The 144,179-nt window shown below is 48.2% G+C and overlaps 1 protein-coding gene across 4 annotated transcripts; it reads right to left on the reverse strand.

Annotated features, from left to right (window-relative positions):
• Positions 1 to 31,850: 31,850 nt before the first annotated feature.
• Positions 31,851 to 105,026, reverse strand: LOC149324962 (uncharacterized). 4 transcript variants are annotated; one of them, XM_089563606.1, is made up of 16 exons: positions 104,826 to 105,024; positions 102,018 to 102,103; positions 99,996 to 100,344; positions 99,847 to 99,914; positions 99,711 to 99,791; positions 83,160 to 83,265; positions 59,977 to 60,041; positions 59,559 to 59,658; positions 56,473 to 56,558; positions 55,791 to 55,880; positions 55,693 to 55,726; positions 55,574 to 55,632; positions 48,835 to 48,879; positions 48,256 to 48,405; positions 43,759 to 43,800; positions 31,851 to 32,696 (listed from the first exon to the last, which is right to left on the reverse strand). In XM_089563606.1, exons 1-16 carry the CDS (start codon positions 104,857 to 104,859, stop codon positions 31,899 to 31,901), a joined length of 2,193 nt encoding a protein of 730 aa, XP_089419732.1. In that variant the 5' UTR covers positions 104,860 to 105,024; the 3' UTR covers positions 31,851 to 31,898. The 4 variants fall into 4 exon arrangements, with proteins under 4 accessions (XP_089419732.1, XP_089419731.1, XP_089419734.1 ...); XM_089563605.1 differs by having other exon boundaries at positions 55,693 to 55,729; XM_089563608.1 differs by lacking the exon at positions 48,835 to 48,879 and having other exon boundaries at positions 104,826 to 105,026.
• Positions 105,027 to 144,179: the final 39,153 nt, after the last annotated feature.

The raw sequence follows: 144,179 nt of genomic DNA on the forward strand, positions 1-144,179 counted from the left end.
ATGAAAAGGCATCTTGATACTGTTCTGCTCCTGTTGCGCACAATCTGCTGCCATGACCATTATCAAGACTGACAACTGCCAAACAGTTTTCTAGTTCGTCGTGAACAGCCTCTGCTGTTCTTCGGCGTCGTTGCCGAAAGGACACTTCGCTTAGCGAACACTTCATTCTCTTCATGATACAACGAATGTAGCACTTTATCAAACTATCACGAAGGGCGTGGGTAACATTTATACACTACTGGCTTTGTGCCAACCAACACAAGTCACAGCACAGCAATGGTAGTCCAGAAATCACTCACCATTGAGGTCATCCTCTGGGCAAGCCTTTGTTGTTTCAGCTGAATTCCAGTGAAACCACAACGAAACACAGCAGCGCGGGCACGGCGACAGCAAAAAAACTGTACTAGAAGAACAAAAAACGTGAAGACCTTGCCACGACTGCTGCTGACACGCGGGTTCTCGGATGAGCGCGCGCGTCGCAGGATTGGCTTTCGGCGCGGCTGCGAGTAGCCGCGGTTTGGATAATTTGGATGGATGGATGGATGGATGGATGGATGGATGATAATGGCTTTACCCTTTGTACCGGGCGGTAGCTTTCGCCACCTAGCCTATACTTCTCCCATTGTTGATTTATTTTTCCTTTCCCTTTCTTTCCCTTTCGCTCTTACAATGCCTAATCTGTCTAACCTTTCCCCCTCGAAATTCACCCCTCCCTTGATTTCCGCCACCAATCCTCCAACCTCCCCTTCGTCAATGTCACGCTTTTCCCATCCACTCGCCCGTCCTCCCCAGTAAATCCCAGCGCTATCTCTATGGCCGTTGCTGCCCCCTCTGGGAGGGCTGGGCGGAGTTCTGCGCACCTCAGAACCAAGTGCTCTATGGTCTCCGTTTCCGTTTTACAAGCAGAGCACAAAATATCCACTTCTTCAAATTTGGACCTATACGTTTTTGTTCTCAGAGTCCCTGTCCTAGCCTCAAAAAGCAGTGAACTGCCCCGCGAATTATCGAATAATCGCTCTTTTTTGATGTCCTGTTTTCGTGTCTTATATATGCCTAGCGCCGATTTTTCCTGCATTCTTTCTTTCCACATCCTTCTTTCCGTCTCCTTTACCTCCGCTTTCACGTTAGTCTTTTGTTGCGTCCCATATCCCTCACCCGTAAATACTTCATTCTTAGCTTTCGGGTTCTATTAGTCCATTTTGTGTTAATACTTTTCATGTACAGATACTTGTACACCTTTTTTGCCCACCTTGTTTCCTCCATTTGAGTTAGTCTCTGATCATATTTCAGTTTGCTGATGGCCTCCCGAACCTCGAACGACGCCCAACCCATATCTCCCTGGACTCCCTCATTCAGAGTGTTCCCATGGGCTCCCAAGGCTAGCCTTCCCACACTTCTTTGTCTGACCTCTAGCCCTGACTGTACTTCTGATTTCATGCACAGGACTGCATTTCCAAATGTGAGGCCCGGTACCATGATTCCCTTCCATACTCCTCTAACCACCTCATACCTATTATAGTTCCATAGTGCTCTATGCTTCATAATGTCTGAATTCCTTTTTCCTTTATTCTTCAGAATCCTCTCATGCTCTTCCAGATATTTTTTCCCTTCACTTAGCCATACACCTAGATACTTATAAGTTCTCACATGGTCTATCATAGTGTCTTGTATTTCTAGTGGGTCTCCCTTCTCATCATTATAGACCATTATCCCTGACTTCTCTCTACTGAACTGGAGTCCTAGCTTGTTGCCCTCCTCACCACAGATTTTAGCTAGTTCCTGCAGCCTATCTCGCTTGTCTGCTAGTAGAACAATATCATCCGCATACATTAGTCCAGCCAGCACTTGGTTTACCTTCTGACCATCCTGCATATAACTCACGTCTACTCCTACCCCACTCTCTTCCAACCTCTTTTCCATTTGGCTCACATATACCATGAAAAGTAGAGGTGATAGTGGGCAGCCCTGCCTTAGCCCTCTCTTAATTTTTGCTGGTTTTGTAGTTTCTCCCTCCCAGGTTACTACGACCTCATTGTCTGAATATACACGTTGTAGATATTCAACCAGATTTCTATCAGCGCCATATCCCTTCAATTGGTCCCAAAGTTTTTCCTGGTTCACATTGTCATATGCCCCCTTAATGTCTAAAAATGCCATCCATAGAGGCCTCTGACTTGCCTCAGCTAGCTCTATACACTGCGTTATGACAAATAGATTGTCCTCCAACCGTCTGTCCTTTCGGAAACCGTTCTGCAACTCTCCCAAGATCTCCTCACGCTCTGCCCATTCTTCCATTCTCATTTTCACCATCTGCATTGCTAGCCTGTAAATAACTGATGTGACCGTAATTGGTCGGTAGGATTTAATGTTGTCCCTGCTTCCCTTGCCTTTGTATATTAGTCTCATCCTGCTCACTTTCCAGTCTTTTGGAACGTCTCTTCCCTCTACTACTTTTTCAATGATCTGTCGTAATTTCAGTTTGCTTTTTTTGCCTAGTATGGTAATTAATCTCATAGGTATGCCATCTGGTCCTGTCGCTGTTCCGATGGGAACCTTGCCTTCTATTCTGTCCCAGTCCCCTGCTGTTCTCTCCCTAGGCTCTTCCTCCCCTACCCCATTGCTGTCCCTGCTCTCCCCTAGACCATCCGCCACAGGCTCTTCAAATGCTGCTTCAATTGTTTGTCTGATAAATTCTTGTGCTTCCTCTCCCTCTACCCTTTTTCCATCCTGTGTGGTCAGAGTGTGTTGGATGCCCTCTGTTCTCTTCCCCTGTAGCCTTATGTGCTCCCAAAACCTCTTTGCAGCATTCCTATCTTTCTTATTTACCTCCATCATCCACTGGACTCCTCCTGCCTTTCCTATTTTGGATTTGTGATAGTGATCTCCATGTCCATTAGACTGCGGTGCGTCAGTGAAACCAGAACTAAATTTCTTCGCCAGTTTTAATTTTGTCTGCGTGTTTTATTGAAAAATAAAGTAATTCCAGCTGTTTAAAAATATTTTAGATAGAAATATATCTTTCTACCTTAGTGTCACAGAGTGCAAGTACACTTGCACTGCTCACCATTACACACCACATGCAGACTTGCACTCGAAGTAAAAATTAATAAGTAAATAAATTAATACTGTCATGGTGAGGAGAAGTGATCTGGTACCGGCTTTTCTATTTGGGCTTCAGAAATAGCCCGAGAGGGCAGACAATTATGAATGTTATAGCAATGCCATCGTATGTGGTTCAATTTTTATCCATCATTTGACAATATTGCTGCAATGTGAAAAGACCACTTTAGAGCAACGTTATCAGCATGTTGCTCGGTAACATTGCAGCAACATTATCTAATGTTTAAGAATGTTAGCGCAACATAGTACAACATTGGCAATGTTGTTGCAACGTTGCAGTAACATACTGTGCTAATCGCCATGCGTAGTTTGCGCTATTATTGATAAAATACGATATGAACTACAACGCGATGGCGGCGTAGACAATTCACCGCACTTTCCCCGCCGCCGCCTGTCCGCGGCATAGAACAGGCATATGGGCAGCGCATGTTGCATGAAGGCAAGATAACCAATTATCGTTAGGGTAACGGGCTGGATTCAGAGAGAATGCAAGCACAGCAGAGAGGATCAGGGCAGGTGGGCAGATGAGGTTCTGAAGTTTGCTGGGATAAGGGTCCATAATAAGGGGGCCGCCGCTGGCACAGGGTTAACTGGAGAAATTTTTGGCCTGCACTGGACATGATTACAGTGTTGACATGATGATAAAAAGCGGGACTCAAGAAGTTTATTCTCAAGAAATATGAGGTCTCACATTCAGCTACACAAATGCCTAAGCTTTCCTCAGTTCAACATTCCAATAGTTATCATTGCTAGCGCGATTAGCAGATTTAAGACATTTTTGAAAAAAAAGTAACTCCCAAAAATTGAACTGAACCAATTCTTGTACTTTAAATAGTTGGATAAGTTGAATAAAACATGCCTAATCAGAAAAAATGGTTATTATATAGTCCTGGCTGCTAAATAACAAAAAAGTTTTTTAGTGCGTCCTCACTTTTCAGTGTGATTGAGATAGCTTGCAGACTGTAGCACAAGGTATAAATTGAATGTAAGAATAGTAATGAAATAACAATGCGAATCCTGACCAAAGTGACTGGCATTTCAAACCAACTGCGTATAGTTGAGTCAGAAACCTGATGCGTGTGCATTCAGATTTGTCTTTACTACTTCCCGTATTTTTCTTCTTTCTAGGTAGGATAATGTTGCCGTGAAGCTAGCACGAAAAAACACAAAAACACAGGCAGCGCTGGTCATGCCTCCAATTTGTAGTCAACAGCGATTTCCAACTTTAAATGCAGTAAGGCAACACGAAATATCGAATGATTGAAAAATATAGAATTCTTAAATTATATATCTCGCTTACATACCCAGGACGTGACAAGTAATATCTATGAGGAGTCTAGGTTAAGGAGATATAATGTCGTGGGTACGTCTCCAGCTTTTCCACGAAAAAAGGTTGGTAGATAAGACATCTGAGAGATTTTTCTTTGGTACATAGACGTTCAGACTTAATCTGGACATCTATGGGAGGTTTGTGGTTTGCTGGGTGGATGCCTGAGCATCTTTTGCACGGCGCGCTATATTCCCTGAATAAATGTTATCTTCCAAGACGCGTTGCTGGACTAGCAAGCATTATTTTCGACTGATAACATGAGCATCGATAAGATGTCATTGCGACCCCCAATTCCTGTTCGTCGTGCATTATTCCTGAAACCAGAATTGAGGTTGGTGTTTGTAGTGCAACGATGGTGCCTCGTGTTCCGGAGGATGAAAGACGATACATCGCACGCCTCTTCGTGGAAGGTGTGCCCCAGAAAGAAATATGTCGCCTGACAGGAAGGTCTAAATCGGCAGTAACACGAGTGGTGAAAGCATTCCGAGACGATCAAGGACGAATTGCTGACGCCCACCGCAGTGGACGACCGAGGGTCACTGAGGAAGAAGACGACGGACTGATTATTGCCGCTGCTGTGGTTGATCCCTTCTTGAGCGCCAAAGAAATCAAGAAAGAGCTCGGCATTCATGTGTCATGCGACACAATTAGAAGGCGCCTCAAAGAAGCGGGATTAAAAAATTGTGCCGCAGCACAAAAGCCCTATTTGACAGAGAACCAACGCCGGCAGCGGCTGGAATTTGCTAAGGCGTACGAGCACTGGGGTGTTGAAGACTGGGGCCAAGTCATCTTTACTGATGAATCCACGTTCTGCACCAGGTGGGACCAACAGCAGCGTGTTTGGCGGCCTCTCAACTGCAGGTATGACTGAGGTTCATGTTTTTAACATAAAGTATTTAAATCTTAGATACAAATCCGTACTTTAAAATGAAGAGGAATCCGCATTTTATCTTTGGCGAGCAGCTTACTGTCCAATGAAGTGTTCAGAATATACCAGCCGGATCTGTTCACCAGCCATCCTAGAGCAACTCATATAGCAGCATTCTCGTCACGTGAGCTTTCTTTTTTTAACTCTGACATTTTTTCTCAAAAGCCCTATTTCTTAAGAAGGCAAACAAACATAACAGTTTACAATATTTTAAGTTTCCTTTTCGTGCGCCGATTCGGTTTTCGGCAACTTATTCTCAGTGATGACAGCGGTTGTACTTGCCGCAGGTATGGCGTAGCTCATAATGATAGTTCTTTTTCTCGTTTGTTTTAGATACCGACCGGAGTACACGCAGTGCGTGCTATCGAGTGGCCGCTGCAGCGTTGCCGTCTGGGGAGCCATCAGCAAAGATGGACTCGGCCCTTTGGTCCGCATCGATGGAACTTTTAATGCTCCATCATACTGCGACATCATTAAGAAGACACTGGTGCCGTATGCCCTGGACGGCCCGTTTCCTGACGGCTTTTACTGGCTGCAGCACGACCGCAGTCCAGTACATACTGCGCGCCTTACGGAAGCTACACTCAAGGGCGTCCGCAGAATTTTTTGCAGGGGGGGGGCTCCATTGGTTCTTGGCGCCAGAGGGGGGGGGGGTATGTTCGTAGCAAAAAGGCACTATTTGCGGAGTAAATTCATATATTTATATACAAATAAAAAAGAAGGGAAATACGCACATGAAAGAAAAATTACAAACAGCAAATTAAAGCGTGGCTAGGAGAGATATATTGGAGTTTATCAACGAAGAAACAATTAAAATTACTAAAAAATGCAAAAAGATACTGTCACTTCGTGGAGAAGAGTGCTCAGTCTTGCTGCATACGGGTTCTCGACTCACCCGGATTGATGACCAGCACACAGCACAATATGTTCACAAACACGTCAAACTACAGTCACTCGTCAGTCTTCCTTGAACAGCAACTGTAGGCGCCTCGGATTTTTCTGGGCGAATTGCGTAATTACACGGGTGATAAATTCATTTCCGTGCTTCATTACACGCTCTCGGTGCACACTCATCATACACATTCATCACTCATCATACCGCTCGTCCTGTCCTCTTCTCGATCTTCAGTCCTGTCAAGTTTGCAGTTATTCCTCCTCCCCAACATGTCTGACCAACTGGCCCAAAGCTTCCCCTTGTTGAATCATACACATTGATTGGAAAAACGGTTGAACTCGTACGTTGAAAACAAAAGACGACTATATATACAACGGAAACTTTACAAGATAAATGCACGCTCGCCGCTTCATACACCTCGCTCCATCTTGCTCGCGCATCCGCGCAGTCGAGCAACCGCACACACACTGCTCGCCGCTCGTCGTTTTCTCGTCCGCTGTTGTGGTTGTTCTCACCTTCGTTGACAACCGGCCACTAAAGACACCGAAGCACAAACACAGAGGCGCGCACACGTGCAAGGTAATATCCCCGAATGCGCACTTTGGGGGTGAAAGGAACGCTGCGCGACTTCCGAGGGGAAGGGACACTCGCCACTCCGGTCGGAAATTTTTTTTCTGTGTTTTTACGGGGTTCAGAGCCCCAAAACGACTCAGGCTATGAGGGGCGGAGTAGTACAGAGTTCCGGATAATGTCGACCACCTGGATCTCTTTACCACCCAAGCAACCACAGATATCCGTCGGACGTACGAGCTAGATCCGAACGTCCTTTGCCGAGATCGGACGTCCATCGGACGTACGAACGCAATCCGATTTCGGATATCCGTATTCGTACATCAGCCGGACGTGCGGACAGTGTCCACTTTTGTATATCCGCATGAGAGACGAGGTGTACGTCCGAAGGATGTAAGGCTGAGTATTTTCCCAGGCCATGAGTATGGACGTTTTTTATTTCACAGAAAATTCGCGTCTTTCGTGTATGTATACTGTTTTATTTACATCAGTTGGAGGGTTTGACGCGAAGATGTTTGTAAATTGGTGCGATTCCACTCCTACCTGCAGTGCAAGAGCCGCCAACGAGCTAAATTTATCTAAGAGGAGAAGCAGGTGCTACAGAATTTTGCAAGAACTAATGACTAGTTTTATATTTATAAAACTTCTGCAAATTAGTGGAGTTGTGCGACATGTCCACCGTTTTGCTAACTAAACTTGCCAATGAAACCATTCGTAAGTATCAAAACTCCCGTGCATTCTGCTATCACCATCATCATATATTCTTGATGGAACAGCGCAAAACATCGGGACAAGAGACAAGCGCTGACTTACAACTTGTAAGTCAGCGCTTGTCTCTTGTCCCGATGTTTTGCGCTGTTCCATCAAGAATGAATAACCAACATGCCCAAGCTGCTGTCCTGGCTGATCATCATATATGTCAGTTCGCGGTCAGTCCAATCCATCAGTACGGTTCCGTAGCGCTGCGCTGTTGTTGATTTGCTGCGTAGTGCTGTCGCGCAGAGCTTTATAGCTCTGTTATTATAATGTGTGGCTTTGTTCGGTCTGTAGACGAAAGTAGCATGTAACTTAAGCAATTCGAAAGATACGGGAAGCGCCTGAAGCTCTTGTGGAACACCGGAATCCCGTACTGCGTCGACCTTGGTTTAAAGAAGGCTTAGTGCACATGGGATTGCCTACGAAGGTATGTATCCAGTACACTTCTTGGAACTTGCTTCTAGGACAATGCATGCTCATATAACATTCGTTCACAGGACAGTGGGAGCAGTAAGCGCGAGGAGATGGCTTCCACAAGTGTGTGCTGTTCTCGCACTTTCGGGAGCCTACATCACACAGCTGCGGGAGCCCTCAACTCGCGCGGCTAATTCCCACTCTTCTTCTAAGTTGCGGGACGGAGTATTTTAGCATCTTGTTAATTTTTAAGGCATCGCTAGGTTCACTGTGCCTATATAGAGTGACAACGCGCGAAAGGCAGACCATAGGAAGCACGTGTAGTTCGCAGTGGCTCGTAACGGAAGCTTTGCGGCTTTCTGTGCACAGTCGCGTACAGTGCTGCGCAGGTTAGTGCCTTAAAGGGGCACCGCGATGATTTCCTCGGTACCAGTTAATATCATTAAATAGATTCATCATGCTTTCCAGAGACCAGAGCAAAAAGAATTATTGAAATCGGAGCATGCAAACGAAAGTTATTCCACTCTGAAAATTCGAAATGAAAAGCTCAGACGAAAACGCACTTCACTCGCCCATTTCACTCACCCAGTACCGAGATTGGGCGCTACCAATCAGAACCGCGCCTGGCGCACACGCAGCGGAAGCGTGCATGCAGTTGTTGCTTTGTCGGGGCTGTAGACATCTGCTCATTTTGACGGCGTCTTCCCCCGTGTACGCGACGCCGTACTCAGGGCAGGGGTGACTAACAACAAAGGAAGCTCCCCGAAGTTTCTTTTTTAGTCGGACTGGAAGGCGGTGGGCAGTAGCCGTCCTCCCCCCCCCCCCCCAAACTCGACTCCGCTCTCCTGTCCGGCCTTTCTTGTCGATTGGCTTTTTTTTTCGCTGCCGTCTTGGTATGGTCACGGCCGATCTCGACGAGCGCGCTTTCTGGTTTGAGCCAAGGTTTTTTGAACAGCGCTGGCTGCCACGAAGGTTTGAAGCGGAATGGAAAGTGTCGCCCCTAGCTGTATTCTTGTTAGTTTTCATTCGCTTTCCCTGCTTCTTTCCAGTTTTTGTGGCATGCGAAAAGCTTTCAGTACTCAGAGACATAATATTTTGGATTCATTTCGCAAGTATAAAGGAACAATATGCAAACTGGACGCCCAACCAATGAGAAAGGCAGCGCCCTATCTGGATGCCGCTTCATTTCCGCTGCCGCAAATGGCCGCCGCGTTGCGACACCATCGGCTCGAAACAAGCATTTATAGCGAAGATTAAAATATCAAATATTATGATTTCGGTGATCTCATTGCGCGTTCGGGACTCACAATGTCCCTTACTCTGCATACAAAGAATAAAGACCCCATGCTTTATCTACGTCGCAGGGCACCTTTAAGGCCCATGAGAATAAATAAAGAACAGATACATTGTCAAATATGGTGTGGAAAAGTGAGAGCTGTTATTGCCTTATACTTATAGAGGTGTTTGTTAAAGTGCATTGTCTTTTATACTTGCAGCATTAAACACTTCTATTAATTGATTCCAATATGTTTTTACTTGGGCTGCTGCATTGTGCCATTTATTTCACATGACTGATGTTTGCCGCGTTCTTTTTATTTCAGAAATCCTGTGAGTGGGAAGATTACGGATGTGTGTCCCAAGCTTGCCACATTTGAAGAGTCACATTTAAGAAATTTTCCGAATATAACCCATTGCTCTGCTGATGTATCATCAACCACAATAAAGTATGCGTGCTATGCATCAAATTGTTTTTGGTTTTATTGCATCGCGCGGAGTGAAAAAAGCACGCATGCACCATATATGCGAATATTCGAGGAAGATCCGTCAATGGATGTACTCAACTGGACGTCCGTCGGCGGGCGAACCGTATACCTTTGGCCACCTTTCGGACGGCCGACGGACGTCTACCGGCTGTTTGCGGATATTCAGCGGACGTACAGAACATCCGAAACAGACCTCTGTAGGCCGTCCGAAGGATATCGGTGGTTGCTTGGGCATGCACTGACATCGCACATGGGCGCTGTTGGGATTTGAGGCCCAGCCAGTGGTGACAGGCGAGCCAGGCAGGCGCCATCGGGCTGCGTTCACCAAAGGCGCTGGTTTTTGGAGAAGACGCAAGGAACGCTGGTGTGGGGGCGCCTCCGGAGACTGCGTCGCCGTGAACAAAAGCAGCTAATCCCCTTTGCCGAAGATTCTGAAAGCGGCGCTTCTACCGAACTGCGCTCTCCCGTGTACCGGAGGAGACAGTGAGCGGCGGCGGCGCCAACTCATCGCCCGCTTGCCCCTGAGCAGCCCGACAAAGCGGGGGTGGACACGGCTGATTTGTCCTTCCCTCCTAAAGAATTCATCGGTGGCCGGCGTACGAACGTATCCGAAGGCGAAAACAACATGCCCTGTGCACTGTTTGCCTCCGTGTCGCTATCTCTCTAGAGATCAAAGAAACAGACCCCCATCTCAAGACGGTGCCGCTGCATGTCTGCAACAGGTCGCCCTTTTGTAGAACTAATGATGGCGTGGTTTGACAACGGCGGGACGGCGCGCGCCCGGACGCGGCATTTCGCAGATGTGCCCCAAAGCGTGGAAGCGGGGCTGATTTTACCCTTTTGGCTGAGCTCACCACCACCCCTGGCGTGCGGCCATCACTCACGGTTCGAGTGAGTGATTTTCCAGGGGGGTGCAGCCGCCCCCCCATGCCCCCCCCCTCCGGACGCCCATGGCTACACTTGAATCTTGTGGTGTGCTGCGACTGCCGTGGCCTCCGAGCGGCGCGGACCTGAATCCTATCGAGAATTTGTGGGGACTAATGAAAAGGCGCCTCGCTGCCCAAAGGCGCCACATCCCCAACGCCGATGCTCTTTGGAGAGCAATTGAAGAGGGCTGGAGCGCACTGAGCACAGAAACTGAAACTGTGAGGGCTCTGTACGCGTCCATGCCGCGGAGAATCGCTGAAGTGATAGCGTCAGAAGGCCACTATACCGGCCACTAAATGGTACCTGCCCTAAAGCTCTCTTTATGATCTTTTGTTCGTTTTTGTTTTTCAGGAAAGCACCTCAATTTAAATATATCTCTTTTTCACCACCATCGATTGCGTGCTTCTTTTTCATATTTTCATAACCCTTGGTGTAGCCTCTTGTTCGAAATCAAGCCTGGACACGTAATTTATACCATTTCTCATCGAACGCCACCATGTAGGTTTGGAGGAGTATACATTCTACAGTTAAGCATGGTGACATGATAAATTACAGTGGCAGTATTCTTTTTGCGGGAGCGGAGGCGAGAACCCATGGGCCATGCGATGACATGAAACGACTGTAAATAAAAGATATGACTCAGAAAACTGCAGACTACCTCCACGTTCATGCTCATAATTGAAGCAAAACTCGGAAATGTCACGCCAGGCAAGCAGCCAGCAATTGTTTTTCGGGAAGGAATCGGGGTGATTTTTTGGGTCAAGGAAGTTAGGTGGTACCATTGTGTGGCACGTGTCCATGAACAACACTGGCAAGCGAGCGGGAGGTAGAAGCTCGATTTCGGTGGTTATTTGGGGCCGAGGGGGGGGGGGGGGGACGACACGCCTCTCGTATATGTTCGTAGGAAATAACATCTCAATTCGTGTTAGGTTTTTCCTGTGTTAACGGAAAGGTGTACTCGTTGTAAATGGCTGAACACACATCTTAACTGAGTCGAAAGGACTCGAATTACATTTAACGCTCAAGTCATTTATTCAGAGAATATAGCGCGCCGTGCAAAAGATGCTCAGGCGCTCCGTCCACCATCGCAGCAGGCGAAGCAGACGCGCGGCGGCGGTTCCACAACGCTCCAGCGGCTGTGACGAGCGTCAAAAGCGCACCCCGGGGGAAGCCAGCGATGAGACATGCCTGATAGCAAAGATAGGACAGGCATGCGCAAAGAATGACTGGCGCGGAAGTGCCGCGAGCCTCGTCATCAGGCGCGGTTGCGGCAGATGGCGCAGCAATGCAGTTTTGCGTCGCTCCGCCACGCGCTGGAGATCCCGCAAACTTTTGCTGCTGACAGTATGTATCCAGTACACTTCTTGGAACTTGCTTCTAGGACAATGCAGCATGCTCATATAACATTCGTTCACAGGACATTGGGAGCAGTAAGGGCGAGGAGATGGCTTCCACAAGTGTGTGCTGTTCTCACACTTTCGGGAGCCTACATCACACAGCTGCGGGAGCCCTCAACTCGCGCGGCTAAATCCCACTCCTCTTCAAAGTTGCGGGACGAGTATTTTCGCATCTTGTTAATTTTTAAGGCATCGCTAGGTTCACTGTGCCTATATAGTGACAATGCGCGAAAGGCAGACCATAGGAAGCACGTGTAGTTCGCAACGGAAGCTTTGCGGCTTTCTGTGCACAGTTGCGTACAGTGCTGCGCAGGTTAGTGCCCTAAGGCCCATGAGAATAAATAAAGAACAGATACATTGTCAAATATGGTGTGGAAAAGTGAGAGCTGTTATTGCCGTATTCTTATTGAGGTGTTTGTTAAAGTGCATTATCTGTTATACTTGCAGCATTAAACACTTCTATTAATTGATTCCAATGTTTTTACTTGGGCTGCTGCATTGTGCCATTTGTTTCACGTGATTTGTTTGCCGCGTTCTTTTTATTTCAGAAATCCTGTGGGTGGGAAGATTACGGATGTGTGTCCCAAGCTTGCCACATTTTAAGAGTCACATTTAAGAAATTTTTTCGAATATAACCCATTGCTCTGCTGATGTATCACCAACCACAATAAAATATGCGTGCTATGCATCAAATTGTTTTTGGCTTTATTGCATCGCGCGGAGTGCAAAAAGCACGCATGCACCATATATGCGAATATTCGAGAAAGAACCGCCAATGGACGTCCGTCGACGGGCGAACCGTATACCTTTGGCCACCGTTCGGACGGCCGACGGACGTCTACCGGCTGTTTGCGGATGTACAGAACATCCCAAACAGACCTCTGTCGGCCGTCCGAAGGATATCGGTGGTTGCTTGGGGTGCTACCAGCAGTGGGCTTTGTGCAGCCAAGGTTGCTCTTCCTGAGCAACCAATCATTAACTGCCACCTGCCATGATGGGCAGGTTGTGACCTGCCTCCTATGTTGCTCTCTGGGCACAACCAGTCACTGTCATGTTCAAGACTTCTCGCTCACAATGCCGATAAGATTTTCTACACAACGGGGCCTTTAGCGCTACCGCATTAATATCCCAGACAACACCAAACGTCCTGAGGACGCCCTCAAATGGTCATAACGTCCTCATCCCGAAGAGGACATTCTGAGTTCTTTTTGAGTGCATCAAGGCGAAATGTTCTCATGAGGATGTCCTCAGTTTGTACTTTGCGGAACGACTCAAGGGCGAAAATTTTTCAAATGTCCTACAAACGTCCTATCTCAGGACAATATTGTGGCATTGAACTGAGATGAAACCAGCTTTATCTCTCGCACTCGGCTTTCATTTTGTAAAAACTCCAGGTTTATTAAAAGATACTTGTGTACAACAGAGATGTAATGTAGGAAACCATTCCAACTGAAAATATTGTGTGCCTTCAGGAGATGTCTTAAGTTATTTTGGTTTGCAAACCTGGTCACATGTACTGCATGCTTCTGATGGCGTTAGAGTGTGCAAATTTTTGGGCAATTTATTGGATTGGCTATTCCACTGAGGCGACAGAGTTCAACTCCTGTGAGAGTTATATAGTCATTGCTGTAGGAAAATATTGCATGTAGAATAACCTCTAACTGCCTACAAATATGGTAAACGAACCAGTTGTTGAGTATGCAAAACTTGCAAAATTTGTTTGCTAAAATACAAGACGAAAGAAGCACGAAGAAAGCACTTTCACAACCCCTGTGCACACTGCCTACAATAATTAAGAAAACAGTGACCCACATTCCCTGGGCTACATCATCGTCTGATGTCCTGAAAACAGACTGAGAAAGTCCTCCAGAGGAAATCTGAGGATGTCCTGAGGACATACTGAGGCCGGACAACAGGACTAAATGAGGACCTTTTGAGGATTAGAAGAGGACGTCGTCAGGACAACACAATGTTCTCAAAAATTAATCCTCAGGACGTCCCGAGGATGTACTTGTGTTGTCTGGGATGCGAAGATTTCAAGACATCACACTGACACCCACAATGACACGATGAGGTCGCAACCTCCTCGATGATGTCCGCACCGCCAGTCTCGTCATCCTGAACGATGGCAGATCAACCAACGTCAATCCCTGCTGTCCACCCTCGGCCATCAACCTTACCTTGGTATCGCCGCGCTTTTCATGCAGGTGGCAAACCAGGGCCGACACACAAGGCTCTGACCACCTCCCTGAGGTCACCCCCACCACCGATTCCCCCTCCGGAGAGGAAGGTGCATGCACTGGTTAGGCGGCATTGTTTCTGAGAATTATGCATAGGATAGGAAAAAATGTCCAACAGAGGGCTTGAGTAAAACACGTTTTTGGGCAAGTTGGTAACATTCTTGATTCATATTGCAGCGAAGAAGCACGAACACAAGTAGAAGGAACACGCAAAAAACACGGACGAACGCTGCACTCACAACTGGTTTACTGCGAAAAGATTTCGAGCTTAAAATGGCTCACGCATCTGCGCACTACAGAAAGAAAACCATAACAAACACGTGCCAAGAAATAACATCTTATCATAATGCCGCAAAAAGGTTGTATTCCGAAGCGTACAAAAACAGAGGGCTACCCGCCTAGACGATGGCCGAAAAGTCTTGGCTCTCGGTGGCGGCTTCAGCCAGTCGGACGAGTCTCCGGGTCAGAGCTCAGTAGCAAGACCTCCCATTGGTTTTTAGACTGAGTCATCCCTCCCGGCAGGCATGAGGACACTCCCAAAGTATGTGGTCCAAGGTGGCCCTAAGTTCAGTTTGTGCATCTTTCTGAAAACTGCCCTGGGTACATAATTATGACTCCAGAGAGCTGGGTTTGGAAATGTGCAAGTTTGTAACCGGCGCGAGCCGGTTAATGATAACGCCGAGTAATTTATCTGTATCCCACCATGTGATCCCTGTCTGTGAAGACCACCTCGCTCGGTTTCGCCCAGAAGGAAAAGCCTCAGGTGAACTCGTGGGCCATCTCATTACTAGGCCAAGATGCATGTACTGGTGTCCCGACTAGCGTAATTTTTTGGTCTTTTAAATGACAGCTCAGAATTGTATTCGTCAGGGACATGGTGTAAGAATTTAGGTGCTGACACTGACCACCCGCCGCAGCAAAGAGCACGCACAGATTGTTTGCCCTCTAGCACATGCATTCTAGCCCATGCAGAATTGTATTCATCAGGGGCATGGTGTAAGAATATTTTAGGTGCCGACACTGACTGCCCACCACGGCAGAGAGCGCGCACAGATTATGTTCGCCCTCTAGCACGTGCCAACCGCAGCGGTGTTGTGGAGTGGAAGATGCGGCTGGGGGGTTTGCATGGCTTTTGGTGTCATTTTAGGCTGTTTGTCGATGTTATGCACTGCCAGAGTGCATCACAAGATGCAGACGTTAAGTCCTCGGCTTCCATGTTGTGGTAGGCACCATGCATGAACAAAGCGGTAGAACAAGCGTTTTTGCCGCGGTTTGGGTCCAGCTGCAATGATCGTTGTGCAAACGCACGTGGTGGTGCGGGCAGATGCAATGGACGGTCGTCTCGGCCTATGTGCATAGTGGCTGTGGCACACCCGAGGTGTCTAGCCGAGTCCAGAAGCTGACTAGACGCGATTATGCTTCGTACCCAACTGCTGATCGGGCTACTAGTTTTTTCCGGACCAAGTGTCACTTTTTAAAGCTGCGTCAGAGTCTGCTCGCCTATAGCTTTGGAGCTAGGCAATCCCCACAGCAGATATAATGAAGTGACGTCTGTGCGAAGCACTTATCCGAGCATGCGATATAAAATCGTACTAAGCCAAGTTCAATTACAAGGCACTTTTAAATGCACCCAAGAAACTGGCGCTGTGGGCGAATGCTCTGCCGAGTATTTTTCGCTGATGTCCTAAATATCTGACAAACCAGGCAAGTTCAAGAAAGCCTCCAACAAAACGAGTCTGCAGCCTGAGTTCTATTCCTAGCTGCGGAGGCAGTATTTCTGATGCAGGCAAAAAGTGGAAACGCCTTTGAAATTTCTCTGCACATTAAAGAACCCCAGTTAGCCGAAGTTAACTATGTTCTCTACACGGCGGGCGTCATCTACGTCGGCACATTACACTGCTCAAGCAATAACTGAATGTCGTACATAAGCTCTTAGGTCCAAATGTGGGAGCATGCGCGTGGCGGCCGACCTTTTATATTCATGAGTCGGTATGTTTAACTATGCTCTCAGCATTCGGGTGGATGAATAAAAAAATTTTGCAGTGAACGCATTTGAATAACGAGCTCAGAAGGATCGCAGGGCAGTGTCTCCGCTTGCTGTTCCACCCATCTATGTAGTCACAGCAAGTAAAACACGAAGGCGCCAAAAATTATTTGGTGTTGACAGCAGTTTTAATCAGTCATAATTGAACTGTGCGAATACAGGACAAGAAGAGGCATATGAACAGGAACACACAAAGCGCAGAACCAACTAGCCGAACTTTATGCCTTGTAGCAGTTTCTATCCTTCTGTGCCTGCCGCAGCAGTCGAATTTCGATGGAGGTAAAATTCTAGAGGCCCGTGTACTGTGCAATGCCAGTGCAAGTTAAGGAAACCTAGGTGGTTGAAATTTCCGAGCCCTTCACTATGGCCTCCCTCATAGCCTATGTCGTTTTGGGACCTTAAACTGACTAAGCAAACAAAATTGGAGCACATTCATGCCACGGCTGCGGCACCGAACAATCGCACACCTGAATTATGGTCACCGCAGCTCGGTGACTAGACAAGCACCCATTGTGTGGCACCAACTGTCTGCGTTCGAGAGAAGTGCATGGAGCAGTGAAAAAAATCTGGCCATGCTGCCGGGCGCAGTGCCAATACCTAAATATATTTTTACATCGTGGTCAGAGGGGAGACCCGGCCCCTGCTGAAATTTAGTATGGCAACATTGGAGTTTAGAAAGCGTATTGGCAGGCTAGTTGGTTCTTTTGCATGGTTAGGGAACAGCAGAGGGACGACACACAAGGAACATTTAAAGAACGCAGTGCCCATGTGCGTCTGAATGTTTCTGTCACTGATGGTATTCACTTTTGTGCCTACACAAGCCAGTGCTATGGCAGCTTCCTCTGCAGTCTCTGGGTTACTCGACAGTATACAGGCACTTACTTTTAGGAGTTTATTATTGACGACCATGAGAGCCATCGTGTTCCTATCAAACTTAGCGGCATCCAAGTAGACCACATCCTCGTCTTTGTTGGAGCGGAAGCACTCAAGCGCTTCTGCCATTTGGCCCGGCGCACGAAGTGATGAACAGGATGCATATTCCTGCACGGTGGTGGATGCATATTCCTGCACGGTGGTGGTACAATTATACTATTCTGAACTTCTTCGAGCATGTCGACTTTGGTGGTTGTCCTGTTGTCTATAGATGGAGTTTGTCTAGATGGCCCTGCCGGCTAAGCGCTCGATTTGGGACATTCTTACTGCTCCCGTAATTCCTTCCAGGGTAATGTGCATGTCTAGTTTTGGGAGGCGGTGAGCGGATGTACGCATGGGCAACCCTAGAGCTTGCTTCGTGCACCACCTAATTCCATTTTCTTTTCTGCCACTTTAAGATCGAGGAAGGGGGCAGCATATGAGATGGCCAACTGCGAAGGCCTGTACAAGCCACAGGAGGTTATGCTCTTTCGTGCAGCGTCTCCTGTTGGCAATACACCGTATGACGTGCATTGTTGTGCGCACTTCTGTCTTAGTTATTGCACCATCATTATATCCACTGGTCTGTAAAATCATGCCTAGGATTCTGATTTTTTCAACCTGAGTGATCTCCGCCCTTTGCACTTGTAATTTGATGTTAGGGATGATTCTAGTTTGCCTGGTTCAGCAGTCGATAAAAAAAAGTTTGGACCTCTGCGGCGAGCCCTGCAAGCCCCTGTTGACATAGTTTTCGACGTCATTTATGGCCCTCTGTAAAGCACTTCCTATGTGCGTTGCTTCCACAGGTCATCCACATGGTGATGTCGTCCGTATACATGCAGAAGTTCAAGCCATCTATCCCCTCCAGCCTCGCAGGTAGCCGTACCATGACCATATTGAAGGCGGCGAAGTACCGAACCCTACAGGGTGCCTATGCTGCCCAAGTGTATATCATGAGACCAACTTTACCAAACTGGATGCGCGTCTGAAAGGAAATTTGCAATGTAGTTGTATGTGCGTTCCCAGACGTTTTAAGAGAGCCAGGTTTTCTAGTATCGCCTCTTGTTTTACATTATCAAAAGCTTTGGTGAGGTCAAGCCCCACTGGTACTTTCGCATCGATCAACTTAGTGTCTAATGTCATGCTTGAGTTGTATCATGACATCTTGCACAGACAAATGCGATCTAAAACCTAACATCAAATGAGGGTATAAGTCGTCTTCCATGAAATTATTTAAAATCGCATTTGTGCAGCAGTGGCGACGGCTGCTGTTTTGACCACATCCCTGAGTGCGTGCAGGCCGCCACAACAGTGTTCAGTGTACTGGGATTCAAGGACAGTGCAGGAAAAATATATTTTTCTGAACAGGCAGAAATTTCCACTGGGGGAAATAAAGTTACTATAAATACAACAAAGCAAAGTTTATCTGATTGGTGGCTAAAATGAAGGCAAGCTTATGCGTCCTGGCTCCATCCATCCGCCCACTTACCCATCCATCCATCCGTGTGGTGCAAACGCGATTTGCTGCTGTTAAGGCTGTTGTAGGACAGCTTTTTTGGCATTCCACAAGGCATGCGAGCAACGGTCCGCACAGGCCAGACAATGGGCGTGGCCGGTCCGGCAAAAGTTGGTTTAACTTCAACTTCTGTGCGGATGTGTTGATTTAGACAACCAGATTGCAGCTATTGGCTGCTTTTTACGAGACGTCTAGGCCCCTCCTCCTCACTTTTGCCACTGCAAAGATGGCTATCTGCGGATCAAACGAGGGAGAAAGGCCTAGATGGTAATGGCTATGCTGCAAAACATATTTATCAGTCTCATGTTACTATTACGAATGTCCAAAGTGACTGTGAACTCAGCTGCGTGCAGCAGCAGCAAGCAAGTTTCCTCCAGGCTGATTTCTGTAAACATCTACGCTGGGTTCACAGAGTGGTCTTCAAACAGTCACAAGACCTACATGGCGAAGGCGTTGTGAAGTGTTCGGAAGCGTTCCCAATTCCTGAGGATCATCATGGACAGTGGCGAACAACTGCTCACAGAGAATCTCCTCTGCGAGCGTAAGCTGTACAGCACAGTGTGTGTCTGCATAGTGAAAGTGATTGCAATCAGAGTGAGCGCGTCAACGCAAAGTCCGCGAAATATCAAGCTGTATTTATAATAGGCCCGAAAAGCTCACTACGCATGCAGTGTTTTCTGAATGAAGAAATGAACTTGGGTCATGTGACCTTGTGATGTCATCTCAACTAGCCCACCAGGTTGTGAGCAACCTAGTCCTTAGCCAGAAATCTAGATAACTGGAACTGAAAATAAAAAAATCAGAAGGCACTTTGGCTCTCTAAAGTGCTGCAACGCAAACGCCTTTCCTGGCCCACTGTTTGGCACTGACTGCAAGACTGTGCTGTACTAGTGGTTTATTTGACTACACTATTGCAACTACACTTCGACTGCTTCTTTAGCACGACTCTCTCTGCTTCGATGAGTTTGGTTGTATCCATGGCTCTGATCTCAGTAACGAGGTATGCAATGTGGTCTCCCACGGACGCCTTACGTCCCCTGCTGGAGCAGACGACAACTATTTTATTAGTTGTGTGCTCCAAAAGTGATCCGAGAGCAACCTCATTACTTTGCACTCTGACGTCATAACCATTTCGACCAACCGAAAAGCGTGACACCTCTGCTGACAACCTTCTGCTGACAATGATGAGGCATTGAAGGCTTTCACATGAAAATGCTGACAGCCACAGCATAAGGGATACCTGCTAAAGCAGCTAGTAGTCCGAATATGGTGGTTGACGGACTGAAAATTGCAACGAAACTGACTCACACACACACACAGAAGTTGCAACAGTAACTGACAAACATGAACTGTAATGCTCTCACATTACAGGTGGCTTAAGTGACCCCACTGTTTTGTTACACCCGTTGTCAGATGTGCTGACCCCACTGTTTTGTTACACCCGTTGTCAGATGTGCTTACGGGGAGTGTACTGTCATGGCCGCTTGATGCAAAGCGAGGTGCGGCCCTCCATGTCGCACAGAAGTGGCGTTTTGGGCCTAGTTCTCCGTGCACCCGCCGCGGCGCCACTGCTCAAAGGGAAGCGCCGCGACAGCTCGTCAGTACGCCCGGTGCAGACTGAGGGCGTAAACAGTGCACTTTTTAGTTCCACATTGAAGACTGCATTTTTAAGTCCTCATCGAAAGCGCCGACTATGTCACACTCACTGCTGCAGCTGGGAATCTCCCTTCTAGTGTATGCCTGAACGCTGTCCGTAATGGTTCCATATATGATGCACGACCGGGCGAGCTGCTCTACCTCAGGATGTTGCATCAATGCACCTGAAGCTTTCAATCTGCTTTTATGATAAAAGCCTTTTATGACTCATGACTCGTCAGCGTGTCCATTTGTCCGTGCATCCACGGCACCTGTCAATCACCAGTATGATAGTAAGAATGGTTAATGTATCGAAGTAAGACATGATGTTGGGCTAGTCGGTTCATGGTTAGAGCGAAACAAAACTGCGCGAAGAAGACGGGACAAAAGAAAGGCACGAATACACACACACGAAGTGCGCTTTGTGTGTGTGTATTCGTGCCTTTCTTTTGTCCCGTCTTCTTCGCGCAGTTTTCTTTCGCTCTAACAATGGTTAATGGTTACTTGAAAAGTCAGTAATGATAGTTGATGGTGTAGTAGTAGATGTACGAACAGTAATGATAATTAATGATCCCCAGTAAACACGTACATTGAGCACGTGCAATGTCCCCATGCGCAAGCCTCAGGTGGTATAACGGCACATGCACAATGACATCACAAGATTGCACAATGCTCGTATCAGCCAGAGCTCCCTCAGTTGCCCTCTAAATGTTGGTCAAGGAAGGATGCTGGCCGCGCGCTTCAATATTGCCGCTATGAAATGCACTCGCGATGCTGAACTGAAGCGTTCAGGAGTCACCAAAAGATCTTCAACAGTTGCCAAGCAGAGGGCAGCGATAGAAGCGGTTAAAGGCTTTCGCCTCTTCGCACTTTAGATCGTTAAACTGCTCCCGATTTTTATTCACTTTTTGCGACCCCATGTAGACAGCGAATGAGAAGGACACACACAGCTGGTCACACAAAGTAAATGTCTGCTTTGTGTCACGTCGAATATTGGCTCTTTATATACATATATATATATAAGTTATTGCAATTTATAAAAAAAACAATCAATATAGCTGAAGTCGTGGAACTTTATAAGCGCAACTGCAGCCGAGAAAACCAGAAAGTACTTCAACAAGCAGCTTAATACTTTTATTGCACGGTCATACAAAAAAAAAGGAAGGAACCATTCAGACGGAGAACCTCCCTTAACCTTCCTTTTTGTAGTCATTCTTTGTAAAATGCAAGGAACATACCAGAGACCTGTCACTTGGCATCCACTTGCTTCCTTTCCCTGACACTCCTTGGCAAGCGATATTTTCAGCCACACTTCTCGATGCTGTAGTTCGGAGGGAAACTCGTGATATCTCTCAGTTGGGTGCTTTCTGGAGTTTGTGACGCACAGTGGCACAAAGCAAATGTGCGGCATTTTGCCCCATACACGTCACTGACCTCCATACACAAGTGCACAAAAAGCCCAAAGCGTGCACGGCAGACAAGAGGCAAACACTCATTCACATGCATACAAAAAGCCCAATTCCAGAACTGCAGACAAGAGGCAAACATGCTCACTCACGCGCACACCAGAAAATCCAAAGAAAGCATTGCAGACACGAGGAACGACGAACGCAAATGCGGTTTTACACGAGGCAAACGCGCTCAGACACGACGAAGCAAAGAGCGCTTCAGGAGTCCACTCCTGGGAAACCAGGAGACTTGTCCCCGAACAGTGGCACCCTCACCGAAAACAGTGGTTGCGACTGTAAACTCCAGGACGCGCTTGCCCATCGTCAGCGTCACGACGTGGCTGACCACACCTCGCTTTGCATCAAGCAGCCATGGTACTGCGTCACTCGAAGCACAGTGCACTCAATGAACACTCCCCGCTGGCCTTGCCAACAGAGACTGAATATGAAACTACTCACAAGTTCATCTTACTTGCTAGAACGCTGTTTGAAAAAAAAATTTCTTCGCTTAATAGCAACACTCGAACCAATGCAACTAATGTAAGTACAGTGGGCACCACCATCTTGTTTGTAGTCAGGATTGTGGATACGCAGAAGCTCATCTTGGCTTTTCTACTCATACTGTTGAGAACTATTAGAGCTTGTTTTATTTGTTACCACATCAAACAATCAATTTTTAAGAGCCCTTTTCTGTTAATCTTTTTAAAGCACGACTTTTGTGACCTCATTTTCTACTATCAGTGCACTGTGCTTTCCCATCTAGCATTGCGAAGCCTATTGTGTTACTAGAATACATTTGGTGGACGTGCTGGGTGACAGCCCTGGAACTCCGCAGCCATACTCTCTGAACTCCTGCGATGCCCGAGGACGTTCAAGCCGTGCAAATCGGCCTCGCTGTTATGTTTCGGCTCCCATCGATGAGCCTGATGTGGAAGATTGGCTCACATCATGCGAACGTGCAAGCATCTACAACAAATGAGATGATGAAACAAAACACTTTTTTATTTCATGGTACGACTAACCAGTGGTATCGGAACCACAAGGTGTACGTCCAAACTTGGCCTGCCTTCCAGACGATCTTCTCAGAAGTGTTTGGTTGTTCAGCTGTCGGGAAACTGCGCACTGAAGAATGCTTGCGCAAACAGTCGGAGTCTGCGAAAGCGCTACAAGCTGCATCAGATATCCTCAACTTGTGCAAATCTGTGAACCTCCACATGCTGGAAGCTGACAAGATCAAACACACCTTGACAGGTATCGATGGCTTTCAGATACTGTTAGCATGCGACTTGTACACTGGGGCTTAAGTCATCACCGCCAGTAACGAGTTTCTACGAGCTGTGCAAGCACAGGATCCTGACACATCAGCCCCCCAGACAGGTTGAAGAATATATTACCAGCCAAAGACGTGCACACAAGAGAACCACACAGGACAAGGGCTGGACTAACAACTGAAAATTTTATTGAAAACAGGCCACTCAGTAATATATCTATGCATGTGCCAAGCCACGACCGGTAACTAGACAACATCATTAAAAAACAAATTTCTCAGACGCGATAGCAAGAGATGGGGAACTGATACACGCATTCTCATGTTTCCCTATCTGGAAGGCCTCAAAAATTTCATGTGCCTTATGTGTTTCTCCATGTCCAAGGACAGAAACTTCTGAAAATCGTGGGGAACATTTCATGGGACATTTGCTACAATGCCATGCAAAATTACCATCCTCCCTGGTGCCATCCCTAGTTCGGTGCTTGCACAGCCGCACATCAGAATTTACCGCACATCAGTGGAATCTTACAGGTAGCAGCCGTTTCACATTTTACAAGAATATTTTTCACTGCATTTACTTGCACAATGACCGCACCCACGTAACGACAGCACCCCTGAATTTTGTTGGCAAAATTCAATTTTTTTTATTCCCCGCGTAATGATCGCACCCCGAACTTGCCGCTGCAATTTGTTGACAGTGTCTAGTATAGCGAACGATGACCATACTTGCCATCTGACAGATGGCACATGCAGAACACCATCTTGCTCTGTCAGCATTACAGTGGCAGCCACTTGTTGGTTGACCTGTGGCCACACGGGTAGTCTAAATGCGGTTATGCTTAATTGCGGATACCAAATTTAACTACGGTTATCTCAAATCATGGTTCGCCGTTGTCGCAAGGCTCGCCACCACTCTGGATTGCGGTGCAATAAACGAAGTGACGCAGTGATCCAACTAAACTCTCTTGCTCTCATAAATAACAAGCCCTGGGATACGGGAACGTCAAAAATGAATCCTCCTCGAGGATCGCTGGCCTGTACCGGGTTGCTGGTAGGAGTAATAACTGCGATACAAGCTAGTTTTACGTTCGCAGCCGCATAGCAGCTGCCACCATTGCAGCGCGAGTGACCCGATCTGCTTGCACGCCAGTTCCGCTGCCAAGGCGTCGCTGAAATCGATTGTATATATTTCTTTTAGTATGAAACAATGAGGTTGTCAGTAAGGCAGCACCACAAGTAGAACATTGTTGGTCAATTCAAAAGCGCCTTCCACTGTGGCTTCGATACGAAACAAGTTAGGCCGAGCGACAACTAGGGAGTACAGAGCGTTGCCGTCCGCCGCGCCCACGGGCAGCACCATTGTGGTAAGTGCGCAGAATCCGGTGCTTTCGAGCGTTGTGAACGTGTCACTTAAGTACATCAATGATGCGGCAGGGACCGGACATTTTTCAGCATAACAGCGGTAAAATGCATAGCTTGAGCGCTGTGGGACGTTGCTGTTGTACGCTGTCGCTGCGCCACCGGACGAGATCAAAGGCTGCATAAAAGCGCCATCGCGCAGCACTATACACACTGCCTATTTTGATGCGTTGCTCATGGAATGTGATTTAGTGCGAAGAAAGTGCATTCTTGAAGCAGGCCAGCTCGAGCGCTTTTCGCACTCTACCTTCTCGGTTAATGACGTAAACCTAGATCGCATTTAGTGGCGTAACCGCGGGTAGCACGCCCATGTGACATATGTTGTCTGCCTGCAAATTGTTCGTGTTTTCGGCGGTAAAAAATTTTTTCGTAAAAAATTTACCCCCATAATGATCGCACTTCTAAATTTGTCAATTTTATGAAAAAAAAAAAGTGTGATCATTATGCGAGTAAATACAGTAGTTTAGTAGCGCAGCGTTCCCTGGTGCAGTCCTAGCGCACAGACTAGAGAAGTTTAGCTGGAGCCGAAAAAACCCCATTAGCAGCTTGGCGCTTGGTAACTTTTTTATGCTGTGCGCCACTTTGCGCAAATAGGGCACAACTTGGATTCTCTTCCTGTAGTCATCAGGATCTTCCGTTTTCCTTCTTGGCACTGTCATTCATCTCCTTTAATAATGCTTCCGCTATCGCTCGTCATTCCTAACGAAAAGCCCACATTCTTCAGCATGCCATACCAACAGGCCCATCATTCAGCCTTGCCCCAGACAGGCTGAGTCGCTTGCTGGGCTTACGCCCGCAGCTGACACGTCCTTGCTACATGTCTTCTTGACTGATGTTGCAAAAGCCCTGCTCACCAAGTGCAACATAATTCATCGAACTACGTCTACATATTATCCGCAGACCAACAGCCTCACTAAGCACTTTAGGTGCACCCTCAGGGACATCTTCTAACTACTTGAACTGGGATCTCGTACTTCCATACGAGACTTACGCTTACAGTACTGCTACACAATCCACTAGTGGCTTCTTTTCCGGCCGTCAGCCACACTGCACTGCACTTATCTTCTGGCTCTGGATCCCGTCAAGTACTCTTGGTCTGCCCTTGGAATTTCTTGCCAAGTATCACGGCCCCTACTACCGTATCCTGGAGAGCACACCTAAGGTTGCCGACCCCCTCGCACCTTGGACGTGAGACTGTCCATGTCCTGCGCCTCAAGCCGTACTACGACCCTGCCATATTGCCATTGATGTAAGTCATCAAGATGGCTCCTCTTCTCCCCGGAAGCGATTGTAAAGACGAAGATGAACATGCACTTCACCGACGTTGCTATTGCCACAGGTGTTCGTGCTCGACCTGGCTTACGTAGGAACTTTATTCGCCGCTGCTCCCCAAATCCAGGTTACTTTCTATAAACCCCCATCTTACAGTTTATACATAGAGGGCATGAGGGTGCTGACCCATTGGCTCTAACTGACTGTCGGGGCCCTGGGGCTAATCTTAAGTGCCTAGTTTTTTTTTTAATGCAGGAATGCATTTAACGGCTACATCTGCACCTCTCTTTGTCCGCAAATTCTGTCCGTCCGGTTTCTGTCAGTACACATAATGACTGTAGGCACCTGATGCTCGCTTATTCGCTTATATGACATTGGGATCATGTGCCTGCCTGATTCGAACAGAATTAGAAATCCGCATTGTCTGCAACATCGGCAGCCAAGAACAAGTAGCTCTCACAGAGGTAGCAACAATGGCACCATCTGGTGCCTATCCAAAGAATGATTCAGAATCGTCTTTTCTTGGGCTAGTTGGTTTTTCATGCTGTAGGTGTTTGCAGCGCACACGAAACACGGACGGACAGAAAAGGGAACTGTAGGCAACTGACAGCGCTGTGTTTCGTTCCCTTTTCTGTCCGTCTGTGTTTCGTGTGCGCTGCAAACACCTACAACAAAGAATGATTGTTTTACTATTGAAGCTGCTATGCTAAGGGAGGTGGGGAGGAATGAGTGGCTAATTTGAAAATGCTTTTGCTCAGTATTGTTAAAGCAGAAACATGGACTGACTCGCCTCCGAGCATTTTGCTATGACCTGACACATCTGTGGTGTCACAGGTGTGTGACACACCTGTCAACATCTGTGGATCCTTCCACAAGTGCCTCTGGAAACAACTGGCGAGAGCTTTAGCCATGGGAGGTGACCAACAGCGCAATCGCCTACGGAAGTGCCAGGCAAAATTTTGACAACATAAAACCAGCATGAATTAAGTGTTGTGCCTTTACTCGCCATCCTGGACACTAGCACAAAACAGCATGGATATAAGTACATTTTCTCAAAAACCGTTTTCTTTATGGCTACAAAATATAGTTCAGCACGCATGCATTCCTGCACTGGGGTAGTCTAGGCGTAGCATGGATTACATTGCTACTCAGTTCGCCGGTCTTTACATATCGCAAACATGGTACTCTAAGTAGAAATTGAACCTGTGACCCCATTTTGAAAGTTGGAATGCATTTACTGAGATGCCGTGGCACCTAGTGCCTGGACAAGAGAAAAATGCGCGCAAGAAATTAAGCAGTCATAGCAGCAACCCTTGTATTTCTCTTAACGAGCTGCAGTTGACCAGGAATGGCTGCAAAAACCTATTCATTCTTTGGAACCCTTTCAACTGCATCCTATGTTACGGCAGACAAACAATTTGCTCACCACTCAGCATAGCACCGACTGGCACAATTCCGGAGGGAAGGTTGCTGTGAGACTATTTGGTTTCCTTCAGTGTTCGTGAGACCTGCTGGCCAACTGTGACGGTGATGCAAAATATGCTGACGCACTCAGTGTGACACCGATAATGAAGCAAGGGTGGAACTGCCATAGCGAAACTGTGCCAAATGGCAAACTCTGCTACGCGCTGCCAGAAATAAGTTTTGTTTTCACCAAAAGGTCATTGAAAAAGTTGACGAGAAACCGAAACTGAATGTTGCTGCGCTCCAATGCGATCTGCCGCCAGGCTGCTTCATACCTGTTGATACGACTTTCAGTGCACTCCCACTGGAGACGGACACATCACAGCCGCCACCGAAACTAGGCATGTGCAAATATTCGGTAATTTCAAATATTCGATAGTATACCAAAGTATCTGATTCGATCCGAATGTAAGGTACTTGGAATTGCGAAGTATTTGTCTAGAGTGAATAATGTTTCTAGAACTCTTGCTGTGTGTGGCCTCGGTTCAGCATACCTCGTCTGAGATGGCACCGTGGCGCGTACGCAACCAAAGCTCCGACTTGGGAGCCAAAGCCAGTCTTTGCGGCAACAGGCAGAAGTGCATGCGGCCTTGCTCCACAGAGCCCAATCCGCTTCCACGTGCCGATTGGTCCTGAAGGGACTGATGCACCAACAGCTCGCCAGTGCTCAGGGCAACCTGCACGTGCACAGTGGCTCCCCACGGCAGCAGATGCCGTGCAATGCTAAACCTCTCCAACCGCAAAATGCGTGGCTCCACTGACTTTTGTGGAACAATTATGAGCTGACTGCCACAGCTGCTCTTCTCCGCGTGAAATCTGCTACACAAAGGCGATGATGCGAGCACCAAGGGGAGCCAGGTGGCACAGGGTGCGCAGTGCATATGCCTAGTTGGAGTCACCGCATGAAAGCAACCGCTGCGCAACATTGCAACCGCAATAAACAGCACCAGTTGGAGGCCCCACACAGAGGTCCACCAATTTCCGATGGCCATTTTTGCAGACACAGATTCAATGAGTGTGACAAAGTTTCAATCCATTCTTTTCGTTTCATGTCATGACCTTGTGTGTACTAAAAATACAAGATTTTTTAAAATGCCTGTTGTGCTATTCATCTCTTTTGTGTGCCACAAGTATTCGAAATGTGCTTCGCAATTATTCAAAAGAAAACTACTACTCGCTTGGAACCAAAAGACCACCCTTGGCACATGCCTAGTCACAACTGAAGATCTCGCGTCTGGAAACCGCTGTGGAAGTCATTAGCTTTGGCTTGTGCACTCGCGAGAACCCGGCACTTTCAACAGCTGGCTGTGTGCACATTCCTAGAAAGTAGATGGCATGTGAAATATTTGCAGGTATGCAGGAAAAGCATGCCCATGGTACTCTTAGGGCAAAAGAAATGCGTCGACAGCCACTTTGAGCTGCTGCAGAGCACTCCATGATGCCACGATGCAGTTGACTGGCCGTGAACGTGGGGGCTATCCTTTTGGATTACTGTGATAACAGATGTGGCACACAGAGAAGCTGTGGTCCGCTTTCATTCCATACAATTTTTGCCCACATCAGAAGCTGCCTCTTTTCAGCAATGCTGCCAACAAAAAAAAGAAACTGAGTGTTTTAAAAATACTAAATGCTGTCTTGTGGCATAATTTCAATTTAGCACCCTCATATCTGCGAGCTTGCCTTGCAGTGGTAATGAAACTGCCCCAATGGAAGCTCGCTGGCACTCTTCAGGAAGTGTGCCACTGTGAACCCTATAAAGCAGCCAAGCATGAGGAATTATTAAAAAAGAACTGGTTTCAGCTATTCATCACTCATAAGATGTTGGCAGCACACCAAGACACTGAGCGCCCGTAACTGCACCGTGTGTTTGTTTTGACGGGAGCGCCAGCGGTTCATCCGGCGAAATTGGCCAAGCTGTGCCAGTGCATGCACATTTAGAATGCCAGCAAGGTGGTGTGGAAGGGTGGCACACAAGGCGATGCGTGTAGTGCATGGCAACTGAAAGTGTGGGCCGCACTGCCCAGTCAAGACAAATAAGCAAGCCTGCGCGTCTCACCGGGTGTTTTTCCGGGCAATTCGACAGTATCAGCGTCCCAGGGGCAGAGTTCTGCCGCCCATGAGCCAATTTCTGCTGCAAGAGCGAAATTGGGGAAGGGGAGGGGGGACACTAGCTGATGCTGTTGCGGTGAGCAGCAGATAGCCAACAAAAGCCGAACAAGGAGTCGCGTGATTCTGTGCACAGCCCAGCCAGACGAAGTGCGCGAATGTGGCTGTTTTTACCTTCTTGAATAAACAGCACAAACGAAGACGAGCACAAAAGACAAGAAAACGGATGACACAGCGCTGACTAACAACTCAGGGTTTATTGCTGATCACACAAGTATAAATACATAGATGTCGGCTTCATACTTGTGTGATCAGCAATAAACCCTCAGTTGTTAGTCAGTGCTGTGTCGTCCGCTTTCTTGTCTTTTGTGCTCGTCTTTGTTCGCGCTGTTTATTCAAGATGCTTAACCAACTAGCCCGCCAAAACGTGTTTTTACCTGCGTTTTTTGTCTTGAGGTTGAATTGGGTCTGAGCATGAGCGAGAGAAAAACACTGAACAAAGGTGTTTCCTGAAAGCTTAAAAAGAACAAAATAAATACTTCATTTACTCGCATAAATCATGCACCCCCAACTTCTTAACCGGAATTTTGCAGAAAAAATTTTTACATGCATATTTTGCAGTCTCTGCTGTGCCAGCCCACCAGCATGTACACGGGTGCATGCAAGGCAGGCTTGGGAAGAACGGCGCGGCCGCATCACCGCATGCGGTTGCAAAAGGTGCGAGTGGCACGGGCACGAATAGTGCGCCATTTACCCTGGCTCACGCTTGCACGGCAGTTGCTTTCCCGGATGAGTCCGAAAGGATCCAAGTGTCAGTTTTCCACTTATCAGCCACACGCTTTATCGCCTCTTATCTCCCACTACGGGCTTCAACGAGACTGTATCATTGCTCGCTTATTGCGTTGAGCTGCGCAGGCGCCACATCATCTACGAAACACAGGGCAGGGCGGGAAGCGGTAGTATACTCGAGTCAACTTTCTTGTTGCCCAGCAGCTGGGAGGTCTACATATATAGGCAGCAATACGGTATAAACACGTGTACGGGCCACACTCGTGTATGGGCTGCACCCCGTTTTCCCAAAGAATATGTTTAAAAAAAAAACAAATCAGTGTAAAGGCACCACCCGAATTTTCCCAGGCGGTTATTCCCAGGCGGGAATAACATGGCACATGCCATGGCCTTGATCATGGAGGCCATGCACGCGCACAGGAGCTTCCAAGTGCCATCCATGGATGGCACCCGAGGTCGCAGTCACCATCATCATCAACTTTTTTCTCGGCCGTGATCTCCCGCTATCCACATCGGCATCAATATAGCCAGCTCCAGCCATTTATTGCTTTTGTGGCTTGTTAGCGTGTGCACTGTAGTTGCCGCAGTTGTGGTGGTAGTGGCTTTAGCGTGCTGCTGCCGAGCGTTGCAGTTTTAGCCCGATGGGCAAGCACCTTAATAGCCACATGGCTCTCGAACACGGCAAGCGTGCGGCGGGCAGGAAATTCAACATGGCCGAGGAGTGTGTCCGATGATGGTGCAACCAGAAGGGTGCACTGAGAAACACAAGCTGCAAAAAGCCCGCTTTCCGAGGGGAGTTTCCCTAACTGGAAGAAGAGCTGCTCTGCTATGTGATGGAAGTGCAGAGCAACGCGTTGACAGCGGACGTGCTGTGCAGCTTTTTGTGGGATGAGCATGTGCCAGTGCACAGCATCAGCTCAGAGTCGAAGTACTCCGCAAGTGACAAGAATGAATGCCGCTCATTCCCTGATTGGTGTGGTTTTACTAAAAAAATAAATTTTTTTCGCACATTGCATGTATGGGCCGCACCCCGAAATTTGGCCCTCAAATCTGGAAAAAAAAGTGCGGTCCTTACACGCGTTTATACGGTATATATTGCACGTTATGACCATTGTAGAGCTTTTTAAGATATGTTCAGAAAATTTCCGTTATTTGTGCGCTCCCTTTTTGGAAGCCCGAATTTAAAGAAAAAAGTGCAAAATTACGAGAGTAAACAAAATCGAATGAAACAGCAAGAAAAAAGCACATACAGCCCATCCACAACCAACATCGACCAAGAGCGACGCTTGTGACGTCCAAGGGGAGGCTTCCTAGGCACATGCTGAAGGCTGTTGAGGATTCCTGGGGCAAAAAGTCCCCTGCTCAACAGAATGGTTCACAAATTGAACATGGCTGCAGGGCAGACACAGAGGAAAATGAGAGGGATTTCTGATTCTAGTGTCATTTTCCAGCATACATTACGTAACTTCTTAGTTTTATCACTCAAGCGCGCTCTGTGTATTGTGACCGTAACTGCACATGTGAAGGTCCATGCAGTATTGGGCATGCTTGATGCACTGAGCATGAAGGTAGTTTTCCTGGAACTGAAAAAATGGCGGGCAATACCAGGGAACAAACTGTCCATAAATGGCAGACTCAGTGGAGTACGACCTTTTATCTCACTAATATGGCACTCACAAAAGACTAAACAAAATCAAGACCTGGTATGCGTGTTGTCGAACTGCCCCACGTGGCGGTGATTGGGGCCGAGTGGCCCCACAGGTGTTGTTGTGGCTGTTCTTCTGGCCTGTCTCCCAAGAGGCCCACCCTCGTCGGTGGTGTGCACAGCACCGGACGCTGCCAGCCTGGCTCCTGGGAGGACCCGCCTGGCAGCAGCAGACCACCAGCCTGCCATCCATTGGTGCTGGGCTGCTGCTCCAGGTGGCTGAAAGCAGTGCTTGTTTCGGCCGCACAGGCAAATGGCTCCTGGGAGACACTCCTGTCACCCTCCCAAAATGACCCTGCTGAGGGCATGCCTTCCGATTCCACAGGCATGCCCAGGAGGGGAATCTCCTCATTCCGGTGCGTGGAGAATGAGCTGTACTCGTGGCGGCCACCCTGATAAGGATCAGGCTCCAGGCTTGGGTGCCACCGGACAGACTTGCGCACCCTCTCCTGTTCCTCCTCGGCGGCAGCACGCCGCTTGCGCCTTTCCCTCTCCTCGATCAGCTGGCGGCACTCATCGATCATGCGCCGCAGAGCAGCCTTCTCTTGCTCGAGGTGCTGCTCCTCGCGCAGCTCATCAATGAGCCGCCGCTGTTCGTCGATTTCACGCCGGCGCTTGGCCAGCTCCACCTGAAGGGCCTGCCGCTCCAGCGCCACAGCTGCCAGCTCGGGCATCACGTCCTCGCGTGGTGCTGTGCGGTCCTTGTCGTCATGCAGCCTCGGACGCTTCCACTTGGGCGCTGCGTCCGACGGCTGCCGGACAGCTTCTGGTTCCGGCTGCAAGCCACACACCATGCTCAGACACACTTTAGCTTGCCGCACAGCTCATTACACCTTCTCAGCAATGTGTGGTCAAACCTGGCAATCTCCGTTCAGCTTACACCATCAGCCAGACCACGTCCACTGCAGGGCAAAGGCCTCTCCCATGCCTCCCCAAGTAACCCTGTCCTTTGCCAGCCACGGCCACCGCATTCCTGAAAACTGCTTAATCTTATCCGCCCACCCAACTTTCTGCCACCCCCTGCTACGCTTGCCTTCTCTTGGAATCCACTCCGTTACCCTTAAGGACCACCGGTTATCTTGCCTTCGCATTACATGCCCTGCCCAAGCCCACTTCTTCCTCTTGATTTCTACCAGGATGTCATTAACCCGCGTTTGTTCCAGACCCACTCTGCCCTCTCCCTTACCTTAACATTAAGTCAATCATTTTCCTCTCCATAGCTCGCTATGTCGTCCTTAAGGTGGGCACATGAAATTACGAAGTTTCCAGGGATACAGTGGCCGCAGCTGGCGAAGGACAGGGTTAATGGGAGAGGCACGGGAGAGGCCTCTGCCCTGCAGTGGGCATAGTCAGGCTGATGATGATGATGATTAAAAAAGTAACTCAAGTTAAATAAGATAGCCGGCAGGAACGGAAGCTTCTCAGAGCCAGGTTGACATGCCATCGTTTGGCTGTCACATAGTGTCATATAGTTGTCATGCTTCATTGAGAGCAAGGGCGGAATATCCCGTGGTAGTAAGGTGGAAAGTTGGGCGAGTTGAATCTTATTCATGATGAAGTTTAGCGCCAAAAACGAGGACAAAGAAGGAGTGAAGACACAACACGAGCGCTCGTGTCGTGTCTTCACTCCTTCTTTGTCCTCGTTTTTGGCGCTAAACTTCATCATGAATCCCGTGGTGTGCGTGTTGATGCAACTGCTGCTCAACTGTCGCTGTAGCCAAAACATACTTTTTGAGATGCCCCTTCAGAGTTCCGTGTCCATGTCCCACATGCATATGATTAACCTAATTACACACCTTACTGATCTAAGCAAGTGAAGAAACAGTGCTGAGATAAAAGATGGCGAGTAGATGATGATTCCCAGTCTGCAGAGGAGCGTACGCTAGCGGGGCAGCAGCTCAAATTGCACAACTGCGCTGCTTATCCTGCAATGCCATTGTTGCATCATGCCCCTGGCTTCCCTACTTGGTTAATTTTTATCTTCAAGTGAGTGTAACTCGCATTCAGCTGCCAGCTAGTTATGCCTTGCACACCAAAAATACTGACCTTTTATGGTTTTTGGAAAAAAAATTCGGTTCACTTTTATCGGTTTAAACCGAAATGTCCAACCCCTAGTTATAATGCAAATTGTAACCCAGTGGCTGCTATGGTAACCGAGGTAGTTACGTAATGGAATAAAATAGTAACAGTGTGATGCCCAAGCACCACAACGGGATACATATCCCTGTCTTGCAGGCCTCAAAGTCGGGCCACTTAGTCCCCACAGTCGTGTAAAATTTGTGGGCCAACCATTGGCCGCAGAATGTTCCGAATGGTGTCATACGATCAGAGCTTAGAGGAATTCAAACCGGCAACCTATGTTAGGTGAGATAACGCTCGAAGCAAGGAAGCACATGCCATCAGTCACTGCTGCAGTACTGGCCCTCAAAAGCGCTGGTGTTCGGACAAGGAGGGTGGTTTTGCGGTCGTGGCCAACAACGTCTACAAGGAGAAGGCTCCAGCTGCAATCCAAGCCAATCTCGGGGAGATGAAATACATGAGACCATCGAAAGTGCAGGAGCAAGCAGTCCAGCTTTGTGAATGCGCTGGCCTTTCAAGTCTTCTAGCTTCTTCAGTCAAGGCTGCCAGGGCATCTAGTTTAACTACCTTCTTCAGCGCCAAGACACACAAAGAAAGCTGCCCTTCCGGTGTCATCGTGTCTGTGAACGAGGCAGTACGTGGCAGAGTGAGGAAGCGGTGTTCCTGCAGAAGTACCTCTTGTGCCCAGAAGTTCAGGACCCTTTTCTCATCAGAAAGCCCGAGACAGTGTCAGAGTTTCTTAAACATGAGTGTCCAGCCCATGTAAGCGCGTTTTCGGTAATGTTAAAGGTGCACTAAAGACGAATCTGAGCTCGTCTTTTCACCGTGGGAACTCGATCTACACCTTCCGAGCATTCTTAGAAACATCGAATTATCGTCCTGTGCGGCCGATTTCCATAATTTAAATCGGATTAAACGTCCCAGCTCCCGCCTTTTTTTGAACTCACTGCAGATGGCAGGAGGAGTCGGCCAATCTTTCAGCCAGTCCCATGGCAGCTTGCTGCTCTGCCATCGGCGGAGTGATACGATCGGCGAAAGCAAAGAGTCCACGCGTATTTTTATCTCCGTGGGCCTAATTTGCAGCCATGTAGTCTCAGACAGGTTTATTCACGGAAACCTAAAGAACAAAATAAAAGCGAGAGCAAAGCTGCCACGCGTCTGCCTGAAAGGCACTGCACGCATTGGTTGACTCCTCCTACCTTCAGCGGCGAGCTCAACAAAAGGCGGGAGCCGAGACTTTTAATCCGATTTAAATGAGGGAAATCGGCTGCACAGGAAGATAATTGGAAGTTTATCTAAGAATGCTTGGAATGTGTACATTGAATTCCTGCGGTAAAAAGACGAGTTCAGATTCCTCTGTAGTGCACTTTTAAGGACTTGTATTATTGTGGAAATAACAAACATACACGCGCCAACAAATTCTTCAAAAGGAAACGACGTTTCGGGGCCTGTACAGGTCCCCTTGATCACATAGAGCACTCCGTGGAACGACAGTGGCTTATATACGGTTGAAATTTCCTACTGAGCGATTGTAGATTTCTGGCAGATCGCCACGTGTTCTGTTAAGAGCATGCTTTGTGCTATGTATATGGAATGATTCCAAAATGATTCCTTTCCTGAGACGTCTAAACTCATCCCAAACTCAATCCATGTCCTTGTCCAGAGGAACATCGCCAGGCTTGAAACCTCGGTGTATCGGAAACCGACACACACTGGAAAGTACCTCAACTTTGAATCAACGCAGCCTATTGGACACAAGCGTTCAGTCGCCAAATTACTCTTTAACTCTTTCCTGTCCGCGCCTATTCCCATCGATAGCCCGCTATCGATGGTTTCAAGATCGTATTTTTCCGCTTTTTGAAGCGTTCCTGGACAACTATCGCCATCCAGTGTGAAATAAAGGAACTCTTCTTTCAGTTTCGCTTTTGGTTTGTTTTTTTCCGCCAAGCGGTGATTTTTGAAGCCCCTCCGGAGTCAGCTGACCGGCGCTCCTTGTTTCCACCATGGCGTCGACGTCGCGCGCTGCTGCTGCGCCGAAACCGCGCGTTTCCACAGAAATTGATGCTCCTGAGAGTTCGTTTTTGGACGCGAACAGCAGCAGTGAGGATTCAGAAGACGACTTCGGCTCTTCAGACTTCAGCACCGACAGCGAAACTGCGTCAGACCAACCCGGAACGTCAACAGCCATGCCTCGGTAAGTTTCGCTTTCTCCTCCGAAATGTTCCGCTTTTGCTGCGCGCTTATCGGAAAAGATCAGAGTGTTCTGAAGGTCATAACTCTTATCTGCAGGGTGTCAACGTCTTTCGGGCGGGATTACTTGCCGCCGGCAGCGCAGAGGGTCGTGTTTTCGGCTCGAAGACAGCCAGGGGTCGACCTCCGCGTTGCGCGCCGGAGTGTCGCACGGTGCTCGGCGGCGCGGTCGTCAACAGCTTCATACTTTTTTACGCGCATCGCCAGGAGCATCCCGAAGCGCCAGAATTGTCGAGGACATGAAGATTTGATCAGTTCGCGGTCAGACTTGAAATGATCGAGCAACTCCTCGGATTTGATGAGCCACATCCTGAGGACCCCAATGTTCGCCCTCTGTTTCCGCCTCGTGATTCATCTCAGGGGCTGCAGCACAAGCCGCAGAAAATGCAAAGTACCGGAACTGCAAATTGTGCTACGAAGAAAAAAAGGTGGAACAAAAAACAAATGTTTTCTGTGAGACATGTGCGGAAAAATTCTGCTTCACGGCAACAAGGAACTGTTTCGCGCCGTGGCACGATAGTCACTAGGACTACTCTTTCCTTTCCTAGCCCAGCTAATACTGTTCGCAGCAAACTAAATTTTGCTGCAATGTTGCATCGATCACTGTTGTAAAAAATGTATATTTCGAAATATTTGTATGTTTTATTTTTGTGACGAAACTTTGATGTTTTTGTGTGTTTTTTCTTTGTAACTACAATTTTCTTTCTGATAATTTTTTTTTTCATCTCTTACTCAATAAACATGTTGACTGTGACTAATAACAATGTGAAGAGAATTTCCTCCTCTACAATTCGGTACCATACACTCCTGTACCAAGCAAGTTTTGTTAAAGAAAAAAAAATATTAATGATATGACCTGAAAACCACCATTTTCCCCGCGGACAGGAAAGAGTTAATCGCGCGCTCACCCTATGCTCGAAAAGCGCAGCTGGGAAATCGCCAAAGTGAAAACAGATCTCGAACACAGCAGCCACTGAAAAGCATCCGGACTTGGCCAAAAAGAGAAAAACGCAGAAACCAAGTATTCCGTACGCTGCGGGGGCGAGCGAGGCACGCATTTCCAGAGGCTATGATGTGCACATTGCTCATCAGCCTACCAGCAAGTTGAAACAGCAGCTGTTCCAAGTTAAAGACCGCCTGGATCGCTACCCTGGTGAGGTGCACAAGATACCATGGAGTGGACTGTTTAAAAAGGTGCGCAAAACATCCCACATCCTGTAAGACTGGTTTTCTTGATGTCATTTCTGTTGTAAAATGTTTCAAGGACCATGGTTTGAGCTTACTGCAGCCTGACAAAGAAGGAATGTTGGTTGTCATGCCCAATGACCTTTTTAATGAAAAAAACTCTCCGAGCGGATCAGAAAAATTACGTGCCCATTAAAAGAAGCCAAGCCAGGGTGAAAACAAAATTCACTGCACTGCTCGTTGTAGGAGCCTACAGTTGTCATCTCTGGCATCTGCAATCAATTCCAGCTCAAAGAATTCTTTGCAGGTTTTCTTCTCGGCTAAGACGCACAAACCGGATATGCCTTTCAGGACTACTGTTAGCGAGAAGGGCTCTTGGCAACACATCGTTAGCCGTTTCTTGCTCAGCAGGCTAAGGCACATTCCTGTTGATGACCCCTTTTTGGCGAAGAACTCACAAGAAGTTGCCAATTTTGTGCAGGCTAACAATCGCTTGGATTTTGCTTTTTCCACTGACATCCAAGATTTGTTTTATTCTATTCCACATGCTACGGTCAGAGAACGTATTGAAGGCTCGGAGGCTGTGGCCTTCCAGAACTCAGCTGATATCTCGGTAGACAATTTTTTAAAGCTACTAGGATACTACTTGCAGGTCACTTTCATCTCTCATGATAACCAGTTTTTTCTGCAGCGTAAAGGCAAGCTCCCATTTTATGTAACTTATTTTTATCTTCAATTCACCGCCTACTTACTTTTCAAGGGGGGCCAGTTTTTAAAGTTTTTAGGTATGTTGATGACTTTTTAATTCTTTTAAGTACAGGGAATGCTACATCCCTTGACCATATTGTTTCACTGGTTTTAGTTTACCGTATTTTCCGGTGTACAAGACGCACCCTTGTATAAGACGCACCCGCCATATATGCAGGCTGTCATTGAAAAAATTGGTATATAAGACGCATCCGTGTATAAGACGCACCCCAATTTACCCAGTTAGGCTAGTGAGGATTAGTTAAACATGCTTATGCGACCATCGCAAAATGCACCGTACGTGTGAGAAGTTCTTAAGCAACGCTAAGTGATCGAAAAAGGCAACACTCACGCCATACCCGCCCACGTTATAGCACAAAAGAAAAAAAAAGCGAAAGAGCTCTCTTTATGTCCATAACAATTTATTTTTAAATAAAACCTTCAAAGCCTTCATCTTCGGATGCGCTATCGAAAAGGCAACGCGGCTGAAGCATTCTCTTCGCACTACGTACTTGCAAAGGGTGACTAAAAAAAAAAAATATATCGGCTTCTCTTGGCTTGTCTTGACAATGGTGAGAAGTGCGACTGCCGCCATCTTTTGGCATTTCACATTACCTTTGCTTGGGGCCTCCGAAACGGCCGCGTGTTTAAGATCCCGGAAGCGGTCAACCCCGCCGTTTCATGATAAATTTCACCTAAAAAAGTTGCGCACGGCGGTCCCCATATTGAGGTATTAACCATATTACAACCACATTATTAGTAGTAATATTTTTTCAATGAAAAAAGCTTGAACATGAACCTGAGTAATTTCTGAACTTGCAAAAAAAACTGGAAAATTCGCATATAAGACGCACCCTTGTATAGGACGCACCAGCAAGATTTTTGAAAAAAACTCGCGTCTTATACACCGGAAAATACGGTAGTTTTTACCCATGAACTTCCGCACAATCAGGTGCTATGTTTTTTAGACCTATGTTCTGCCGGGACCATCTTTGCTGGATGTACTTCCCCACCAGAGCTGAGCTATGACTCGGCACATTCCAAGGTGGTAAAAAGAGCTACTGCCTCGCTTTGCTTGGATGCTGCTCTTCAAAAATGTTGCCCTCATAAAATTCGAGTGTAAATGATCAGGTCTCTCGACTCTTAACAGCAGGCTTCCCTAGACCGGTCATTTCAGCTGTCGCTGAAACACTCATGCAGAAGCAAAATGCGTCTGGAACCCCCTTCCTCAAAGCTGGTGGTGGTCCCTAATGTCCACCAACTCTCTCTCCCACAACCTGAAAAAAGTGGCTGGCAGGCACCCCTTCTCCGCACCCAACAAGCTGCCAAAAGCTTTGCCCCCGCATCACTGGTTGTGCCGGGGGGGGGGACTCTCATGTTAAATGTGCCACAGGTGTGGTTTACCGCATCCCCCTCTCCTGTGGGGCTTCATACGTTGGCCAAACTGGCCACTGCATTAAGGACCGGCTACGCGAGCATGCCAACACCGCAGAAAATGAGGACACAAATGCAAACCTTGTGCGGCACCTTGCTTCGTGTGACAGCAGGGCAAGATTTGAGGGGACCACGATTCTTGGCAAGAGCAGGAATGCCAAGGCTAGGCTCCTTGTAGGGGCTTATTACATCAAAACGTTGCCCAAGCATCGTGTGAGTGACACATCTGTTGACATGTATTCCGCTGAATGTGCTTTTTTAGGCTCGTTTTTTTAGTAACTTGTTGCTAGACTGCTGTGCCTTTCCTGCCCTCTCTATGCTCACCATTTTTTCCTTTTTATATGCCTTGTAGTATGCATGAATAAACAGTTGGTATTAGTGCTCGTGAATGTCTCATGTGTCCTTTATATATGTCCCTTGTCCATTTTTTCCGCTAACTTCTTCAGAAAATATCAGAAGCTTTTCACATATATGAATTAGGTGACACATCCACACAGCCAACCGTTGGTGGCTCTATTCCCACAGGAGTTTGCCTTTATTAATCAGTGGAAATCAAGAGGAAGAAGTGGGCTTGGGCAGGGCATGTAATGCGAAGGCAAGATAACCGCTGGTCCTTAAGGGTAACGGAGTGGATTCCAAGAGAAAGCAAACGTAGCAGGGGACGGCAGAAAGTTAGGTGGGCGGATGAGATTAAGAAGTTCACGGGGATACAGTGGCCGCAACTGACAAAGGACAGGGTTAATGGGAGAGACATGGGAGAGGCCTTTAGCCCTGCAGTGGGTGTAGTCAGGCTGATGATAATGACGATGATGATTAATCAGTGGCGGTTTTGACAGCTCCCAGATGCATGTCAAGATCTTGATTAAGCCATACAGTAAAACCCCGTTAATTCGACCTTGTTAATTCAGAAAATCGGAAAATTCGGCAACCCATCTGGTCCCGTTAACCACATATGCTATTCTATAGCGTAAAAATCCCGTTAATTTGGACATATTTGGCCGCCCTTCGGTTAATTCGGACAGGTGGCGAAGCCTGCATGTGTACAGGAGGCCATGAGCGCAGCAGAGGTGAGATGAAGATGAAAGCGGGAGCAGCGCTGATATTACGCCAAAATGTAAAGGCGCCATCTGCATCGCTCTGAACATTTTTTTGTTTTTCCCAGCCACACCGCTGCGTCTCAACATTTTCTTTCCTTTGTGTATGTGCCTTGGAGTGAGGTGTGCGCATGCTGGGGTGGTGTGCGGACAGCATTCTTCTCCACTACAATGCCGACAACACTGCGTTTTTCGGCTCCTGCGATGGCTACCGAGGCCCCAGCGAAGCGGCCTTAGTATGTGGCGAAGGACTTGGCAGAGAAAGTCGAAATACTGAAGGCTGTCAAGGAAGGAATTCTGCGATCAAGCCATCATGGCATGATTTAACACGAAGAGGAGCACGCTGATCTTGTACGTCAAGAATGAAGCTCAAATTCTGCAAGCTTACAATGGCCAACAGTTCTCAGACAAGCGGAAGAGACTCCGAACAGCAGCATACCCAAAAGTGGAAGAGGCACTGCTTCGATGAATTGCGGACGCACGAAACTCGCAGCTGCCCTTTTGAGCGGGCCCCTCATCTGTGCACAAGAGACACTAAGTACGCCCCAATGATGGCCACTAATGGAGGTGCATCAGAAGGGTGCTTCAAGAAGAGGCATAATTTGGTCTTCCACAGTGTCTGCGGCGAGAAAGGTGCTGTGGATGCAAGAGTGGAGAACGATTGGAGGAGTGAGCTTAGGAGGTGCCTCGCTGCTCATGAGCCCTGCGTCACTTTTCTACAAGGCCCTGTCAGATAAGACTTTTAAAGGAGACCCTTGCGTCGGCAGCAAGCGAAGTAAGGACAGGGCGACAGTTTTGCTTGCTGCAAATATGCCCGGAACGGAGCGGCTGCCACAGCTGGTTATTGGAAAATTGCAGAAACCGCGGTGCTTCAAGAATACAAAACGCTACCCATGGACTACCGGTCCAACAAAAGGGCTTGGATGAATATGTCAGGACTGGAGAATATCAAGCTGCTCTTTCTTCCTCTTAACACCACAGCTTCCCTACAACCCTTGGATCAGGGAATAATTCGGTACGTAGAGAAAAACCCGATACCGCAAGCAGGTGCCTGAACGCATGTTATGTTATGTTTGGAAGCAGAGTATGACATCACTCTTCTTAGTGCAATGCACGAATTAGTGCACGCGTGGCGCAACACACCACCTGCAGTAATTGAAAACTGCTTCAACCACAGTGGTTTCACTCGGAGCATTGGCACCATCGGTGTGGATGAACCGGACGCCAACCGCGAGGAAGAGAGAGACCACAAAAGCCACCGAATGTTCAGCTGTGCGATTATGTCGCAATCGACGTTGCCAGCCATCCCACCGACAGTGAAATCGTGCAAGAAGCTTTAGGGAGTGAACAGCCGAGTTCCGAAGATGTCGACGACGCATATGATGAACTGCCGCGTCACACTGCGACTGAGGCTGTTGAGGCCCTGAGTGTTCAGGAAGACAAATGTGCAGGTTCTGCAGACAGCGTGCGCGCACTGCATCATTTGGCAAAAGTCAGCAAAGTAGCAGCAGCGATGCAAGTTTCCCACACAAGGCAGTCAACAATAAGATTTTTTTCAAAAAATAAAGGTATGTTGATGTGGGGCACTTTGTAGTGTTTTTTTTTTTCTGGTCCTCTCAATAATTCGACATTTGGTTAATTCGGACATTTCTTACGGTCTCGCGAAATCTGACTAACTGTATTTGTTCCCCTCTGTTGCTTATCCTGCTGCTATATATTGCCACCTTTTTCGCAATAAATTATATGGTTACTACTACTGTCTCTCCTTTTTCTCTTGCCCTGTTTGTCAGCGTCATCACAGATAAATGTAGGTGCGTAGGCCTGTACCACCTTCAGTTTGTACCTCTTATTAAGCCTAATTATGACAGCTGCCACCCTCTAGTTAATAGTTCAAAACTCCTCTGTGTTGCCAGCTATATCCTGATTGATGAGGAATCCTGCACCTAGTTCGCGTCTGTCTGCTAATCCGTGATAGCACAATATGTGCCCGCCCTTTACCACTGCATGTGCCTCACCTGTCCTCCTAACTACACTAAGCCCCAAGATATCCCATTTAATACCCGCTAATTCCTCCAGCAGCACTGCCAATCTAGCCTCACTGGATAAGGTTCTAGCGTTAAACGTTGACAGGTGCAGTTTCCAAAGGCGGCCTGTCCGCAGCCAGTGATTCTAAGCCCCATCTGCTGCGTCGCAGGTCTGCCCTGGTCAACTGCTCCGCAGCCGCTGGGGACTGGGGGCTAATAGGTGCATTCATATAGGAGGTTGTGGCCCAAGTACCTACTCCACCAGGGTGGCCAAACTCTGTTGTGGTCACTGAGGTCAAGCCGCACCCCAAACCTAGTGATGCAATTCCATCGACAACCCAGTGGGCAAACTGCCTATCCTGGCAGCCAATGACTGGTTGTGAGAGGTTGCTGGGGAGGAGCAGTCTGGGTCACACAAGGAGGCCGCATATATGAGGGTTAACCAATAACTGCTATCCAAGCAATGGATCCGAAGTGATAGTGCACCTAATTTGGGCTAGGACTAGTCAACTACCCAAATGTACGGCAGAGAAATGCATGGCACTGGGATTCAAAAGGCGGTCCTCCTGCATGCGAGGCAGATTCTCTGCCTCCACTTCTCTAATTGAACTCCATACCAGCTGGATGCAGGTACCTACCTACGGTCTACTCAAATGTGACACAATTTAGAGGCACAGCTCAAATGCTTCCAGAGGATCAGCTCACTTTTTAGGGTGCCAAATGTTACGACTTCCCCGCTCTTCTCTGGTGGAAACAGTGGTTGCGCCCGAGGGTATAAACAGTGTTGCCTTTCCTTCATGCGTGTGTGTTCCTTATTTGGTCCTGTGCCTTGTATTACGCTCAGAATATGCACACACGCAGGGTGCAGTTTTTTAGCCTAGAAGGGCAAGACACAGCCGAGCCTCCTTATAGCAAACAAGCAAAAGAATCGTAGGACTGTTCGATACAGCCAAGATTCATAATAAAAAATCCCCCCGACATTGATGACTGCTGGCCGATAGAAAGAGAGGGAAGGAGGGCCTCACCTTTAACTCAGAAAGGAACTTGTGCTTCTTGCTCCTCGTGTGCTGAAAAACAAGGTGGGAAACAAAGCAGCGGTTATTTCAGGCCCAACATGTTATCCAACCTGCAGCTTCACGGGCACCAGCAAAACCCGTAAAAGAAGCTGCACGACACTTTTCCCAAATGCCAACTCTGGGTAGCAGCTAGGCCCATAGGAATGCATGTAAACAAAAGCATGAATGCAGTTTTCTGAACTGACAGTGCACCTGTGAGATTGTCCGACATTAACCAAGGCTGAAGGAGGCCGCGCTCGAACTGAAGAGGGGACTTCAATGGAAAATGAGCAGCTTCAGTAGCAGTTCACATTGTCCCGAACTAGAGGACGACAAAGTGGGCATTGGTGGAGGCAGGAGCGCTCGCAGCCATTAAATCATGCCATAACAATATGTACGCAGTAATGAGCCCATCATCTCCCTACCCGTGTCGACACAACATGTGCTTGGTGGAACCACTCCAGCCCTGAGGTACTTCAAAAATCAATTGGCTGCGAAATGACATTCTACACACTCTGTTCCAAGTCTTTCTTTAATGGACGACCCAGGTGCACAATTAGTAGGATTAGTGTGCAAATATTTGGTTCCCACAATTCCCTAAGCTCGCGGCAAAACATTGTGAGATTTCCAAACGACAGTATCTCGCACTGGCAACTACCCTCCCTTCAATGATAATGCCAGGCCTTGAATAAAATCAGCGATGGCCACCGAGCGCAGCTGCAGTGTGGCCGCTGGCCGGTCGCCAATTAGAGAGAGAGAGAAAAGACTAGCGCCACACCGTGCACACCACAGGAGAGGAACGAGGAGGAGACACAGGCGCCTGTGTCTCCTCCTTGTTCCTCTCGTGCGGTGTGCACGGTGTGGTGCTAGTTTTTTCTCCAATTCAGGTATGCACCAACTAGCCCAAAAAGAGGTGTTAATGCAGGTCTCTAAATGGATTTTTCTGCGCACTTAGGACGTCCGCACAGTACCCTGATTCTACGTAATGTGTAAAAAAAAAATAAAGGACAGCCGTCAAATCAGCTGATTCTTTTCTGGCTGCCAAGTTTACGATGGCTGAATATTTGGGTAATCGGGCGGCAGCTCACGCCACCTAGCCGACGCTTTTCCAGCATCAGAGCGCCTACGCGGGAGCAAAAGTGGCTGAAGAGCAAACTTAATTGCAAAACTGCGGACGCTTCTTGTTTTGCTTCATGTTGTTAGGTTTGAAACATAGTTTGTTAGTAAAATAAAACCTTATTCATATTATAAACGGCGTGTTTACAGCAAAATGTTAGCATATGGTCCCTTATTGTGCAACTAAATGCTTCCTGGGAGGAGCCCTACTACTAGCCACCGCAACCTCGCTGCTAATTACCATATTTACTCGCAGAATGATCACACTTTTTTTTTCCAAAAATTGACGCAAACTTAGGGGTGCGATCATTGCGCGGGGTAAATTTTTTACAAAAAATTTTTGAGCACCGAAAACGCAAACAAGTCGCAAGCAGACAATCACAAGGGCACGATACCCGCGGTTGCGCCAATAAACACGAACCGATCTCGGCGACCTCTGCTTACTTCGTTAACCGGGAAGGTAGAGTGCGAAACTGGCCCACTTCAAGAAAGTACTTTCTTCGCACTAAGTCACGCTCAAAAGTGTCCTGGGCAGTCAGGACGCTGCACCAACATAAGCCTCATGGAACACGTCGGCAACATCGAATAAGGATATGGCAGCAAGCTAGCGGGACACGTGTCGGACTGTGAATGCATTCCACACTTTCGATGCTGCAAGATTCTGAGAAGATACCCCCGAAAGCTCACGCGAGAGGTATACGAAGCGTTCATCATTCAGAAGAATCGTTCCACCTGCGTAAACACACCATCAGTAACGTTGACGAAAAAAGAAATGGGTTATCTGACGACAGAAGTGACAAAATGATGACTCCATGGCTTTCTTTGTATTTTTAGACGATACCTTCTGTATTTATTGCAAGCAAAGCAGTAAATTCCTCAGTTGTCAGTCAGTGCTGTGTCTGTGTGTTTCTCGACTTTGTCCTGTCCCTGCGCACTGTTTTAAGTAGAAAAAATGAACCAACTGGCCCCGCTACTTCCCATGATATGCACCAAAATAGACAGTGTGTACAGTGCTGCGCGACAACGCTTTTATGCGGCCTTTGATCTTGTCCGATAGCGCGGCAACAGCGTACAACAGCAACACCCCACGGCACTCAAGGTACGCATTTTACCGCCGTTACGCCGAAAAATGTCCGGTCCCTGCCGCATCGTCGATGCACTTAGGTGGCACGTTCGCAACGCTCGGTGCACTGGATTGCGTGCGCTTACCGCAATGGTGCTGCCCGCGAGCGCGGCGGACAACGGCGCTCTGTACTCCCTAGTCGTTGCTAGGCCTAACTTGTTTTGTATCGAAGCCACAGTGGACGGCGCCTTAGAATTGACCAACGCTATAATGAATGTTCTACTTATGGCGCTGCCTTACTGACAACCTCATTGTTTGATATTAAAAGAAATATATACGATCGACTTCAGCGACGCCTTCGCAGCGGAGCTGGCCAAGCAGATCGGGTCACTCGCGCTGCAATGGCGGCAGCTGCTACGCGGCTGCGAACGTAAAACTAGCTTGTATCGCAGTTATTACTCCTACCAGCAACTCGGTACAGGCCCGCGATCCTCAAGGGGAATTCATTTTTGATGTTCCCGTATCCCAGGGCTTGTTATTTATGTGAGCAAGAGAGTTTAGTTGGATCACTGCGTCACTTCGTTTGTTGCACCGCAACCCAGAGTGGTGGTGAGCCTTGCGACAACGGCGAACCATGATTCGAGATAACCGTAGTTAAATTTGGTATCCGCGATTAAGCATAACCGCATTTAGACTACCCGTGTGACCGCAGGTCAACCAACAGGTGGCTGCCGCTGCAATGCTGACAGAGCAAGATGGTCATCTGCACGTGCCATCTGTCAGACAGATAGCAAGTACGATCATCGTCGGCTAGACTTGACATCGTCAACAAATTGCCGCGGCAAGTTCAGGGTGCGATCATTACGCGAGTGCGATCATTATGCGAGTACATACGGTAGTTGATTCTGAGGTCAGCGTCTCGCGGAGTCATCATTTTGACATCACAGTCTCAAAATTGAGACAAAAATTGAGAGCGACTCGTAATCGCACCCCTGGTCGCAACTCAACATATTCCTGCACTGCCACTTACAAATGCTCCCAGTGAGGAGGATGTTGAGAGGCTCAGCGGGCCGCTGTGTGCGCTGCCGAAACCTAAACCTATGCTTCAAATATCGCACCAGCTGCGCTCAAATATTGGATTACCAAGAAGAAGCATGATAGCCGGCCCATTTTTGCCATGCCTCACGTGACCTATACGCAACTTTGATGTCACAGAGCTGGTGAAATTGAAACAGCATGAGAAAAAAATTCGATTATAAATTACTTCGCAGCAGTCATAGGTGAATATCAGCCAGGTGAACCATCTATGTCTTGCACATCACTGCAAAGATGCGCAAGACATCACGCACGCCAGTAGACGTGTGGGCAGCTCTTTCGCGTGACAGCCTAAGTCCCATTGTAAGAATCCCTGGACATTGCTGGAACACGAGATGATCCTCTATGCACTGAATGGTCCACACCCAGATGGGTATTATCTATTCCAGCAGGACTTGTCTCCCGTTTATGCAGCAGCAAAGGTCGTTGCTCGTCTTTTAGATGAACTAGGTGTGAGGAGCCTGGAGTGGTGTGCGAATGGTGCAGACGTGAATATCACAGAACAACACGTATGAAGGCTGCCTTTTTCAAGGCTCTCCTTGGACTAGCCGACTACTGATGAGCTGTGGGAAGCTATACAGTGCGAGTGGAAACATCTTCAAGACAACACAGTCTTCATCGAGGCTCTCTACGTATGTCTGCCAGAAAGAATGGAGGTTGTCATTGAAGCCGGCGTAGCCGTGACCCATTATTAACGCATCAAACACACACAGAAAGATCAAGCTACACTGCTTATATATTGGAACACTTTTTCTGTGTGTGCAAAATCTGTTGCCATTAGGCAAGTATGTCAGGAAACCTTTCAACCCACTGCTGCATGCAAATTTTCTCCGTTGACGATAACCAAGATAGAGCAAACCATACATAAGAAAACAATGCTGCTTTTCCCTGGGTTTGAGCACTATTGCAGGTGCTACAGTATCAAGCCGGTTCCACGTGTATCACTGAAAGAGGGAGCGAGGGGCATTTCGCGCAGAACTACAGGCGACACTCTGCGTGCCATAACCGCCTTATCATTGCTAGCGGCTGGGGGCACGCAATCAGCGGCCTTTTCGCAGCCAGCAAGGAGGGAGTGCCAACAGTTCCACCTTGTTTCCGACAGCCCCACGTCGGTTTCGAGGCTACTTCCCACGTGCTTGCGTGTTCCTGTTCAGACACGACACCCGAGATCACAGCACCCGAGAACAACGCACCTCTTTCATTGCTGCCTCCGACTCGACATCCACCATGCAGAGGCTGCAGTGGACGCTCTTCGGGGGAGTCTCTGCTCTGCTGCCACCCCGCGCAGCAGCAGCAGCAGCAGTGGCCAGGCCTGCTGGGGGGAGCGGCTCGGTCTTCATGCCCTGTGCATGGCGTCATACATGTGCACATTCTGCCTGCTACTTCAACAATGCACACAAAAGGGACTGCTCTTCGAATGCAGCACAATGTGTGCGCCACACAGACTAGAACTGAGCAGGGTGTGCACATGAGAAAAGCATCGACGCTGGGACACAGAAGCATCACAGTTCTTGCCAGTGAGTGCCGAGCATTACTTTAGAACACATGTCACAGTCCAGCCTGCATTCCCATGAGCACTCACTAGCGATCCTATGTGGTCGTGACAGGATCACCACAACTGCCACCCTCTTGAAGAATTCATTTCACATCCTTATCGACAAGAAATACAACACCCAGCTCTCGCATCTCTGTTAAACTGTGACAGGATTCTGTACTCTGACTAAGGCAGCAAGAGCCTGAGCCTGGAGAAGAAAAAATGGGATGTACTTCACCTTCCTCAGTTCTTGGAGGAACTTGTGCTTCTTGCCCTTTTCATGCTGTGGAGGGGGAAAAGAAGGTCATTCAAGCAAGGCCTCCTGGAGTTTTTGAGAAAGAAATGAAAAGACTTGTAATCCAAGCCACTAAGATCAGGTGCAAAGGCCAGTCAGCACTTGTTTATTTATTTACTTATTTATCTTACAGGCCTCCGGAGAGGCATTACGTTAGGGGGGTCAAATACAGAAGTCTGTGTAAAAAAACGGGCTAGAAACAAAAATCCCAGTAAAAGCGCAGCAAAACAGACAAAAACAAGTGAGTTCAGATAACATATCGCAGTTCACAAAAAATTGGTAAACTGGAATAAAAATGAGTGAAATGCACAAAGAGCTACACAAAAGCAAAAGACAACATTTTAGGTATACATCAGGGTAGCTGCGCATGAACAGAACCAATGAGGCAAAGGTCTCAAGCAGCTGAAAAGCAACAGCTATATGAATCATGATTATATAAATGTGCTAAGCGTTATCAACGAAATGCTTGAGTAGATGTTCACGAAAGGTGTCATGATTACGCTGCAGGTCAATGCAATCCGGAAGATCATTCCAGGGGCGGATGGTGCGCGGGAGTGACGAGAAGTTGAAAGCATGCGTGCTGCTGGGCATAGCTGTGGTTATTGTGTAATCTATGTGCTAAGTAGGAGGGACGTTGTAAAAGGGGTGGCGGTGAATCAGTGGCATGGACATATTTATGGAAGATAGGTACAAGGGCAATGTCGCAAGAAATATTCAACGGATGGAGTGAAAGTTCGATCTTTAGTTGACGGTTTGGTTTGGTTTATTGGGGTTTAACGTCCCGAAGCAACTCGGGCCATGAGGGACGCCGTAGTGGAGGGCTCCGAAAATTTCGACCACCTGGGGTTCTTTAACGTGCACTGACATCGCACAGCACACGGGCCTCTAGAATTTCGCCTTCATCGAAATTCGGCCGCCGCGGCCGGTATTGAACCCGCGTCTTTCGGGTCAGCAGACGAGCGCCGTAACCACTGAGCCACCACGGCAGGATCGATCTTGAGTTGAGTTACACTGGAGTGATAACTGTACTTTTGCGAAATGAAACGGCAAGCCCTATTTTGCTTTTGTCTTGTTCTTTGTCTGCTGAAGGCAGAAGCAGCTGAAACCTCTGCAGTGGCGGTTTTGAATACTTACGTGAAGCACTTATCAAGTGTGCAGAAGCCTCTCCATTGCTCTCTCAATATAAAATACAAAAGCCTCTCGATATAAAATAAAATTCAATATATCTGGGCATGGTCCCACTGGCGATAAATATTTCGGACTCTGTGGAGTCCAAAAGTTCAGTTTTTCGACAGAGGTGCGCCTGCGTCACTGCCACAACCAGCCAGCAAGGGCACATTTGAATTCAAACGGATGATGGATGGGCAGACCGCCTCCCTGTTCGTTCATAGCATGCGATCCTGTTGATAACAAGGCAGCGTCTGCAGCAGGATGGGTGGAGGCAAGTATTACCCCTGTCAGACTAGCAGATTTAATGTCATTCGAACCGAATGGGTTCGAATGGCAATCAAACCGTCGAGTTTCATTTGAACCGAATGGCATTCGAACCGTCGAATGTCATTTGGTCTCTTTCGGTGCTACACGGTAAAAAATAATGTCATTCCAAAATGATGGCAATGGCGATCAGTGAAAAAAAAAAATAGTACAATTGAAAGACGTCAGCACGCATGAAGATGTTTGAAATTCTTTTGCAGTGTTTCAAGACTGGGTGACAACATTTCTGTGCATTTTAAGCTTAAAATATCATTTCCGGCCATTCTGCAGCACTCTAGCCATCAGAAGCCAAGCCAAGTACAAAGTCAACCACATAAATGTAAACAAACAAAATGGCTGACATGGTGGCGTGCACAGGAGTGCGGAGCGTGGAAATGACTTCCAAAAGGTGAACTGCTCAGCTACATCTTTAAGTACTTCCGAGCTAAACGAACGCCAACCGGCAAGAAAAACTTCGTGGTACTCGTGCTCTTTTGAGCACGAGTACCACTTGGTCCACATCAAGGGAGCCCAAGACCTAGCGCCCAAAGAGTTCCTCAGCCTGAAGCGAGTAAGTACAGAACCCGTGTGGGTGGTTTTTCTGCACACATTTTTCTCGACTGTCTCTGTTTCGACTCTGGGAGAGCCGAGTGGCCTGGGGCCACAGGTGCCGCTACGAGCTCACTGGTATTGCAGCTCAACACGGGGCGCTCCAACACTGTCCGACACGGTGGGCACCGACCGCTCAGAAGCTGCTTTGTGCAGTGAACGGAGTAGGACCACCCCACAGAGCTGACGTCTCCTCGTGGCTGCGCGCACGTGACACGTTTCGGATCTTTGTTTTGTTGACGGCCCTTGTCGCAATGGTAGTGAGGCCTAGGGCTTTACGGAGCTGCCTGCACCAAGTCGGAAGAGACACGACCACCGGACCGTGCTGTTGAGAGGGGGCGAAATTGCTGCCCACCTATTTTGTAACGTCACACGAACTGCACAATCTCGTTCGGCTCAAGAAAGGGCTTTTTTCACTCGAACTTCGCATTTGCACAGCCACCCAACATGGTTTGCTAGCGAGTTAACCTCTGCGCTACGAGGCCCATGCAGATGCTGCTTCCCCTCCAGTGACCTACGTCACGGCAAGCAGAGTGTGTTGCGGATCCAGTGGAGCCACCCAAGCTTGCTGTCCTGTGCACATTGTCTCGCTGCCGCCTGCTGCGACAAAGCTGCTTGTATCCTGTTTGGCACATCCATCCAAGGCAGCCATGGCGAAATCAGACAGCAGTCACCTCCGGCTGCTGTTACCCTGGTTACTACCGCAGAACCCTGGCCTGCAGTTTTCAACCGGCCTTCTCTTCAAGGGCCTGCGGACACGTAGTCCACGGGCCATGTGAGTCGTGTCAGCGGAGGCCTTCATGCCATCTTCGGATTAACGCGGAAGTCTGCGTGGACGCTGTCGGCGTGACCTCCGCTGCAAGACCTGCCTCAAGTGCCTGAAGACAAGGCGACTCCTCCATAGCATGTACTTCTAGGCGTGTGGGTCTATTTAAGGTTGGGGGATGTGGAGAGAGGCTTTACTCTTCCCCTGTGGTTCACTTCCCCGCAGTGCACCCTCCTTAGTTGTTAAGCAAACAAGGGAAGGGGAATGAGGGGCTCGTTATAAATATGAGAGAAGCCAACAGCCACAGAAACCAAGGGGCACAGGGGATTTTTTTTTTATTTATTTATTTATTTTGTGGTGTGGATCAAATTAGAATATTAGTGAATATGCTATCGCTTAAAGGTAATTGATTAGAAAAGCAGAAGAAAAAACAACCACATGCCGCCGGTGGGATCCGAACCCACGACCTCCAAATTACGCGTCCGGTGCTCTACCTCTGAGCTACGGCGACGGCTGTCAAATCTTCTGCCTTCGGGGGTATTTATGTTTACAAATAACCTAACCTTGAGAGTGTTCATCAGCGCCACCCACGTTTGTAAGCGGCGGGCGTAGAACGTCCTGAGTTACCGCTGGTGTGACGTAGAACGCCATCGAACGGCGAGGGTGGAAGCTGTGTGAGAACCCTCTTATGCTTCCTATGGCGTCAAGGCTGCCAGAACCGAGGCCCTCGCTAAGCAATTAAGCAAACAAGGGAAGGGGAATGAGGGGCTCGTTATAAATATAAGAGAAGCCAACAGCCACAGAAACCAAGGGGCACAGGGGATATTTTTTTATTTATTTATTTTGTGGTGTGGATCAAATTAGAATATTAGTGAATATGCTATCGCTTAAAGGTAATTGATTAGAAAAGCAGAAGAAAAAACAACCACATGCCGCCGGTGGGATCCGAACCCACGACCTCCAAATTACGCATCCGGTGCTCTACCTCTGAGCTACGGCGACGGCTGTCAAATCTTCTGCTTTCGGGGGTATTTATGTTTACAAATAACCTAACCTTGAGAGTGTTCATCAGCGCCACCCACGTTTGTAAGCGGCGGACGTAGAACGTCCTGAGTTACCGCTGGTGTGACGTAGAACGCCATCGAACGGCGAGGGTGGAAGCTGTGTGAGAACCCTCTTATGCTTCCTATGGTGTCAAGGCTGCCAGAACCGAGGCCCTTGCTAAGCGTTCTACGTCACACCAGCGGTAACTCAGGACGTTCTAGGTCCGCCGCTTACAAACGTGGGTGGCGCTGATGAACACTCTCAAGGTTAGGTTATTTGTAAACATAAAGCAGAAGCAGAAGATTTGACAGCCGTCGCCGTAGCTCAGAGGTAGAGCACCGGACACGTAATTCGGAGGTCGTGGGTTCGGCTCCCACCGGCGGCATGTGGTTGTTTTTTCTTCTGCTTTTCTAATCAATTACCTTTAAGCGATAGCATATTCACTAATATTCTAATTTGATCCACACCACAAAATAAATAAATAAATAATAAAAAAAATCCCCTGTGCCCCTTGGTTTCTGTGGCTGTTGGCTCCTCCTTAGTTGTGTTATTTAGCTAACAGGGAAGGGCACTGGCGTTGCAGCGACACGAGCACCACGGATGGAGTGTTTGCTGCGTGCGCGGGGGACAGACGGCTCTCTTCTGCTCGGGACCTGGGAAGCGTGCTGATGTTCACGCGCAAGGCTCCGCTGTCCGCTGAGGAGCCGGCCTCGTGGTGGGAACGTTCCTCCGCATTTCGTCCTGTCCGGCCTCAGAGTTTCCCTCTGCCCTACCGTGGGCGAACATTCGCTCGTAACCGTGCTGATGAGTCGGACATCCTCGATTCCTCGGCGTATTTTGTTGCTAGCTGGGGTATTGTTGTTGTAGCCATAAATGCCTTGTTTGTGTCAGCCAGAGTGTTGTTCCTTTGTTCCCTCAGAGCAAGGCCGCCGTGGTCAGCGTGCAGTCGGTAGCGTAAGCGACCACGGGGTGGGGTCCGGCAGTACTGAACTGTGTGCGGCCGCGGTTAAACGGGGAAAACGTATTTATTTCCCCAATTAGACAACACCACATGGTCTGAAAATAGGCGCGGTCAGCTGCATTCTGCCCCACACTATCTGAGCACTTCAATAACCGTCACTGAAGCCCTTTACAAAGCTTGATAGAAGAGGCCCGTACAGATGCGGGGACAGCCTTCATCTCCTCCACTGAAGCCCTTTACAAAGCTTGATAGAAGAGGCCCGTACAGATGCGGGGACAGCCTTCATCTCCTCCACTGAAGCCCTTTACAAAGCTTGATAGAAGAGGCCCGTACAGATGCGGGGACAGCCTTCATCTCCTCCACTGAAGCCCTTTACAAAGCTTGATAGAAGAGGCCCGTACAGATGCGGGGACAGCCTTCATCTCCTCCACTGAAGCCCTTTACAAAGCTTGATAGAAGAGGCCCGTACAGATGCGGGGACAGCCTTCATCTCCTCCACTGAAGCCCTTTACAAAGCTTGACAGAAGAGGCCCGTACAGATGCGGGGACAGCCTTCATCTCCTCCACTGAAGCCCTTTACAAAGCTTGATAGAAGAGGCCCGTACAGATGCGGGGACAGCCTTCATCTCCTCCACTGAAGCCCTTTACAAAGCTTGATAGAAGAGGCCCGTACAGATGCGGGGACAGCCTTCATCTCCTCCACTGAAGCCCTTTACAAAGCTTGATAGAAGAGGCCCGTACAGATGCGGGGACAGCCTTCATCTCCTCTGCTGAAGCCCTTTACAAAGCTTGATAGAAGAGGCCCGTACAGATGCGGGGACAGCCTTCATCTCCTCCACTGAAGCCCTTTACAAAGCTTGATAGAAGAGGCCCGTACAGATGCGGGGACAGCCTTCATCTCCTCCACTGAAGCCCTTTACAAAGCTTGATAGAAGAGGCCCGTACAGATGCGGGGACAGCCTTCATCTCCTCCACTGAAGCCCTTTACAAAGCTTGATAGAAGAGGCCCGTACAGATGCGGGGACAGCCTTCATCTCCTCCACTGAAGCCCTTTACAAAGCTTGATAGAAGAGGCCCGTACAGATGCGGGGACAGCCTTCATCTCCTCCACTGAAGCCCTTTACAAAGCTTGATAGAAGAGGCCCGTACAGATGCGGGGACAGCCTTCATCTCCTCTGCTGAAGCCCTTTACAAAGCTTGATAGAAGAGGCCCGTACAGATGCGGGGACAGCCTTCATCTCCTCTGCTGAAGCCCTTTACAAAGCTTGATAGAAGAGGCCCGTACAGATGCGGGGACAGCCTTCATCTCCTCTGCTGAAGCCCTTTACAAAGCTTGATAGAAGAGGCCCGTACAGATGAGGGGACAGCCTTCATCTCCTCTGCTGAAGCCCTTTACAAAGCTTGATAGAAGAGGCCCGTACAGATGCGGGGACAGCCTTCATCTCCTCTGCTGTGGCCATCTAGGAGGGCTATGTAAGTTTTTAACAAGTCAATGTGATGTATTGTCAGCGGAGACAGTCACCTGTCTACGAGAAGCAAAGCATGAAGGAAAAGTGAACAGGAGACAACAGCATCTTTTGTGGCTAGTACAAGAATCACGAATCCCTTTCAAAGTACAGCTTTAGAGTCTGCCGCACTTTGATTCACTTCCTTGCTGTGAATTGTGGTTCCCTTTTACACCCACTAAGCCCCGATGTTGACTCCATGCCTCCAAATCCATATGCTTGCACCGTCTTTCTCTGCGCACTTATGGGACCTAAGACAATCAGAATAAAAATTCCAGGGCCACCTATCATGACGCACACTGCAGAGAATGCCAGGCTCCTCACCTCGCGCTTGGCTCCCAGTGAGGGCAGCAGCAGCTGGCAGGCGTCGCAGTACAGCTCCGCTGCGCAGGTGAGGAGGCACAGGGTGAGGGAGGATAGCACAGGATGGGAACAGCACCTACGTTTTTGGGGCTCCTTCGTGGGGTCCGCCTCCGGCTGCTGCCGAGAGAAACAACACGCATCCAAACCAGGCCCCTACTGCCTCCCGTCAGCAACTCACCGAAGGCTGGTCAGCGCTGCTGGTCGTGGTCGAATGTCCGCCCACAAGGAACTTCTTGAGCGCCGCACGGTGTTCCTCACCCATCAGGTGCTGCAATGGCACTCCTATTCAGCAACAACAACACGCCTTCTCGATGCCCACCCATCTCCCTCGTCCACTCAACAAGCAACTCTGTTCATAATGATGGTTCAACAGTGCAAGCACACACAGACCAAGGAGGAGACAAGACACACACACCAGCGCTGAACTTACAACTGTAATTCAGTAACGCGTTCTGCTGGGCGAGTTGGTTCATCTTAGTAATGTAAAAGCTTTTAGCGCAAAATGACTAAGAAAGGACGGGGATAGAACACAGACACAAAAGAGCGCTTTTGTGTCTGTGTTCTATCCCCGTCCTTTCTTAGTCGTTTTGCGCAAAAACTTTTACATTACTTACAACTGTAAGTTCAGCAGTTGTAAGTTCAGCGCTGGTGTGTGTGTCTTGTCTCCTCCCTGGTCTGTGTGTGCTTGCGCTGTTGAACCATCATTATGAATCGACACCAGCCAGCCCAATCTGCAGTTCTTCTAAAGCAACTCTGTGCCAGCCGCACCCACGCAAACAAAGCCCACACCCAGCTTGCACAATCTGCATAGCCGTGTAGCATTTCAAATTTGCCTCCACTCAGGAGGAGAAAGAACTCACCTCGTTGAGCTCGAAGGCAGACTTGGTGAACACCTGGCAGATGTCGCACATGAAGGGCACAGGCTTCACCCGGGGCGGCTTCTTCTCTGCAAAGACCACAGGCTCAACACCACCCCGGTGCAAACTTGACTGCAGTGCAATGGCCACACTTTGCCTGGACAGGCCATGACACACTGCTGCAGTAATGCAATGTGAGGAATTCACTTTTCAGCACACTTCTGGTTGCCATCTCAGCACGAGGAGTAGGTCCAGCAACAATACACTTTCTGTCCAAGCTAACCACAGGTAAGCAGCACCGTTCTGTGTGGTCCTCCTGCTATCTCCCCTTCGGCATGGCTGTCATCCTTTCGGGGATCCTGTGGCACACCAACTACGCAGGGCAAATGCCTCTCCCATATCCCTCCAACCCCCAATCTCAACTGGCCACCTTGGGATCCAGTCGTTGCATGCCCTGCCCAAGCCCATTTCTCCCTCTTGACTTCAATCAGCATGTCATTCCTTCCCTGGCCCACTCTGTTCTCTTCCAGTCTCTTACTTTCCATAGCTTGCTGCACTGCCCTCAATTTAAGCTGAACCCTTTTCCACTTTCATGAAATGTGGAAAGGTACAACGATCACTGGAGCCCCAACTCCGAGAACACTCCCTGGCGAGAGCGGCGCCCAGATCGACTTGTACGTGCCAGAGCTGAGAGGGAGACTTGGAGATGCATGCTTCTTTTTCCTGCCTGCTGTGCCGTGGCAAACAGATGCATTACACCAACTTTTTCTCCTTTTTGCTATCCCCAAATTACACCTCATACTATAGTAAAGGCTCGTTAATTTGACCCCAATTAATTAGAAAATCCAGATAATTCCAACAGCTGGCGCAAGTCCATGGACTTCCTGGATTACCCACCTCTGGCTGCCCGCAGATTGCCAGAGCGTGGAGCCTCTGCTTTCTTGGGTGGCTCCAGCCAGAATGCTCTGTGGCTGGGAGGCATGCAAATGGCGAGCGTGCACAGCCCTTTCTGTACGGACTGCAGTGCTCGTTTCGGCTGGCCCACCTCGTCTTTGTCAATGGCGCAGCGCTTGCTGGTTTATTTTGTGCTTCATCGAGCCATTCACAAGTGCAGACGCCTCATTACTCACTTCGCCAAGATTCACAATATATTTCAGCTGCCAGGTTCATACTACACCCAGCTGATACTACAGCAGGGTGCAAGGCCTTTCTCGAGCACGGCTGCAGATTCCAGCATGCATGCACATCATCCGCATGTGAAGTGAGCATGTGGTCTTTCATGTTTTCTGCGCTGTTCTGCAAGATTCTCTAAAATATTCCATTGCATGACCTCTCATTTCACTCATTGCAGAGGAAAGCTTCCAGTGCGGGCATGCTAGCAACTCCGCCTTGCTAGCAACTCCAAATTCAGGTCAGGCCTAACGCTGTTCCAAATCCGAGCAGGCATTCCATGAACCGAACCGACTGTCGTCCCTCGTCCCAAGAGCTTGCCACACGTTCAGCTGCCACTGTGAAAATATGGGGGGACAGCCTTGCGTCCCCGCACTTCTACTCCGCGGAGGCAGAGTTTCTGCTCGCTAAACGCTCGAGGGAACAAAGAGTGGGAAGAAAAAGCGTGAACACTCATATGCTATTTATTACATTGATAAATAACACACGGAGTGGACCCGCTAGCTACCCAACATCCACGAGGCATTCCTCAGAAATAGAAGGCAATGTAAGAAGGGCTTCCAACTTACCGGCTGGGGCAGGGGCATGACCCCGGGGGTATCAGCGGCGAACGTTTGTACGCACCGACAATGGCGGCCGGGTTTTCCCGTGCGTGCCGCATTCTTGGGGCAAAGCCATCCCCGAGCATATGCTGGGGGAGGTGACGAGAGCACGCATTTGCTGCGCTCGCTTCACTGCCTGGAATCACAAGTCCAGCAGCAAGGCACGACAGATCTCTGTGCACCTGTCGCGGAAGGTGACAAGAGCGTGCGGCTGCAACCGCTCACAACACTAGCCAGATCCCGAAAAGACTCTTACTGGCTCCGTGGAGCTCCACGTAGCCTTCAAGGTGACGCTCCCATCGCTTCTTCCACTTAACCCATGACAGAGACTTCCCTCCTCGCCCAGCCGGTGCTGTCCTGACGCACGATGATGATGATGGTCGGCCGCGTCGAAAATGAAGGGGGTAAACGGGTTTTCCACAAATGGGCTCCCCAAGAGAGGTTGCAGCAACAGACGGTCAAAACAGTTCCAATCTGAGTCCTGGTGCCAAGTTTCCCATACACATGCACGCAACAGCAGGTGTGGCTTCCAAAACGCCAGTCCACAATGGCGGCAGATGCCGTTTGATACATGGCTACTCCTCGCTGTTTCCTTCGTGTCCGTTCCATTCTTCCCGGGGCTTCAAGCTTCCTCACATTGACGGTGAGCGGAGTGACAGGGAAGGATGCCATGAGCGCCTGTGTGTCAGTTCTGCTTCGACGCTCCCAACAATGATGAAACAGTCACTGCTACGCTGTTTTCCTCACAGAAGCAAACAACCATTGCCCAGTCTTTCACGATATGCAAGCAAGAAGTTCTTGCAGTTTTTTCGGAGTCATCCAATAACTGGACATTTTTTCTGGTCCCTAAGTAACAAGCTTGCACTGTACACGTAGGTGCTATGGTTCATACCTCTAAGCAGTTTTCCTTTCCAATGTTCTGGTTTGGTTTATGGGGCTTAACTAAATCACTACGCACCAACCCTCCCCAACAAGAAGCTAACGTGCCAAAGTGAGTTGGGCTATGAGGGCAGTAGAGGAGTCTAGATAATTTTCAACAACCGAGTTCTTTGCAGCGCACTGACGTTGCACGGTACTACAAGTCTCCAGCATTTCACCTCCACCGCAGCCAGGATCACATCTTTCAGGTCAGCGCCAAGAATTAGCACCACTACAACCATAACGGTTCAAGCACCACATTTTACTACTAAAATTGTCAAAAAAAGAAAAGAGGAACAATCGAGCATCACCACCGAGAGTGCCAGTGATGGAGAGCCAAGACAGTGCACCACAGAAGGTGCCCTGTCCTGCATCCCTCCCGAAAGAAGGCCCCTGTACCTTTGGCAGGCCGCTGGTTACGGTAGAAGTGGATCTCATTGCGCAGGGTGGGATGTCCGCTCAGATCATCGAGCAGGCTGAGCTGGTATTTCTCCCGCACCTGCAACCAGTGGCATGCTCAAGGGAGCCCCCTCTGCAACACTGCAGCTGCTGCTCAGCAGCTGCAACAGTGTCCCCAAGAGTGCTGCACACATGCGGAAACAATGCCAGCACCACACCACACCTGCCCAAACAGTCTTGGCTGTTTGGGCAACACACTCAAATTGCAGCCCCCCACATGCCACCTGCAAGGAAAGAAAGGAGACGCTGTCACTGATGCACTCTCTGGCGGGGTCACAGCAACTCACCTGCACATTGTGCTGTGGGCTGCTCTGGCTCTCCCCCACCCCCACCCCCCGTAAGTGCACAGGAACTTCACCTTGGTGTTGTCCCTCTTGTCTTCTTCCTCCTCCTTGGGCCTCTTGTCCCGAGACTTGCTGCCATCTGCGGAGGAGGAGGACATCTCCCCTGAAGCAGCCCCCCACCACAATGGCCCTGGCCTAGAACAACTCACATGGTGGCCCACCATCACCTGTATTGATTGCCAACTGGCCTGCAATACAAACCTGTTAGACTTGCACATGCATTTCGGGTGCTCTGTCAGAAATCTGCTCAACAATCGGCACTCTTGAAATGGCAGCCATTAACAAAGGCTGCTCCAATTTTATATTTTCTCCATTGGTTAATGAATCCCGTGTGTTTTGTGCAGAATTCTGCAAATATTCGATGATTTCATCAAACAACAAAGTATTCAATTCGACTGCATTGTTTAGTATCAAGTGAAAGCCTGCTTCGTGTGATTCCAGTCGTAACATGCGAGATGGTAGCGCAGCGCATGCTAAAGCAAGGCCCGCTTCTTCTGGGCACCCACAGGCGCATCCACGACCAGCGCAGCAGCAGTTCTGGCACAGGGCTCCCCTGACTTCCACAGGACGAGTCTGAGCTGACTGCCTCGGCATGAAGTTCGCCAATCAGGGTGAGGAGGCACTGCCTGAGGACGGGTGGCGCTGAGTGTGACGTGTCCCAGCAGTTACCGCTAACCACCCAATCGTAATTAACTTGGAGGTCCCAGAAATAGGTCGCCTCCGTCAATTTCTCATGGCCATTTTTGCAAAACATATAAATGTGACAAAACTGGAATGTCTTCTCTTTTTCATGTGTACTACAAAAAATATGGGATTTTGAAACTTCCTTATTGTGCCGCCGAAACTAGAAATATTAAAAATACTGACTGTTGCATCGATCAGAGAAAATCGGAAAAAAATTATGCTATGACTGGGTAAGGCACTCATCTGATTCAGTAATAAAAAATCTCCACCGCCTGTGGTGCAACAAAACAGCAAGGTTCCACAGCAGTGGTACCAGTAGGTATGAGTGAAAACAGTGCGAAAGAAGCCCGAAGGCGAAACGAAGAAGGGACAGGAAAGAGCGCTGAACTGGCAACTGAATTTTTATTGAGCGAAACTCGGAAAATATTGTTACGTCCGGCTTTCGTCGTGGAGAAGACAACGACATGGAAGCAGCGAAACGCCGACAAACCCCGAGACGCGCGTTGGGTGAACGCCTGGATTGCCACGGAAGCCGCGTCCGTCTGCCCGGTTGAGCGAGCGTTTCCCGTACACCGAGTGGGAACGCGCGTTCGAAACGCGCGCGAACGCCGCTCATGGACATTTCGGCGTCTGCGCTACGTGGTTGGCATCGTTCCCCTCTCCCAGCGCGTGACGACGGCGTGATCTCTCGGGAGTGAGTGAGTGCGTGCGTGTCGGTGATTGGTGCCAGTGAAACCCGGCCCCCATCTAGGGACCCTAGGGAAGAGAACTCTTAAAAAGCCGGCAGCGGCACGGCCGAAGAGCTCTTTGTCATGATGGTCTTGTGTTGAGCTGTCACGATGCAGCGTTCCTGCAGCTCACTTGTAAATATTCATGTATAAATTCCTCTTCATTGTCTTTTCCCAGCAGCCTCGTCACAGGCGTCCCTCAATTCACTCTCCGGAGCACGTCCATGCTACCTCGTCCGTAACAAACTGGTGGCAGCGGTGGGGTGCTGCTACCTCGTCCCTAACAAACTGGTGGCAGCGGTGGGATGCGAATCGTCGGACGCCGGCGGAGAGTTGCAGACAACGGGACGCTGAGCAGCAGAACGGCGAGTCGGGGGCAGTGCAACGAGCCCTGTGTGTTGACTGGTTGCCTGCAGCGGACCGACTGCGCTGGATTCTTGGCTGCGAGGTTTGGTGAGTGCGGGACTTTCTTCTGCTGAGTTTTGCCAGGCTTTTGTTAGTGTCGGGAACAGAGCTGGTAATTCGGTTGTCGTTGCTGCTGGGTTAGTTGCAGCAAGACAATAGCGGGCAGTAGAGAAGCAGTACTCGGAGCAGCCATGGATTTGAAGACGCTGCGCAAACCAAAGTTACTGGAGCTTGCGAAAGAGTTGGGTCTGGAGGTATCAGACAAACTCAGAAAACCAGAACTGCTGAAGGCTATTCTTGCGTTGGAGGCTGAAGATGACGAGCTTGCGGAATGCCTTGAGACCATTGAGGAGAGGGAATTGGCAAAAAGAGAAAAAGAGGAACGCGAACGTAAAGAAAAGCAAGAGGAACGCGAACAGGAACGCGAAAGAGAGCTGCGCGAACAGGAACGCGAAAGAGAGCAGCGGCAACAGGAATACGAAAGAGAGATGCGGGAACTCACGCGTGAACTTAACACGCTCAGAAGTATTAGAACGCGATCTCGCTTGTGTTTTCAGAAAAGGCGAAAATTTCAGAACTTTTCTGGAAAATTTTGAAAGAATTTGCATGGAGGAGCAGCTAGACGAGGATTATTGGCCACTTGTGTTGATGGGATTCCTCCCATGTGAACCTTGTAATGTCTGGGCGAGGTTGTCTGACGAGGATGCCCACAACTATGCGATAACCAAAAGTGCGCTCCTCCGATACTTTCGAATTCCCGCGGAGGTAGATTTGGAAGGCCAAATTGACGGTGGTAAGCTACACCGTGAGAGTGTCAGGGACCGAGTTAGGAGCTCCGCTCAGTCGCCGGATGACACGAAGGCTGTGCAGAAGTGGCGGTATAGGACAGGTTTGGTCCAGGAAAGAAAGGCCACTTCGGCAGCGAGGACCGACGAGTTCGGTCGAAAAGCTAGCGAAGAGTGCAGATCCACAAGCCGTGAGGGCTTGGGGGATAATGTAGGCACTAAGGCTAGCAATGAGGAAGAGTGCAGAACCGCCAGCCATGAGGGCTCGGGCGATAATGTAGGCACTGCTAAAAATAAGGAAAGGGGCAATGCGTTTGTTTTGAGCCCAGAGAAGCATGCACTTTCCGGGAAGGAGGCTGATTGCTGCGATCGAGAAGGTAGTACCCAGGACAATAACGCTACGTTAGCCGAACAGCGTCTCATAGTTCAAGTTCCGGGCAAGAGCGTTAGGGTAATAGGATCGAACAGCAAGCCTCAGGAGGGCAAGTTGTTGCTCTCAGCAGAGAGTAATGGGAACCAAAAGCAAACTGTGAGTTGCAGGAATCCCATCGAAAACAAAGCCGAGCGACCTGCTTTGTTCGAGAGCACTGTTAGTGCTAATAAAGAAGCGGCCGTCTCTAACTTTGAGGCCGAGGCTATTTTGAAAAGTGAGGCTGGCGTTTTCTCTCAGGAAGAGAATAGTGTGCTCACCGGCCGGCGCAATGCGGGAATCAAGGGAGACATTTCTTCGATGCGGCCGGCGAACAATAGCAGCCCAAATTTGGAGACGTCGTTTTGCTTTAAAGAGATTGACCGCGAGTCAACCGAGTACTCCAGACGCGACAGGCGCCGAAAAAGGGCCAGACTGAGTGGGCGCGTTCAGAAAAAACGAAAGCCACCTGACCCATCGCGGCGACCCCGCGGTAGTTCTTGCAGGACGGTGGAACCTCACAGCGGGTCGCAGAGGACGCCCAGCTACCGCATGAAAGAACGCCGCAGAACGCGTTCCAGTCGAAGGACACTGTTGAATCGAGAAAGGAGTTCTCGTAGGCGTTTCTTTCATGCGCGTCCGTCAACCCCTCGCATTCAAATGTTCCGACGCTACTTGGGTGTTGGAGACACGCGGCCGGTGTGCGAAACAAATCAATGTCGCGTGGCGTCTGAGGCTCGCAGGTGTCGAAGCGCAGTTAAGCCCTTCGAATTTTGTGAATTGTCGGCTGCTAAAGCCTCTGTTGGTGTGCGTCCGCGCAGGGCGCGGTTGAAGAATAGGCGACCCCTTTGAGCCGCGGCGCGGCTCGCTAGCAGCGGATTCCGAGGATGTCTCTGCTGTTTGCTTTTTCTTGTTTTAAACCATTCCTGCAGAAAAAGCGTTTTGCAGAAAAAGCGTTTTGCAGAATAAAAAAAGTGAAAAAAAAGAAGTTTTGAGCAGGAATAGGTTTCGGACGCGTTGTTTGCATTGAAAGCGTTTCTTTTGACAAAGATTTTGAAAAACGCACTAGTGGTGCCCATGTGTAGCAGCGTCCGCTAAAACGCGAAGTGCAAGCCAGACGGGCCATTTAGGCAACTAGCATAAGTGCCTGGAGTCGCTTGATTTTATGGCATTAGGAAAATTACTGTGACTTTGGTTTGGATGTTGAGCTAAGCTTTGCATGGTTATGCAACGTCACGGCAGTATCCTCCCATGCAGAATGGAGTGGAAACAAGTGCGTTCGTAATTGTCATGGTCATTACGAATCAAAATCATCACAAAAAGGGGAGTCTCAAAGGTAATGCCGATAACTTTAATTGAGGTCCCTAACACAAGAGTCAGCATCACAGTTGCAGTTTGCTGGTGATTTTTCTTCCTGATGTAGGATTTTGCACCTATTGGTTTTGTTTATTGTTTTAAATTGAGATGCGCTTTGTGGTATAATGTGCCGATTTGCGGGCATTTTCACAGTGCTGCGGAACTACTCCCAGGGATTGATTGGGTTTGTAAGAGGGAAAGAGCCTGGCATCGCTTAGTGGGGATTGTGTCGTGCTTGCGGACTGAGCGGTCGGGTTTTCGGCGTGGTTCTAACGCTAGCGGAGCACGAGTCACTTTGCAGTGCCCTTTGGGAATCTGCACCTGCATAGGAAGACTTCGGGGTGCGCTGAGCTCCAGAACCGCCGAGAGAGAACCGACTCCGGTTGAGACCAGCCTCAAGCGACATCCCTCCGGACAGCGGATGCTGTCCCCTGTCCATCGGGATCTCCTTCCCCCGGCGGGGCAGACTGTTACGTCCGGCTTTCGTCGTGGAGAAGACAACGACATGGAAGCAGCGAAACGCCGACAAACCCCGAGACGCGCGTTGGGTGAACGCCTGGATTGCCACGGAAGCCGCGTCCGTCTGCCCGGTTGAGCGAGCGTTTCCCGTACACCGAGTGGGAACGCGCGTTCGAAACGCGCGCGAACGCCGCTCATGGACATTTCGGCGTCTGCGCTACGTGGTTGGCATCGTTCCCCTCTCCCAGCGCGTGACGACGGCGTGATCTCTCGGGAGTGAGTGAGTGCGTGCGTGTCGGTGATTGGTGCCAGTGAAACCCGGCCCCCATCTAGGGACCCTAGGGAAGAGAACTCTTAAAAAGCCGGCAGCGGCACGGCCGAAGAGCTCTTTGTCATGATGGTCTTGTGTTGAGCTGTCACGATGCAGCGTTCCTGCAGCTCACTTGTAAATATTCATGTATAAATTCCTCTTCATTGTCTTTTCCCAGCAGCCTCGTCACAGGCGTCCCTCAATTCACTCTCCGGAGCACGTCCATGCTACCTCGTCCGTAACAAACTGGTGGCAGCGGTGGGGTGCTGCTACCTCGTCCCTAACAATATGTAGGAAGGCAGTGGCAAAGATAATCAGGTGCAGTCAACGTCACATGGTGTAAAGAGCCATGAAAGCGATAAAAACAAAACAGGGTGACAAAGCTAACAGTGAACTGAATCTCAAAAGGGATGGTAACAAAATGAAAAAAAAAGTACACTTGATGACTATAAACAGTTAAAGTAACATGGTGTAAAGAGCCATAAAAACGGATAAAACATCAATAGCAGGTAACAAGGATAAAACAGATAAAAACTGACGAAATGAAATTGTGAAAGGAATAAAAACTGACTGAAAGTGACAACGTGGGGCTAAAAAAGTGCACAGACCTTCACAATACCTCTTTCGCGCTGTTTTCACTCATATCACAAGGAACCAACTAGCCCAGCAAAAAGTTCTGCTTGAGTACCAGAAGGCTCCCTGCATGGTCGAGTGCTCAATTGCCCGGAGGGAGCGTGATGGCACTACACTTATCTTTCGGCTTGATTTCAGATGAATTCTAACAGGCAAAGTACTCCTCCACCCAAACATAACAGATTGCCAAATGGCCCCTCTGTGTGAAATTTCATCTCGAAGAAGCAGGCGGTTAGGCCCAGGTAACTTTTTTTTTCCATTTTCTCTGATCGACGCAAGAGTCCAAGTATTTGCGTTCGACCAAAAAGCAGAGGGCATATCCAATTTTTCCGTCCTGGACTACTCGTTAACAGGTCCCAGCTTCCACTCTGTCATGGTGACATTGCCCGGGGCTGCTTGCGGACTCTCTGCCGGAACCGGGCTCCTCCTTTGTTACCATACCGGGCCGCTCCCGTCTGCTAGCAGACGATGCAAGCCACGGCCACCACAAAGCCCAAGCAACGCCGTGCACTAAATCATGATACTGAGTCGATTTGAAGACCGTACTGTCAGCTTAGGGTAGGTGATTACAAAACTCAGCTTCGGGGGTATGCTCGCCGCTACTGCTGGCGGTGAAGTTCGCCCAAAGTAGCCCAACTCGTTGCGGATAGGCAGATAGACGAAAGCCTTCGCAAAAATGCTGACAACAAGCGCTATAGCTGCTCCAGGAATACGAGTGGTTCACCTGCGATGCTTCCAGGTAAGCGTGCAGACAGCGTGTCGCAAAACAAGTGCACAAGAACCTCTTGACGACACGAGAAAACAATATGCGCTCGCAGCTCTGAATGTGTGCCCGAGTGCAGTGGATTTCAAGAACATAAAGATGCAAGAACAAAAAGTCCTACGATGGCTCAGAGAGCAGCTACAGAGCTCATGTGAAGGTTTGATGCACGATATTGTCCTACAAGAACACGAAAAGTACTCAGAATGCACAGAGTCTAACTCAATGTGGCTGCCAGCACGACTTTCCGAGCAGCTGTCGTCTGCTGCCAGCCTGCTTACTGGCAGGGGCAAAAAACGAACGCGTTGCTATGGTGATGCAGGCAGCTTTCTGACTGGTGGGCTGAGCTTTCGGACTTCAAGACAAAATCATACGCCAGAAGTACGCAAGTAGTCCCAGACAGTCCGGCACTGAGGATTGAATGTGCCCAGTATTTGCACAAGCCTGGTTTTGTGAACAAGAGCTCATATACAGTCAAAACCCGCCATAACGAAATCTCGAGAATATGAAATTCTCACCACAACGAAATATTTCCGGATCCCCGGCAAATACCCATAGGGGCCAATGTATTTCATACCTCTTGGTAACGAAGCATTTTCGTACCGCAATTCCATGATAACGAAATTGGCTGCAATACTGGTCCGCATACTGTCTCCCATATTATGAAAACAGCCTCAAAAAAGCGCTCAAATTTAGTAAACTGCCACGGCACGCTTGCATGGCTGCAACGACGGTGTTGGCACCTGGCAACATTGCAGCCAGCGCGACTTTAGTCACCTTTAGCCAGAGCTAACCACAATACCGTGCAGCGTGTGCCCTCTGTGATCGGTTCCGCGGGGCGGTGCTCACGGAGGCCATGCCTGGACACTCTCAGGGCACGGCCTCCGAGATCACCCGCATGCATTTACGTTCAGGTGAACTCGGAGGCTATGTTCAAGGGAGGCAGCCTCGCAGCGACACTAGACTGATCATCGGCGTTGCACTTTTAGGCCTGCGAAGCAGTGCACGTGCGTTCATTGCAAGGTTGCCAGGTTTGGCGATTTCTTGCCAAATTGACTACTTTTAGAGGTGCCCGGTGACAAAAATTTGAGGTTGGTACGTGGCTACTTTTTGGCGACTTTTTTCGCTAATAATTCGTATACTGCTCAGTTTCCCCGACATGTCACATGCACTTTAGGAATAGAATTGGTTGCCATATGGAGTATAATTCATTTAACAAAAGCGGAAGGAGGCGCCAGTTGGTGTATTTGGGCGGGAAAGTCCTGAGACAAGTGACAGTGGTGGTGAAAGAAAGGTGCAGTGAGGTTTCGCTACGGGGAAGCACACAGGTGTCCGCCAGGTATTCGGGAAACAGTGGCTGGACGACCCGAAGCTGAAAGGTAAGGATGCCTTGCAAACGTTAGGTGTAATCAACATACTTCTTGTAGTTTTCAAGTGGTGACACGTTATGCACACTACAAATATCTCATGCGTCTCTCTTAATTGTGTTTCAGATTGGATTGCGCCTGTTCAGGGCAGCGACATATCTGCAAGATGCAAGCTTTGCAACTGTGAAATGAGAGCCCATTGCGCCGATCTCGCAAAACATGCTGAGACAGGGAAGCTACCAGCAGAGGCTGCAGGATGCGCCCGCTATGACGGCTGATGCAGACGAAAAAAGGTGCGCTCTCAAGCTTGCTATATCCATCGCTTGCCACATGCCCACCAACTGTGTGGATGATCCTACCATACTTCTCAAAGGTGAGACGTGATGCAGCCTCATAATGCAAGTGCACAGCAATGATAACAAAGGTTATCGCACCATACTTTTCTGGCATACTGAAGGGCGGCATTGCAGGGAAGCCTTACTCCCTTTTGGTGGGCGAGTCAACTGACGTTTCGATGAAGAAAGTTGTGTGCGTTTCAGTTTGCTTTTGCAGCGATATTGCGAGCAGAATCACTACCACTTTTCTTGATTTGAAGGAGGCGAAGGACGGAAAAGCGGATACCACATATGATGCAGTGCAATCAATTCTACGCGAGAATTCACTCAACCCAAGCGACTGCGTAGGTTTAGCTACTGACAGGGCAAACGCGATGTGCGGCCGCAACAATTCTTTGTAGAGAAGACTGAAGGATGAAAACCCATCGATGACACTTGTAAAGTGTGCATGCCATTATCTGGAACTTGTCGCGTCAAAGGCGATGGAGGCAATGCCAGCAATCCTGGAATTCATGGTTAAGGAGACCCACAACCACTCTGCTCACAGCAGAACGAGGCAAAGCACCTACAGGGGCCTCTATTGTAAGAGCAGTGCAGCCCAAGAGAGGGCAGCCCCCTTCAGGCACAAGATGGTTGGCGATAGCAAACTGCACTGAACACATTTTGTCGCAGTACGGCCCTCTCAAGACTCACTTCCTAGATGCTTCAGAAACAGTGTCCGCCTTCTTAAGGAAATGTATGTTGATGAGAGAAACTATGCGTGCTTTCTGTTTCTGGAACTGATTCTTGCTAATCTGAGTAGAGTAAATAAGGTCTTTCAAGGGGAAGACGTTGATCCACTAGGAATCTTCGAAGAGCTGCATAGACTCTTCAAGCGGCCTCTGTCCAGGATCCTGAAGTGCTACGAGAGCATGACGACTCTAGCCTTTCCGATCTGGACCTAACAAACCTGAAATCCATTTATCTGGGCCTGGATGACTCTGATTTAGGCAGCAGCTTTCTATACCACGTTCGTTGAATGTGCCTCAGCACCGAGGAACAACTGTCCTTGCAACGGCGATGCTTTGCTTTCATCAAAGCTTGCTCGACCGATTTGCAGAAGTGCCTCCCAAACTCTTCGTCGCTGCTGCGCAAACTGAGAGCTATCAGTCCTCAGTCAGTTCTGGGCCCGCATGCCATGCAGGGACTGAAAACCATGCCATGCGGTCCATTCTCTTGCCCGGACCACCGGATTGGAGAGCAAGTCAGGTACCTGTGGCAGGTTGAGAGTGTCAATGCAGACATACCTGCCATCGAGTTCTGGAGGGCAATTCACAAGTATCGGGGCCCATCGGGTCAGAATTCCATGAGTGGGCACCGGAGTAGCAACACCAACATGTTCTACATTCCACCTTTCTGCACTTTGCAGGCGTTCCTGGCGTCTTTTCTGCTTTGGTCAGCGCTTGCTACCGTTCCTTCACCAAGCCATTCAGATTGCGTGGCATCACCCAACCACCACACCGGTCCCGATATCTACATCCCGCTGCACCCACCCGGACAGATGCGCCCATCATACGGCGCATATACGTCAGCCACGATGACGTCAATTCCCTGCGCCTATTTAAACTCCTGGCCCTGCGACACCGTCTTCAGTGGGCACCGGAGTAGCAACACCAACATGTTCTACATTCCACCTTTCTGCACTTCGCAGGCGTTCCTGGCGTCTTTTCTGCTTTGGTCAGCGCTTGCTACCGTTCCTTCACCAAGCCATTCAGATTGCGTGGCATCACCCAACCACCACACCGGTCCCGATATCTACGTCCCGCTGCACCCACCCGGACAGATGCGCCCATCATACGGCGCATATACGTCAGCCACGATGACGTCAATTCCCTGCGCCTATTTAAACTCCTGGCCCTGCGACACCGTCTTCAGTGGGCACCGGAGTAGCAACACCAACATGTTCTACATTCCACCTTTCTGCACTTCGCAGGTGTGTAAGCCTTTTTCCTTGTACGCTAAGAGAAGCGATGATATCTGCTTATTGCTGCTCCCGTGCCCACAAGTGCTTTCTGAAATTATTTGCGAGTGCTTTCATATGTCTGTGCTCTTACTTTGCTGCGGCGACATCGAATCCAATCCTGGCCCTAACACGCGCTCTGAATCCAATCTAGAAACACTGACTTTGCCTGACGAACCCTCGGAACAGATGGCCGCTATCTTCAAACTGCTCAAGGATATTCAGCTGCGATCTGTCCAGTCCTCTAAGTGCCAGACAGAATTGGTGGCCGATGTTAAATCAATCAAAGCTAGCCAAAAAAATATTGAATCTAAGATTGGCTGCATCCAAGAAAGACTTGATGCCCTTGAAGAAAAAACAAAGTGCTTTGATGACTTTGAAGAGCAGGTTACGGATTTCCAAAAATCTTTGGAAGCCCGCAACGCTGAGCTTGATTCTATGAAATCTCGCTTTGCCGACCTAGAGGACAGATCACGAAGAAATAACGTTATTTTTCACGGTTTCCCTGATTCTCGGGAATCATGGGAGGAATCTGAAGCCCTTGTCGTCAACATGTTAACAAGCCTTCACGTCAGTTTACCCGACATGGCAATTGAACGCGCTCATCGTCTCGGTTCATACTCGCCTAACAAATGCCGTCCCATCGTTGCAAAATTCAGCCACTACAAAATAAAAGAAAAAGTGTTTTCCGTACGCAGTGAACTAAAAGAAAAAGACATAGCAATATCTGATGACTACTCATCCGCCACCAATCATGCACGAAGTAAACTGATAGCCTTTGGTAAAAGTTTGCCAGGAACACCCCCCTTTCATCTGCGCTACAACAAATTATCAGTAAACAAGAAACTCTACATGTACGACCATGCAAGTGACAGCGTGACAGAATGCGCCTCACAAACACATGTTGATACGCAACAGGGCCTTTCATCCCCTGGCAGTGCGTAGCAAGGCGTGAGGGGCAGTGGTAGTCGTTTATCCCCTGTATCAGTCCTGTTCACTAACATTCGAAGCATTAAAAACAAACACGACTCGTTCACTTCTGCAGTAGACACCTGTAACCCAGATATCATTGTACTTACTGAAACTTGGCTGCATGCGCATGTTCGTGACCACGAAATTTTTTTAACCGCTCATAACTTCTCTGTTTATCGCTGCGACCGCACGATAAAAGAAGGGGGCGGTGTTCTTCTGGCTATTAACAAAAACTTACCCTCTAAGCATATTAGTACTACTACGAACTTGGAGATAGTATGGGCAATTATTGAAATAAACTTCCAAAAAATTATAATTGGCGCATGTTATCGTTCTCCTACTCACTCTGCCTCCTTTGTTGACGAATTACAAGATGCCATCAACATCGTCATAACACGCCATCCTTTCTTGCCCCTGTTTTTGCTTGGCGATTTCAATATTCCAAACATTGCATGGAATAACGAACCCATTATCATACGCCCTTTTTCCGCGTTAGCAAAAGATTTTCTTGACTTGTGTGCATTATTCACTTTCAGTCAACTAATAACACAGCCTACCAGAACCTCACCACACGTTGCTAGTACTCTTGACCTACTGCTAACTACTCGGCCCGAATTTATTTCGAACATTTGTTATTTACCTCCCCTGAGCGACCATTCACTGATTAATTTCAACATCAACATTTCACAGCCAAAAATCAGAAAGAAAACAAAGATCATTCGCGACTACAAGAAAGCAAATTTTGATTCCATTAACAAAGAGCTCTGCACATTTCTTGATACCTTCCTCACAGATTTCGACGACCGCAGTGTGCAAGCAAACTGGGACATGTTTATGGATAAAACCACTGAATTAACAGAAAAGTTTATCCCTACGTACACTGTCTCCTCCGACGGTCACGCTCCCTGGTACAACACTCACATAAAGCGCTTATCTAACAAAAAGAAACGCTTATATAGATCAGCTAGAACGTCTGCTTACACTGCAAAATGGGCAGCTTACAAACGTGCATCTAACGACTACATCACAGCCCTTAGGGATGCAAAAGATAACTTTTTAAAAATCACATTGCCATTTATGCTATCTACTGACACGAAAAAGTTTTGGCGCACCATTAACCCAAAGAATGACGACATAATAACCCTTGTTGATGACGCTGAAAATGCCATCTCACCTACCGATTCTGCATCCATCTTTAATGAGGTTTTTACACGCAACTTTTCAAAACCCACCCATGCCACTCATCCAACTACACACTCTTACGACTTTGCTGTAATGTACCCTTTAACCATTGAACCAGTCGGCGTAGAAAAAGTCATCACATCACTGAAACTTTCATCTGCTCCTGGCTGTGACCTCATTAATCCAAAGTTTCTGAAAAACACTAACTCATATTGTTCCGTTATACTTTCAAAGATTTTTCAGCAATCACTTGACAAAGGTTCACTGCCTGCTGAATGGAAAGTTGGGAAGGTGATTCCACTCCACAAATCAGGTACGAAACATTGCCCACTTAACTATCGGCCCATTTCCTTAACCAGTATACCATGCAAAATTTTTGAACATATCCTCTTTTCTCAGATTGCCAACTTTTTAGAAGCGAACTCATTTTTTTCACAATTTCAGCACGGCTTTCGCAAAACATACTCATGTGAAACCCAACTAGTCTCGTTCACGCATAAACTGCACCTAATACTTGATCACTCTTCAGCAGCTGACTTAATATTTTTAGATTTTTCCAAAGCATTTGATAAGGTGTGTCATAGTTTATTAATCTATAAATTGCATCAACTAAACCTTGATACCAAAATTTTGTACTGGCTTGAGGTTTTCCTGACTAACCGCTCACAGTTTGTCTCAGTTAATGACGTAACCTCGGAGCACTGTCCAGTTCACTCGGGTGTACCTCAAGGCTCTGTGCTTGGGCCCCTTTTATTTCTCATTTATATTAACGACTTACCTTCCTGCGTCTCCTCCCACATTCACCTTTTTGCTGATGACTGTGTAATTTTCACCGAAATAACTTGTGATGACGATGTAACCAGACTACAATCAGACCTTAACGCTGTTTCTGCATGGTGTAAGTTATGGTTAATGGAATTAAATGTTAACAAGTGTAAATTTATGCGTGTCTCAAGAAATGCTTATGATCTTCCTGTGTATTCTCTTAATAACGCACCTTTAGATCCGGTAACTACTTGCAAGTATCTTGGCCTTCACATCACCTCTGATCTAACGTGGACCGTTCACATCGCGCATATAATATCCAATGCTAATCGAATGCTTGGCTACTTACGACGCAATTTTGCTAAAGCACCATCCTCTTTAAAATTACTGCTTTACAAAACTCTATTACGGCCCAAACTCGAATACGCCGCGTCAATTTGGGATCCCGGCCTAACAAACCTAACACAAGCTTTGGAAATGGTTCAGAATAACTCTACTCGCTTCATTCTTTCTAACTATACCAGAACAGCAAGCATCAGTGCCATGAAATCTAGCCTTAGCTTACCATCCTTATCATCACGTCGCAAAATGTTTCGCCTTTCCCTTTTTCACAAGTTATTCTATCACCCGCAGTTTCATACCGAACTTATCTCACCCCCTCAGTACTTATCATCAAGACTAGATCACATTCATAAGGTTGGCATCCCTTTCTGCAGAACAAAAACTTTTTTTCAGTCATTCGTACCACGCACATCGAATGAGTGGAATCACCTTCCTTCTTCGACGGCCACCATCACCGATCATCATTTATTCAAGAATGCCATAGCTAACATTGTTTAACTAGGATGTATTTTATACTGTGTTATTGTTTTTTTTTCTTTCCCTGAATGCCTTAGCTAACAATGTATGTGTAGTAGTCATGTTTGTACTTTCCCTGTTTAATTAACTCCTGTTTGTTAAATTTCATTTTTTTGTAACCACTCCCCTCTGTAATGCCGTAATGGCCCTGAGGGTATAATAAATAAATAAATAAATAAATAAATAAAGACATCACAGAAGGTGCTATGGAGCTGCTCGTGCTACCCTTGTCTAACGCAGAGGCAGAACGTGTGTTTCCTGATGTGACACTGACCAAGAGTGACTTACAAAACAATGTCCAACGAACTGCTTGTTGCTATCCTGAAGATAAAGTTTGGATTGCGCCTAAAGTGCGCCACAAACTCTAAGTTTGAGGTGCCACGCGAAATGGTGGAAAAAGTTCACAACAGCATCTACAGTTGAGTTGTGACAGTGCTGGCTTCTTTAGCCCGTGTGTGTTTTACAATGTGCCTCGCAATATTGCATCTGGTAAGTCATTTTTTTTCTAGTCATTTTACATCCGTCAGCAGGATGAACTAGGCATTTTGAGAAATATTTACACAAGAATAAGTGATATTTTCTTTACTCTCATATTGCCGCGTATCATTGTAGTATTCGTTCGTTCGCGCTCACGACCGCAGGAAAGGGTTGTTATCACTTTTGTTCGTGACGCGAGAAGCAACCAGACTAATCTCGATTGATCGCAGCCATGAATAGCTGCATCTAGGTTTTTCCAGATCACTGTAGATGATCTTGTCCTGTTATCTCGAAGTTTCCAAGCCGGCTTTAAATTGAGCGATGCCGCGAGCGGCAGGCATTCGTAGTTCGACGACCGACGAGCACGTTTGTTGCTTACGCCGCCGCCGAGTGACTCAGTTATTTTGCGGGCGCAAGTCAGCCCAAATAAAGAGCTTCGTTTCCAAGACTGGCTGGTGTCTTCCTGACCACTGGACTGCCGTCACTACAACGTGACATCTGGTGGAGGTGCTGGGTAGCCTTCCATGTTCCGGACACCCCCTACAAGTCGTGACGCCAGCCCTCTGAGTCATTCACCGGAGGACCTGACTCCAGTCTACCACGCAGCCTCTGGAGCCTCCAGCCATGACTTACGCCACAGAAGTGCGCCGTCCTGCACCTCGATGACGGGACCCAAGCCCCTATCGCCATTAGCCAGCAGCGTTGGAGCGCCGCCCTATCGCCCCAACTCGCCCGTCCTACAAGCGTCGCACACGGCCGAGGAAATGCGACGAGTGGAGAACACCCGACCAGCGCCGCCCACTATGCTTCCACTGCGGAGAAGCCGATCACATTCTCCGGTACTGCCCATACAGAAGAATGGGCATCCAAAGGTTTTCTTACGACGCCCTACGACCCCGACCCGGCCAGCGACCAGCCGAAATCGAGTTTTTGCGTCGGGAAAAATGCTCATCGCCCAACCGCCTATCACGTTCCCCGTCGCCATCGTCACCGCGCTTGGTATCTCTTAGCCGAGGCTACGCAGTGCGCGTACGCTCCCCCAGGCCCCCGAAGGTTAAACTGAATAAAGCAGCCTCTGGAGGTGAGGTTGCTGATGAGCGCAAGAACTAAGATCCTCCATCGACGAAAACACAAGACTATGCCTCAACTACGACGACGACGACCCCTACGACGACGACGACCCCTACGACGGCGACGATCCCTACGACGGCGACGATCCCTACGACGGCGACGATCCCTACGACGGCGACGATCCCTACGACGACGACGACAAATACTACAACACCGACGACGACGACGACATGGCCAGACTTGAAGCTTTTACCGCTGCCCTTACACCTTATTAGGAACGCTAAAGGACTCGAAGTTCTCGAAACATTCTCCGTGTTTATTTTCATTTTAAAGCATCAAGACGATGCTTCTTTGGGAGGGGGGTAATGCCGCGTATCATTGTAGTATTCGTTCGTTCGCGCTCACGACCGCAGGAAAGGGTTGTTATCACTTTTGTTCGTGACGCGAGAAGCAACCAGACTAATCTCGATTGATCGCAGCCATGAATAGCTGCATCTAGGTTTTTCCAGATCACTGTAGATGATCTTGTCCTGTTATCTCGAAGTTTCCAAGCCGGCTTTAAATTGAGCGATGCCGCGAGCGGCGGGCATTCGTAGTTCGACGACCGACGAGCACGTTTGTTGCTTACGCCGCCGCCGAGTGACTCAGTTATTTTGCGGGCGCAAGTCAGCCCAAATAAAGAACTTCGTTTCCAAGACTGGCTGGTGTCTTCCTGACCACTGGACTGCCGTCACTACAACGTGACAATATTATCATTCTGTAGCGCCCGGCGGCGCTATAAAGCGCAGGCGCTGCGATCGGCGTTCCCGCGACAGAAGAAAATAAAGAACGACAGCGCGTGCTCGGAGCGCACGCCCGGCACGCGCAGTCCGGAACTAGAAGCCTGCCACGCTGGTCGTCTCTTTCTGTGGTGCTCCGCCGCGACCTCCGTAATACCTCAACAGTGGTGACCCGGACGTGACCACAGTACACAGTACACAGTGCTGGACCACAGTACAGCAGAAAAATAGAGAACTTTTGCCTAGTGTCTCCATTTTTTCTTGAAAACTTGTGGGGCGAGGAGGTGACCGGGAGAGCTGTGCTGCGTGCGCCCCTTCCTCCGCATCCCTCTGCGCCACAGCACGTACCCGATGCCTGTCCATCGCCGGATCAGCTGTGCATTTCGTGGCACGTGAAGGTAGGAGTTTTGGAAAACCCAGTTCGGGGCAGCCGGTCTCAACTCCCGAGTCACCTTGACCGTAGTGGGCACTTGCAAGAAGGCCCCTACTTCGTGAGCATCTGGAATGGAGGTGTCGTTTTTCTTTGCAGCCACCCGGTATGCGGGGTGTTTCCAGTTACGCTTGACCTGAATAGCTGTAACATCATTTTCTCTGGAGAACTTTTCTAATACGTGTATCCATGTAAAAAAATATCAATAATTCTCCCTTTCTTGTGCCTTGGCGACTTTTTTGGCTACTAAATGAAAGGTTTGTCCCAGTTGGCGACATTTTTTTGGCCACTTTTCAGAAATTTGTGGCGCTTTTCTTCCCCAAAGACCTGGCAACCCTGGTTCGTCGTGTGCGATGGTGGTGGTGGTGTGTGTGTTTATCAGCAGCAGTCGGCACATCTCAAAAGATGTCCCTGCCAGCCAAAGAACAGGCTTTTGTCACTGCAAGAGAAGGCTGCTGCCATCACTGCCCAAGTAGAAACAGGCAGGGAAAAAAGCGATATCGCCGACGAGCACGGGATTGCGTGCAGCTCTCTGTCTACGATTTTGAAAATTAAGGCAGCCATTCTCGGTGCGCTCCAGAATGGTGCTCGAGCACGGCACAAAACAGTGACGGCTGTGGCGTTCCAGGACATCAACAAGGTGGTGCTTGCCTGGTTTTAGGAACAGCGCACAAACAAAGTGCCTCTGTCTGGCAAAGTGCTGCAGCAGAAGGCTCTGGGCTTTGCCTTTAGGCATGAACAATTCAGAGCAAGCGCTGGCTGGCTGCAGCGATTTAATGACTGCCATCGGATTGTTTGCTACATCTTGTCTGGTGAAGAAGCAGCCGTTGGCGCCGAGAACTGCGAGAAGTAGGCAGAAAGCTTCCGCATGCAACTGGAAGGCAAGCGGACAATTTCGGCGAGACGACATGGCGTCAACTGGCGGTTCCGAACATTATGTTCGAGGAATTCATCTGTGCAGACGACAACTTGGCTGTGGCGCCCGAACTGACCGACCAAGAAATTGTGGATCAGGTGGTTTCTACAGATCATGCTACAAACAGCAATGCATGTGAAGATGGCGAAGTTGAGGGGGTACCTCTGGAGCCTACCTGTGGCCAAATCAGCTGACATCGGGAAAGCGCTGCTCTGTGTTGATTTCGTCGAAAAATTTAACCTGTCAAATAGTGTGATGTGCCGCCAAACGAAGATTACGTCGTTTTTTAAATAAATTAGTTTCTGCACCTGACCAGCATCCCGTCTTGTGAGTTCGCTCTTGCTTTCCAGTACGAAATGCAAGGCGAGGTTTGACATGCTTATACCACGCGTTAAATTAAAAAATAGTGCATTTTTTCAACCCTGTGCTGTCCATCCTACAGTGCCTTTACTTGGGTTTATTAACAGACCTTTTCTGCCGGAATTTGAGTGCATGCTTTTATAACGAATATCGGATATAACGAACGAATTTCCGCGCAAAATGCGACTTTGTTATAACGAGGTTGGACTGTACTGAGAATGCCATGGGTGCTTTGGAGCACACTTCTAAGGAAATTTCAATTTAGAGCAGCTTGCTCAAGTTGCATGCCCCCAAGAAATAAGGTAGGAATGCCACCTTGAAAGCAGACCTGCACCTCTTCACGTGGAGGCTATTCAGTCCTGCTTTTCAGTACACACGTTGCAGCCCAAGACACCCTCTTTCGTGGCCAGAGGAGTGCGCACTGCCCAATCCAGCGGCCAATGCTGAAGCGAGGCTCAAAAGGAAGATTGGACTGCCCATGCCTTTTCCACCACTGCACTTGGGCAAAACTGGACTTGGCCCAATTACGCGTAGGCCTGATGGATTGTCCATGCATATTTCAGTAACTGTTTGTGCAGTTTGAAGTGGGAGGACCGCACTCACAAGGCACCATGACAGAACAGCAAACAACCAAATGGTTGTCTGTGCCAGAAATGCAGTCCTTGGGACACATCCAAAAACTGCCCCTGCCATGCAACACAGGCTGGCTCGAAAACAGCACAGCTCTGGAGGTGGGTGGGGGGCAACAAGAGTTGTGAGCGTGACACAGTGTAGGAATTGATTCCACTGCACAGGGCTCCCAATCGGCAGAATGCATCTCAGCGAGCAAGGCTGCGTGGCATGCAGTCAACTTGCTGCACAGTCTCTTCCAGTGCCTGTTCACTGATGGCAACCATTCAACTGGGTGTTCCCCAACATCTAGCTTGGTACTACCCAAACTGCCAACTCCACTAATGTGGATAAAGATGCAAGCTGACGCCCTCGACTACTGTCCAGCCCTTCTCCAAACTCACACCTGCCCTCTCCATCTTATCACACCAGTTGAGTAAAGAGGCTCAAGTGGTGGTCCCGCTTACCACGCATGAAATCTTTGACTCAGCCCAGCTATCGCCAATGTCTCGGTGTACTTCCTGTGGACCACCACCAACTGGTGAGGAGGTCTGTCAGACAGTGCAGCAACCTCTGTAGCCTCCACGTGCGTCAGGCAAACTACTTCCAGTTTGCTTTGCGTGCAGCTTCTCACAAGGACCAAATCAGCCATGCAAGGAGCCTCAAGGGACACCCAAGCACAGCCAAGAAGGGTGCTGCCACCCACTTCCCTCAGCATTCATGACAGAGCAATGGTGAAAGGAAGAATGGTTATCAGCATGCTTGCGGAGGAATTAACTGCATCAGAAGAACAATGCAGTATAAGACAGTGAGGGCAACTACAACAGTGCAGGGACATTCAAGAACATCTCCCTTGAAAATGCAGGGGGCCAGAATGCCCATGAGATTACTCATACGCCTTTCAATTCATTCATGAGGAATGGTTTTTTTTTACTGTTGCTAAGTGTTCCACTTTTGTCAACAAATGCAACGACAACTGTTCGCTTGAAACACATCAGCAATTGATCCCTCCAATCACAGAACACTGAGAAGGCAATCAAGAACCGTCCACAGTCACCAGCCTGGGTACAACAGCAGGCCAGCCTGACAGGGCGAATAAGTCTGCCCAATGGCACTCAACCTTCGAGTTTCTCCTCTGTGCCAACAATGCACAGAATTCCCACCTTGATGACACTGACAAGCTGTAGCTGCACGACGAGTGAATGCACACACTCAAGGGGGGACACCCCTCTCGGGCACGTTCTTCGACATCAAAAGGCACCACAAGTTCAGTCCCATCCCAGGCGCACCCTTGCCCTGCCATTCTGCGCATCTTATGTGGTGAACTGCCTTTCGCTTTCTGCTCTTGCAGGCTCTGCTCCCCCTTCCTCCGTCAATTCGGGCGGCTTCAAAGACTGCACTACGGGCGCCTCTACATCATCATCATCATTGCCCACTGCAGGGCAAAGGCCTCTCCCGTGCCTCTCCAATTGACCCTGTCCTTCGCCAGCTGCGGCCACCGTATTCCCGCAAACTTCTTAATCTCATCCGCCCAACTAGCTTTCTGCCGCCCCCTGCTACGCTTACCTTCTCTTGGAATCCACTCCGTTAAGGACCAACGGCTATCTTGCCTTCGCATTACATGCCCTGCCCAAGCCCATTTCTTCCCCTTGATTTCGACTAGGATGTCATTAACCCGCATTTGTTCCCTCACCCACTCCGCCCTCTTCTGATCTCTTAACGTTACACCTATCATTTTTCTTTCCATAGCTCGCTGCGTTGTCCTTAACTTAAGCTGAACCCTCTTTGTTAGCCTCCACGTTTCTGCCCCATGGGTGAGTACCGGTGAGACACGGCTGTTGTGTACTTTTCTCTTGGTGCCTCTTCACTTGGGCACCAAAGCAGCACACTGTGGTGAAGACACTGACTTCAGCCCCTCCTTCCATGCAAGGAAGGAGGCAGAAGCTGTGCCCACTATGCAGGTGTCAAACACCCCTGCAGGGACAGCGTTCCACTAAGGTCTTCCTGCTGAGCAACAGCTGAGCCCAAGTAATTTTTTTTATTTATGGCCAGGCTTACACCAGATTTTCACTGATGCACCAATTCCAGAACTGCAAACGTTTTTTTCCTGCAGCAGACAGCTTTAGATCTAACAAGGAAAGTGCATCTTTTGTCTGGAGGAAGACTGGCTAATAAACGGGAGACCTTGTGGAAAATATAAATGCTCCAGAGTCACTGAAGAGTATATTAAGGCATAAATTGTAGGGCGATTTGGACAAAACTTACAGCTAGTCAAACCTGGCACAGAAAAACCTCATTCTGATGATCGAGACAAATGATTTTTTTTTTACAACTTTCTCAATGAAGCAGTGGTTTAAAGTTATGTAGCATTACTGCACAGCCTATGCATTTATCTTTCAGGCACAAACACAATTATAATAAGAGCTGATATAGAACTGGAGACATCGCTTCTCCGAAATTCTCAACTGTCAAAAATGCAGTTTTGAGACATCAGGAAAAAACTTCTCTGGCATATTTTTGTGGCACTAAGACTAACTAAAAATCACTGATATGAGTTCTGGCTGGTTTCTGGTGTGGACGCACCATTTTCCCATCAATATAATAACACTGGCAACAAGAAAATTGCCGGAGAAGAGACGGCATGGTCTGGAGTTTCGTTGCCTATGCATCGTGACCTCCCTAAAGGTGTTGCCAAAGTCTCACAACGATTGCAACTGGCCCCTGCCCTTTGCTCTCATCCGTCTTGCACCTCAAAACGTTGAGAGGCAAGTTTATTTCGTCAAGGTTTCCGATTCCACAAGTTGCAGCTACTGAGTACGTTCCAACTATCGTGCCCTTGCTAGCTGTCAACGAAATCTGCCTGGGTATCACTTTCTGATCTGCACAGTCACGATTCCACTGCCTGTACATAGCAGGAATCGCCCCGAGATGATTTTGTTCACTCCTCATTGTTGCTCTAGGTGCCGCCTGTTGCGCCGTTATCGGCGCAGCTTACCGGGCATCAATTCTTCGTCACTGATTGTAGATGACAGGATGCGACGATGCGCCGCATCCAGCGCACTTTGGATCTATACCTTTCGCTCCCTTTTAGGCCCAGGACGCCGTACGAAACAAAATACTCTGCACTTTGCGCCTGACGAACCTCACTGGGCCATGACAGTGCAACGATGCCACAGCGCAACTGTGGAGAAAGGAAGGCTTAGGAGGGGACTCGACTATCCGAGCCGCATGACAAAAGATGCTCTTTGGCAGTGCCAATAGTAACACTGGGCACAGCGGCATCGTCTGCTTCATTCTCTGCTGCGTATGCGCAAGCACGCTTAGATGGCTGCCAAATAGGGCAAAAAAACTGGCAGCGGCATAGCTTTGCTATGCCAGGATATACACAGCCTCCTGAGGTGAGGGCAAGGTGTCCACATCTCGGTGGACCAGAGGGAAGGCACATAACTGCCCTCTTGGAACTGCACCTCAACCATGCTTTAAGCTATGCGGCGCGCGGTAGTGACAGGTGTGCCCTGCATGCCATGGCATTCACAACCCTGTGCCAGAAACATGGCTGAAGCCATAGGCCATCGGTGTTCATTGGCGTTGGCGTTGACCACGTTTTGCACCCCGATCGTTTTAAGGAAACGAAGGCGAGCGCGCGTGGCGAGGCACACCAGATGTGCGTAGTGACGTCACTTGCTCCTCGCCCCTGCGCAACACGGCTCTCCAGGATCCACGCAAAACTGCTCAACCTCGGCCAGTGTAGCTCAAACTACAAAATGTGAGATAATGGCCGCTCCTGAAATCTTTCCTCCTTCCACTGGCACAACAAACTCAAAATGGTGCCAGGCGTAAGTGGTCGACACTGCCAGCCAAACAAAAGTCACCATTTTGGTCACATGATTTGGGAGACCAGTGGCAGTGCACCTTTCTCACATTTCTGGTTTATGGTTTATGGGGGTTTAACGCCCCGAAGCTACTCAGGCTGAGGAACGCCACAGTGGAGGGCTCCGGAAATTTCGACCACCTGGGGTTCTTTTAATGAGCACTGATATCGCACAGAACACGGGCCTGTAGAATTTCGCCTCCATCGAAATTCAGCCGCCGCGGCTGGGGTTGAACCCGCATTTTTGGGTGAGCAGATGAGCATCATAACCACTGAGCCACCACGGCGTTCCATTCTCACAATTTTGTTCCTTTCTTTACTGCCTTCAGGGCTTGCTCATGGTCACCGACCAAAATATGGGACTAGCCTGAATCACGATCTTTAATACGCAATGAAAATAGTCGAGTGCGTATTTCTTGAACTGCGGGCAATCAAAGTTCGGTGTTAGACCTCAATTTAAAGGGCCACGTCCACAGGTTCATGTGTTTACAACGTTATAATACACGAATCAGGCGATGTTTTTCAACAACACTTAGCAGATAGCTGCAGAAAGACCTCAGGATCACAAAAACTGCAAGCTCAAAAATGTGACTTTTTGACCGATTTTTGGCCACAAGGAGCCATGATGCGTTATTTCTAGAGAGCAGTGAATTACTCCCCCCCCCCCCCCACCTTACCCTCCTCCTCCTCCTCCTTGGCTTTTTTCTCCTCCTCCCCTTCCTTGGCTTTTCTCTCCTCCTCCTCCTCCTCCCTGGCTTTCTTCTTGGAGCTCTTGTAGAAGGCCTGCAAGCAGCACAAGTCATCTCTTCACCACCACCAGGGGACAGTCACGCCACGCACCACCACTTCATACTGGCAAAAGAGACGCTCACGTTACAACTGTGGCCACACTACGCTTGGGCAAGTGCTCCATGATGAAACCAAACGGTTTGCTAAATCGCTTTGCGTTTTCATGACAGGGTCACCAGTTCTGCCTTCCACGTGTGAAACAAGATCTTCTGACAAATTCCTTCTGTATTTCCAATTTTGCATCTTTCAAGTATTGTGTTGTTGGCATACTCCTGCTTAAGCCCCGAGGAGTCGTGCGTGGCGCCCTCTCACAGCCAGCCACCGTGACGCCACGGCAAGGACTCCCCTGAGCCCGTGCCAGCTGCTTTGGCTGACAGAGTGGGTTCAGGTTCAATTCTTCTTCACTGGATATACGAGGGGCATTCAATAAAGATTTCCCCTGACTCACTTCTGTTCATTGCAGGATGCTTAAGCCACTACAGGTCACGTGCCAATGTCCAGCTCTAAACTAATAACGGTCTTTCTTTTAGAGGTGGTGTGATAATGGATGCAGTGGAATACAGAACAGTCATCAAGTTCCTGTACTTGAAACGCCGCACTCCAAGGGAGACGTTCGATGAGATAAAATAGGTTTATGGGGAGGATTCCCCATCATATATGTAGTGAAGAACTGGCATTGTCAATTCAAATACGGTCGGACTTCGGCGGAAAGAGCTCCGATTGCAAGGCGACCCATTCCGCTATCGATGAACACACCATCTAGCAAGTGGAGGCCGCCATTTTAAAAAATCACGGCGTAACCGTTCGAGACCTAGCCCAAAATGTCATGGAAACCAGGAGCACTTTTTCAACAGACTGATTACACAGGATGAAAGCTGAGTCCATCACTACGATCCGGAGGCTAAAGTCCAGTCGATGCAATGGAAGCACTTGGACTCACCGGCTCCAAAGAAGGCACGCGCCCAGCCCTCGGCGGGCAAGGCCATGCTCACAGTCTTTTGGGACCAACACAGAGTAGTCTTGATGGATTTCCTAGCAAAGGGTGCCATGGTTACTGGGGCATACTAAGCTTCACTGCTGCGGAAATTGCGAGAGGCCATCAAAAGCAGGAGACGTGTCATGCTCCCCAAAGGTGTCTGCCTTCTGCAAGACAATGCCCCAGTTCACAACTCACATGTTGCCCAGATGGAAGCACGCTGCCGCGACTTTGAAATTCTACCGCATCCCCCTTATTCACCTGACCTCACACCATCGGACTCCCACCTCTTTCCAACAATGAAGTCATATTTGAAGCGCAAGCATTTCCCAGATGATGAGACTGATTTCTGAAGGCTTTTGGAGCAACCAGTCGACTTCTACAAGCAAGGCGTTTACACTTGCATAAAAAGATGAGAGAAATGTGTGTTCCCGGGTGGCACCTATGTAGAGAAGGACGAATAAATCTGCCAAATTTCATTGCTCTACTACGTCCTCAGGAAGTGGGTCAGGGGAAATCTTTATCGAACACCCCTTGTAATCTTGGGGCAAGCAAAATTACACTGAATCACAATCGTGCCGTCATACTTCGAAAATGAGTGTCTGCCTGCAGTAATGCCAGTTTTCTTCTATGTGTGTTTCTTTTTTATTCTTTTTTATTTTAGAACGACAGGGACATCCGTTAGCACCTCCACCAGATGTCACATAGTGGTGACTGCAGTCAGGAAAGCAGGAAGACAGCGAAAATGACTTCTATACAAAAGTGTTTATTTGGGCTGACTTGCACCTGCACAGAACTTAAAGGTGCACTGAAGAGGAATCTGAACTTGTCTTTTTGCCGCGGGAACTCGATCTACACGTTCCCAGCATTCTTAGAAACTGCGACTTATTGCCCTGTATGGCCGATTTCCCAAATTAAATCGAATTAACGGCCGGCTCCCGCCCTTTTTTTTTTAATTCTGCCTCGTACGGTGGGCGGAGTCGACCAACGCGTGGAGTGCCTTTCACCCAGTCCCGTGGCGGCTTGCCGCTCTGTCATCGGCGGAGTAATACATATTAGTCCGTAGTAGCAAATAGTCCGCACGTATTTTTATTTCTGTGGGCTTATTTTGCGGCTATATTATCTGCGAATGAAACTATTTATTCATGGAAACCTAAAAAACAAAATAAAGCGAAAGCAAAGCCTCCACGGAGCTGGCTGAAAGGAACTTCACGCGTTGGTCGACTCCGCCCATCGTACGAGGCAGAATTCAAAAAAAGGGCGGGAGCCGGACGTTAATTCGATGGCAATAAGTTGCAGTTTCTAAGAATGCTAGGAACGTGTAGATCGAGTTCCCGCGGCAAAAAGACAAGTTCAGAATCCTCTTCAGTGCACCTTTAATGACTCAGCGGCAGTGTAGCAACAGGCGTGCTCGGTGGTCAGCGAACCGAATGTGTGCCGCTCTCGGCCGTGCTCAATTTAAGGCTTAGAGCGAACTTTCGAGATAAGGCATGCAAAGTTACTAGAACATTCTGGAGCAATGCAAAATTGAAATAAATCTGGTCATGTCTTGCATCACAAACTGAGCAATAAAGCGGCATGCTGGCAGCTCTGAATAATGAAAAAACAAACACTTCAAAGATTCACGGCAATATCCTAAGCAAAGATGTACTCCGCCCAGACGCCCAGAAAACAGCTTTTATCGCACAGTTTTTACAGCTGGCCGACAAGAAAGCTGTGCAGATTCCCATATTACCAATTTTTTTAAATAAAATTTTCCTGCACTGCCAAACATTAGACACAGCTGATAAAAGCAGACATGTCATTTAAACGGGAAGTGCCACAAGCAGAAGCCTTCAGGAAACTTGGTCGTTTACAGCCTTCTCCTGTCTTCAGGCACTCTGATAAAGATGCCGAGACTGAAACTCACACCAACACAACCAGTGTGGGCCTAGGCGCCATCCTTGTTCGGAAATGCGACAGGCTGGAGAAAGTAATTCAACACACTAGATGCTCACTATCGAAAGGCGAGGCGAACTATTTGACGACCAAGAGGGAGTGAGTGGCTTGCCATCAACTGGGCTACGCCGAAATTGTGCCCCTACCAGCATGGACGACCATTCAAGGTGGTCAGCAACCAGCACGCAATGTGCTGGCTCGAACTCCGACCTTCAAAACCTCATCGATGAATTGGGAGCCAAGGCTTCTTTACCCCCAGCACCTTTCAAGCGTGGATAGTCTTCCTCTGCGTAAAGAACGATGGCCTAACAGGCTGTTTGTTCACCCGAGCTTCATTCACTGTCACTGTCGGACAGCTCCACCCACAACATCTCATCTTCAGTGCCGTCCATTGCATCAGAAATTCCGCATTTCTTGAATGCCTTTGAATCGGCTTCTTGAGAGGCCTCGATGGCGTGCAAGCTCAAGGGCCTTGAGCACCTAGGTGGTGATGTGATCCACACGAAGCTGCCGCGTCAAGTCATCTTCAAAGTCGGAAAACTTCCCCGCTTGCAGACCGTGGTGGCCTTTGCTGGACATTTTGCACTCAAAGATTGACTTTAAGAGGGTTAACTGCTGAGCTAGTTGGTTTTCAGACATAATAAAGGATTTTTACCGCAACGACACAACACAAGAAAGACGACAACACGGGCGCATACTCCAACTGTTTAATCAAGCGTCAGCATACGAAATGTATAGCCCTCCCAGCGCATGCGCACCCGTACAAGGCACCCAGACACACCATGCATCAATCTTATCACAGTAGGCGCGACAGAAATTTTTGCTCAGCTTCATAAAGAAAAACGGAAGTGTCACTAACACAGCTCACACCCGCACATTTTATATGAAAGGCTTCCAGAATTTCACGAGCCGTCTGATGTTTACCTCTGCCCAAAATCCTCACCCCGCAGAACCGTGGTTTGCAATTGTTGCAAGCCCTACAGTGCTCAACAAGTCTCTGGCCTTCATTATTTTCAATATCTTTTGCGTGTTCCCTAAGTCGGTCATTCACACATCGTCCCGTCTGTCCAATATAGGATTTTCCGCAGGATAACGGAATTTCGTAGACCACGTTGGTGGCACACTTCACGAAACGCTGGCAAAGACTTGCCAAAGATATTTCCAATAGCGGAAGCGGGGCCTTAAATGTATTTTTCAGCGTTAAGACACATAAGCCCGAAGCCCCTTTCCGTACAATTGTGAGCGAAGGTGGGACCTGGCAACATTGCATCAGTAGGTTCCTTCAGTGAAGTTTGAATGGCCTTGTTATTACTGATCCCTTCCTCACAAAAAGTTCAGGGCATGTAGCCCGGTTTTTTGAGCATAGCAATGACTTAAAACTTTGCTTTCTCTGTTGATGTGGAAGACCTGTTTTATTCAGTGCCGCATCCTGAACTCTTTGCTTCTGTTAAAGCATGCATTGATGAAAGCAGCGCTGTCTCTTTCCAAAATGCTGCTGGTACCACGGTAGATAATTTTTTAGCCCTTTCACAATTTTATCTTAGCAGCACTTTTATCTCTTTTGACGAGCAACCTTACTTGCAAAAGAAAGGCATCTGCATTGGCTCTTGCACAGCCCCTATACTTTGCAACATCTTTTTATCATTTATCGATCGCTCTTTACACGATCGTTTTAACCATACTAACAATGACAAGGTCCTTAAAGTGTTCCGTTATGTGGACGACTTTTTAATTGTTTTAAACAAGCAACAGACTCAGTCGACTGAGACTACGATGAATAGTATTTTAGATGATTTTAGAAAACTCGGTAAAGGGCTAACTTTTACTTTTGAACTACCTAATAATGGCATGCTTCAGTTTTTAGATTTACAGCTAAAGTTTTTAGATGGACACGTTTGCTGGGCTTATTCCCCTCGTGCTCAAAAGGGTCTCCTGACTTATAATTCTGCCCACTCAAAAGTTGTGAAGAGGGGCATCGCAACCCTCTGCTTGGAGTACTCGCTCCGGAAATCGTGCGTGCATGAGATGCAAGCTAGTTTTAATAATCAATTGGACAGGCTTATTGAAGCCGGCTTCCCTGAGTCGGTCCTACTCCCTGTGGCGGAAACGCTCCTGAAGAAGATGAAGGCTGGCGCTTGCAGAAATGAACCGGCGGGAAATGAGAGGCCTGTAGTGGTACCTTACATCCACAAAGTCACTCACGGCCTGAAGAAAGTGGCAAACCGGTTTAAAGTACCGGTTGCATTCTCTGCCCCCTGCAAGCTTGCGCAGCTCAGCCGTCGCATAACTTGCGAAAGCCAAAAGATCGGCTGCCAGAAGAGGCATGGCCAGCGTTTCGTGAAGTGTGCCACCAACGTGGTCTACGAAATTCCGTTATCCTGCGGAAAATCCTATATTGGACAGACGGGACGATGTGTGAATGACCGACTTAGGGAACACGCAAAAGATATTGAAAATAATGAAGGCCAGAGACTTGTTGAGCACTGTAGGGCTTGCAACAATTGCAAACCACGGTTCTGCGGGGTGAGGATTTTGGGCAGAGGTAAACATCAGACGGCTCGTGAAATTCTGGAAGCCTTTCATATAAAATGTGCGGGTGTGAGCTGTGTTAGTGACACTTCCGTTTTTCTTTATGAAGCTGAGCAAAAATTTCTGTCGCGCCTACTGTGATAAGATTGATGCATGGTGTGTCTGGGTGCCTTGTACGGGTGCGCATGCGCTGGGAGGGCTATACATTTCGTATGCTGACGCTTGATTAAACAGTTGGAGTATGCGCCCGTGTTGTCGTCTTTCTTGTGTTGTGTCGTTGCGGTAAAAAGATTGACTTTTTCAGTCTTCGCCAGTCGCAAACACAAGTCTCTGGCACACCAAAATGACAGGCAGCATGCCTACTGCTGCTCTGTTCTGCGTGCAGAATAACTTTGCGCTTAAAGCTATTCTCGTGGCCGCTGCATCCATTCTCGAAAACGATACTGCACGGGGAGCCCGCCGGAGAACCGTCGCGCTACGGACGACGCCACAGCTTGCTACTCACGTCATAAACGCAGCAAAAACGAGGCGAGGCGGTTCGTCCCATAAATTCTTTTGTGCCACGCTCGCTGACGAGCATTTCCAATGAGCTTTCCTTCCTCCTTGACGACGAGCAAACATGCTCCCCGCCCAATTAGTGAGCTCCCACATCGTACAATGGTGATTACGATGGGCAGCTATGGGGCAGTTTCGGTTTGTACCCGAATCCAAGGCGCATGCGATTTTAATGCTTACTTTCCCCGAAAAAAGGTGCGCGTTGGAATTGGGTAAATACGGTAAGCTGTGGCCCATTAGCACAAGGCCCCCCTTGCTGCCTATGGGCCAGAACAGGATGTGTCCGCTGACGACAGCCTCTTGCTTTTCAAGTTCAAGTTCATTTTCCTTTCTTACAAAGGAAGAGCCGGGACAAAAAGCTGTGGTAACAGCTTGACTGAAGGTCCCGACTCCTTGAGGTAGTGGCAGTACAGAAGGAAGGCGAGGGTCACATCATTCACATCAATTCGTAATGCCATGGGTATGCGATACAGATCCACATTTACGCGAACACGCATGCAAAAAAAATCGCAATACACACATGTACTCAAAGCAAATGTTATAAATAATTAGAATACACAGGATAGATGTCACAAACTTTGAACAAGGAAGTTCATGTCTCCTTCTTTCACAGATTGAAATTGTCACAGCAGTCAGTAGTCACGGATATTGTGTTTTGAATTTCTGGTAATATCAAAATTGTCATGGTTTAGTTTGTTTACCCAGACGGGAAGGTTGTAACTTAAGGACTGGTTCATAGAGTAAATTGTTGGTGTTGGAGCGATCCAAGTTTCTTTGTGTCTAGTGTTACGGCAGCTGTTACTTTCTGTCAGTTGTCCAAGTACAGTGAAGGGATTATCACGTTGTTGTGAAGAGTATTTATAGCATAATAGAAGCCTGTAAAAGTATAATTCGAAGATTGCAAGGATATCATACTTTATAAAGATATTTCCTGTGGGGAAAAGGAATGGCACATTTGCTATGGACCGGACGGCTTTTTTCTGTAGCAATTGCAATCTATGAAGATTTGTTACCCCTGCTGTTGCCCAAACCAAGCTGCTGTATTGGATATATAGGGAAGACTAGCATGGAAGCAATATCCTCCACTCACACTTGCGAGATTTGGCCTCAAATTCTTTCTATCTTGTGAGCCTTCAAGCGGCTGCATCTGCAATTTTCAAGCTGCTACAGCTGTGCACTTTTCAGGATTTGAGCTGACCTGATTGAGGAGCACTTGAGTTTTCCTTCATAGCATCATCCTTGTGTGCTGTTTTTAACATATCAAGAGTTTCTTCTCCCCCTTTTCCGAGCAATTAGCTGAGGTTTAGCTCTGGTAAAAGATGGGCAAATTGCATAAGCAAGCAGCAACTGCTTTGCCATAGGCAACCGCGCGTATTTATTCCCTGTTTCCCTCCCACTTCCTCTCTCCGCATTCCAACACGTGTGTCAAGAGCGCGCGGCAGCGGCGATGGTCCTGCCGCCTGGTGGAGTGCGGCTGAAACGGTTGCTATGGCAATGGCGCTCCATCTGTTTGGCCTCGGCCACCGCCAGGAGCTACGCGACGGCTCAAAACCTGGCGTGGTACTGCTTGTGCAATAAAAGCAGAATTTCACCACCGCTCGCTGTTCACAAATATCAGCCATTGCAAAGACAACACTCACACAAAACAGTTGTCACTATAACAAGGTACCCATGTGGGCTAGTTGGTGTACATCAGACATAACTTGTTAGCATGCTTAACAGTGCAGCCCAAGAGCTGCACTGTTAAGCATGCTAACAAGTTCGTTGCTTGTTCGACTCGGGTCATTTACAAGATACCCCTGTCATGTGGTAGAGTGTACACAGGCCAAACTGGCCGATGTGTTAATGACCAGGCACGCAAACATAATAATTCTCTGAAAAATTCGTCAGATCCAAATACTCTCCCACGTCACTGCAGGAGTTGTAAAAAATGTGTTCCAGGTTTTACCAACATTTCTGTTATCGGAAAAGGGAAAAACAGGGAGGAGAGGGCAATCCTTGAGGCCTGCCGTATTAGGTTGCAAACCAGTGACACATGCATCAGTGCACCGTCCTTGCATCTCACTAGCAAGGAAGTTAATTTCCTAAGCAGAAGTGTGCGCGTGCAAGATTGATAGGCAAATTATCTGTATTTTGTTGTTTGCCAGTGTTGGAGCGTGTATCCACTCCTTGGTGATCTGCCACTTATGTATCTGTTTTGTTTGGTGTGTCTGATACGCATGCGTCTTCTGGTGATCTAGCAGAACTTTTTGCTGGGCTAGTTGGTCCATTCTGACATTGGTGAAAGCAGCGCGAAAGAAGAAGCCCGAAGGCGAAACGTCACTTCCTCGTTTCGCCTTTGGGCTTCTTCTTTCACGCTGCTTTCATCAATGTCTTCTGGTGACCTAGGTTGGCCATTTCTCGATTAAACTTCAGTTGTTAGTCCAGCGTTGTCCTGTGTTCTTCTCCTCGTGTCTCGTTCTTTCGCTGGCGAAGTTATGTCAGTTGTCACTATAAACTGCCGAAACTAGTCTGTCCTTCTTCAGCGACGGCACTCGGCTTATGGACTATGAAATGGTCACTCTGTGCGCTCCTAGCAGCAAAGCGCGGTACTACAAAAGCTCTGCCCACCAAAAAATTGGTTCGGTTTCTTTTGGTACATGCGCTGAGAAGGCACCTGTTAGCACCATCTATCAATCAGTTACGTATGTGGCCTCGAGTCAAACAATAGCCCGGAATGTGGGCAGAGATATATATGTAGAAACGTCTCTCCAACCAAGAAGAGTCATTTCAAGCAGTGAATGTCAATATATGCATTGAAATTAAGTACCCATGGCAGGCGCACCCACAGAAGAGTCAGCACAACAAGCGACAATGAATTCCCAAGCACTGATGCTGCCCTTTGCGGCCGCTCCAGTGTAAAAGTCACACTAACTGGCCGCACCTCGCATCGCCGTCAGATCACCTTTCTTCCACTGTGGTCGCGACGCTGATAATCATGGCAACTTGCGGCTCTTGTTGGCGGGGAAGTATGGGACCAAACCAAACTTTATAAAGAGTAAGCGCTCAATACTGGATCCGAAACGAATATGCACAGGTGCCTACCCAGAGTTGGCATTGCTGGTATGGACCACGGAGCCACAGAGTTCTTCTCAGCGGTTGTGATGAAAGCTCGCAGTGATGTTGGGGATTGACAACTTTGGTTCCTCCAACTGATGGCTGACACGCTTTAAAAATTGTCATGACCCGATTTTCAACAGCCTGTGTGGAGAACAGGCATCGGTTGTGCAGGAAACACGTGCAACGTGGAAGCAAGAAAACCTGCATGAATGCCTGAGAGAACACACATCGTAAGACATCTTCAACGCAGATGAGACTGCCCTTTTCTATCAGACAAGACTTTTAAGGACGATGACTGTGCTGGAGGCAAACGCACCAAAGAGAGGGTGCTGATCACAGCAAACATGACTGGCACAGAACGATGTCACATGCTTGCGATTGGGAAGATGTCTCAAAGACACAAAGATGCGTCCTGTGGATGATGCATCAAACAAGAAAGCGTGGATGAGGACCAAAACCTTCAGGAGTTGAATAATCAAACTAGGTCACAAGTCTGCCTCCTCGAACCGCAAAGTGCTGTGTCTTTCTTGTGGACCGATGCAGCGCCCACACGAACGTGCCAGCCTTGAGTGCTATAAGCCCGGCAGTCTTGCCTGCAAACACAACAACTGCTTTGCAGCCGATGGACGAGGGCATCATCAAGAATGTTAGGGCCTTATTACAGGCCTCGAGCACAAGAATTTGTGTATGGATAACTCCTCACAATACGAGGTACTGAGTGCCATTCACATGCTAGCACAAGAATGGGATTGTGTCAAACAAGGCACCATTGCCAGCTGCTTCAGGACATGTGGTTTTGTGATAACTACTTCGGAAGATGCCTCTGCTAGCGCATCGGGGGAGGTACGTCCAAGTGAGCTTGATGGCACAGATCTTGGAGACGCTCTTGGTGACCATACACTTTGAAGATCACACCACTGCAGTCGAAACATGCAGTCAGCCAATGGACAACAAGATTCTGGGGGCTGTGTGACCCCATGACGAACCAAGCCAGGAAAGCAACAACACTGAAGACCAGCCGCAACCAATGGCTGCTGACGTGGCTCTAGCGGAGCGCTTTTTCACAGCTGAAGGTAACGTGGAACAGCTTTCAGCAGCACAATTCCGCAGGAAAAAGCAGAGACTATTTTTCTTCAGAAACTCAACTTCGCAACAAATAAAGATGCTTTTTTTTTTTGTGCTTAATTTGAAGTTCAAAGTTTTTTGCGGTCCCAGTGACCTTAGTATTAACGGGAGTCTACAACAGCAGCAAGTATACAAGAAGAAATCCTGCAGGCTTCATACTCCAGACAGACAGCTGGGCATATTGGGCGCCTTATGCTGCATTCAGTACTGGCCACGACCGATGTCACACGTTACGTGAAAACCTGTCGAGAGCCACGAAAGACCTGACCAGCCGGACTCCTGAACCACCACCAAGGGCCTTCCAACAGATGGGCGTGCACTCGCTTGGTCCTTTCCCACAGTCATCATGACGACTAAACACCTGCTACAAATGCCCTGCCCAGGGTAACACTCAGCACAAAGAATGGGCACGGAGCAGAGAGCCCAGAGTTGACAGCAAAGCTCCTTTTTGCTCTACAGTCACCCCAGACAAACAGCCTCTGCATGCTTGCCACGTATATCGACACGGAACAGAAGACCCACGGTGGTCCAGGACAACACCTTGTAGGCTTGTTCACAGCAGGGAAGCAGCCACAACTATGCCCAACGCCATGTTACTGCTACTGAACGTTGCTGCCTACCTACAGTGTGCAGAAAAAGCTAGCCCAATTAACACACAGATGCCAGATGTTACAGCCTACGAACATGCAACGCAGAATAAAGGCCAGGAGACTGAGCGAAGAGCACCACTCTTTCGGTAGACCTTTCGTCAATTAGGCAAACTGGAGTATGAAGCCGTATTAAGTGCACTAATGGACACTTAGCACTCCCAGCGTTCCTTGCCTTTCTTTTCGGCATGTTTGTTAAGGGTGGCTTTATCACTTTGTTTGTGACAATAGATGGCCACGTACAACTGCTTCCACATTGATCCAGATGGCTGTATCACGCCTTACTTCCGATGTGCCTTTAAAGTGAGCGAGTGGCAGGCATGCTGCTGTTGCTACTGCCGCTGCCGAGTTCCCTGTGGGCAGCCCAGCAACGACTTTCCAACCAGACGGCTGCTGCCAGTGCACGACGACACTGCCTGGTCCACTGCAGGACAAAGCCCTCTAATGAGCCCTGTCCTGCAGCCACCGTATCCCTGCAAACTTCCTAAAATTATTTGCCAACCTGATGCCCCCGCCTGCGTCCAAGGAAAACAATGCAAATACATTATGTGAGGGGACAGCCCTAGAGTCAGAATTTTATTACAGACTAGGTTTCTTTTGTGATGGACATTCCAAGTAAATGTGTTTTGCACAAAGCCAGCTAACTCACCACCAGATGGAAGAGTATGCATTCGCACACAATGCTGCATTATGAAATGAAGATGAAAAAAGAGCCAGCACAAGCCATATCCTGGGTGACCGCACAGCTGCAGTGCATCTGCACCCCCTCACCACCCTCTGGGAAACTGTCGCCGTGAAAGACTGACACACCCAACGGAAACAAAAGCCCCTGAACGAAAAGCTCTGAACTTCCGACACTCCTCCTCTCCTAGCGCGCCACTGGATAATCAAGCCCCCCATAGACCTTTCCACAAATTCCGCCGCGCCACCAAGCGGCCGCGCAAAGCACTCTGGGAAAACGGAGCGCCGCGGCGCCCGCGGCGCCGCGCTCGCGGCTTTTCGTTCCGTCTCTCCGACTGCGCCTGATCACCGGAAAGCCTTCCTCTGCCATCTCGTCGCCATCGCTGTTTCTTATACCTGTGCTACACGGGAACGTTCGAATGACATCCGAGTCGAATGACATTCAAAAACTGGAATGACATTCGGACTCGACGGACGCGCGCGGTGCTACACGAAACCTTCCAAGCGCATTCCAAAGCCTCAGCTCGTTTTCAGTGTACAACGATGGCGACGGCGGTGGTCACACTGCTCCGACAACGACACTATCACGGTCAACAGTAGCATGTGATTATAGTGAAATATCTAGTTTACTATAATATGATTGCAGTGGGACACGTTTTTCTGGCCAACGACACCGATGAATCCGATCGGCGGACGGTCAGCCTTGTCGGCGGCTGAGCGAAAGCACGGTGATGAGGCGGCGGTGCAAATATGTTCGCGCTTCTAAATGAGCGAAACGAACGGCCATATTTCACATGTGCACACCTGAACAGTCACCAGCGATAAGCGCTTGCCAAATTAATTTCAGTCGACGACGACTCCCTTCCCTTCCGCGACGACTAGGCTTAGCGGGTCCGTGGGATATGATCTGTGATTGCGGCGGTTGTGATGAGCGAATCACTAGCATCAGCGAATGAAAATGGTCACCGAGTGTAGTTTTGGCAATAGTGACCTGAAATTAATTATTGCTTACATCGCTGGGCACGCATATGATGAACGTGAAACGCCGGTGTGACCCAGACTGCCGAGCCGTGCTTTACGGCCAGCAGCAGTCGTCGCCGTCGCTAGCTTGTGGATGACAAGTTAGGCCGTTTCAGTTAAATCGAACGGTCGCCAAACATACTTATGGATAAAGTAGTTTAAAATAAAGTACTGGTCACGTCGGAGGAAGCCGGGACAAAAAACGAGAAGCGCCGGTCCTGCGCGATGTCAACAGCCCGCGATTGTTAAGTGTTTCTCAGGCGTGCGATCGCACCATCGCTTCCCACATATTATCGCACTGCGTAAACAAGCACGGCTACAGCCGGTAAAAAAAAAAAAAAAGGTTGATTAATAGAACTAAAGCGCCGATTGCGTTTTATGTCATAAAAACGAGTACTAACTGTTCGTACGCAGCGATGTAAACAACAGTATGAGTGCAGTTGTCCTCATCGGCGCACTCCTGGGGAAATTTCATGCTGCCGCGGTAAATGTTCACTGCTGTAATATATAATCTTCAAGCACTCCCTTATACAGAACACGAGCTATTTGATAAACATGACACAGTTGGTTGACACAGTAAGCCTGACACAGTCGGATGTTGCGTTCCGCGACCACGGATCACCAGCCGAGCACCAGCAGACGCAGACCGGCGTTCTCCCAATGCATGTACACAGAGCCCTCGCCGCTCATGTGCCCATGGTGGTGGTGAATAACTTTATTCATAACCCCCCCCCCCCCCAAAAAAAAAAAAATAAACTAAAATTATGCAGCAGCATTACGGGCGGCCTTCAGGCTGCCGGTTGTGGCGTCCTGGCCGTACCTAGTCGCGATGCCCTCTGCCCCGGTCACCAGCCGAAGTTGGAGATTCGCATGTGCCTATTGCTCTGCGCAATCACAGCAGACGTCCGTTCCGCATACACTCGGTGTGGAAAGATCGTGGAGAGACGATCCATGTATCCCTTGCGCCCGCTAGTGTTGAAATGCGTACCATATATTTTGTGGTGTTTCGAAGGCTTCCACAGGGTTAATCGCCCTTGCGAACCTTGCCGATTTATCCTGCGCACCCATTCTAGCTTCAGCTTCTTGTCCTTGGGGAATACGTGGTATGAAATGTTGATGTCCTTTCTCGTGTTGTTACTACAGCCGGGCAAGCAGCACCTTTGACCGCCACCGCGATTCTAATCTGCAGACATGTCGAATGTCTAAAAAAATCCCCACATAATTGCAGAAAGACTAAGAGATAACCACCACAGCAGTGCGCTCCAACATTTACAACGCGCACGAGAAGACGCACAACGCCTGAACACGGCGGCACAACACAGCAACACGCTTGACAGCAGACGACGCGGGCGGCGACCGCTCCTTTCTCCCATCATGCTTTGCGCGGATCCGCTAGGGGATGGCGCGGCGCTGCAATTTGTGGAAAGGTCTATTGGCCGAGGCGCCGCAGTCACGTGTTAGTGCGCGCTTTTTGGCTCCGCAGCAGACGCTGGCACTTTTGTCGGGGGTAGAAATCACCTTTCGTTTTCTTTTTGTGCGACAAGAGTTTTGGCGGGAAGCGTTTCTTCAGCTTTGATGGTGTCTACGCACTGCAGCGACACCAACACTTAAGGGTGCAACAACCGAGGAGGCAGTGGGAAAAGGTTTTTCATCATTCCTTCCGGATAAAGGAATTAGGTTTTTACCATGCGGTAAAGGAATTAAGAAAAGGTTTTACTGCATAAGATCGGCCAGAAAAACTTTGATCATGAGCTGGATCCCAGTCTTTACGATGTTAGTGGCCGTTCTTCAGTTGTCAGTCGCGTTTGTTTGTTTTTTTCCTGGTGGATTTGGTGTGAAGCGTCAGCGACTACAGTCTTCCTTCGCAGGTAATGCCATTTGGGATGGTTATAGATGGATTCTTTTGCTCGCTTCTCATTGTCTTAGCCCCTCCGCTCATGCTGCTGGCTCTGCTAGGCTCTGCAGGTGTAGCTTTCATGTTGCGTGCATTACGTGACACATTGGTTTGGTTGTAGTCAGACTCATTCGCGAGCTCAACTCAAAACTTGCGCTTCATGTTGCCTTAACTCTGCTGTTTACGCTGCTAGCAGTGCAGGTTTAACCTTCATGTTGCGCACATCGCTGGACATATTTTTGTTGCAGTTAAACTCCTTTGCTCACGAACTCAATACTAGAGTCGGTGCTCGCTGTTTGAGCGATGCTGTTCCTGCTGCTCGCAGTGCAGGTCTATATCTCATGTTACGTGCACCGATGGACATAATTGTTTTGTTGCAGTTGGACCCTTTCGCCCACGAACTCGATACCCAAGGGGTGCTTCTCACTGTTAAAGCTCCCGCTGTTCATGCTGCTTGCGGGGCAGGTCCAGACTTCATGCTGTGCACATTGCTGACCATATTTCTTCTAGCAGGGTTCATACCAAAATCTGTCGTTACTGTGCCTAGGTTTCAATACTCGATATCTGCGTGGACAATACTTGAGAATTCAAGCGAGGACAGCTGTCAAACATCGTTGCATACACTTTCTCCTAGTGTTTTCAATTTTCGCATCAAGCAACTTCTTAAAGTAATGTTTTGCTTCAAACAGTACTGAGTAAATTTATGCTTTGGTTTTTCACTGCTTCATTTTTTTGTTCGTGCTGCTTCGACCAAAAGTGATTTACTGCAGCAGTCGAGGCTGTTGTCTGCTATGCATGGCAATCACACGAGAGAAGACAATGTCCTCTTATAAGCCACTATTGCATAGGCTGACCCAGGACGACAATCACTTAAACAACATTCCAGTGCGTCATGCAGCGCTGTAGCTGCGCGCAAAGCAGCAGTTAAAAGCCTTTTTTGATTGCTGTTACTCAACCCAAACAATTAACCCTACATCAAAATTCTTCTGGTCACAACCGTGTTACAGTGCGCAACTAGGGCATCGTATTCACCTATTTACAATCAAACAGTATAGGACTACCGTCAGTTGGATCCTTTTAACGTTAGCCTGCCTGCGAGGTACCCGAGGTATATAGGGACTCCTAAATAATCGCTAAGCTTTCCTGCACTAAAAAAAATTAAAACTGAGATGAGTGGGCGTCTACGCACAGCCGACTGCACAAACAAACGTGCCTTTGAGAGAAGAATATATTATGCCAGCATTACACCGTTATCCATTCATATAAAGCCTCGGCCACACGTCTAGTCATATGTCGTACCACTTCCTCTTGGAGCAAAATGATGGTTTGAGCTAGTTAGTACATCTTCAAAATTTTACCAGCGCTGCGACTAGGAACAAGAACACAGAAGGAAGACAAGGACAAGCGCTATGGAGGAGTTAAGGAGGAGTTAAGTTTTGAATAAGATTTGGCAAAAGACGCTGGTCGAAGACAACACTCCGAGGATGCTCACTGCTGTGCTGCGAGCTCGCTCGCGCATGCGATTTTTACTGAGTGTACAGCAATCAAAGAGATCGCAGTACAAAATTTCTGACAAAACAGTGCAACATGGGTCGGGGCAGTTGTTTATGTCACTACAACTTTTTAATCTCCCATGCCATGATCTCACTGCGGCTGAATTGAAGGCAGAAAATGCAAACAATTGATACGGGCGCGCGGTCCGCTGAGCTCCAAAACGTGCGTGTTGTTTCCAAAACTCTGAGAATATTCTCGGCTGTGCACGCCACCTCCACCACGTGCACCCCAATCAAATCGGTCGCAGTACAAAATGTTTCGATAAAGGAGTGCAACTGCGTGCCAAAGGGCGAGCGTTGGGAGCGTCCGTTAGCTTCCCCCTGCCTAGGTGCAGCCCGGGGAGAGCCGAGAGAAGGCGCGCTGGCACAGGAGGAGGAGGGAGGAGATGTCGCTGCTTTTAGTTGAACAGAAAACTCCTTACCTTGAGGGCCTTCTTGAGGCTCCGGTCAGGCCTCAGGGGCTTGTTCTCCACACGCAGCTTGTGCTTCGCACTCTTCATGTGCTGCGGAGAAGAGAACTGTGGTGGATGCTTGGCCACCACCTGTTGGTTGGCTCACCTCTTGGTACTGCTGCATGGAGTTGATCTCGACCGAGCAGTGCTTGCACATGAGCCGCTCCCCCTGCACTGCGCGTGGCAGAACACACGGGGGGGAATCAGGACGGCCGTGTGGCGGGAGAAAGAAAAAGAGGCATGCGGTATACTGACGCCGGGTGTCCTCGAGGGTGTGCGTGTCCTCCTTGGTCAGGGCCAGAGTGGTGACCGGCACATTGAACTTGAAGCACAGCTGCTTGTGGCGTGCCCCGCCCAGGTGCTCTGCCAGCTGCTTGGCACTGTTGGTGAACACGTTGCACACCTTGCAGTGCACCACCTTGCGCCCCGACAGGCCCGGTGGCAGGTGGCCCTCCCTTCCCCCCTGGTACTGGGGTGCCCGGTCGTAGGCCCTGCTGGCCACCTTCTGGATGCTGCGCTTGCGGTGCTCAAAGCTCTGGATGTGCACCGAGTACTGGCCCACCGTGAAGAACTTGCAGTCACACAGGACACACTCAAACTCCCGCTGCACCACACAACAACAACACTGGCATTGAGCAGCTGCAGGGGTACGCATCACGCAGCACCCAGCCACACACACAGAATGAAACAAAATGGCCCCTTCCTGCTGCACTCAACCACAGCAGCAGTCACCTTCAGACATTGCAGCCATCACAAATTTGCAAACTCATGTATGCTGCTGCACTGCACACACCGAGGTTTCAAAGTCACAGATGGGTCAAGCGATGCAACAATTTGCTCCCAACAGGCAACCATGTTTGGCCAAACGGGGTAATGGGCATGCCTTGACACCTTCTCAGTTGCCTCAGAACTGCGGCCGATGTCCAAACATGAAAAAAGTGAATGACTGCAGAGCATGCCAGATGTGCAGAGGTCACTGCAATGGCCCTAGCACGGGAACTAACAGTACGGACTAACTCAACTCTGGCCAAAGGCCTGTGCCAGAAAATTTAAGCAAGGACATCCCACTGGGTGTTAGAAACCTTCAGAAATGAGTGAAACCATAAAATGCAGTAAGGAATTGCTCTCCAGATTTTATGGAGGCAACTGTAGATGTACTTCGGGCATCCCTATAGGTTACAAGGCCTGAATGCACCAGTTTTGTCCACAGCGTAGACATCAGTCCACACACTATGCTGGGTACTGAACAGCAAACTATCAATGGACTTTTACTGAGCGAGAATTCATTCTATATCAGCATTAAAAACAAGAAAATGAAACATCACATCTTAGTGTCAGGGTACGTCAGTCAGCACCTTTTCATCCTTGGCTGTTCACCCCTGGAGGGATACAATCGAAAGGGTCTCCGAAGCACCTTCTGAGGAGAGTACCTAAACTCGCTCAATCACTCTCGTCACGAACACCTAGGCCAAACATAACACTTCCGCACGCAGCAGAGAATCCACAATCACATGCACAAGCTGGCGAGTCCTTTTCATGCTCACGCCCTCCTCCGTCCATTCAGAGATGGCTACTGGTTACACTCTGTCAGGCGTCACGCAGCTAGCTACCATGACCATAGCCAGTCAGCAGCACCGCTCTAGTGGGTCAGAAAGGCCCAACCCCTGGGGAATTCCCGCGCAGCACGGTGATGGGGCCGGCGGAGCAGCACTGACCGCTGAAAGTGCAAAAAGTGACTAGAGGAGAGGAAAAGGCGCAGAGACAGTGAAACTTTGAGCACAGAGAACTCAGCTTCTGCAAAATGCATTGAAAAATTTCTCACTGGAGGATATCTGTGAAGCGGCGCATCCTTTAGCAGTTCCCAAATTTTAGTAGAAAAAATATTGCCCGATTTTTAACCCCCGGATTGTGAAAAAGATAAGAACAGAAAAATAACAAAAAAGAAACAAAGAGCGAGGCTAAAGAAATCGGCATGGTGGTGTTTTCCGCACTGACGAAACTGAAGAGCCTGCGCACAAAGGCCCAGCAAAGGTGGCATGTAGAACACCGCTGTCATGCGGCTGGGCATACGTCGGCCGATGCCTAAATGAGAACCTGTGCCACATTGCTCTAGGTGCAAACCCCTGCAGTCCTCCTTCGGTGCCAGGACAAGATGGAAACTGTGTGAAAAGAAGTGAAAAAACCAGGACCCTCCCTCCTCAGCCCCAATCAAAATCTGCGCAAATTGTGGCGCCCAACGGAGAAGAGGAGTGTTGGCAAAAGAGTGTTCTCACTCACCCCCTCGTCGCAGTCCCTAAACCTGGGCTTCTTGGCCTTGGGGGGGGCGTCCCCCTCCTTGCCCTTGCTGCCAGCCTGCTTCAGCTCTGCACCACCACCCGGGAGGGACCAATGCAGGAAACCAGAGCAAAGCACACAAGAGACGCTGCACCTCTGTGCAGGCACACGATTTGAAGAAGCAAGAACATCACACATCCACCATTGGGCGCTCCGACATTCAGAACAGGAATAAAGAATTCACACCACTAGTTTGCTACAAAATCCTCAAGTTGTGCAATGAACAGTTCAGGATTTGCACTTTCGCCAACCTCTCTCAGTTGCAGATTCCATTCGTTGATCGACAGGCATAAAAATGAAAAATAATTTAGATCAGTTTAGCTTTCAAGTAATGTTAACTGGCGTAATAAGCGCTGTAGTGTGGGTAATCGGATTATGACAAACCTTGCCTGGGTGCGCTGTCTAAAGAAAGAAGGCTGAGGTTACTTTTAAATAGACAGATGCTGGAGATCGGTGGCCACTGCAACGAGCCTTATTTTGTGGGGATTATGCTAGTCAGTAAGATATACCTGATGGGGACTCTGTCTTTTGCTTCATTAAGTGTGCAACGAATGAATTCAAGCGTTCTGTAGATGCTGGTTAGTATGTTTTCAATGAGCAGATAGGTCGGGAGTTAGCAGGCAGCCCAATACTCATTGGAATCTACAGATTCCATCATTTCGCTATTAATTGAGCAGATAAAAAGCAATCCTTTGACGCATTTAGCAAATCTTATAAGCTTAGTTTTCTTGGTGTTAGCCGTCATCTGCCAAGCTCGGCAACATTTCCCCAGTGCATGTAGATGATACTGCAACTTCATGCAATCAGCATAATTATGTAGATTATTAGATAAGAACCCGAGGGTAGACGTCGTATAAGTTGAAATGTCGTTAATATATATTGAAGGCAGTGCAGGCTCTAAAATGAAGCCCTGGGGGACTCTCGACTTCACATGACCAAATGAAGATTTTAAGCAATCAATAACACAAGACTCTCGCTTAAGTATCCTTCAGGCCAAGGAATAATATGTTGACTTTCATTAAGTACATTTTATATATCAGCTGCTTATGAGTGATTCAATTGATGCGAGTTCGTGTGAAGGTCAGTGGTTAGTTCAAAGAGCGCCCACGTTGGAATCCCTGCTGGTTGGGCAAGTGGACCTGAAAGCTATCTCATGACTTACGAGGTCAAAAAATGTTCCAAGAGTTGACAAATGACTGACTGTAACGAGATAGGCCTATAATTACTGAGCGCGTATTAAACACCTGATTTGGGTACTGGCACCCCGCACACAAATTTCCAGTAATCAGGGACATTGTCAAGGGACTTGTGAAAAATTATGGGAAGTATCAGCAAGCTGCAGTGCTGCGCTATCTTTAGAATTTCAGTAATGCCATTGGAGTCTGTACTGCAATGCGAAGGTTAACGCTCAATCGCTTTAGAAAGACCTTTAGAGTTGGTAACTACAGATGGACACTTTAACTGAGCCTGAAAACGATCTAGAAACATATACAAGTGCTGTCCACGCAGCTTTCCAATGTTTTATGGAAGAACTCTCGTGCTGCTGTTAGCTGATAAAAACTAAGTAACCCCTCCAAAGATTATTTTCTACCACCCTCCAAACGATGACTTCTCACTAGGGAGGAAGCATCAGCATGCACCAGCTAAGCCTTCTTCTGGACACTGTGCAGCCTTTCCACTCAGACACAATGGGTGGCAGATGGATACTCCCGTCTTTCGCGCTAGCACACTCATGCCCTTCCTTTGAGAGAGAAGTTGTATCAGACTACAGTCATGTTATCAAGCTTGTGGGATTATCTCCTCGTGGGCAGACTATCTTCATCAGATGGTGTGCTGTGATTACATTGGACATCTGCTGCTCATGTGTAATGTGTGGACAGGATTCGTTTCACAGGTGGCTCCTCTGGCCACCAACACCAGGAAGTCCTTCATGCAACTTGCTATTCAAAACCCCCTTTTCCAGCCCATTCTTGACACACATGCTGACAGTGTGCTCTCCGAGTGCAACCGGAGAAACAGAAGCAGTGGTGTGTTGTACAGACATGAGCAGACTTGTCGCGCGCTTCCTAGAGCAATGAAAACGGACATGTAAAGATAGTACTGCATTCCAGTGAGCTACTTGTACGCAAGCAAAGCCACACAGACAGACACACGTCCAAACTAGAGCAGCTGTGCTGGATTTGCTCCACACCGCTCCAGCAACACACACACGCGTGCATCAGTCCCACATATATGGTATTCATCGAGAACAAATTTTATGCAAAGAACTGTGGTTTCTCTGTTATGCTACTTGAAGCAGATAGAAACCATCTGAGAAATTGGCTAGTGCCTTCGAGGTGTCTTTCTTAAGAAGGATCAAAATGTCACACAAAGACGGCTGCAAATTGGCGCATCTGCCTCCTGAAATTGCTGCCCTCTTTCTAAGCGTCACGAAGCACCAGAGAAACTTTTCTATGCGCAGCTTCGCTTGTCAAATTTCGCCGCCACTCAAGCTAGCGACGCAAGGGAGCATCTGTGATAGGACACCAAAGCCCCCGAGGTGGATGCTGCTGCCCTTCAAATACGACAACGTATCTCCCCACACTGAGCGCGCAGCTGCACTGTAATTCGGCGAATTTGTGGCCCAGGCTACCTGAGCACATTTGCGCCTTCCTTCTAAGCCGAAACAAAGAGGACAGATCAAAACGGAGACGCGAGAAAGTGGTCTCTCGCAAAGCGTGACATCGGTCGAAGGCAACCAAAACTCCTCACCCTCCTCGGCCATGCTTCGCGAAGGACTCGGCATAGGACAGAACGAAATGCAAAACACTCCCACGGTCCACACACTGCACCTCTCTGACCTCGCACGAATATTCTCTATTCTGCAACTACGCCACTACGAGGGGCCGTAGCGGCCAGAGCATGACCATATGCACGGCGAGCCGGCAGGCCACTAGACTAGCCAAAGCGAGCCGAAATAGACAAAAGTTTGCGGGTAGGTAGGCTGGAAACGCTGATTGGTCAAAAATATAACGTCATGCGCGTGACATTAAAATTTACGTAAAATTTAATGACGCCATGTCTGGTTGGCGATAGGCATGCACTCCATGCATGCATTCTCGATCGCCCGCACCGGTGCGCACCGGGGACAAGCGTTTGCGGAACGGCAGGCTGGAAACGCTGATTGGTCAAAAAAATATGACGTCATACGCGTGACGTCATATGTCACGTGATATTTAATGACGTCATGTCCGGTTGGAGACAGGCATGTTTTCCCTAGATTTTCCCCCGCCACCGCTCGTCAGCGGACGGGGCTGCTCGCGAGGAGCCGAGAGGCGAGGAGGCAGCGTGCACTGCAGCGTTGCCTCCTCGGCGTGTCCCCGTCATGTCTTTCGACCCACCGCGGTGGCTCAGTGGCTATGGCGCTCGGCCGCTGATCCGAAAGACGCGGGTTCGATCCCGGTCGGGGTGGTCGAATTTCGATGGAGGCTAAATTCTAGAGGTCCGTGTACTGTGCGATGTCAGTGCACGTTAAAGAACCCCAGGTGGTCGAAATTTCCGAACCCCTTTCACTACGGCGTCCCTCATAGCCTGACTCGTTTTGCGACGTTAAAACCCCAATAAACCATAAACCCATGTTCTTCAGTGCGCGCGCGAGATTAAAAAGCGCACCTGTCGCGCTGCGCTGTCACACTGCATGCCTGCTTCCGTGCATTTCTTGCGGACTCCTTTCAGTCATACTTATCTATACTTTGACCAAAAGGCTTCTTAAACAGTTATTTCAAGTTTTATTGCTGTGTATAAAGAATATGTTTGTAGCAGGTGCGTGAGCCCGAACAAAAGAAAACTGTTTTTATTCCCCTTCAGTATTCCTGCTTATCGAGACTTGAGTATTTATATGTTGCAGTACATCTTTTTTCAGGCATCACAACTGATGTTTCGATGTGTTTGGTAATTGACTTCATTGTAGCTTCATACTTGCACCATTTAAACTCTGCACATAGCTCTTTTTTCACAAAAGGAAATGTGATTAGGTTTCTGAATAGAGCTGTGCACGGGTCGCAATTTCGAACCCGCGCCCGGCCCGGGACTTAACCTACCGACAGGAAGCCCGGCCCGACACTGAAGGACCCTGAGCACGCTCGTGCTCGGCCCGACCTGCAAAGCGGCGACGACACAAAAAGAGAATTTCAGGAAAATGAGTTTATTTCAATGACATTCAAATTTTGACCTCGCATTCCAGATCACAGTTTGGGATTATACACAAGACACAACGCATAAAGGTATAGATTTATCACTCTAAATATGCAAGTTGTTCATTGATGATGGCTTGATCGAAACAAGAGCGGCGCTCTTTCATTACGAATCCTGCGGCGCTGAAATTTTTCTCGCTGCTTGAATTGGTGGCCGCAACGGCTAATACTTCCATAGCAAGAGAAACGCTTGAAGTATGAAGGGGAATGACAGACGTGGTGTCGTAAGCCATGGATGGCGTGCCACAACAGGAAGACTTTTTGACTTGTTAGAGGATAAGCGAGCAAATAAGCGACAGGGCGGCGCTATACTGCGAATGCCGATGTGGCCGCGACGTCCCTGCTTGTACTATTCACGGGAAGGCACGGTGCTGTGTTCACTTTGCTGACAAGCGATTACGGCGAAACGCAGCACTGCGCCAGAATAGTACAAGCTGAGCCGTAGTGGAGGCGCCAGTGACATTCTTCTAATGCTTTTCATGTGGTGCCCCCCCCCCCTCCTTCGCTCTCGCCCGCGACTATTGTCCGTCTCCCCGGCCGGAACCTGCCGGGTAGGCGGACAAGAGAGAAGGCTGCCGGCTCTGCGGTGCGCTGCGAGTGGCGAGTGGAGGAATTTAACCTTTTCCCGATGTGCTGCTGCAGCGCTACTCCGTGACCCCGCGACCTCGCGTGCGCCGTACGCAGCCCTGCCTCCGCTTCCCAGAACCATCCTTTCTTCTTACAAGGCGCCCAAAACTGGTTGCTTTGCCCCAACGTTGGTACTTGCTAGAACGAAAAATGCGTTTCTAGCCCCAGCTAGCTTTTTTTTTTTTTTTAGCGTTTGTACTATCTTCCCGTCCTTGTACATGCCCTCCTGGATGGTCTAGACACAAATCACTTCCTGCTGTGCATGCAAGACGCCCAGCGCACCACAGCCATATTCGCACTTCCACATATATGATACACGCTTTGCCCAACTTAGAGCCTTGGGCGTTTGGTTGTGAGTAACACCGTATGGCGCGTAATGCATTCCCATCAGGCAGAATTAAAATATGAGAAAATTCATCGCAAGATATATTTCCTTGTATTCTCCAAGTAAATTACTTCTATACTAACTCCTCCCTTCTGAAGTGACCAAAAGATAAAACAACTCAGCGTGTAAAAAAGGTGAATGCAAAAATACACTACTTTTGTGCAAAATTCACAGGAAGTGCACTTAAATTGCCACAAGTGCATGGCCAATTAAGGAAAAAAAAAACAAGGGCAAAGGACGGAGACGCACAACAGGAACACAGGACGACGCTGTGTTCTGTGTTCCTGTATTCTGTGTTCCGAGTTCTGTGTCCCCGTCTTTTGCGCTGGTTTTCTTTCTACAATCGTGAACCAATTAACTCGCCCAGCTCTCCACTCTACTGGACCAATAAGGCATCAAGCTTCACAGTGCATTAGTGTTATATCTTACGCTACATATTTTCGAATTGTTTTTGCTCGGCATACACGTCTTTCATTTGCTTAGGAAGAAAGCAGCGCAGTCAAGAAAGGTACTCCCTCCTGCCAGCGAAAATTAAAAAAATGCGGTTTTTTCAGCGCCAGTATAAAATCTTTGCATGCTGACGCCATGTTGAAATTTTCGTTAATGCACCGTAATAATTATCTCATGAAGCCCCAGCTCTTGTGGCCCAGGACGAAGAGTACGATGATTTATGGCAATATTTGAGGTGCATTTATGAGCCAAGTTCTTAATGCTCTAACGTTCTCCTAAGCAAATAAAACTGAAAATTGTGATAATTTTGATAATGCTTTATGGAGCTAACACTACCAGGACGTGGTAAATAAACAAAAAATAAATTCTTTGATAAAGGCCTGTACGCTGCACTTGTGCTGCTCATTTATTTCATGCTGTCCATTTTCTCAGTGCAGTGTCTTCTTTGATATGCATATTTCTGGCTCATTACATACTTTGCTTCGGTTCACAATTCTTCTTTTAGCTATATTTCATCCACTTTCCTGCCATAATCTCTATTCAAACGTAATTTGTGTAATTTTGCTTTGTTCGGGCTCCTGCAATGTTCTTTTTATTTTTATTTTATTTAGAACATACTGCAGGCCTACAGTAGGCCCAAGCAGGAGGGGCGAATACATAATATATGCAAAAAAGAACAGGTTTAGCAAAATTGAAAAATGTTAAATACAAGTTGTAACACAAAATACAGCAATAAATACAAGGCTCAGATGCAAAAGTATATATGAATGATGTGAAGACCTGTTTCAAGCTGTTGCACTATAATTCAGTCTAACCTCCTCGATCACGATCACCTAAGCCTTTCCTTATCTATTGCCATACTTTTTTATGGAAACACTTAAAAACAAAGCACCATGATCTATTTCAGTATTGTTTTATTTGCCGATCTAATTTTTTCGAAGATAACATGGGATACCAACTCCCCTTTAATGTCCCCGTTCTCGTCTCGAAGTCGCGAATTTTTAGATGTGCGCTCAGTATTCTCGTTAGTGCATTTGTGATCACAAGGGACTATAACAGCCAACGCGGCTAATACGCTAGATTTAATCCTGACAAATCGATCTGACATAGTCTCACCTATTACATACCTGCCAGGCATCAGCGACCACTTGCTAATGCACTATGACATTAATCTAGCCACTCCGAACACTAAGAAAAAGAAAAAAAATAATAATACGAGACTACAATGGAGCAAATTTTCAGGCGATAAATAATGAACTATTTTTTTTATCGATGCTTTCCCATAGCTTTGGTGTCCGCAGCATTCAAACCAACTGGAGCATGTTCACAGCTATAATCACCCAACTCACAGAACAATACACTCCTGAACGCACTGCTACCACCCACTCAATAGCTCCCTAGTGTAATAATCACATTAAACGTTTATCTAACAAAAAGAAAGCCTCTACCGCATCGCAAAGTTCTCGCCAACTAGTGAGCGATCGGACTTCGTATTCAGCGGCTTCCAACATGTATGTTCAGGCGCTCAAAAGCGCTAAAAGCACTTCCACTCACATGTAACCACCAATGTCAAAAATTCTGGCGGGTCATTAATCCTTCCACCGACGATAGTTTTGCGTTATCTGACCCGTTAGGCGACCTCATCCCTTCCGACGTTCGCGTCACGATTCTTAACCGCGTAATCACTGACAACTTTACACCCATATCTGATGTATACATATGCCTACAACTCACCACTTCAACTATGTTTTCATGCCACCTATAACTGTTGCTCCTACTGGTGTGAATAAGCTTATTGATGGACTCAGTGTTCATTCCGCTCCGGGTTATGACTGCGTTACTTAAAAAGCACTGCAGCTTATTCGCCCATTATACTAACCAAACTTTTCCAGCACTGACCAGTCAACGCTGCTACTGAGTGGAAGATCGGAAAGGTGGTTACAGTCTACAAATCCGGCAGCAAAGCATCCCCTATTAATTATCGTCCCATATCCCTTACCAATACTTGACCCAAAATGTTCAAACATATAATATTCACCAACCTTGTTAACTTCCTTTCATTGAACAACTTTTTATGTCAGCGCAACATTGTTTTCGAAAACTTTACTCTTGCGAAACACAGTTAATATAGTTTACACATGCATTGCACTGTATTCTAGACCTATCATCACTAACTGGCTGTATATTTCTGAATTTTTCAAAGGCTTTCGACGATGTATGTCACAACCTTTTGGCTCACAAACTAAAACATCTTAATATTGACTGTAACTTATTGAAATGGATTGAATGTCTACTTAATCGCTCACAATTAGTTATTGCTTACGGTTATAACACCTGTTTTACAGAGGTGTCTTCCGGAGTTCCACAAGGTTCAGTTCTTGGACCCTAGCTACTGTTCCTGATCTAACATTAATGATCCCCGCTCTCTTATGGATTCTCATATTCACCTATTCGCTGATGTTTGCGTCATTTTTAGAGAAATAACCAACACTAACAACCTTACATTACTTCAGTCAGTGGCGGTCACAGAGAGTGGTTTTAGGGGGAGCGGACAGACTGCTGTATATAAAAAAAGAAAAAATAGAAACAACGATTTTTCATTTTATTTGCACAAAAATTTTTTTGCGCTTTGTTATTGAAAAATAAATGGCGAAAGGTATAGACGTTATACCATTACTCAATCTTTGAATGTTAACGCTTACGCGAGCAATATTCATTTCGATACCAGGCGAAACGAGTCGACGTCTGAGATAATTGCCACGACATGTCCACTAAGGTCAAAGCACCTGCCCGGACATTTCACCAGTGGGGTTAGCGGCCTTCATTTATCAGTTCTGGGAAGTGGCTTAATTTGTTCTGCCCTCAGTCCCCAAGGCGGCTGGTCGGCGCTCCTTGTCAAGCCAGAAAGGGATGGTCCCCTCGCTTGCGTCGCTGTGTCCCTGGTGGCATAAAGACATGAATGGGTGGCTCCCCCCCCCCTCCCGCCGACGAGGTTGTTGGCCACCGCAACCGCAGGTAAATGGCACCGCCGTCGCCGCCGCGCCGGCGGCATGGCAAGACAACGGTGGCGGGAACTTGATTACTTTTGTATTTTGTAAATAGTGTACAAAGCTCTCCCCTGTCCTTTCTTGCTGTCGCTCCCCTCTATACTTCTCCTTACTATCCTCTCCCTTTCCCTGTCGTTTCCGCCGGCTGCAGCTCGGGTGCTTAAGATATTAGATAGCAATTGCCGCAGCCGGCAACACTCTTTTGCTTCCTTTTTTTTTTAAAATAAACCACTACCACCAAGGCAGGAACACGATACCTATCAACGTGTAGAACGTGGAATTGTGTGAAATAAGACAGCCGCTAACAAGGTGAACGTACAAAGCAGGGGACTACTTGACGAGGCCGCCACTGACTTCAGTGCGAAGAATGGTGAATGCAGCTATATATGAACAAATGCAAAGTCATGCGTGTATCTAGAAAAACTTCCGTCCCACCTCACTACTACATCGATAACATTTCGTTGGAATCAGCCTCATCATATAAGTGCATCGGCGTCCACATTACTTATTATCTTAACTGGTCTCTTCATACCGAGAACATAATTGAAAATGCTAATCGCATGCTTTGCTACTTACGTCGCAACTTCTTTAACGTTCCTTCCAATTTGAAACTACTGCTTTATCAAACACTAATACGATAAAAACTCGAGCATGCAACACGTGTATGGCACCCTGCTCATGACTTCATTAATGATCTTGAGCTGGTGCAAAATAACTCTGTGCGTTTAATCCTTGTTAACTACAACCGCACAGCTATGAAGTCTAATATCTGCCTCCCATAACTGACATCGCGTAGAAAAGTGTTTCGTATCACCCTGTTCCACAAGCTGTACCATCATCCCGCTCTTCGTGATCACCTCATCCCCCGTACAATTTCTGTATCCCACCGCATTGATCATGATCACAAAGTTGGAAGTATGTCATGCAACAGAAAATGCTGCTCGCAGTCATTCCTGCCGCGAACCTCATGCGACTGGAACCACCTTACCGCAGAAGTTGCCGGCACTGAAAATTACGAGCAGTTCCGCGTAGCACTAGCTAACATTGTATATTCAGGCGCTGTTTAATGTTCATGTAATCAACTGTATTTTTCTCTCAGTTTTAGTATATTTACCATTCCCCCTGTGTAATGCCACTAGCCCGTTGTGCTCTAAGCGGTGCGGGCCGGGCTCTATTATTTTACTTTCCTTTTAGACAAGCCCACCCTAACATCTGTGTAATGCCACTGGCCTTGAGGGGTAAATAAATAAATAAACAGAGTAATATGCAAGCCTCTCACACAACATTCACTAATATTTCTTTCTTTCTGTAATAACAATTTGTAGACAGCCTAAAGGCTCATATTTCACTGACGTGAAGGTTCATTTTTCAGTCACAGTTCCATACTGTAGAGCGCAGGATAGCGCTTGTGCTGCATAGTTATTCTTCTGTGTGTGTCATTGTAGGCGCTATTGTTTGTTTTCTCAAGTACTATGCACCGTGTATCCCAAACTGAAGTTCTTCTAAATCTTCTTTGATATTAGCAGTTGCAAATTCAAGCCTTCTGCAGGATTTGAAGGAGGCCCAAGGAGACGAGGACTAATTTTATGCATATGCAAATGTAAACAGCTAATCTATCTGTACTATTGTAACTTGCATTCTTTTTTGCTTTATGTGCTGTTCTTATATTTCGTGCCATAATGCTGAATGTCGTGATTTTTGTATGTATTATAGTGTAAATTGATACTGTATGTCTGCTGTCAAAGTGTTTTCTTTTTCTTTACTGTAATGCGCGATTGTAATGTTTATCTCTTATATTGTTTGGTGTACTTTCCATGTTCTTTTAAAGTACCAACTTGTTTTTCCTACGTTCAAAACTGTCATCTAATGGTCCCCTGGGCCTTGTCAAGCTGTGTGCACAGCTTTTAGCCCAGGGTGACCAGCGAGATATTTCTGGTAAATAAAGTGCATTGACTGATTTATTAATTCATTGATATGCAACTTACAAATGATTGGAAATGAGGGGAACATGTGCACAGGGCGGAAAGCGCGTGGTCTGCCAGGAAACACTGAGGTGGCCCCGAGAAGGGCCTTTAGTAAGGACGACATCCGTTTTGTGCCTCTTCACTAAGCAGCGACGACACGGCGTGCGCAGTCCTCGTTTTGCACGAGCTGTCGAAGCAATCCTTGGTAAAAAAAAACACGAGGGAACAAAGTCGTGCTGTGTATGCAGATGCGATCGCCTCGTGGTTCCATTCACGGCGAACAACCATCCGGCAAGCCTGGCTCTTTCGACGGATTCAGGAAACGACTGAAAAGAGCAAAAGTAAGGAGCGAAGAAAGGTGCACTGCTTACAGGTTAGAACACAAAAACAAAGCTAGGCGCTGCACTCGGTTAACCCATTCAACGAGGCGTGGCGTGAGCTTTAAATCCGATTTCGACAAGGCGTGAGAAGTCGCTAAAGAAGCAAAGGCACACTGCACTGAATGAATGATATAGATAGACTAAGCGCAAGTCATAACTTCTCTAAAGCCACACTGCACTCGTTTAACCCTGCAACGAGGCCTAGCGCGGGTTCTGATGTCTGGCGCCGATTTCGACAAAGAGAGGGAACACGGCCGCGAGATTGATGCCCGCAATCTCCCAGGAAGCAATGAAGCGGCCCTGAAAAGGGCCGTTTGGAGCAGCTCTTCAACGTCAACCTACAGCGGCGTGGCGGCGAGCAGTAGGCCCAGCGTCCGCGGCGAACAATGACATCGGCTTCCGAGAAGCATATCCAGGGAACGACGCTGCAAAAAAAAAAAAAAAGTTTCGTTACAAGCACCGCAATTTGGTGAGTCCTCAATGCACGAGAAAACTTGCGACAATGTAGTTCAGTCCTTACCTCAGGGTTGAGAATGCGCACCCCCGACAAGCGCGTCAGCGTAGCTGTCAAACGGCGGTCCTCAAAGCGCGCCTGATGCGGATCCTTGTAGTGCCGCGGCAAAAACTTTAAATACGAGCACGACACTAGCCACGTGCTCCTGGGGAAACGGCGAAAGCCGCAAGCAAAAACTGCACAGAAATTTCAGCTGGCTGTCGCCGCCGAGCGCACCACGCACGAACGCCATAGCTGCACACGCCTCGAAACGAGCGCGCCCAGGATCACGAAACGAATGCGGCATGCCCGCTCACATGGAGGTAAAAAAACTAGGAGAGAGTGCGCTCAGCCTCTGCAAGCCATCCTCCTCTGACGCCGCTGCCGAGGGCCCTTTTGCGCACTGACTCATGGGAAATAGGCCCTCCTCCACAGTTACCAGACTGCCAGCCAGCGGTGCTTTTTAGTGAACGTCCATGCTCCGAAGTAGCGCCTGTATTACAGCTTTGGCGGAATGCGTACCGAGCTCGAGGTTGTCTGAAGGCTCCGCGTCTCAACACTTCAGTTGATTACACTCTTGAGTTTTTGGGTGCACTGTACTGCAGGTAAACTTTTCATCAAAGGGCGCGGCCGCGACCTCGTCACTGTTCAACTGTGGTTCATAAAGAGAATGGAGAGGAATTCGATCCTTTCGTCGTTATACACAGGTACGGAGCGTTTATTTCAGCGCATGCTATAAGCGGAGAACTCGAGAGTAGGCGAAGAAACGAGCCTCTAATAAAGGGCGTAGCGGGTTTCAGAGCGCTCACGGCGGACGGACGTGTTGAACGAGCGCTCCGGCGCGCTGCGCAAGATTCTATTTCTCGGGCAGGCGGACTTCGGCCCGCCCATGGGCCCGCCGTTCTCCGCTATTCTCGAGGCACAAATCGTGCCGAATACGCTCGCGCACATAGGCGGTTCCGACGTGAAATGCAGCAGTGAAGTATTTATCTCTCTCTCGCTGTCGAGAGAGAGTGCCGGCGGCTTTACGCCTGCCCCTGCGCGGGGTCTCCCAGCCACTGCGCACAATCACTTACAAAAAGAAGTAAACTGTATGCATACATAGCCGCGCTCTCGTAGCGTCCTGTCTCGGACTAATCGCGCACGCGGCACACTGCACTAGCGGCGAGGTAGCACCCACGGAGCGTTCGTGTCACGCGTGCACTACCTGGCGAAGAGCGAGCGGGAAGTCAAGCCCGCCTGCTCGATGAACGCACAGAGGCTCACCACTGTTCTGTCACGGGTATAGAGGCTAGAATATCACGGGTGCGCGCAGTGCCGCGCGGCCACAGGAGAGCTTCGAGACTGTCCGGGATGATTCCCTGCAGGCCGCGAGAATCTCGCGACGCGGCACTGCAGAAGCGGCACAGCGAAGGAGCATGTGCTCCGATGTCTCCACTGCGCCGCAGTCAGCGCACGCGTCGCTCGGGGTTGGTGGCCGCTGCGGTGAGCGAGCAGTTTGCGCTCACCACGGAGCCGTCAGTGAACGCCAGCAGATGGTCGCGCAGTTGCTCGTACAGCGAGAGAGCGAAACCGAAACCGAAATCCGGCTAAGAGCTACCGCTGCCTTGTCACGTGAGGGCCTATTTCCCATGATGCTTTCCACTATATTTTTTATGACTAGGCTTCAAGATTGTGACGTCATGGTCCCTCCTAGTTTTTCTTCCTCCATGCCCGCTCACCACGCACGCGCGGCGGGTGCACCTAGCGATTCCCCAGGCGCTCTAGGGAGAGGTCGAGAAAGGCGCGCTGACGCCACGTCCGGTTGAGAACGAGGGCGAAGTCAAAAAACGTCACGGAGAAGCGCATCCCATCGACCAATCAGCGTTTCCAGCCTGCCGTCCCGCAAACGCTTCTATCGCGCCACCCTCTACGGGAGCGCGCGGCCGAAGAAATACCACGTGACCTCTGAGTAGGGACCAAGCCAGCCGGTAGGTGCCGCTAAAACTCACCCCCTCAGCAGCGACTCCCGGGTTTAATGTATGCGGACGATATTGTACTGTTAGCAGATAGCCAGGAAGATTTACAAACTTTGGTTAATTGCTGTGGAGACGAAGGAGACGCTCTAGGATTCAGTTTTAGTGCAACTAAATCAGGTGTGATGATTTTTAACGATACAACTGATCAGGTGCTAACAATACAAGGCCACGAAATACCCAAAGTGGCCGAATACAAATACCTCGGGATATGGCTAAACGAAGGGCAGATATACACGGAAAAGCATGAACAGGCTCTTAGGGCAAAAGGACGAAGAGACGCCGGGATAATGAAACATAGGGCATTATGGGGGTACAACAAATATGAAGTACTAAGAGGTATTTGGAAAGGAATAATGGTGCCGGGACTTACTTTCGGCAATGCGGTTCTGTGCTTAAGGGCAGAAGTTCAGTCGAGATTAGACGTAAATCAGAGAGCTGTTGGAAGATTAGCACTAGGTGCCCACGGCAAAACCACAAACGAGGCAGTACAAGGGGATATGGGCTGGGCATCGTTTGAGGCACGGGAAGCTAAGAGTAAAATACTATATGAAGAACGCCTGAGGAAATTGGACGATAACAGATGGGCAGCTAAGGTATTTAAATATTTATACAGAAAGAACGTTGACTCACAGTGGCGGAAAAGAACTAGAAAACTAACCAGTAAGTATGCCGGTCATGAGGACGGAGAAAGAAAGAGCATTAAACGACAGGTTAAAAACGCGGAAGTTAAAAATTGGATGAATTCAATGGAAAAGAAACATAGTGTAGAACTATATCGATTCTGGAAAAGGCAGATCAGGAAAGAATTTTTCTATGATAACTCAAGAGGCAGTGCCCTACTTTTTGAAGCTAGATCAGGGTGTCTTAGAACGCGCAGCTACAAAAAGAAATTTAACGAAGAAGATGACACATGTGCAGTGTGTGGTAGATCTGTGGAAACAATTGAACACCTCATAATCAAATGTGATGGTATCCATCCGGATGTCGATGCAGGCACAGTCACTCTTTCTGAGGCCCTAGGGTTTAAAGATAACAATGGTCATGTAAATAAATCTGCAGTGGAAGTCAGCAAAAAGCGATTGGAGGATTGGTGGTTGAAAAGCAGAGATGTGGCATAAGGTTAGAATAGTAGGAAACCGTAGGCAAAGTTGATGGAGAATCTTAATGAGAATTGCCAACACAGTAAACAAAAAAAAAATAATAAATAAAGAAAAGCTGAGCATGGTGGCAATTGCCACCACCCCGTTTCAAAGGGGTCGCTCCTATCCATCCATCCATCCATCCATCCATCCAGCAGCGTTTCACGCGCTTCGGCTGTGCCTGCAAGCGACCGGCGCCGGCGGCGCGGAGTTCCGCGGAATAGTTTGCGAAGCCATTATTTGGCGTGAGAGATGGTTGCGGCAAGGTAAAGCCGCGGGCCAGTGAAATGAGAGTGGCAGTGTTGAGGGAAAGAGCTCCGGGGCTGGGGGGCGGCGGCGGGAGGTCATGCCGCCGTTGTTCTTTCGACGGACGCGATTGCGACGACCAGTGGCGACGGCACTCGCCTTTTCTGCTCTTTATTTATTTTTATTTATACAGAATACCCCTAAAGGCCCTCGAGAGGGTATTACATGGGGGGGGGGGGCACAGGCAATTGAACAGAATAAAAGAAAACCACAAATATAAAACAAACAACAAAAGCACAAATAAGACACACTGGATGAAATAAGTAAGCAAAAGAATCAATCAAAAGCACAAATAAGACACTTTGCATGACATATAAGTAAGCAAAAGAATCAAAAGAATGGCAGCGCGGCAAAGAACGAAGATTACTGCATTATTAAAATTATACAAACAGAACACTAATACAATGAATCTTTTTAGTCACAAACCCTGACCCCCAGTCACAAACAGCCTGACCCCCATAACTCTGGCTTTGTAAAGAACCTCTCCTCCCGTCGCTTAACACCGCCCGAATCCTCTGTTCTCGCAAAAGGACATGGATTCAACATATCTTCTGGTCCCGCCCTCCCAAAACTAGTCGCGGCTGTTGAAGATGCGGTCCAGCACCTGGAGCCGCACGTCAGGGAAGAGGTCCGCCTGAAAGCGATTGGTGTCATCGCCAAGGTACCCCCCAAATTTCCGAGCAATCTGTCTCAACTGGAACGAAAAGCCCTACGCGGTCTCAGGGACGACACCGACATCGTCATACTCCCGGCAGACAAGGGCAACTCTACAGTGGTGATGGACCGACGCGACTACGAGGAGAAGGCGTCAGCCCTTTTGAGCAGTGGGGCGTATGAGAAGGTTCGCAAGGATCCGACTTCAAACACTCAGGCAACACTCAACAAAACCCTGGCAGAGATGTTCAAGCGGCATCCTGATTTCAAATGGCTTTACCTCCGCCTCATCTCCAGAAACGGCTCAGCTCCAGGTTTTTACGGGCTACCTAAAACTCACAAACCTGGCGTCCCCCTTCGGCCAATTGTAGACTTCACCCTGTCTCCTCTGCGACGTCTCTCTGACTACCTGCACAAGGTGCTGGCGCCGCTCGCCGGCAGAACACCCACGCATGTACAGAATTCGCGGCATTTCGTCCAACTTGTCTCGAACCTTACCGTGGAGGAAGACGAAAGCCTAGTCTCATTTGACGTGGTGTCGCTATTTACCTGCGTACCGGTTCCCCTTGCTGTGTCCGTCGCTCGCCGCGCACTCGAAAACGACCAAACGCTGCACGAGAGAACTCCACTCAACGTCGATGAGGTATGTCGCCTTCTCGACCTCTGTCTGCGCAGTACCTTTTTCACCTACAACGGAGAATTTTTCAAGCAAACAACCGGAACTGCTATGGGGGCATCAATTTCAGTCACAGTGGCTAACCTAACCATGGAAGACGTCGAAAGCCGGGCCCTCTCCTCCTTTAATCCCAAGCCAAAGTTATTCCTCCGTTATGTAGACGACTGCTTTTGTGTGGTGAAAACCTCAGAGATAGAAAACCTCCAGAGTCATCTAAATTCAGTTGAACCGGCCATACAATTTACTGTTGAACATGAACAGCAGGGCAGCCTGCCTTTTCTGGATGTCCTACTTACAAGGCACGACAAAGGCCTGCAGTCCTCGGTGCACAGGAAGCCAACCCACACAGGACGGTACCTACATTTCGATTCGAACCATCCCATCCCGCACAAAGCATCTGTCGTGACGTCATTACTGAAGAGAGCCGACTCCATATGTTCCTCAAGTGAAGATAAAAGGAAGGAGAAGAACCGAGTCATTTCTGACCTCCAAAAGAACGGCTACCCAAGCTCATTCATCCGGCGCATTATCAGGAAGCAAGAAAGGCAAAACAAAATCCGGTCTATTATTTCCTCAGACGCATGCCAGAAGCGGAAACGTGTTTGCATCCCCTACGTGAGAGGCGTGAGCGAGACGCTCGGTCGCATTCTCGGAAAAGAAGGGGTGCTGACAACGCACAAACCGACCAGCACTATCGGTCGCCTTCTCCCCCGCCCAAAAAACCGGCAGCCCAGAGAAAAGGCCCAGGGCGTCGTGTACAAAATTCCGTGTTCCGTCTGCCCGGCCTCGTACATAGGGGAAACGAAGAACTTCGCGGAAAGGATGAACCAACACAAAGCGGACGTCCGTCACATGAATCGTCAACGCAGCGCCGTGGCCGAACACTGTGAAGGGTGTGACCACCCAATTGACTTCGACAGCACCATTGTATTGGAAACGGAAGCTAACCCACGCAGGAGGCTTCTACTCGAGTCGTGGCACATACAGCAAACACGAGAGAATGTTAATCGTTCCCTGGGGACTCTCCCCTCATCCTACGTCCATGGGCTGCGGCCATTGACCCGCAGGTACTCCACACAGGGGCTTAAAAAGCCAAGCTGCGCTCGCCCGTAGTCACACCGTGAAGAAGGGGCCGAGCCGGTCCCGAAACGTCGTGTTTTTCCTGTGTTTTACTTGGTTGGCGTCACTTACCTTCTCCTAACATTAAATTTCCCAACCAGACAGACTTCTGGCGAATGTTTTCTTTTGAGAAAAAAGGAAGCCATGAACAAATAAAATAACAATGGATGCGAAGAGTTAAGCAGTAGTTATTGAAGATATAAGTTTAAAATATTTATCAGGATCAGTGGTGGTTGCGATATGTGAAGACAGAGTGTTCCAGTCAGATATTGTGCGTGGTAAGAATGAATGCGCATAGATAAATGTTCTGCACGTGAAACGTCTAACTTTAAAGGGATGATCGCGGCGGTCAAAAATCGAAGTAGGCAAAGAAAAAAAGTCGCTATGAAGTGATGGATGATGATAAAGTTTATGAAAAAGTGACAGTCGTGCAATTTTACGGCGGAGACATAAATCCTGGAGACCTGCGCGTTTCTTTAAGGCTGTGACGCTGGTGTTACGTGAATAATCGGAGTAAATAAAACGAACGGCGCGGTTCTGCAATGATTCAATGTTATTTATTAGGTAAGATTGGTAAGGGTCCCAAATAGCCGAGGCATATTCAATTTTGGGTTGAATTAGAGTGGTATAGGCATGGGCACGGAGGTGAGGAGGAGCATGCTTTAGGTTATGTTTTAGGAGACCTAATGACCGATTAGCAGATGCAAGCATAAGGTTAATATGGTGGTTCCATGCTAAGTCTGAATGAAGGTGAAGTCCTAAGTACTTATGCGTGGTGACTAGCTCGAGTGAGGTATTATTTAAGGAGTATGCTGTTTGAATTCGAGACATTCGGTTATTAAAAGACATCAATTTAGTTTTTGAATGATTAAGTTGCATAAGCCAGGTTGAGCACCATGCTGTTACTGAATCCAGGTCAGATTGAAGGGATTGGCAATCGGTGTTAGAATAAATTTTGCGATAAATTACACAATCATCAGCAAAAAGTCTGATATGGGAAGAAATGGAATCCGGTAAATCGTTGATAAATATTAGGAAAAGTAATTGGCCAAGCACACTTCCTTGTGGGACGCCAGAGTGTACTTGGCTGAAAGACGAATTGTGGTTATTGACAGTTGTAAATTGAGACCTGGAAAAGAGAAAATCTTTAACCCATGCAATGACAAGAGGGTTAATATTAAGCAGTGCTAGTTTCATTAATAACCGGTTGTGTGGTACTCTGTCGAAAGCTTTAGAAAAATCAAGAAATATGGAGTCTACTTGAATGCCAGCATCAATCGATGAATGTCTTGAATGAATCCGGCAAGTTGCGTTTCGCAAGAGTAGCCTTTGCGGAACCCATGTTGATATTTAAAGATAATGTTATGTTCTTCAAGATAGTTAATTACCTGCGAGTGAATTACGTGCACGAAGTTTGCAAACAGTGCTAGTTAATGAAATGGGTCGGTAATTTAGTGGTGAGGAACGATCGCCAGACTTGAAAATTGGCACAACTTTTGCTAGGCGCCAGTCCAGCGGAATCACGCCTGATGATAGAGATTGTGAAAAAATAGCGGACAAGATGCGATGAATACCATCAGATGAATTTTTGAGTATTTTGTTATTAAAGCCAAGGTGATCTGATGCTGATGTTGTTTTAAGCTTCCCTAGTAAGGATAAGATACCGGTCTCACTGATAAATATTTCGGACATTGATGTATTAGAAGTGCTGACAGAAATAGGAGGTAGAGGGAGATCTTCACGGGTGAAAACGGATGTGAATGCGTTATTGTAAAGTTCGGCGCATTCGGCCACTGGAACACTGCTGCCTTCCGCGTTAGTAAGAGTAATGTCAGGATGATTAGCGGGGTTTATTATCTGCCAGAACTTCCGTGGATTGTTTGTTAGCATTGCCGGTAGATCGTGTGTGAAGAAGTGCCTACGTGCAGATATCAACTCAGACTGATATTCCTTATCACATAGTTTGTACCGTTGCCAAGATTCGGAGTGTCTGTTCTTGTCGGCTTGTCTGTAAAGGCGCTTTTTCTTGTTATTAAGGCGACGTAGATGCCTATATATTAAACCAAGGCGCTGTGTTAGTGCAAGGGATACTGATGATGGGTATGAATCTGTCAATGAGAGTAGCACTGTTTTTAGTTGACGGGCGATAGCAGCACAGTTGGAGTAGATCGGCAGTCTCCCTTCTCGACTCCCGTGCACGTTCATTCCTCGGTGTTACGTATTTGACGGGCAGGCTGTCCAGTGCAATACGCGAGCTCGGCCTCTTCCCCCTTGTTTTTTGTCGTGCGCTTAAGCTTTTGAACACTAACTTTAGTGATGAGTCTTTTGAAAGGGCGAGATGGTCAGCTTTAATGCATGCATTATTTGTGGAAATTTTCAGGATGAGCTGAGCTGCGAGTGTTCTGTTCATGCAGATTTAACAAATGATTCCAAAAGCATGTGCTGAAAAATAAGTGCCAGTACGTGGTGCTTTATCGCGCCATCACAGAAATAAGTGCTATACTTTCAGTACTTTTCTTGAGCAAGGTTTCTTGTTCAATAATTTTCTTTTTGCATTGCGCTCAGTCAGCTGGCCAGTGAAGTTAGTGAGAAAGGGCCTCATGAATTTGTGACACACGAGCTTCACAAGCCTCATTCTATGGACCACACTGTCATCCATGCAGCACTGAAACAGTGGATTTTTTGCAGCTTACGATAGCACCACAGCTGCGGACCGTTTTAGTGGCTGCAGTCCTTTCACGAAAGGAGATCCCTGTTGACGTTCGCCCGCTCGACTTGCAGAGCGGCACGCAAAAGTAGACCATACTGCGGGAAGATGTCGCAAACGCGGAGGCATTCGCCGCCACCCACAGGCACACGGCACGCCAAAGCTTCCTCCGGTTAAGTGACAACCTGCCTACTTAAAAAGAACTCTTCGGCGCCCAGCTTAGCGGCCGCTCAGCACGTAAATCGAGGGCCCACGCGTGGAAGGTCGCAGTGCTCCGCAGCCGGTCGCCGTCTCGTCGGTTTCGTTAGTTTCGTCGTGGATGGATGGATGGATGGATGGATAGGAGCGCCCCCTTTGAAACGGGGTGGTGGCAATTGCCACCATGCTCAGCTTTTCTTTATTTATTATTTTTTTTGTTTACTGTGTTGGCAATTCTCATTAAGATTCTCCATCAACTTTGCCTACGGTTTCCTACTATTCTAACCTTATGCCACATCTCTGCTTTTCAGCCACCAATCCTCCAATCGCTTTTTGCTGACTTCCACTGCAGATTTATTTACATGACCATTGTTATCTTTAAACCCTAGGGCCTCAGAAAGAGTGACTGTGCCTGCATCGACATCCGGATGGATACCATCACATTTGATTATGAGGTGTTCAATTGTTTCCACAGATCTACCACACACTGCACATGTGTCATCTTCTTCGTTAAATTTCTTTTTGTAGCTGCGCGTTCTAAGACACCCTGATCTAGCTTCAAAAAGTAGGGCACTGCCTCTTGAGTTATCATAGAAAAATTCTTTCCTGATCTGCCTTTTCCAGAATCGATATAGTTCTACACTATGTTTCTTTTCCATTGAATTCATCCAGTTTTTAACTTCCGCGTTTTTAACCTGTCGTTTAATGCTCTTTCTTTCTCCGTCCTCATGACCGGCATACTTACTGGTTAGTTTTCTAGTTCTTTTCCGCCACTGTGAGTCAACGTTCTTTCTGTATAAATATTTAAATACCTTAGCTGCCCATCTGTTATCGTCCAATTTCCTCAGGCGTTCTTCATATAGTATTTTACTCTTAGCTTCCCGTGCCTCGAACGATGCCCAGCCCATATCCCCTTGTACTGCCTCGTTTGTGGTTTTGCCGTGGGCACCTAGTGCTAATCTTCCAACAGCTCTCTGATTTACGTCTAATCTCGACTGAACTTCTGCCCTTAAGCACAGAACCGCATTGCCGAAAGTAAGTCCCGGCACCATTATTCCTTTCCAAATACCTCTTAGTACTTCATATTTGTTGTACCCCCATAATGCCCTATGTTTCATTATCCCGGCGTCTCTTCGTCCTTTTGCCCTAAGAGCCTGTTCATGCTTTTCCGTGTATATCTGCCCTTCGTTTAGCCATATCCCGAGGTATTTGTATTCGGCCACTTTGGGTATTTCGTGGCCTTGTATTGTAAGCACCTGATCAGTTGTATCGTTAAAAATCATCACACCTGATTTAGTTGCGCTAAAACTGAATCCTAGAGCGTCTCCTTCGTCTCCACAGCAATTAACCAAAGTTTGTAAATCTTCCTGGCTATCTGCTAACAGTACAATATCGTCCGCATACATTAAACCCGGGAGTCGCTGCTCAACTACGTTTCCGCCTAATCTGTACGATAGATTATAACCCAGATTACTTTCTTCTAGCCTTCTTTCCATATTTATCACGTAAAGCATGAACAGCAGCGGTGATAGAGGGCAACCTTGCCTTAATCCTTTGTGCACCCCTACAGTTGTGGTACTTTTTTTCCCTTCCCATGTAATTTCAACTTCATTATCTCGGTATATTTCCTGTAGAAAATTGTTATAGCGGGACAATCTTTAGGGCCAAGCAACCCTGAGCTACCATGTGTCACGTGTTGGCGGCTTTCCCGCCAGTCTGTACCCTGCCACCAGCAATAAAGGACGTAACATATAATTGGCGACGAGGTAAAAATGGCAACTGCGCTGGGCACGATTGGGGAATTCGTTCCAACAGAGGCGACGTCTTGGCCCTTGTATTTGGAGCGCCTCGAATTTTTCTTTCAAGCAAACGACATCGACGGTAACGAGAAGAAGCGAGCAACGCTCTGCAGCGTTTGCGGCCCAGCAACGTATGCCATCGTTCGCTCCCTTTGTTCTCCGGATGCGCCGTCGGCCGTGGCCTACGATGAGATCGTCAGGCGTCTCTCAAACCACTTCTCGCCGCGACCGTCGGTGACAGTACAGCGTTTCAAGTTTGGCACACGTCAACAGCAGCCCGGTGAGTCAATTGCCGACTACATCGCAGAATTGCGACGTCTCTCGGAACACTGCGATTTCGGTGCGTCGCTCGATGACATGTTGCGCGACCGGCTAGTGTGCGGGGTGCGAAGCGAGACCCTTCAGCGTCGGTTGCTGGCGGAGCCGGAGCTTACGTTTGCTACAGCTCGGGAGAAAGCCATTGCAATGGAATCTGCGCAGCGACAGACCGAGCAAATTCGCGGCAGTGCCGCATCGTGTGAAGTTGGCAGCGTGAGCGGGCAGCGTTTCGACCCGTGTGTTGCGAAGGTCTCTGCGCCAGTGACAGCCAAGGAGGGTACCCATAAGCAGGCTGGTTCGCCTGGAAGCACAAGCGTATGTTTCCGCTGCAAGGGTGCGCATTCGCCAAGTAGTTGCCCATTCATGAATATGCAGTGCCACTTCTGCAAGCAACGAGGGCACATAGTGAGAGCATGCAGGAGGAAGGCGGCAGCTCGCGCTTCGGCTGAACCCAACTCTCAGAACAAAAAACGGGCCAGTGGAGGCCGTCACAAGAATGCTGCGTCGGACGTTTACGACGTGTTCGTGCTGTCTGGTGAAGAGCCAGCCGTGAGAGTGGAAGTGCGCGTCAACGGAAGTCCCCTAGAGATGGAGGTGGACTCTGGTGCAGTGTGTTCAGTCATCAACGACCGGACTATGCAGAAGCTGCGAATATCGAAAAGGGCGTTGCGCCCAAGTACTCTTCATCTCCGAGCTTACAATAACAAGGAACTACGAGTGTTGGGTGAACTGACCGTGAAGGTGGAATTCAAGGGGCAGGAACATCGCCTGCGATTGGTGGTGGTTAAGGGTGCTAGTATCGGACTTCTCGGTCGGGACTGGTTCAAGTCTTTGGGAATAAGTCTGAGTGGTGTTCACAGTGTGTACGAGCCGAGTCGAACTGGCAGTAGGGGAACAACAGCCTTGCTCGAGAAGTATTCTTCAGTCTTTGAGCCTGGACTTGGGACAAGTAAAGGGCCTCCTGTACGCATAGAGGTGAACCCGGCAGCTCCGCCGCGATTTCTGAAGCCACGACAAGTACCGTTTGCATTGAGACCGAAGGTGGACGAAGCACTGGACAAGTTGGTGAGCCAAGGCATTTTCCAGCCTGTGCGGCACTCGAAGTGGGCAACACCTGTCGTTCCAGTTGTCAAAAAAGATGGATCGATAAGGATCTGTGGGGACTACAAGAGCACAGTCAATCGTGTAGTGCAGTGGGAGACGTATCCCCTGCCGACACCGGAGCAGCTGTTTGCCAGGCTGGCAGGTTGCTCGAAGTTTTCAAGGCTAGACCTCGGACAGGCGTATCAACAGAAGACTGTTGATGAAGAAACAGCTGACTTGTTGACGGTTACAACACATCGGGGACTGTTCCGCGTAACCCGTCTTCAATTTGGCGTGGCAGTGGCAGTGGCTATCTTTCAGAGGTACATGGAAGAACTGTTGCATGGAATTGATGGTGTTCTTGTGTTCTTGGATGACATCTTGATCGGTGGAAAGGATGAGGTGCAGCACAATGCTCGTTTACAAGAAGTGCTCAAAAGAATTCATGAAGACGGTCTGCGACTAAAGTTTGACAAATGTCAATTTGGTGTTGAGGAAGTGTGTTACTTGGGATTCCGTGTGAACTCTGCAGGTGTGCAGCCGACAGAAGACAAGGTGCGTGCTATTCACAAGGCCCCAGAGCCGACATGCAAAAAGGAACTTCAAGCCTTTTTAGGAGCTCTGAACTTTTACAACAAGTTTCTTAAAGGAGCAGCTCATGCCTTGGAGCCACTGTACCGGCTGTTGGACAAGGGTCGCGAGTGGCGTTGGATGGAAGCTGAGGCGGAAGCATTTCGCCAGGCGAAAGATCTGCTACAGTCATCACATGTTCTGGTGCACTATGATGTCAACAAACCCCTAGTGCTGGCCTGTGACGCATCCCCGTACGGACTGGGTGCTGTGTTGAGTCATGTGTGCGAAGATGGCAGCGAGAGACCGGTTGCATATGCGTCGAGAACTATGAGTGCGGCAGAACGGAATTATGCCCAGACAGACCGAGAAGCGCTCGCCATCGGCTTTGGCATAAAGAAGTATCATCAGTTTCTATATGGGAGACATTTCAAAATTGTGACAGACCACAAACCTCTCTTAGGACTGTTGCACCATGCCAAGCCCATTCCCCAGGTGCTATCACCACGGATGCTGCGTTGGACCCTCATGTTATCGGCTTATGACTATGAAATTGAGTATCGACCAGCGGAGAAGCTTTCCAATGCTGATGCATTCAGTCGTTTACCACTGAGAGCCAGTAGGGCAGAGGAAGAGGAGCAGCGTCTTGGGGAAGTAGGGATGCTGGAAATGGCGCCGGAAGTAGCATGGAACTCTAGGAAGGTGGCAAGATTCACGTCAAGGGATAAGCTGTTGGCTAGAGTCTGCAATTGGGTGCAGCATGGGTGGCCAGAGGGTAAGCTGCCAGAAGAGTTTGCAGCGTTTGTGAGCCGCAAGCATGAACTGTCGGTGTACCAAGGTTGTTTGCTGTGGGGCAGTCGTGTGGTCATTCCAGAGCCAGCTCGACCGTATGTCATGGACATTCTTCACACAGCTCATCCAGGAATTGTCAAGATGAAGGGGCTTGCCAGAGGAGCCGTGTGGTGGCCAGGAATCGACAGAGATGTTGAGCAGAAGGTGAGAGACTGTGCACGTTGTCAGGAATCCAGGTCTGCGCCAGCAGCTGCAAAGATTCACCCTTGGGAATTCACCAAGCGTCCTTGGACGAGACTACACATCGATTTTGCTGGGCCCTTCCAAGGCAAAGTTTTCCTCATTGTGGTGGACTCTCACTCAAAGTGGTTGGAAGTGTGCCGGATGAATTCCATGTCGACAGCTACAGTTTGTGCGAAGCTTCGTTTCCTTTTTGCTACCCATGGCATTCCAGAAACTGTTGTTTCTGATAATGGCACTGCCTTTTGTTCGGAGGAGTTCAGAGACTTCATGTGCCGGAATCAAATCCGACATGTGACCGTTGCCCCATATCACCCTTCTTCGAATGGTCAAGCAGAACGCATGGTGCGCGAAACCAAGGGAGTACTCAAGCGAATGGTTGGAGGCGATATCGACACACGTCTGGCTAGGTTTTTAATGACCCAGCATATCCTGCCTCATGCTACAACAGGCAAGAGCCCGGCCGAATTGCTAATGGGCAGGAAACTTTCAACTGTGTTAGAGCGTCTGCATCCTGACCTGCAGTCCAGTGTGCAGCAGAAACAAGAGCAGGTGATGCAGCGCCGTAGCCAGGCAGTGCGACTGTTTGATGTGGGGGATCGAGTGTTGTGCGCAACTATCTCTATGGGCCAAAGTGGTTGCCGGGCATTGTGGATGCTGTCACAGGACCAGTGTCGTACTTGGTCGTCACCAAGGACGGTCGCCGATGGAGACGTCATGTTGACCAACTCAGAAGTCGTTCTGCCAGCTACGCATTGGACAGTTTCGCTTCTGGGATGTGTGAAGAGGAGGAACCGCTGGTTGCTTCCCCGGCAGGGTGTTCCGGGCTTGGCATTCCTTCAAGCCTAGAGGACCCTGGAAGACGGGACCAAGGAGAAAGACTGGAGGAGGCTGCAGCGCCCAGTACCGAATCTGCTTCCTGTGGTGAGGACCGTGAAGCGAGTGCTTCCCTTCAAGTCCAGCGACCACAGCGCCAACGCAGCCGCCCTGCGTATCTGAAGGACTTCGTGACGTAGGGGGGAGGAGTGTTATAGCGGGACAATCTTTAGGGCCAAGCAACCCTGAGCTACCATGTGTCACGTGTTGGCGGCTTTCCCGCCAGTCTGTACCCTGCCACCAGCAATCTTTCAATATGCTCCACAGGAGTTCCCTGTTCACGTTATCGTATGCACCGCTTATGTCTAGAAAGGCTATAAACAGAGGTCTATTTTCCGCCTTAGCTATTTCTATGCATTGGGTAAGCACGAACAGGCTATCATCTAACCGCCTACCCCTTCTGAACCCATTCTGAAGTTCTCCGAGTATCCTATTCCCTTCTACCCATGACTGCATTTTTAATTTCACCGCCTGCATTGCCAGCCTGTACATAACAGATGTTATCGTAATCGGACGGAAGGATTTTATGTTCATCTTATCTCCTTTCCCTTTATAAATCAAATTCATTTTACTCTGTCTCCAGCTGTGCGGAATTTGCTGATTTGTTATGACTGCCTCCAATGCTTTTATCAGCGCGTCCTTGCTTCTTGGGCCAAGTTCATTAATCAGCTTAATTGGAATTTCGTCTATCCCTGCGGATGTGGTTTTAGGAATATTCGCTTCCGCCTTTTCCCAGTTAAGACTAGTCAGTTCTAAGCTGTTCTCTTTTGTGCTGTCCTGTGTTACCGCCTCACTTGGGGAGATTACCCCATTGACGTCGCTAAAAGACGCAGCTATAAATGACGTAATGTAGTCCACAGCATCGTCTCCCTCCAAACATTTTCCCTCAGCATCTATAATCTGTTCCTGCTTTCTTTGATTTGTTTTTCCCAACCAGCTTATATGGTTCCAGAATTTTCTTGGCCCCCCTTTATTTGCCTCGCGAACTTCAGCCAGCCATTTATCAGAGGACTGCTTTATTTTAGCCTGGACTAGGACCTGAACTTGCTGTTTCTTTTGTCGATAAGATTCCCATTTTTTTTCTATTTCCTCTACAGATAACTGCGCCCTCTTTGCTTCTCTGTGTTCCCTTGAAGCCACCCGTCGTTGTTCGATGGCCTCCTTAATTTCCATATTCCACCAGCTTCGTGGCTTCCTCTTTCCTCTCCAGCGGTTAACTCCTTTCACTTGTTTCATTTTTGTAGCGATGAGCAGTTCCAACTGATTATAATCCCAATTTTCCATGTGGCGTTTCTCAATTATTTCTTCTATATCGGCTGATATTAGCGCTATTTGTTCATCATTTAATTTTGCGTTGTCTTTTGGACTTCGTTGCATTTCTCTTTTGTCTAGGGCTCCCAACTGTAGACTAATACGTTTATGATCACTTCCTAGGCTGTCCTTCCCCTCTTCGTCTATTTCCATTATTGCGAGCTTGCTATAGATGCCCTGCGACATTAGACAGTAGTCAATGGTTGTTTGCCTGTTACGGGATTCCCACGTGATTTGTCCCTCACATTTAGTTTCTCTATTGACAATAACTAAGTTGTGCCGCTCACACAAGTCTAGCATTAACTTCCCGTTACAATCTGTGTATCCATCCAGATCCTCGATGTGGCCGTTCATGTCTCCAAGCAAAATAATATCGACACCGTCTCCAATCTGCTTTATATCGTCATTGAGGCACTTAACTAGATCCTTGTTTTCTTGCCTGCATTTGTCCCCGGTCCCTAAATAAACTACCCCTAGCCATGTCCTTTTGCCAGCAATTGTACCTGATACCCAGACATGTTCTTTGCAAGTTGATTTTATTCTTTGCCAATTTGTTCCTTGATGTATCAGCATACCTACTCCTCCTCCCTTCTTCTCCGTTGTTGTTCTGTTGCACCCTTCCCAGACATAGCCATCGATGAAAGGTGGATCTTCTAGATCCCTCAGATGTGTCTCGCATAGAGCGTACACACCTACTGCTTCGTCCTTTAACTGCTGTTCTATTTCTAGCCATTTCGCTCTCTTTCTACCCCCTTGCATGTTTATGTAACTGATCCTGGCGTTAAATTTCTTTTTCGTAGTTTTCTTTCTGGGCCTCCTAGTGGCCATTTTGTTGGGATCAGCCGCCATTGTTACATTTACATCGCTTCTACCTACACCTACGCCCTGAGCCACCGTGGACCCCCTAAAAAAGCTACCGCTCGGCCTCCCAGGCGCCAGCCTATCTCATCTCCTACCCTTCCACTGAAATGGATGCCATCTCGTCCAAAGTCTCTGCCCGAACCTGCCCTGTGCACTTCCTTGTTTATTTCTACCACCTCAAAGCCTTTCTCGAGGCCTAACTGCCTTATCTCGCGATTAAGATTCACAACGTCTTTAGCAACCTCTGGGGGTGAGTTACAGCGCCACTCTCAGCGGTGGCGGCTTAGAGAACTAAAAAATACAGCACAAGCAAAAGCAAAACTTCGGCGCTGGGGCGGCGGCGCACGCGCAGGTCGCCCATTATACAGTGGGCGCATTTGTTTTTCAGTCCCGGACTGTCCGGGACTACTTGCGGACTCGAGTCCGGTATTTGTTTTTCTCGGGCAGCCCGAAAGCTCCGCCCACCTGCCTGCATCGCCATAGCAACGCGTTCGTTTTTAGCCTATGGCAGTCCGCGGGCTGCTGAGAAGGCAGCAGACGACAGCTGCGCGCCGCGCTGGCAGCCATATTGAGTTAGACTCCGTGTGCATTTTGAGTACTTTTCGTGTTCCTGGAGGTCGATATCATGCGTTAAACCTTCAAATGAGCTCCATAGCTGCTCTCTGAGCCATCGCAAGACTTTTTGTTCTTGCATCTTCGTTTATTTTCTTGAAATCCACCGCACACGGACGCGCGTTCGAAACTGCGAGCGCGTATTGTTTGCTCGTGTCGTCAAGAGGTTCTCGTTCGCTTGTTTTGCGACATGCTGTCTGTACGCTTACCTGAAAGCATCGCAGGTGAACCACTCGTATACTGGAGCAGCTATAGAGCTTGTTGTCAACATTTTTGCGAAGGCTTTCGTCTATCTGCCTATCCGCAACGAGTTGGGCTACTTTGTGCGAACTTCGCCGCAAGCAGTAGCGGCGAGCATACCTCCGAAGCTGAGTTCTGTAATGCACCTAGGCTAAGCTGACAGTACAGTCTTTAAATCGACTCAGTATCATGATCGAGCGCACGGCGTTGCTTCGGCGTCGTGGTGGCCGTGGCTTGCATCGTCTGCTAGCAGATGACAGCGTCCTTGTACGGTAACCGAGGGGGAGCCCGGCTCTGGCGGCGAGTTCGAAAGCAGCCTATGGCATACCTATGGCAAGTAGGTCATGTGACCATGACGCTTTTCCTGTCCGAGCGGAAGCCGAGACCTGCCAGCAAGTAGTCCGGGACTGGAAAAACAAATGCGGCCAGTAGGTCGTGGACGGTCAGACCTGTAATGCAGCAGACGGTGCCAAGAATCACTGGCTCCAGACAGGCCACCATTGGAAACCGAACCTGGCAATGTTTAACGCAAGATCCTTATCCAGTGAGGCTAGCTTAGCAGTGCTGTTGGAGGAATTAGCAGGTGTTAAATGAGATGTCATAGGGCTCAGGGGTGGAAGTGCTGCGCCAATTGCGCCATGCTGCCCCAATTTAATCTCCTGCGCCAAGATGCACCTAAACGGCAATTTACGGCCATTGCAAGTATACAGAGCCAAATTTAGCCGAGTGTTATTGTCAGCTGGGCAACACTGGGCGCTTGCTACGAAATTCTAGTGTGCTTGGCGAAAGCCTTGTGGTCAACCCACAGCTGCTTTCCCGAACCACTTGGCGCGTGGCGGGCTTCCCGCGTGTGCGGTTTTTGTCTTTGGTGACTGCGGTATCTATTTTGATTGCAATGTTTTAGAGCGAGCTCTTTGGCGCCTGTTTTCACCGTCCCTGGTGTTCATTGTGTTCATTGGCATTGACATTTTACACTGATCATTTAAAGGAAAGGAAGCGTTGCAGTGTTTTAGAGCGTTGTAGTGTTTTAGAGGGAGCCCTTCGGTGCGTGTTGACATTTTACTCAGATCATTTTAAGGAAAGGAAGCATTGCAGTGTTTTAGAGGGAGCTCTTTGGCAGAAACGTTGCCCTTGCCATTGTCTGTTTGTGTTCACTTTGTTCATTGCCCTTGCCATTGTCTGTTTGTGTTCACATTTTACACTCTGATCATTTTAAGGAAAGGAAGCGTTGCAGTGTTTTAGAGCCAGTGTTTTAGAGGGAGCCCTTTTCACTTTGTTCATTGCCATTGTCTGTTTGTGTTCACTTTGTTTGTTGGCGTTGATGTTTTACACTCTGTTGATGTTTTGCACTCCGATCATTTTAAGGAAAGGAAGCGCTCATAACTGGCTCCCTGGGTCAGTGCACGCCTGAATCCCACAGGAAATTACTGAGGAGGTTGCGCCAAAATGAATTTGAGGAAAGGAAATTGTTGGAGGAGGCGGTTGTGCTGTGGAGGAGAGGCCACAGTTGGCACGATTCCAGCGCAAGCACAGACACTGTGAGCATGAGCCATTAAAGGCTTTCACTCTGGAGATAAACAGCGCTTAAAACGGCGTCCTTGCCATAAGGCCTGGCTTACTAGCCCCAAACCGAATCGGTTGTTTAGGATTCCGGACACCTTGACCTGCAAAGCAACCGCCAGCGTGGGCAGGGTAAATGGCGCGCGAATATAATTTTATTTACCTGAGCTAATTTCACAAACGAATTACGAGCTTCTTGCACGTGGTGCTGCCAGGGAATGGACACCTGACTTACTACCCATTGTGCGAGGTACTGTCGTGCTCTTACCTCGCACGCAGTTGGCGTTGCTTTGGTTTGGCCTGGCCAGTTATGGGGTTACATCTTCACAGCGGCGCGGCCGGCGTCCCCTCGCTACTCGCACCTTTCACAGCTGTACAGAGCAACGCGTTCTTCCACAGCCTGCCTTAGGTGCACCCGCGTGTACACTGGTGCATTTTTTTTTTTCATATATGCTTGGGTGTTAAATTCTTGGTGCGCATTTACGTGGGTACCTTCTTGTTGGTTTGGCTGCAACAATTTTCCGAATTTTAAAATCCACTGGTTGGCGGGTATTGATTCTTTTTTTTTTTCGGTCCTGACATAGTATACGAGGGGGTACCCAAAAGAAACCGGACTTATTTTTGTTCGAACTTATTTGTTCACATTTTAAGCACAGACCTTCAATTTCCTTCAAAGTATTCCCCATTTGTAATGATACGGTAGTCGAATCTTTCATTCCATTTTTCAAAACATTGTTTAAATTCATCTTTTGTGATGCTTGACAGTGCCTCCGTCGTTTTTTTCTTCACCTCAGCAACATCAGCGAAACGCTTTCCATTCACCTGTCTTTTCATTCTAGGAAACAAAGAAAGTAGCACGGGGCAAGGTCGGGAGAGTATGAGGGTTGAGGAATAGGGGTCATGCCATTTTTGGTCCAAAATTGTCGTAGAGAGAGGGCTGTGTGAGCAGGGGCGTTGGCATGATGGAAAAACCTGTCACCCGACCGCCACAAATCAGGCCGCTTCCACCGCACACTGTTGCCCAATCTTTTCAAAACATCCAAGTAGAAAGCCTGGCTAACTTGAGAAAAAACAGCGCTTGCAGACAAAGGACCAGAACAAGGACACACAACAGCGCAAGGACAACCAACTCGCCCAGCAACACACCTTGCTCTGGCTAACTGTCTGACCCTGCGGAACAAATTCTCAATGGACGACTCCTCCCACGTCGAAAAAACAAATCAGCATTGCTTTGAGGTTTGGTTTCACCTGACGAGCTTTCTTGAGGCGAGGTGAATTTGAAGTTTTCCATTGCCATGATTGTTGCTTTGATTCAGGATTCGATTCAGGAACACTTGAGTTGTCCCCATAGCATCGTCCTTGTACGTCTTTCTTAATATTTCAAGAGTTTCCAGTTAACTTTTTCCGAGCAAAAATCGGAGAATTTCACCGGCGTACGCTGTTCACGAAAATCAGCCATTCCAAAAACGACATTCACACAAAACAGCCGTCACTCTAAAACTCTGCCTAAACTAGTCTGACCTCCTTCAACGACGGCACTCGGCTTACTGACTCTGGAATGTTCGTTCTATGCGCTCCTGGTGGCAAAACGCGGTAACACAGAAGCTTTGCCGACCAAAAAATTTAGTCCGGTTTCTTTTGGGTACCCCCTCGTATTCGAGATTCTGCAGCACTCTTTTAACGGTTTTGACGAACTGTCGCCAATGTGATGTTTCTTTTTTTTATTCGGAACTGAAATTGATGACAGCTAATTTACTGCAACTACTGTTTGTAGCAGCTGCCACATGTCTATTTTTTTATGAACTCTAGCAAATATCTTTAGCGCGATTGCAGTCCTTTTAAAGAATTCTGGCCTGTGGGATTGATGATCAATATTTGCGCAGTTTTTGGGCGAGTTGCAAACAAAATTGCTCTCAGTCGCATTTAAATGTTGCCAGTGTGCTCCAAAAGTGCTCCCAAATAGCCTACAACTTGATCTTGAAAAATTTAGCGCGACACACAAGGACAGAAAGAGTAGACGACACGAGCGCTGACTAACAACTGGAAGTTTATTCGAAAACACGTAGAATTATAAAGGAAGAAAGTGCGATAAAATCGTTGGTCAAAAACCAAAAGAAGAAAACTAAACACAACAGTCACCGCCAGCTCCTGCTATCAAGACGCAAAGCACTTGTCCAGATAAGCTACCTCTTTTTCCGGTATAGTAACGGACGGTTTGGCCACGCACGTGTTATGAGCCTTGGCGATACTATACGTCCGTTACTATACGGGAAAAAGAGGTAGCTTATCTGGACAAGTGCTTTGCGTCTTGATAGCAGGAGCTGGCGGTGACTGTTGTGTTTAGTTTTCTTCTTTTGGTTTTTGACCAACGATTTTATCGCACTTTCTTCCTTTATAATTCTACGTGTTTTCGAATAAACTTCCAGTTGTTAGTCAGCGCTCGTGTCGTCTACTCTTTCTGTCCTTGTGTGTCGCGCTAAATTTTTCAAGATGTATGTTAACCAACTCGCCCAATCTGCAGTATTGTTAGATAGCCTACAAATTGCTCCATATCTGCTCCAAAATGGGACTTTTGCTGCTCCAAAGCTGCTCCAAAATAAGACTTTTGCTGCTCCCGTGCCTGCTCCAAAAAGCTGGAGCCTGCTTCCACCCCTGAGGGCTTAGCGAGCTTAGGAGGACAGGTGAGGCGTATACAGTACTAAAGGGCGGGCATGTATTGTGCTAACGTGGATTAGCAGACAGACGAGAACTAGGCGTGGGATTCCTCATCATTCAGGATATAGCTGGCAACATAGAGGAGTTTTCTGGCATTAACGAGAGGGTGGCAGCTATCGTAATTAGGCTTAATGAGAGGTATAAGCTGAAGGTGGTTAAGGCCTACACACCTACATCAAGCCATGATGACCAGATCATTGAAACCTTCTATGAAGACGTGGAATTGGCAATGACCAAAGTAAAATCACAGTGCACTGTACTGATGGGCGACTTCAATGCGAAGGTAGGCAAGAAGCAAGCTGGAGACCAGGTGGTAGGTGACTATGGCATAGGTTCTAGGAATTAGAGCACTGCACGGGCCTCAATCTGAGGCCCAAGCTCGGCCCAGGCCCGCTAAATTATCGCTCTAGCGAGCCCGGCCCAGCCCGTGAATCACGGAGTGAAGCCCAGCCCGGGCCCGGCCCGTTTCACACTAACGCTTGAGATATACTGCTCACTCTGAGCAAGTAGGTTGCTGCTAGGCCAATAAGAAACTGTCCGACAAAGGCTCTGGAACCACAGTTTGGCTAGCAGAAAGTTGGTTCTTTTTAACCCAGAAGGAAGTGATTAAGAGTAGTGCTCGCCAGGCCCGTCTTTTGGACAGCGATCTCGTGTAGGTGCGCAATGATAAACTCAGCAGATCCGAGAACCAAATAGAAAAGGCTGCATACGCGCGTAATAGACAACTTTGCATTCCCCCATGATTTTAATCAGCTATATTTTGCCGCCTGGAAGTATAAACATTAAAGCTGCCTAGCAAGCAGTGGGACGACATTTTTTTAGTGAACACGATCTCATAGGTTGAACTCATAGCCGAACTGGTCGCCTTTCAGCAGAAACAAAAAGCTAAAAGGCTTGACTAACGTGGAAAATGGGGCGTATTGGTACATGTCTTGAACAAATAAATAGCAGCGCTAGGAGACGAGGACTAGACGAGACAACAAGGACGGCGCCGAACTTCCAACTTTTATTTCCAACGAATCGTGTGAACATATATATGCACTCTAAATAATCCGGCGTCATCGTCAGTGCATACGCAAATATGTCAGCTCTTTATCAGAAAGAGTGATAGAAGCGGAGCTAACACATGCTTCTCCCCGATTATAAATCGACTCCGATTCAGTGATTTCGTGCGCTACACGTTGATTATTCTTTTTTCTAATGACTGTGCTAGTAAGATCTGGGGAACATCCTTCACACGTAATTAGGCAGTGGGCGGCCAGAAGTCCTTCAAAATCTTTTCCTTTAAGGGCATTATCTACGTTTTTGGCATGTTCCCTCAACCTGTCATTCACGCATCTCCCAGTTTGGCCGACATAAGTTTTGCCACAGATTAACGGGATTTCGTATACAATGCATTCTGCGCATTCAACAAAGGGCGGCCGATGCTTCTTTCCACAGTTCTTTTGCTTCGCTGTCTCGCGATCAGTCATCTTGCTCAGCTTTGACAGCTTGTGAGGAGCAGAGAAGGCGACTTGCACGTCGTACCGCTGCGCTACCTTTTTCAGGTTGTGTGACAGCTTGTGGATGTAAGGTATCACAGCTACCTTTTGCCTACGCTGCACGTGGGCGTCACACTCACTCACGTCAGTGCGCAACTTTTTGAGTAGGCCTTCAGCAACCGAAGTTCACCTTGGAAGCACCTTCTCATTTCGGTTGCTGTGATAGAAAGTTGGAAGTTCAGCGCTGTCCTTGTTGTCTCATCTAGTCCTCGTCTCCTTGCGCTGCTATTTATTTATTCTAAAGGCGTGAGTATTTCACGGTGTGTGTTTTGAAGACTATAAGCGTCCTAAACTAATATGTTCTTCCCGAATGCATTTCTAATAGTGTATAGGTATGTTTTGGGATGACGAACGATCAATGGCCAATTAAGACCGGTTGAATTTTATTCTTACTGGTGGAGCAGAAGACAACGCGCGAACCACGTGATAACTTACTGAGCAAAACACTTGTCATGGCAACCAGGCTGAAGAAGCGAGCAGGGATAGATGTGGTAATGAGATGAGATTAACAAACTCTCGCGAGTTTCTGTGGCTATTTCATTTATGAGACGTTCCGGTCAGCTGATCAAAAAGAAAACCAAACGCGCTTTAGTTTGTGAATTTACTCACATGAGAAAAATATAGCTATAAAATAAAAGCTATGTTTTTGGGACTTAAGAGCCCAAGGGGAGTCAGGCTGTGAGAGACACCGAAGCAGAGGGCTCTGGATCATTTTGACCACTTGGGTTTCTTCAACGAGCAATGATACTGCAAAGTACATGGCTGTCATGCTTGCCGCCTAAAGAGAACTGCGGCCGCCGAGGCTAGGAGCAAACCCTGGTTCCCCGGCTCAGTAATCAAGTGCCTTGACCACTAAGCCACCGCGGCATAAAATAAGGAAATAAACAAGTCAATGAGTAAAGCTTAGTTTTTTTTCTCAGCGCGTACTATAACCCATACATAGTGATGGTTCAACAGCGCAAACACACACAGACCAAGAAGGAGACAACACACACAGTTTCAGCGCTGTGTGTGTCTTGTCCCCTTCTTGGTCTGTGTGTGTTTGCGCTGTTGAACCATCACTATGAATCTACACCAACTAGCCCAATCTGCAGTTCTTCTACAGTTTATAACCCATAGTTCATCCATGTCGCTGCTCCAGTGCCGTAGTTGTGTACTTCACTCTGCAATAGTGAACGAATAGTTGGACACCAGCCGTTTCTGTACAGACCCAAGCCCGACTCGGGTCCGCAGCTTTAAGCCCGGGCCCGGATTTCGGGCCGGCCCGAGCCCGTGCAGTGCACTACTAGGAATAGCAGGGGAGAGTTATTAGTAGAGTTCGCAGATAGAAATAATTTGCGGATCATGGATGCCTTCTTCCGCAAATGAGCCAACAGGAAATGAACGTGGAAGAGCCCCAATGGTGAGACTAAAAATGAAATAGACTTCATACTGTGCGCTCAGCCTGGCATCGTAAAGGATGTGGAGGTCCTCAGAAAGGTCCGTTGCAGCGACCACAGAACGGTAAGGTCTCGCATTAGCTTATATTTGAAAAGGGAACGCAGGAAATTAGTGACGCGGAAGTCTATTAACGAGTTAGCGTTAAGAGGGAAAGTAGAGGAATTCAGGATTTTGCTGCAGAACAGATTTTCCGCTTCAACTGAAGATGATGACCGTAGTGTTGAAACAATGAACAATAGTCTCGCAGATATCATAATGGAGTGCGCCGTAGAACTATAGGCGGTAGGATGGTTCGACAGGATACCGGGAAGCTATCTCTGGAGTCTAAAGATCTGATTAAGAACCGGCAAATCATGAGGACGTCTAACTCCATAGATAGAATAGAGCTAGTAGAGCTGTCGAAGTTACTAAATAAGTGCAAGGTAGCCGACATCAAGAAGTATTACAAGGAGAAAATCCAGCATGATCTAAAGAGCGGAGCAAGCCTAAAAGCAATGAAGAGGAAACTAAGCATGGGTAAAAACCAGATTTATGCGATAAGATACAAAGAGGGCAATGTCATTGGCAATATGGATAAGATAGTTAAAGTAGCCGAACAGTTTTACACAAATCTGTACAGTAGCGAGTGCAATCAGAATGTTACTGAGAGAGGCAGTAGAGCACAGGAGGAAGCAAAGAAAGCCTTAGGAGCAATGCAGAAGGGGAAAGCAGCTGGTGGGGATCAGGTAACAGCAGATTTGTTGAAGGATGGAGGAGAGATTGTGCTACAAAAACTAGCCACTCTATACTATACGCAATGCCTTGTGACCTCGAGCGTACCAGAAGCTTGGAAGAACGCTAACATTATCTTAATTCATAAGAAAGGAGACGTCAAGGACTTGAAGAATTACAGACCAATCAGCTTATTGTCCGTTGCCTACAAGGTATTTACTAAGGTAATCGCCAACAGAGTCGGGACAACCTTGGACTTCAGTCAACCAAATGATCAGGCAGGTTTTCGTAAAGGATACTCTACAATAGACCACATTCACACTATTGATCAGGCGATAGAGAAATGCGCAGAATATAACCAACCCCTATATATAGCCTTCATTGATTACGAGAAAGCATTTGACTCGGTGGAAACCTCAGCTGTCATGCAGGCATTGCGGAATCAGGGTGTAGAAGAGTGTTATGTGAAAATATTGGAAGATATTTATAACGATTGTACAGCTACCATAGTTCTCCATAAGGTCAGCAATAAAATTCCAATAAGGAAAGGTGTCAGGCAGGGAGACACCATCTTGCCAATGCTCTTCACTGCCTGCTTACAGGACGTATTCCGGGGCCTGAAATGGGAACAGTTGGGGATAAGAGTTAATGGAGAGTACATAAGTAATTTGAGATTCGCTGATGACATTGCCTTGCGAAGCCACTCAGGACATGAACTGCAAAGCATGATCAATGAATTAGACAGGCAGAGCAGAACGGTGGGGCTAAGAATTAACATGCAGAAAACTAAAGTAATGTTCAACAGCCTAGCAAGGGAACAGCAGTTCACAATTGGTAGCCAAGTGCTGGAAGTAGTAAGAGAATATGTCTATTTAGGGCAGGTAGTGACAGCTGATCCGGATTATGAGAGGGAAATAACGAAGTAAAGAATGGGGTGGAGCACATATGGTAGGTTATCTCAGATCATGAATGGCAGTTTACCAATATCCCTGAAGAGAAAAGTATACAACAGCTGTATCTTACTGGTACTCGCCTATGGGGCAGAAACGTGGAGGCTAACAAAGAGGGTTCAGCTTAAGTTAAGGACAACGCAGTGAGCTGTGGAAAGAAAAATGATAGGTGTAACGTTAAGAGATCAGAAGTGGGCGGAGTGGGTGAGGGAACAAATGCGCGTTAATGATATCCTAGTTGAAATCAAGAGGAAGAAGTGGGCTTGGGCAGGGCATGTAATGCGAAGGCAAGATAACTGCTGGTCCTTAAGGGTAACGGAGTGGATTCCAAGAGAAGGCAAGCGTAGCAGGGGGTGGCAGAAAGTTAGGTGGGCGGATAAGAGTAAGAGATTTGCGGGAATACGGTGGCCGCTGCTGGCGAAGGACAGGGTTAATTGGAGAGACATGGGAGAGGCCTTTGCCCTGCAGTGGGCGTAGTCAGGCTGATGATGATGATGACTGCAAACTGGTTCAACTACTCGGCCATTAATATGGCTCACAGTGTAACATGGCCTCACCTGTTAATCCTTATGCACCTAGCGCCACCATCTATGTTACTTCAATTAGAAGCCCCTGTGCGGCATCAGCAGGGTAATGTAATGCCACATGGCACAAATCTAATTTTTCTAATATCCTGGGATGAATTCGGATCTGAGCCACTTGTTGTTGAAGCTCCAGTATCGCAGCACTAAAGGTGAATCTTCAAATTGCTTCTTCTCATGCAGAAACTGCAGATTTTTTTACCCTTTACCGTCACATAACCAATTATCACTCATGGTTCCTTCTGCAATAGCTCCACAAGCACTGTTATGCCGCTTCAGTTAGCTCATGCCACTGCATTTCAAGATTCGTTTTGTTTTTGCCACGAAAGGCTGGAATGGTCTTCACCTCAGAAGGCTATGCTTACTAACCTCTTTTGAACTGGTCTCTGCAGAAATCCATGCATTAAATGACTGTCTAATGTTTCAGGGCAATTACCCAGGGTGAGTAACGTTTGCAATAAGGGAGTAATTACTCATTAGCATCCACCCAAGCACAGCCATAAGGCTACAAAGAAAAGCTACACAGGTTCCGCAGAAACTTTGTAGATAAAAGAAAATTCGCCCTGGTGTGGGGTTCGAACTCGGAACCAGAGCCTCACTAGGGTAGTAGCACTACCAACCAAGAAAATCAGGATAGCATATGGTGGGGCAAGCTCGAAGTGGGGGCGATGTTGGTCTAATATTATCAAGGAATCCCTCAAGGTTGAAATGATTTGTTATAAGGCAGTAATTGCTCATTAGCATCCATACGCAGCCATACGGCTACAAAAGAAAGCTGCAAAGCTTTCCTTTGTAGCTGTGCGGCTGCGTTTGAGTGCTAATGCAGTAATTACTCCCTTATTAGTAAACAGCGAATTCATCAAGCTCCTATTTGCTATGCCATGTCCAAGTTCACTGCTCAAGTATTGTTATGTATGACTGATGAGGTATATGCATAATGTGTTCATCAAGAACTTTCCTAATAATCTATTTCATGTAATGTCAAGGCATATTTGCGCATTAGGCTTATTTAGGCTTATTTGCATGCTGTGCACAAGCTAGATCCAGCTAGCTGGATTTGTGCAATGAAAAGTAGTGCATTATTATGCCTATCTGTGTCAGTCTCTCCTTTGTGAATGTCTCTTTAGCTAAGCAATGCATAGACTTCCAAACATGGCTCCTTGAGAATGCTACTTGTATGCTTATGCATGTGACATTCAGGATACTGTTAACGGGGCTGTTGGTTCACCTTAAACCCAGAATCTGTCAACTTCAATCTGCAGCAAAAGGCAGCATTCTTTGGCCTAGCTTCAACTTGGTCTTTTCCAAGTTTTTGATGTCTATCGATGCCTCGCTTAATTTTTTTCATTGGAAATCAGACTAGCCGTGAAATAGATATATTTTGCTGAAGATACTGATAAATAGCAACTCCGAGATTCTATGTAGGTATGTTAAGCGGTACAAACATCAGTTAGCGGCAGCAGTTAGCAATGCTCAGTTTTTCTTGCTACTTAAGAAACTGGGGCTATATCCACGAAAGGGTTTGCAACTTAACGTCAGCTGGCCTGACGTCAGGTGGCGCAGCGGCCATTCGCGTGAGGTTAAACGTGGAGAAACGAGCTGATTCTAAAGTGAACTGTTTCGTGGATATACCATCTGGTCACCGTTACAATCACTCATACTGTACTACACTTTAATGATCAGTGGAAACAACTCTTAAATGCTGATTTAAAGTTGTATCCGAGAGCATAGACATGTAAGCCTGCTGCATATTTAAATGGCTGCCGCATTTGATTGCCACATGTGGCAAAATGCCGCATTTTATTCTGCGACACTGTAGCTCATAATGGAAATCCAATTTTACTAATTCTGCTTGAAATGATATGGTTTGCTTGAGATAACCAGAAATTATAGTCGCCGTATTCTGTTTGCCTGACGAAGTGAAGTATTTTTTCCCTGCCAGGAGCTATCACTAGGTAAACCCTCCAAATTATTCTTTGCATTTCCTCTCCCTGTAATCCAGTCTACTGGCTCCCAAATCTCATTATGCTGACATTAATGAGAATGTTCTGTGTACACTTTTATGCAATGAATACTGGACACCAACTTTGTTTTGCATTCACAGCGACATTTGAGGATGCTTTGGAGTTGCGCAATTTATACGGCAGCTTGTTCTGTAGTAAGGTTTGCTGATGGGCTAGTTGGTACATATTCATATTTGATAAGCTGTGCACTAAAAAGACATTCACAGGAAAAAAAGGGAGTAGAGACAACATAAAAGAAGCGCAACGGCAGGTTGCGACGGCGATTAGGTTCACACACAGCATAGCAGCAGCTTGCCTGGACTAGTAAAGAGCCCGTAGTAGGAGATATGTGCTTAAGTAAGGCTTTCTGATTGGTTAATTGGTACATATTCGTATTTGGTCGGCTGTGCGCTAAAAAAGCGTTCACAGGAAAAAAGGCTGTAGAAACAACGGGAAAGAAGTGCAATGGCATGTTGCGACGGCGATGTCAGCAATGACTCGCCTTCGACTGAACACTTGTTTTCAACGCTGCATTCTGGCTCCTGCAACTGCAATGTGAGCTCAGGAAAGACTGCTGCTAGAAGAGAACTGATTTCCCAATGTCACTGTGGAGAACAAAGCCATGCACTTTAGCCAAATGACTCACATCTAAGCCCCTTTCCAGCCAATGAGTTCTATTTATATTTTGGCTGTTATAATTGCCACAAAAACAAATCAGTATTGTTTCATTGTCACCGTTCTGTGAAATGGAGAACTGCTTTAGTTACCACTGACTGTACATGTTCCAAATGGTTAGAAACTTCATAACTTTCTAGTGTGCATTTGCATTCGTGATTGACAGCAGTGTGCTAAAATGTGAATTTTTGAAGCATGCACATTTCAGATATGCGCACACATTGTACATTGGATAGATACGCGTCTTTTGCAATACCGTTGGTAGGGGGGAGGCCTGTTTACATATTACAGTGACAATTCCTGTGCATTGCTTGGAAAACACTGCAAGTACAATTATTTCTTTTCTCTGTCAGCATTGTTAATCCACAGCAGCGTGCTATTTTGAATTACTGAATTAATTTTTTGAATTTAAGGTATGTAATCTTAGCGGTCCAAAAATGCGATTTTGTAATTATGATGGCTGTTAGCAGCCTGCACTGCAGTCTTGCATGTTCCAGTAAATGTGTTCAGACCAACGAAGAATCTGCGATAAGAATCGCGTAGTCATTCTGAAACCTTTATTGCACGTTTCTCGAGGCAGCATAACTTTCGGTGGAGGGAGTGTAATTTCCAGTGAGTTTACAAGCACAGTATCAAAATCAAGTGATGGATACGCAGCCGAAAGAACGTCATATGCCTCGCGCATCGGTCGTGATAACTGCAACCAACGCCATGAATGCGACTACCAGCACAACGCCAAGCTCATTTTAGCATTTGGAAAACACGGTGCACGTAGTGAGCTTTCGCAGGGGCACATTTCATTTCTCTGCCTTGACAGAAAAGCACTCGCTCC

The sequence above is a fragment of the Amblyomma mixtum genome, chromosome 10 (genome assembly GCF_055824585.1).
Source record: "Amblyomma mixtum isolate Tamu chromosome 10, ASM5582458v1, whole genome shotgun sequence".
Classification (NCBI taxonomy): Eukaryota; Metazoa; Arthropoda; class Arachnida; order Ixodida; family Ixodidae; genus Amblyomma; species Amblyomma mixtum.

Coding starts and splice junctions, on each gene's coding strand:
- LOC149324962 (XM_089563605.1), bottom strand. CDS start 104,859: ATGCCGAGTCCTTCGCGAAGCATGGCCGAGGAGG. Junction 99,915..99,995: donor CACCCTCGAGGACACCCGGC/GTCAGTATACCG, acceptor TGCCACGCGCAG/TGCAGGGGGAGCGGCTCATG. Junction 48,880..55,573: donor CACTGGGAGCCAAGCGCGAG/GTGAGGAGCCTG, acceptor CCCCCTCCACAG/CATGAAAAGGGCAAGAAGCA.